Source organism: Budorcas taxicolor, chromosome X (genome assembly GCF_023091745.1).
Source record: "Budorcas taxicolor isolate Tak-1 chromosome X, Takin1.1, whole genome shotgun sequence".
Lineage (NCBI taxonomy): Eukaryota > Metazoa > Chordata > Mammalia > Artiodactyla > Bovidae > Budorcas > Budorcas taxicolor.
Window position 1 is genome coordinate 140301172 of NC_068935.1, and position 139239 is coordinate 140440410.

The 139239-nt window shown below is 52.2% G+C and overlaps 3 protein-coding genes across 4 annotated transcripts; all 3 read left to right on the forward strand.

Annotated features, from left to right (window-relative positions):
- The first annotated feature begins 40191 nt into the window (after positions 1-40191).
- Positions 40192-71390, forward strand: CD99 (CD99 molecule (Xg blood group)). The gene is made up of 10 exons (XM_052663500.1): positions 40192-40336; positions 52193-52222; positions 54816-54857; positions 56571-56618; positions 57472-57540; positions 59094-59141; positions 60109-60177; positions 65243-65356; positions 70572-70625; positions 70810-71390. Exons 1-10 carry the CDS (start codon positions 40270-40272, stop codon positions 70833-70835), a joined length of 567 nt encoding a protein of 188 aa, XP_052519460.1. The 5' UTR covers positions 40192-40269; the 3' UTR covers positions 70836-71390.
- Positions 71391-77852: 6462 nt separating this feature from the next.
- XG (Xg glycoprotein (Xg blood group)) lies at positions 77853-103495 on the forward strand. Of its 2 annotated transcripts, XM_052663241.1 has the most exons (12): positions 77853-78006; positions 84665-84709; positions 85155-85178; positions 86148-86210; positions 87114-87173; positions 88607-88663; positions 89017-89076; positions 90433-90474; positions 91762-91806; positions 94286-94321; positions 96877-96987; positions 98539-103495. In XM_052663241.1, exons 1-12 carry the CDS (start codon positions 77943-77945, stop codon positions 98553-98555), a joined length of 624 nt encoding a protein of 207 aa, XP_052519201.1. In that variant the 5' UTR covers positions 77853-77942; the 3' UTR covers positions 98556-103495. The 2 variants fall into 2 exon arrangements, with proteins under 2 accessions (XP_052519201.1, XP_052519203.1); XM_052663243.1 differs by lacking the exons at positions 91762-91806; positions 94286-94321.
- A 7393-nt stretch (positions 103496-110888) lies between these two features.
- Positions 110889-133187, forward strand: GYG2 (glycogenin 2). The gene is made up of 10 exons (XM_052663160.1): positions 110889-111001; positions 115222-115363; positions 116820-116994; positions 119293-119455; positions 119691-119817; positions 120881-121103; positions 123902-124072; positions 127913-128017; positions 129496-129603; positions 130696-133187. The coding sequence occupies exons 1-10, from the start codon at positions 110995-110997 to the stop codon at positions 130855-130857; spliced, it is 1383 nt and encodes a 460-aa protein (XP_052519120.1). The 5' UTR covers positions 110889-110994; the 3' UTR covers positions 130858-133187.
- Positions 133188-139239: the final 6052 nt, after the last annotated feature.

Consider the following 139239-nt stretch of genomic DNA (forward strand, 5'->3'; position numbering starts at 1 on the left):
GCTGGATGCTCACAGGGGGTCCCCCTCCACCCTGCACCCCCAACAGTGAGCTGGGATGGCATGCCGGTTTCGCAGAGGAGGGCCCATCGAGGGACCCTCAGGCACTGGATCTTGCTTCCAGCCACATCAGAGTCGCGGCCACGCCTGTGGTCCACGCCGGGAATGTGCTCACGGCATCTCGTCCTCTACTTGGAAGACGGGAGGAACGGAAGAGTCCAGGGCGACCAGCGTTGCTGCATCCCTTCGGAGGCCCTAAAGGGGTTGTGAAGAGAAAAGAAAGAAAAGAAAGTGAAGTCGCTCAGTCGTGTCCGACTCTTTGCGACCCCATGGATTGTAGCCCACCAGGCTTCTCCACCGTCCATGAGATTTTCCAGGCAAGGGTCCCCGAGTGGGTTGCCAGTTCCTTCTCCAGGGGATCTTCCCAACAAGCGTGAGGCAGGCCTTCCCTGGCGGCTCGGCGGTAAAGACACCACCTCCCGATGCACGAGGTGCGGGTCTGATCCTGGGGTGATCAAACCAACTAACATTTAACACAGCAGACACTTTTTCTTTTTGGTAATGATAAAAAGGAAGAAAGAAGACAGGAAGGTCAGCTTCTTACTGATGGTTAGACAGAGTTCTAAGTACATGTGCTTAAGTATGGAATTTCAAAATCTCACTGTAGTAAATTATGTATGTCTGGATATTACTTGTACACGTATGGATATTACATACATGATAGGTAGACATTCTAAGTGCAACTACAGAATTTTAAAATATAGCTTTAGTAAATTACATATCTGTGTACATTACATGGAAGGTACGTATATGCCCATAAAATTGTTACTTCATAAAGTCTATGTGTGTGTCTGACTCTGTGCGACCCTGCCGGGCTCCTCTGTCTGTGGGATTCTCCAGGCAAGAATACTGGAGTGGGTTGCCATGTCCTTCTCCAGCGGATCTTCCTGACCCAGGTATCGAACCCACACCTCCTCGGTCTCTTGCATGGGCAGGCGAGTTCTTTACCACCGTGCCACCCGGGAAACCCAAAGAATATAGATGCTTTCATAAATTTCTACAAATGTTGTGCATTAAAAAATAGAAACACATACCTCTATTACTATGTAAACTGACATGTTCATTTTTGTATACCTACACACACCTGCGTGTGTATATATATATATGTATATCTGTTGGAATGATACTATTTCAATATAGACATCAGGCCAAATACAGTATTTTAACTGACTTTATCATTACCATTTTAGTTTCTTTTTCCTGCGGCTACCAGACAAATGTTCCCCTTAGCACAGCAATGTTTCTCTTCCACATTTATTGATACAATTGGCACTAAGGACAGCGTAAGATGTGCACAATAAAGATCTGATTTACATACATCATGAAACAATGACCACACATTTAGTCAACATCCATCATCTTGTACAAATACAAAATTAAAGAAACAGATACAAACGTCTTTCCTGGGAAGAGAACTCTCAGGATTTCCTCGTAATGGCCTTCGTATTTGTCATATTATAATCTCTATCATGTTTGCATAAAATCCTCAGTACTTATTTAGTTTTCAACTTGTTTATTTTTCAAGGGGAAGTTTGTATCTTGCTGTCTGCCAGAAAATTGCAAATAACTTCGGTGGCTCGTATCTCTGTTTCCTTTGGACGGCCCTGTTCTAGATCCTGTAAGTATGGGGATTCCAGGGGGAGAAAATGCAGAAACAGGGGTGCCAGGCACCCCAGCAACTCTGTGAGTGTGTGCGTGTTTGTGTGTGCGTGTGTCTGCATGTGTGTGTGTGTGCCAGGCACCCCAGCAATTCTGTGTGTGTGCGTGTTTGTGTGTCTGTGTGTGTGTGCCTGTCCTCTCTCCCTAGCCATCTCCAGAGAACCCCTCTTTGTCCTTGAGTCCTCGCGCAAGGGTCCTCGAGAAGGCTTCCCAGCCCCACACAGCAGTTCTACTTATGTCTATGTGTCTGTGTGTCCATGTGTCCTTAGCACAGAGCGGGTGGAGCCTGTCCATCATGTGCTCCCTGGCTCCATGCCCAGACATCTCATACAGCACAGATCAGACTGTCTCTTCATCCGATCACCTTGCCATCTCCGCAGCCAAGGGTTTACACGCAGAGCCGGTACCAGCCACGGCTGGCAAAGACTGCAGCCCCCGGGGGTCGTGAGGGAGCTCCGGGAAGTTGTCTTTGCTGAGCACTATGGGTTGACCTGTCAGTTTGCACGCGAGCTTGGGCACGTCTGACACTTTGCGACCCTATGGACTGTAGCCTGCCAGGCTCCTGCATCCATGGGATTCTCCAGGCAAGAAGACTGGCGTGGGGTGCCATTTCTTTCTCCACAGGATCGTCCTGATCCAGGGATCAAACCTGAGTCTCCTGCATTGCAGGCGGATGCTTTACCATCTGCTTCCACCTGGAAAGCTTGGGCTGAACTAAGTCTTCCCCCAAATTCAGACATTGAAACCGTCACCCAAGGACCTCGGGATGGGGCTGTGTTTGGAGACGGTCCCTAAAGAGAGAATGAAGGTGAAATGAGGTCACTAGGCTAGGGCCTGATCCCATAGGACTGGGGTCCTCATGAGAGGAGGAGATTGGGACACACACACACACACAGGGAGGACCACGTGAGGACTCAGGGAGGAGACGGCTGTCCACACGCCTGGGAGAGAGGCCTCGGGAGGAAACGGCCCTGACCACGCCTGGGTCTCGGACACCAGCCTTCAGAATGTCATTGCTCACTCAGTCGTGTCCAACTCTTGGCGCCCCCATGGACTGCGGCACGCCAGGCCTCCCTGTCCACCACCATCTCGCAGAGCCTGCTCAAACTCATGCCCATCGAGTCGGTGATGCCATCCAGCCATCTCATCCTCTGTTGCCCCTGTCTCCTCCTGCCTTCAGTCTTTCCCAGCATCAGGGTCTTTTCCAATGAGTCAGCTCTTTGCATCGGGTGACCAAAGGATTGGAGTTTCAGCATCAGTCCTTCCAATGAACGTTCAGGACTGATCTCCTTTAGGATGGACTGGTTGGATCTCCTTGCAGTCCAAGGGTCGCTCAAGCATTGATGCTACAGGCCTGATGGAAGGGAGCAGGTGAAGTGAGAGAGACAGACAGACAGATGCAGACAGAAGAGGAGAGACGGAGAGAGAGAAACAGGAAGACAGAGACAGAGAGAAAGAGCCAGAGAGACAGGCAGACGGACAAGGAGAGACAGGGAGAGACAGACAGGGAGAGAGAGACAGAGACAAACAGACAGAGACGGACAGAGAGACAGACAGACAAGGAGAGACAGAGAGACAGACAGAGGGGAACAGAGAGAGAAACAAGGAGAGACGGGGAGAGAGACAGACAGGCAGGGAGAGAGAGACAGAGAGACAGACAGACAGGGAGAGAGAGACAGACAGAGACAAATAGACAAAGATGGACAGACAGGGAGCCGGACAGACAAGGAGAGACGGAGAGACAGACAGACACAGACAGACAGCGAGCGCGTCCCAGGGCCGGGTCGGGCGCCCGTCTCAGCTCCGCGGCCCGGTGGCGTCCGCCGCCGTCCAGCGCGAACACTAGCCTCGGGGAACCTGGAGGCTGCGGTCGGCCGGGTCCCGGCCCCACGCCGGGGTTGCGGGGGCGGGGGGGGGGGGGGGGGGGAGGTGTCAGGTCCCGACTCCTCGGCCGCTGCCCCGAGAAGGGACCCCTGAGACGGGAGGCAGTGAAGGGTCTGCAGCCCGGGAGACCACGCGGGGGCATCGGGTCGAGTCAGAGGCATCGCAAAACTCCTCCCACGAAGGAGTCGGGGCTGCAGGCCCAGCAGAGGCAGCGATGATGCCGCTAGGCACGCGAGGCTGGGGAGCCGAGTGGGCACCCGTCGAGCAGGCCGGGAAGGAGCCGTTATCAGCGCTCCCACCAGCGCCTTCACCTCACTGCCAGAAGACGCCTCGGGGGCGGCCAGCCTCCAGGACTGCAAGAGGGGATACATTTCTGAGGTTTTCGGCTCCCCCGCTGCCCCAGACACAGCACTGCTTAATTCAGCTTTTGCAAGGAGGCTCACCCATCAGTCCCAACCAGACCCTCCCCCATTCACAACCCTGTAAGGCCGGCTTCCCTGGGGGCTCTGACGGTAAAGAATCTGCCTGCAGGGCAAGAGACGTGGGTCGGATCCCTGGGTCGGGAAGATCCCCTGGAGGAGGGCATGGCAACCCACTGGAGTGTTCTTGCCTGGAGAATCCCTAGGACAGAGGAGCCTGGTGGGCTGCAGTCCATGGGGTCGCAAAGAGTCCGACACAACTGGGCAACTGAGTAAGCACCCACATTCACTGCAAGGACTGATGCTGAAGGTGAAACTCCAATCCTCTGGCCACCTGATGGAAACAGCTGACTCACTGGAAAAGACCCTGATGCTCAGAAAGATTGAGGGCAGGAGGAGAAGGGGACGACAGAGGATGAGACGGCTGGATGGCATCACCGACTCGATGGAGATGAGTTTGGGTGGACTCTGGGAGTTGGTGATGGACAGGGAGGCCTGGCGTGCTGCGGTCCATGGAGTCGCAGAGAGTCGGACACAACTGAGCGACTGAACCACAGCAATTCAGAAGCCATCATTCTGGGACTTTATGCTAGTGATGGAAGCTGACATCCTGGTTTCCAGGCCAACGCCGGGCCTCCTCTGGTTTCACCTCATTCTCTTACAGAGAGGAGGACGGCTGGGCACGCCAAGCAGGACGGGCAAATATAGGCCCTGAAACAGGTCACCCAGCTCTGGCAGAGAGTGGCCTCTCTTTATAGCTCAGCAGACTAAATAAAGCCCTGAGCACTGAAGAAGAGACAGAGGAGACGTTTTCATTCCAGGAGACGAATAATTATTTCCTAAATAGAATTCCTTTGGTTGTTTTTATTAAAAAAAGAAAGAAAGAAAGAAAAGAAACAGGTCTTCCCTGGTGACTCAGACAGTAAAGAATCTGCCTGCCAATGCAGGAGACCCAGGTTTGATCCCTGGATTGGGAAGATCCCCTGGACAAGGGAATTACAACCCACTCCAGTACTCTTGCCTGGAGAATCCCAGGGACAGAGGATGAGCCTAGTGGGCTGTGGTCCGTGGGGTTGCAAAGAGTTGGACAGGACTCAGAGACTTTCACTCTAGAAACATTTCAAGGAGAAAAAAAAGAAAAAAAGAAAAAGATGACCAAGAACAAAATGAAGTTCAGACAGAGTAAAAACTTTAGGATGTTTGTTCCTTTAAAAAAAAAAAAAAAAAACAGTGAAATTTTACTTTTCACGAGCAGACGGATTGCAGACTCTTTCCAACCTGCCTGAAGAAGTTGCAGGAAATTTCAAAGTAAGTCAATAAAGGGATTTCCCTGGTGGTGCAGGGGTTAAGACCTTGTCTTCCAATGCGCGGTATGTGGATGTGATCCCTGGTAGGGGAGAAACGATCCCAGGTGCCTTGCAATGTGGCCACAGTTTGTTTTTTAAAGTTAATAAAAAAAAAAAAAAGGAAGGCTTAAGGACAGTCGGTTCTTCAATGAGGCGATACACGTCTCTCAGAATCGAGGTGCTGGGCAAATCACAGTGCTGATAAAAATCAAAGGATTTCAGGGGATTGCGAGATGATCAAGTTACCTCAAGTGGTAACACTTCAGGGCTTTGTCACACACACATTAAAAAACAAGGATGACAAAAGAGAGAGAGAGAGAGAGAGGGAAGAATGGAATTCTCGCCGGGGATACCGCACGGACAGAGAGGCCCGGCGGGCTACAGTCCACAGGGTCGCAGAGAGTCGGACACGACTGCAGTGACTTAGCACGCACGCAGGTATTTATAACTGAATCATTCTGCCGTAATCCTGAAACTACGATAACGCTGTGAACAAACTACGTTTCAGTAAAAATTGTAGGAAAGCGTAAGGTGTGCCAGGGCCAGCTGGTCAGAGTGTTCTGAACGGGCAGAGTCAAGGGTGTGTTTGACCTTTTATAAATGTTTTCATCCCGTCCCGGCCATGGACAGCCCGGGCGACTGGTCAGCCTAGGTCTTCGTCCATCCTCACGTTCACGCCAACACCAGCACCTGTGGGCGTGCTCACGCGTCTACGGAGCCACAGGGAGGGGAATGGGGGCGGGACGGGCTTTCATCCGGTCCCAGGCAGACTGAGACCCAGATGACCCTTCCTCGGACACCGCTGACCCTGGCCGGCTGCCCTTTGGAGTCCCGCAGACCACGTACCTGGACTCTCGTTTTCACCACACGGAGGAAAACCCCACAGCACCTCCCAGGGATTTGCAAGGAGCACGTGAGCCAACCTTAAACTTACAGGAGATGCTTAATGAATTCTGGTCCCTGCTCTCAGCCCCTTAAAAGCCACCCGGTGGTGCAGAGGAACTTCCCAGGTAGTCTTAAGTGGTTAAGAATATGCGTGCAAATGCGGACGCCATGGGTTCGATCCCTGGTCCGGGCAGATTCCATATCAGTTCAGTATTCTCGCTCAGTCGTGTCCGGCTCTTTGCGACCCCGTGGACTGCAGCACGCCAGGCTTCCCTGTCAATCACCAACTCCGGGAGCTTGCTCACACTCACGTCCATCGAGTCGGTGATGCCGTCCAACCATGTCATCCTCTGTCGCCCCCAAGATCCCACAGGCCCCGGACCAACTAAGGCTGTCCTCCGCAACCGCTGGGCCTGCGTTCTGGACTCCGGGAGCCCCAGCCAGAGAAATTGCTGCAATGAAAAGTCCAAACATTCCAACTCAAGAGAGTAGCCCCCGACCGCCGTAATTAGACAAAGGGCGGGCTCAGCAACGAAGACCCCCAGCGCAGCCAGCAATAAGCAAATACATTAATTAAAAAGAAAAAAAAATTCTAACTGGGGAGGGGAGGTGTGAACGCAGCGTCGAGAACAACCAGCGTACCGGACGTCTCCACACACATATGTCGACCCCTCGCCCCACCAGCGGAGAAGGCTCCTGTCTGTTTTGCACTATTTCGGGCATCCTTATGGAATTGCCTCCGAGGGGCCCATCCAGCTGTCACCTTCTGCTCTCGCTATTTTGAGCTAAAAGCCGCATTTGCGAAATTGGCGTCCACAGTCATTTCCCCGGATTGGCTCCGGAAGAAAGCTGAGCTTTTCTCCAAAAGTCGCGATCGTGGGGGGAGTCGAGGGCAAGCTGGGCGTTGTTGGAAAGAACAGTGATGGGTCTACATCAGTCCCATCACAGTGGGGACATGGGTTTCGGGGAAAAGACACTCCTCCCAGTGAGAAACTGGGAAGGGTGTAGACCCCATGCGGCAGGAAGGTCAAGTTGGGGTGCACGGACTCAGCCTGTGTTGGCATTGGAGATGGGGGGGTGTGACTTATGGCAACACCGCCTTTTAGAGACAAATTGACTCCAAAGGCACAGAACGGGTCTAGAACATTCCATGCATGCTAAGTCGATTCCGTCGTATTTGACTCTTGTGTGACCCCGTGGACTGTAACCCTGCCAGGCTCCTCTGTCCATGGGATTCTCCAGGCAAGAATACTGGAGTGGGTCGCCATGCCTTCCTCCAGGGGATCTTCCCGACCCAGGGATCGAACCTGGGTCTCCCGCATTGCAGGTGGATTGTTTACCATCTGAGCTCCTAGGAGAGCCCCGGGACACTCCACCGGGTTGTTCACCTCTTCGAATGAACTGTCTTATCCTGGTGTACACAGCGCAGCATTTGAGCCTGGACTGTGGGCTTCAGACACTGACTCGGGGCCCCACCAGCCACACGGCCCCTGACGAGAACTCTCCCCTGCCCCTTCCAGGTTCGGATCCGTTTCACTCTGCAATCTCAAAGTAGCCTGACACGCAGAGAATACGGTGTCTTGAAACTTAGGTGAGAGGCTCGATCTTCGTCCAGTCGCTCAGTCGTGTCCGACTCTTTGCGACCCCATGGACTGCAGCACGCCAGGCCTCCCTGTCCATCACCAACTCCCGGAGTTTACTCAAACTTGCATCCACTGACTCAGTGATGCCATCCAACCAGCTCATCCTCTGTCATCCCCTTCTCTCACCCTCAATCTTTTCCAGCATCAGGGTCCTTTCCAGTGACTCAGTTCTTCGCATCAGCTGGGCAAAGTTATTGCAGCTTCAGCTTCAGCATGAATATTCCGGACTGACTTCCTTTAGGACTGAGTATCTTCATTACCTGCCGAATATTACATCTTCGTGCCCACGTCTTTTAGAAGCATCTGCACCTCAGACCGCTTTAAGGGTGAACATCTGTGAAGTGAAGCAAAAGTGGGAACCGCAGCTACGGTACGAGGCATCGTGATGTTTCGACAAACGTTCTCTCCTTTTTTTTTTTCTTTTCAAAGCTGAAAATAGCTTGAGGAGCAAGAATCAGATTCCGTACCCGATTCTTTCCTGCCCTGAAGTCACTTATCTGGAGTTGTGACGTGCTTACTTCTCCCACAGACTCTAGCTTTTCAGGGATACGGCATGGCGTGGGAGAGAGGCTGGTGTGTAGACCAGCTCATGGGGTATGAAACCCCTGGACCCAAATTTTTTCAGCTGAGACCACCCCCGCCCCCCCGCCCCCGTCAGCATCCTGGGTCACACATTCTGAGCAAAGATAACTGCCCAGGGGAAAAAAAAAAAACAACACTGAAAAAGTTGAGCACAGCTTAGCAACTGAACACCAACAATCAAACAAACACCTCTAACTACTTCTGGGCCTGTCTGCTCCTATGCTGCTTGAGTTTAAGTGTTAGGAAGCTCTTTCTTTTTCTTAAAGATAATTTATTTTTATAGGTGGCAGCGTGAGAGCCCTGTGGCATATGGGATCTTAGTTCCCTGACCAGACCCGGGATTGAACGTGTATCCCCTGCACTGGCAGGCTGATTCTTAACCTCTGGATCCCCAGGGAATTCCCAGGAATGTGTCAGTTGCTCAGTCGTGTCTGACCCTTTGCGACCCCCATGGACTGTAGCCCACCGGGCTGCTCTGTCCGTGGGTTTCTCCAGGCAAGAAGACCGGAGTGGGTTGCCATGCCCTCCTCCAGGGGATCTTCCCGACCCAGGGATCGAACCGTGGTCTGAGCCTGCAGGGAAGTCCCAGAAAGTTCTTTCTTCTCTGATTGACAAACACCCTCCTTATCCGTGTCATCGACGTGCCCTGCTTCTAGGCCCTGCAGGCTCTGTTCTCTGTTTTCCGTGACGCTTATCTGCAGACTCAAGGAGCTCGCTTCCATCAACTTAACTGATCTTTCAAAGAAGCTGAGATTTCTCTTTGCCTCTGTGGAGACTCTCCAGTTTGAGGAATGGGGCAGGGTGGGTGGGGGGGGGGGGGGCGGAGAAGCTGCAAGTGGGAAGTCTGGAGGTGTCTTTACACAATCTCTGGTGGATCAAAACCGTTAAGAATCTTGTCTGCAGTGCAGGAAAGCTGGGTTCAATCCCTGGAGGAGAAAATGGCAACCCACTCTGGCATTTCTGCCTGGAGAATCCCATGGACAGAGGAGCCTGGTGGGCTACAGTCCATGGGGTCACAATGAGTCAGACATGATTTCAGGGACCACACAACAGCACCTGGAAATATACACTAATAGTTAATTTGTAGTGTACCCGAAAAAGCCTTAATATGACCATATCATTCTTAAACCGTAAGGAATAGGTTAAGATAGAAACACAATTTAAAACTGTTTTGAATGGAAATGCAGCCAATGCCGGTTTTGGCTGTTTTTAAACAACAAAAACATTTGGTACTGGGGAACAGCTGATTAACAGTGCTGTGATGGTTTCTGGTGGACACTGAAGGGACTCAGTCAGACATGCACACGTAACCACTCTTCCCCAAACTCCCCTCCCACCCAGGCTGCCACACGACACTGAGCAGAGTTCCCTGCGCTGTCCAGCAGGTCCTCGCTGGTTCTCCATGTTAAATACAGCAGTGTGTTCATGTCCATCCCAAACTCCCTGACTATCGCTTCCCCCATTCTTCCCCCTGGTGACCATAAGGTTATTACAGAGGACTGAGCAGAGTTCCCTGCGCTGGACAGCAGGTCCTTGCTGGTTCTCCATGTTAAATGCAGCAGTGTGTCCATGTCCTTTCCAGACTCCCTGACTCTCCCTCCCATAAGTTCATCCTCTGAGTCTGTGAGTCTCTGTTTGGCAGTTAAGTTCATGTGCATCATTTCATTTTAGATTACGCATGTGAGGGATGTCACAGGATATTTCTCCGTCTCTGACTTCCTTCACTCAGGACCAACACAGCTTTTGTTTACAAACACAGGTGAGCATGCACGCAGGTCCGCGGGGACAAGAGCTTGGAGACTGTTGGCGACTGATCTTGTTTTCCTTGTGATCTTCGGAAAGTTACGTAACCATTTTCTTTTAAGCCTGTTTTTTTTTTTCCCCTTCTGTTCTGTATAATTGAGGTAATCATTGGACTCATGTTGCTTTCAGGAGCATAAAACGCGATGTAAACAATAATCCTCTTTCACTGTCTGGAACTTTGTAACACGCTCTCGGGGACTATTAGATGCAAGTGTTATTTATAGGAATCCACATTCTTTTTTCTTTTTTTTTTTCTTTTCTTTCTGGCAAGCACTCTGCATCCCTTGCCCACCCCGTAGAAAGTTCATAAGGGTACAGGGCACCTTGTCACTCTCTCTCCCCAGCCCTTGCAGACCAGGCACCTGGGTGGGCTTGCGATTCGTCTGTCTGGACCCCCGGAGAATGATCCTTGGCAGAGGCTGCGTTTTCACTAGACAGCTTACAGCCACAGGGTCCCCAGAGCTCCACCTCCAGGTCTCGGAGCTCCCGTGGAGAAGGGATGGAGGGGAGCCGTGGAGAAGGGATGGAGGGGTGGACAGATATGCTGATGGACGTAGCAGGGGACAGGCCTCCCGAGTGGACCCCATCTCCCGCCAGGGTGAGTCTGTCCTTCACCAGGGACTCGGAACTTCCTGGCCCTGTGACCTTGGGCAGCAAACCACCTTGCTTTCTGCACCTGAAATGGGGCTCCTGGCAGCGATCCCGAAGCCCATTTGGGAAGGTCTTCTGTAGATCACAGAGGCCACAGCGAACATGAGGGCCAAGGTTTCATTTTCTCTAAAGTGCTGTCTATTATTATTATTATTTTTAATTTGTAAGGTCAAGGTGTCTATATCCTGTGACAATTCCTATCTGACAGCAAGAGCATTTACTTGGGGGCGGCGTGGCTTTACCACACTGCGCTAGTTCCTGCTGCACCACACACAGAGCGAGCTCCGAGCCCCTGCATATGCCCCCTTCCTCCCTGAGCTCCCTCTCGCCCGCCAAGCCACCACGGGGCAGCCGCCTTTGTGCCCGCCAGCCCGTCTGCATCCTGGGTCCCTGCCCTGATTTTTGCCGTGCCCCACTCTGCAGACACGCGGGGACGGCAGTGCGGGAGACACGTCTCCCAGGTCTTGGAGGTGACATGCAGGTGGAGGGGAAGCCTTCTCTGGGAAACGGAAGGGACAGCCATCTGCTGGGACTGAAGTGGCCTGAGACGAAAAGAACCCACAGAGAGGGACAGTGTACCAACCAGAGGGGAACGGGGCCCCAGGGTTCTGGGGTGCGTGTGTGGCCGCAGGGACCGACCATCCACCAGCAGGAACCCCCCCCAGGATGGTCACGGTTACGTAATGTGGGCTCTTTTTCCCCATCGACTGTGTTTTTCTCCCAGAAAGGGGGGGGGGGGGTGCATCCCACGAGTGATGCCCCTCGATCCCAGCATCCTCATCTAAATCTTTTTTTTTTTTCCTTAGATTTCAATTTTAGAATTTAGGCATCTGGACGACGTTTACATGTTGGAGTGCCTCTGCTTGTCACCACTGTGACCTCCCGCAGAGCGTGTGTTTGTTATCGTGTGAGCCGCGTGCTGTGTGTGAGACTCAGCCCTGTGAAGTGCTTTCTCCGATGATGGGGAGGGGGCGGAATGGTTTTTCAAGGTATCCGGACACCTTTTCATCCTGCTTCTGCCCAGCTCATGTCACCTGATACCTAGAGCACTGGGGAGCTTCAGAAATTGACATGCTGCTTCAGAAACTGACATGCTGCTTCAGAAATACACAAGTATTAGCCTGGTCTGTTTATAGAGTCAGTCCTAAGCTTTGGTTCTTGAGCTGGGAAGGTGGTGGGGGGCGGGCAGGGGAAGGGGCTGGAGGTCTTGGGAAGCTGGGACAGGCCTTCTAAGGGTGTAAGAGATAAACAGTAACATCTTAGGAGACAGGTTCCCCCAGCCAGCTCCACGGAACGCCTTCAGGACTCTTTACAAGGGGTGTGTGTGTGTGTGTGTGTGTGTGTGTGTGTGTGTGTGTGTGTGTGTTTGGGGAGGGGAGGCTGGGTTTCCTGGGATCTTTCTTGATTCCTCCTCCCCGACCACCACCAAAACCAACAGTGTTTTTGTTAATTTAAAAGTGGGTCTCCCTTCCTCTCCCTCCTGGGGCCCAGACACTGGATCCTGGCAGATACACAGCGTGAAAAGCCGCAGAGCGCCAGTCGCTGGACTGGGGTGACACCAATTTCAACCCCAGGAGAAAACCCACAGGACCCAGGAGAGAACGCACAACACAAGGCTGATCGCCCCAAACCAGGCGCTCTGGCTTCCCTCGGGGGAGGGGGCTTGTCCAATCATTCTTGGGGAGCAGGAGACAGTTTCTGCCTTTTCCGTCTCCTTAACCCTCGGGAGAGGGGGGGGGGGGCTGGAAACGGCTGAGTGGGAGAGAAACACCCCGGAGCGCGAATCGCACAGAGCAGAGCCCGTTGAGGGTTGAGGCAGCGGGCACATGACCGCCAGGACCCCAAACGTCTCCCCCACCCCCGGCTCATCGCCCCGCCGCCGCCCGCATTCCTGCCCTGATTACCCCAGGAAGACGACCTAGCTATCTGCGGATGCATAAATTGGCAGTCTATTTCAGCTGGGTGTTTTTGCTCACACGTTCTTTTTGTAGAGGAACGCTCCGGAGGGATGCTATTTTTTTTTCCCCCCCCCTAATGTTCTTGCTAACAAGATCTTTATTTAAGTCAGAAACTTGGTCCCGGAGCCCTGCTGTGGGGCAAAGCTTTCTCTTCTCTCGGTCTCCTCTGGGGTTGGTGGGACGGCGGGGGGTGAACGCACTCCCCCTTGGGAGTGCCCGGGAACGCGAGGAGGGCGCACCGCGGGCTTTCGAGCGCTTTTCCCGCGAGCCACGGCCTGGGGTGGGGGGGGACCCTGGGCGTTCGGTCCCGCTCGGACCCGGGCCGCTGCGCAGGGGTGACCGACGGCGGGAGCGCCCAGCCTTTCAGAGGGACCCAAGGCGCCCCAGGCGGGCGCGGGCCCCCTAGCGCGTTCCCCCCCTGGCGCCTCCCGCTGGCCGGAGAGTCCCGGGGCGCAGCGCCCCAGCGGGGACGGTCCCGCGCCCGGCTCCCGCGCCCTGCGCGAAGTTGTGGCTCCTCTCCGTAACCCCCCCAACACCGCCGCCGCCACCCCCCCCTCCGCCCGCGGCTGGCCCCGCAGGGCGGCCGCCCGAGCGCGCTCACCCGCTCCGTCCGGTCCGTCGTGAAGGTCACGGGCGCGGGGCGCGGGCGGCGGGGCCCGGGGCCGGGCTGGGGGGGCGCGCCGGCCGGGCCCGCGGCCCCCGTGCCGGGCGGCGGGGCGCCCTTGAGCGCGGCGGGGCGCGGGGCCGGCGGCGCTCAGATGCCGTGGTCGCAGTCCACATCGCGGCAGATGTACCAGAGGATCACGTAGAGGATGAGCAGGATGGCGAAGATGAACAGCGCCACCAGGATGGCCTTGGTCACGGGCGAGAGGAACGACTGCATGGCCCCGGCGGGGCGCGCGGGCGGGGGGCGCGCGGGGCGCGGCGCTCACGACCCCCGAGCGCGCCCGGAGCCCCGCGCCGGCCCCGCGCCGCATCCGCAGTGCTCCGTGCCGGGGCTCCGGGCGCGGGGGGGCGGCCGGCGGCAGCGAGGCAGGGCCCCCGCCGCTCGGCCGCGGCTGCTCCCGGGGCGGCTGCGCGCGGGGAGACCCCCACCGCCGCAGCGCCCACCCCGGGCTCGGTCCTGCGCTCACCGCGCCCGGCGGCCACGGGGCTGGGCGGGCGGCGGGCGGGCGGGGGCCGCGGCCATGGGCGAGGACGCGGACGGCCGCGAGGAGGCGGCGCGCCCCGGCAAGTCCCCGCAAAGTTGGGCGGCGGCGGCGGCGGCGGCGGGCGCGCACTGACAGGTGGATGGAAGCCCGGCCCCTCGCGGGGCGCAGCGCGCGGCCGTGCGGGGCGCGCGGGGGCGCGCGCGCGCGGGGGGGGCTGCGCAGCGCAGGGGGGGTGGTCGCGGGGGGAGGTGGCCGGGGAGCGACGCCCGCCGCGTCCCTTGCCCCGCGCCCCCGCGCACGCGCGCCCCCGCGCGCCCCTGGCGCCTGTGCGCCCCGGTCACCTCGCGCTCGCGGTCTCAGCCTTGGCGACCTCCCGCTGCTGGCCTCTCCGCAGGGTGGGGTGACGTGGTGGGCGGGAGCGCCCGCCGCAGACCCGGAGATGGGGGGCCGCGTCCCCGTAGTCTCGCCCACCCCCGCGCACACGCGCCTCCGCGCGCCCCTTGCGCCTGTGCGCCCCGGTCTCCTCGCGCGCGGTCTCAGCCTTGGCGGTCTCCCCAGCTTGCGTCTCCGCGTGGCCTCCCCCCGCCCCCGTCTTTCTAGCTGTCTTTCCCGAGTCCACACCTCCCCGCGTGACCCCTCCCTCCTTAATTCCCTCCGTCCCAAACCCCTAACTCTCCACCGGGCCCCCGGCCCCATGCGACACTGGACAGCTGGTGCCCTGAGCGGCGATGACACAGGAATGCGGAATTCAGGGTTGCGGGCGAGGGGTCAGCTGATGGAGAAAGACAGCCCCTTCCTCCTCTTTTCCCGCCTGTGGTTGAACTGGGGTGCCGGGCTTTAGTTTCAGCCAGAGAGTCCTTACATAGAGCGGGGTGGGTGGGGAGCGCACCGCAGGGGCTGCAGCTCTTGGAATAGCCATGTGGCTTTTGCCCTGCGGGGCAGGAAACCTCCCTCCATAGACGTGTGTCTCCCAGCCTCCTGGACTCGCCGTGTGGGTGAGGAACCGGATACCGTCCACAAACACACACACACCCCTTTCTTTAGGCCACAAGGGGCAGGCCCAGGGAAAGGAGAAGAAATTGGCTAAAGCAGGAGGAAAAAGGGGCGACAGAGGATGAGATGGCTGGATGGCATCACCGACTCGATGGACGGGCGTTTGAGTAAACTCCGGGGGTTGCTGATGGACAGGGAGGCCTGGCGTGCGGCGGTCCATGGGGTCGCAGGGTCACACCCGACTGAAGCGACAAGCCAGTCGTGGTGGGCAGGACGCAGGACCTGGCCTCTCCGGAGCAGCGTCTCCTATGATGAGAGCTGAGTGGGGATGCAGGCAGGACGCCTGGGGTGACTGCAGGGCCAGGCTCTGGTCTGGTGTGAACCCAGGGCAGGAAAGACTCAGCTGTGGATTGCAGAGAGACCCTGGACCCCTTGCTGAAGCCCCGCCTCTGCCACTGCGGTCTCCCCATCAGGACGGTATAAGGTGGGGCAGAGGGTGCCCGCTGGACCCAAAGACGGATGCCTCGATGACGGCTCCGGGCGGCCAGGATGGGTGTGCGGTCTGCGCAGGAAGTAGGGGATGGACGCACCTGGACAGGCGGGATTTGCAAGTAGGGGGACGTCTCAAGCTCACCTGGAAGGACGAGTACTAAGTATCTGTACACACAGTCGCCCCCAGGAAGGATCTGCTGAGCAGGAATTTGTTGTTATCCAGTCGATCAGTCGTGTCCAACTCTGCGACCCCGTGGACCGCAGCACACCAGGCCTCCCTGTCCATCACCAGCTCCCGGAGCCTGCTCAGACTCACGTCCATCGAGTCGGGGATGCCATCCGACCATCTCCACCTGTGTACGTTTGCCTAACACCTTTTCTTGCCCCCCCCCCCCCCCGCCCCGAGTGTAAAAACCAATCTGGAAATCCTGGCCAGAGCCTCCCTGGAGGGAAACTTGAAGTTTAGAAGGAAATCGTGGGTGGACGGACCTGCCCTCCTCCTGGCTCTGCTGCGATGTTTTTCAAACTGCAGGTCGCCACCGCTGACACGGTCCTGGGTTCGACTGGGTGTATGCGATGGGCATCTCTAAGAAATCCGGTAGGTTATATACAATACGGAAGAAGGTGCCGCCTGCAGTGAGCAGCAACCTTGTGAGGAAACTCTGGTGTGTGTGTGTGTGTGTGTGTGTGTGTGTGTGTGTGTGTGTGTGTGTGCGCGCGCGCGCGCGCGCACACGCACGTGCTGGCTGGTGAAGCAGATTATATGTCAAAGGGGCTAGAGGCTCACATGGTAAAGAATCCGCCTTCCAATGCAAGAGACCAGGGTTCGATCCCTGGGTCAGGAAGATCCCCTGGAGGAGGGCATGGCAACCCACCCCAGTATTCTTGCCTGGAGAATCCCAAGGACAGAGGAGGCTGGCAGGCTACAGTCCCTGGGGTCACAAAGAGTCAGACATGACTGAAGTGACTTAGCACGTGTGCCTGCATGTACGAACCCCAGATCCCCACTACATCCCTCCAAAGGTTCTTGACAAGCAAAGTGATGAGTGGACATCCTCAAAGTGACAGGCGTGTCCCCTGGGTGGGTCCTCACTGGAGCTGGAGGTAACATTTGGGAACTCAGGGGCGAGGACACCCCCAGGGGCTTGGAGCAGGCGGCCGAGACCAGGAAGGGTCCCCCCCACCCCGTGATCCAGCGCTCCCAGGTGACTAGCAGAATCAAGCATCCAAGTCTCTCCTTCCTGGTCATCCGGCTTCACGTGTCTGAGCAAAGCATTTGGCTGTGGTCCTACCAGAGTTGCTGTGGATGCCCTGGCAAGCCGCTCTGTGTCTACGTGGGCTTGGGGAACAGGTGTGTGTGTGCATGCCTTTCTAAACGGGCTGCAGATCTTCGGGGGGGTGTGTGGGAGGCGGTAATCCTAGAACAAGCTGGAAGCCGGCCAGCGTTTCATAATACAAGACAGAGCATCCTTCTTGGGAGTTTTTGGACGCTGTCTTTCTCTGGCTTGACTCAGTTGCCTGAATGACTTCAACACTCACTGCCCCCACCCCCTGTCATCCCTTTGAACCCCCGAACATGCATTTTTATCATAGGGAGCCCCCTCTCCGAACGCACCCCCTCTCCCCCCCGACCACGTCTATCTACTGTGGACGATGATGGATCCGGGGGCCCTGTCTCCCGGAGTTACATGTGAAATCACCAGTGTTCAGCAGCCTTGAAGCTTGGTCAGGGGTCCCGTTCCTGGATCCCAGAATTCTTGCTCAGAAAAGCAGATCTGGAAACCGTCCGTTGGCTGTCTGGGTCTGCGGCTGCTGGTTGAGTGTGTTTTTCAGTGTGTTTGTGTCTTTGGGTGATGTTGAAGTTCGTGTCAGTATCCTCCTTGACAGGTTCCTCTGATTATAGGTTGAGCCTACATGTTGGTCTATGCGCAAACAGAATTGCGCATATCGGGGGCAAAAAAAAAAAAAAGATAAAGCAAATGATAAAAACTAAGAAGAGCCAGTGAACTAAAACGGGGAGTTTCCAGAGTAGCGAAGTGTCACCTTAGGACCGCACTGGCATTTCGTCTTTTCAGTGCGTGGTTTCTTGCTTTGCTCTCTCAGCTTTCCTATCGTTGTGGCTGACGTGGACGCTGTACTCTGACTGAGAGTGATCAGACACGCTCAGTCGCGTCTGACCCTTGGCAGCCCCGTGGACGGCAGCACGCCAGGCTCCTCTGTCCTTCACTATCTCCCGGAGTTTGCTCAGATTCATGTCCATCGAGTCGGTGGCGCTATCCAACCATCTCATCCTCTGTCGTCCCCTTCTCCTCCCGCCTTCAATCTTTCCCAGCATCAGGGTCTTTTCCAACGAGTCAGTCCTTCGCATCAGGTGGCCCAAGCTTTGGAGCTTCAGCTTCACTTCCTCCGATGAAAATTCAGGGTTGATTTCCTGTAGGACTGCCTGGTTCCTATCTTTAGGGTGTGCCTTTTTCTAATTTATCCAGAGCCTTTCAAAGCTTCCTATGGGTAACCTCAGTGGGAAATAGGGAAGGTTTCCCTGTGGATGATCCTAATAAATTGAAACTAATATTTTAGATGTACTGAATTTCTGGGCTGGCCTGCTGGCTCAGACGGGCGGGTATCCGCCTGCAATGCAGGAGACCTGGGGCTAGAAGATGCCCTGGAGGAGGGCATGGCAACCCACTGCAGTCCCCTTGCCTGGAGAATCCGCATGGACAGAGGAGCCTGGAGGGCTACAGTCGCTGGGGTCACAGAGTCAGACACGCCTGAGCAGCTCAGCACACAGCCTACTGCATTTGTGTCTGAACAGGAGCCCTGAGACTCAAAGACTCGCGTGGAAAGGTCAGAAGCTGTGCTCTGCCCGCCTTGTCGAAGGGGGTCGCTTTACAAGGAAGCGTTGCTGACATTCCTGGCATAACTTCTGGGTTCCAAAAGACAGCCGCGTTCACCTCAGCGCTTTGGAAACATGGTCATCACGCAATAAAGTAATAAAGTAACAAACACGGCTCTCAGGAGGAGTTGAGACTTTTGCACTTTTAAAAACCCTTTGTTGCAGCAACTGTCCGCGGATGACAAGACCACAGGAACCGCAGGGAAAGGAACATTGTATTTTTGAATGGTTGGGTTTATAAGTCTTTATTTTTTTAAAAAAGGTGTTGATCAGATTGACTTTCACCTAATTCCTGCATCAGGGAACTGTTAATGAAATATGGACTCTGATAAGTGGCTTGCAGACCTGAGGCTTCCAATTAACGTTTGAAACCCTCCTCAGCTAGGAGATGCTGAGAACCGAGTTCAATCTGTATTTATGCCCTTTGTGTAGAGGCGGAAGTCCTTGCTCCCTGCCCGGTGGGGCTTGATAAAAATTGATGGTCTTGGTACTTCCCTGCTCCTCCAGTGGTTAAGACTTCATCTTCCGATGCACAGCTTGTGGGTTCAACCTTGGTCTGGGAGGTAAGATCCTATGTGCTTTGCAGTCCAAGAAATGAAAACGTAGAACAGAAGCGATATAGTAGCAAATTCCATAAAGACTTTAAAAATGATCCACATCAAAAGAAAAAAAAACACCTTAAAAAATACATGAGGGTCTGTTTATCAGTTGGCGGAGGAAGTGACGAAATCTGTGTGTCTTGGCAGGACCTGGGGGGTTCACGGGTCCCAGGTGTTTAGCTCAGTTCAGTTCAGTCGCTCAGTTGTATCCGACTCTGCGACCCCATGGACTGCAGCACGCCAGGCCTCCCTGTCCATCACCAGCTCGGTCCATCGAGTCTGTGATGCCATCCAGCCATACCCTCTGTCGCCCCCTTCTCCTCCCGTCCCAGGTGTGTGTGCGGGAGTGGAATCCATTAATTTCTACAATAGATACTTGGAGTAGTTCTCCAGCAGTCTGAAAACTGGGGGGAAGTCCAGTGGCAAAGAGAAGTCCAGAAGCAAAGTAGATGGCTTGTAAGAAAAGGCTCACGTTTGAGACCAGCTCACCACCATCACCTCCATCGTTCCAAAGAGACGGAGGCAGCCTAGGAGCACAGGAAACAGATGGGACCCTGTACTCCCATCCCAGGATAAAACAATTGGGGACTCACTCCCTGTAGATACAGACTCCAAGGTGAGACCAGCCGAACAATTAAGGCAGGAGGCTGGGGCCAGGCCAGGTCACTGATTCCTCCTTCTCTTAAGTCAGGAGAACCCCCTCTGACCACATGTGCACAGAAGAGGCTTCTTGGAGGTCAACAGGGAGTGATGCAAAATTCATGCCAGGCTACCCACAGGCCTGTTTGGTAAAATCAGCTTGGCTAAGAGATGGTCTGAGCGCACACACGGTGGGGGGTGGGGGGATCCTGGTGGTGGTGGTTTAGTCGCTCAGTCGTGTCCAACTCTCTGCGACCCCGTGGACTGTAGCCCCACCAGGCCCCTCTGTCCGTGGGATTCTCCAGGCAAGAATACTGGAGTGGGTTGCCATGCCCTCCTCCAGGGGATCTTCCCAAGCCAGGGATCAAACCTGCATCTCCTGCAGCTCTTGCGTTGCAGACGCATTCTTTACCACCGAGATACCAGTAGTTGTATACATGTTAATCCCTAACTCTTAACGGATATCTCCTGCATTTTGCCGGTTGCCATGTCTGGGAGTCTAGCTCAGATATTTTATTGTTTATTCCCCCTCTGACCTTGTGGGACACCCGCCTCCCAGGTTTGGGCTCAGGCTGGCTTTTGACAGCCTGGCTAGATTTCCTCTGGGGACAGCAATGGTCCTGGGAGGATGGCTGTGTCAGGTTATGACTCAGGAAATCAGTCCTGAATATTCATTGGAGGGACCGGAACTGAAGCTGAAACTCCAATATTTCGGCCACCTGATGGGAAGAACCGACTCACTGGAAAAGACCCCGATGCTGGGAAAGATTGAGGGCAGGAGGAGAAGGGGACGACAGAGGATGAGATGGCTGGATGGCATCACCGACTCGATGGACACGGGTCTGAGTAAACTCCAGGAGTTGGCGATGGACAGGGAGGCCTGGCGGGCTGCAGTCCGCGGGGTCGCAGAGTCCGACACAACCCAGGACTGAACGGCAACAATCACAGAGTCTCATGGCGCCCCCTAGTGGTCACATGGGGGCACTGCACCGGCCTTCTGGTCGGTTTCTACCCAGTCGCCCAAAGCCTGGTCCAGCCCTGGGTCCACAGGACGACCTGCACCTGGGATGCTGGGCGCCTGTCACCTACCGTCCTGGGAACCCTGGGAGACTGCAGCGCAGGACGTGCCTGTTCTGTTGGGGTTTTCGAGATTGCTCATCTCATTTTGCTATTGTTTAGCTAGCTGCTCAGTCGTGTCTACGCTTTGCGGCCCCGCCTGGCTCCTCTGTGCATGGAGATTCTCCAGGCAAGAATACTGGAGTGGGTGGCCATTCCCTTCTCCAGGGGATCTTCCCCACCCAGGGATTGAACCCAGGTCTCCTGCAGACTCTTTACCACTGAAGCACTCTTAATTTATCTCTCCTTCATTTTCCTCTTTTCCATGTCTGTGAGTCTATGTTAGATTTTGTTTATTCTTGAAATGCGCTATGACCTTGTGGGACGCCTGCCTCCCCGGGTTTCACTGGGGCTTGCTTGTGACAACCCTGCTGGGTTGCCTCTGGGGACAGCAGGTGGTCCTGGTTGGGGAGAAGACTCTTGAGAGTCCCTTGGACGGCAGGGAGATCCAACCAGTCCATCCTAAAGGAGATCAGGCCTGAAGATTCAGTTGAAGGACTGATGCTGAAGTTCCAACAGTTTGACCACTTGATGCAAACAAATTGACTACATTGGGAAAGACGTTGATGCTGGGAAAGATTGAAGGCAGGAGGAGAAGGGGACGACAGAGGATGAGCTGGTTGGATGGCATCACAGACTCGATGGACATGAGTCTGAGCAAGCTCTGGGAGTTAGTGATGGACAGGGAGGCCTGGCGTGCTGCGGTCCAGGAGGTCGCAGAGGTCGGACACGACCTAGGGCTGAACCCCAACAGTGACACAGGGTTATGGCACCACCTAGTGGTCAGATGCGGCGTTGCACTGCCCTCCTGGTCAATTTCCACCCAGTTTCCCAAAGCCTGGTCCAGCCCTGGGTCCACAGGAACGCCTGGCCCTGGGATGCTGGGCACCTGCTTTCTTGAGAGCCCTGGGAACCTGAAGTACAGGTTGTGCCCATTCTGTTGGGGGTTTTGAGACTGCTCATCTCATTTGGCTGTTGTTTAGTTGCTCAGCTGTGTCCGACTCTTTGCAACCTCATGGACTGGAGCCCTCCAGGCTCCTCTCTCCATGGGGATTCTCCAGGCCAGGATACTGGAGTGGGTAGCCGTTCCCTTCTCCAGGGGATCTTCCCGACCCAGGGATCGAACCTGCGTCGCTGATGTCTCCTGCACTGGGAAACGTGTTCTTCACCGATAGCAACACCTGGGAAGATCCCTAGTACCCACGTCCCAGCATGGCTTCTGGGTTTCCCTGGTTCCCGGTCTTGGCACATATTCCCAGCATCCCACACTCGTCACCAGGGATGCTGGCGGCATGTGGAGCATCTAGCGTGCGTTTTCCAGAGTAAGCTCCCCCACCCTAAATGGAGGCTTCCCTGGTGGCTCAGTGGCAACAAATCCCCCTGCAATGCAGGAGGCCCGGGTTTGATCCCTGGGTCCGGAAGATCCCCTGGAGAAGAAAACAGCAACCCACTCCGGTATTCTTGCCTGGAGAATCCCATAGACAGAGGAGCCTGGTGGGCTACAGTCCCTGGGGTCGCAAAGAGTCAGACACGACTGAGCGACTAACCCTTTCACTTTTCACCCCCAACCGCAGCGTCGTCCAAGTTGTGTGTGCCCATCAACTAGGAAAATCGGGCTCGCTGTCAATCACAGCAAAATGGTAGAAAGTCATCAAAACGGCCTCCCACACGTCCAAACTGGCTCTAGCCCAGCCTGGGTGAGGGGGGCGGGGAGCAGGAGGGGGCGAAAAAGGACATTCGATTTGAAGGGTGGCTGCTCTCTTGATGAGTTTCAAAGAACCGCTCACTCGTTTATTTTTCAAGAAGCGTTTTCACGGGAGAGAACAGACACAGTAAGTGGTGATGTTGCAAAGATCATGATTGTGGGTGAGACTTGGCAATCAGGAATGAAAAGTGGCATTTAGTGTGTGGTCGTGGTAGATGAGATTAATTAATTGATACCAAAAGTTATGACTGTGGAGGCGGTGACTTTATGGGCATTAGGGGCTAAAGTGGTAAAGAATCTGCCTGCAGTGCGGGAGACCCGGGTTCGATCCCTGGGTCCAGAAGATCCCCTGGAGGAGGAAATGGCACCCCACTGCAGTATTCCTGCCTGGAGAATCCCATGGACAGAGGAGCCTGGCGAGCTACATACAGTTCACGGGGTTGCAGACAGTTGGACAGGACCGAGCGACTTAACTTTTCTCTAAGATGCTTTGAAGAGGTGGGCTTCGGAGAGCCACGTAAATCAGCGACTTGGCCCCGGGAAGAGGTTGGCAGACTCTCAAAACGTTTATGTTCGTGTGCTTTTAAATATGTACCTGTTCATTTCGCTGCACCACGTGTGAGTTGCGGCCCATGCGAACGGGTTCCCTGACCGGAGACGGAACCCAGGCATTTGGAGCTCAGAGTCTTAGCCCCTGGACCACCAGGAAAGTCCTTATTGTCTGAATACGTGCCCAGGAGCAGCCTTCCTCCTCCATTTATCCTTTAGCTTTTTCACATTTTTTTTTTCCAGGAAGGTGAATCTCTGCATGACCAAGGCTTTAAATATTTTGATCAGTCAGTGCTGCACACAAACCAAATCCCAAGGAAAATGGAAAGGAAACGTGAGTCTTTAATTTGCCCAGGTTCCTGCTAATTACATTCCCAGGGGAGGCAGACAAAGCTCTCTTTTACATTAAATGTATAAAGAACCTCTTGACTTCTCATTCAGTTCAGTTCAGTTCAGTCGCTCAGTCGTGTCCAACTCTTTGCGACCCCGTGAATTGCAGCACGCCAGGCCTCCCTGTCCGTCACCAACTCCCGGAATTCACTCAAACTCACGTCCATCAAGTAGGTGATGCCATCCAACCATCTCATCTTCTGTCGTCCCCTTCTCCTCCTGCCCCCAATCCCTCCCAGCATCGGGCTCTTTTCCGATGAGTCAACTCTTCGCATGAGGTGGCCAAAGTATTGGAGTTTCAGCCTCAGCATCAGTCCTTCCAATGAACACCCAGGACTGGTCTCCTTCAGAATGGACTGGTTGGATCCCCTTGCAGTCCCAGGGACTCTCAAGAGTCTTCTCCAACACCACAGTTCAAAAGCATCAATTCTTCGGCGCTCAGCTTACTTCACAGGCCAACTCTCACATCCATACATAATGTCATACATACATAAAGTCATACATAAGGACTTCTCATTAGCCCCTTGAAAATATCGCAGTGATTTCTGTGATATTAAAACTGCAAGCTTGGAAGACACACTGATTGTCGGGGAGCAGAGAGAGACGGAGAAGAAGGCTTAGCTTACCTGCAGTCAGGATGGCTGGCTATTGATCTCATGGTATTAATTCTCCACATCATACTTTTAACTAAGTGCTAAGGCTCAGATTCAGACGTGGCTTCAGGGGCTTGAAGTGTTTCAGAAAAGTTTTCTCTTATCAGTGAAATATGTGATTGAAACAGGACACGCCTCTACCAAGGGGTAGCTGAAAATCCAGAGAGACTTCAGAGAGCTTCCTTGTGCCCTTATAGAATTACATTTTGACCTGGACGCTTCAATGCTCTGTAATAACCTTATGGTCACCAGGGGGAAGGATGGGGGAAGGGATAGTTAGGAAGTTTTGGGAGGGACATGGACACACTGCTGTATGTAACATGGAGAACCAGCAAGGACCTGCTGCCCAGCACAGGAAACTCTGCTCAATCCTCTGTAATAACCTTATGGGGGAAGGATGGGGGGAGGGAGAGTCAGGGAGTTTGGGATGGACATGGACACACAGTCTGCAGTGATTGAATTGTCAGGGAGTTCCCACCGAAACTGGAAGGCCCTGAGTGGGACACCTGGGGAGTCTTCTGCTTTTGTAAAGGTCAAACAACACACGGGCACTTCTGGGAAGGGGCGGGGCGTGTTCAGAAGGCACAGCTGAGCACTGTGCCCCCTTCCATTCATCTTGCAAATCTGAGAGTGATTTTTGAGGACTCACCCTGGCCGTGGTGGCTCCCAGCCCTGCCTGCGTGATCCGGGGATCTGAAAAAAAGAAAACACACAAACAAACCAAAAACCCCACCGAAGTCAGAGGTCTCCTCCTGCCCTGAAATTCTGATGTATCAGGAGGTCTTGGACAAGCCTCACTGCTGGTCAGAATCTTCACTTTCTCTGCCCACTGAAGCCGAATGAAAAATACGGAGACAGAGGTTGCAGGAAATGGAAAGGGGCTTTTATTCTCAGCTGGTGGAGAGGGGAAGCCAGTAAACTCATGCCTCAAGGACTGTTCCCCGCCCCCTGATGGGGAGTCTCCTTCAGTCCCTGTCCTGGTCCAGCTCTCTGCGACCCCAAGGCCTGCAGCACACCAGGCCTCCCTGTCCTTCACCAACTCGCGGAGTTTACTCAGACTCGTGTCCATCGAGTCAGTGATGCCATCCAGCCATCTCACCCTCTGTCGTCCCCTTCTCCTCCTGCCCTCAGTCTTTCCCAGCATCAGGGTCTTTGCCAGTGAGACAGTTCTTCCCATCAGGTGGCCAAAGCATTGCAGTTTCAGCTTCGGCATCAGTGCTTCCAGTGTATATTCAGATGAGGTGTCTGAATATTAGCACAGATGAGGTGTCTAGGGGCTTATACAAGATGAGGGCGTGCAGTCAGAAGTCCGTGATGAGGAACAAAGGTGATACGGTCTTCATTTCTTCCTCTTGCATTCTTGCCAAGACAGTCATAAACTGGCGTCAGTCACCCGCTAATTGACTCTGGCAGTCCGCTGACGCCGCCACCTCTTTTGTGATGTGTTAACTACAAGGGGAAGGGTGTTTTAAGGGTAAACACCAGATGCAGGAAGTATTTACCGCAGAGTGGAAGGAAAACTACACGTGAGGTGTAGCTGCTGCAGGCTCAGAGGGCATAAAAGGCAACTTAGTTTCAGATGTGCAGACTTAGGAGCAGCTAAGTAACAACAACGACAAAAAAAACCCCAAAAAACTCAAAATACTAAAAATGTCTAGGCCTGCTCACTATTTTAACTTCTTTGTTCTTAGGAAAGGGAAAGAAAAAAAAAAAACCAACTCATTCTTTTTTTTTTTTTTCTCCTTTTCACTGCAAACAGCCTCTCCATCGCAAGCTCAGGGCTGGGATGTGTGAAACTTGGAGATGAAACTCTTGGCTATACTCAGCGCCCTAAGCTGACTGGCCTCACAGAACCGCCTGCGTGCACAGTCATGTCCGACTCTTTGTGACCCCACGGACTGTAGCCCACCAGGCTCCTCTGGGCATGGGATTCTGCAGGCAAGAATACTGGAGTGGGTTGCCTTTCGCTTCTCCTGGGGATCTTCCCGACCCAGGGATCAAACCCAGGTCTTCTGCATTTGCAGGCAGATTCTTTAGCATCTGAGCCGCCAGGGACACCCAAGGAAGGAGAAACGATTCAGCAAGTACACTCCAGCCAAGACATTCCACGCAAATCTCTTGATGACAACAGGGTCTTATCTAAGCAGTCTGCGTGTGTGCAGAAGCTTAGGCTCAAGAAGATGACTGCGACAAACACCTCTGGTTCCCTTCAAGGCCAACTGTCTCTTTTTTTCCTTTCACTGTATTCTTTTACTTTTTCTGGTTATAATGTGCAGACTGCTTTTAAGATGGAGAAAAGACCTTTAGACTTCGATGCCTGCAGAAGGCTGTTAGTAAGGTGACCCCAGTAGAAGCAGCTTAAGAGCAAAGCCTGGGACTTCCCGTGTGGTCCAGTGGAGAAGAAACCGCCTGCCACAGCCTGGCGGGGCTTCCCTCGTGGCTCAGGCGGAAAAGAACCTGCCCGCAGTGCGGGAGACCTGGGTTCGATCCCTGCATAGGGAAGATCCCCTGGAGAAGCAAATGGCAACCCACTCCAGTATTCTTGCCTGGAGAATCTCATGCACAGAGGAGTCTGGCGGGCCACACAGTGGGGTTGCAAAGAGTCGGACAGGACTGAGCAAGTGATTGCATTGCATTGCCACAGACTAGAGGGGTGCGATCGGATCGGAGGTGGGAGCAAAGTTCAAGAGGGAGGGGACAGGTGCATACTTGTGGCCAATTCATGTGGAGGTATGGTGGGAACCAGCACAGTATTGTAAAGGAGTTTTCCTCTCATTAAAAATAAACACATTTATTTAAAAAAAAACACCAATATTGTTAAGGAACTATCTTCTGATTAAAAATAAACAGATTTATAAAAACAAAGATTATAAAGGACCTGTCCTCTGATTACAAATAAACAGATTTATAACAAACAATATTGTAAGGAAACTATCCTCTGAATAAAAATAAACAATGTTATTTTTTTTTAATTGCAAAGGAACTATCCTCTGGTTAAAAATAAACAAATTTATTACACAAAGCAACAACCTGCCTGCCAGTGCAGGGGACCCGAGTTCGATCCCTGGTCCCGGGAGATCCCACTTGCGTGGAGTCAGTAAGCATGAGCGTCATGACTAAGCTCCCGAGCCTCGCCTCCAGAGCCCACGTCCCTGGGGGTCTGTGCTCTGCTAGAGAAGCCCCCGCAAGGAGCATCTGCAGATCACGGCTGCAGAGCGGCCCCCGCCCGCCACACCGCGACGCCGCCTGCTTGCAGCAGCCAAGACCCTGTCCAGCTGAAAATAACCTTTTTATAAAAGAGTGCACGCCCAGGGCGGTGACAGGCCCGGGGCAAGGAGGGGGATGCCTCGGGGAGCAGGCATCTGAAAGGGTTGCCAGGAGACGAGAACGGGAGCGTGTCGCCTGGGAACACTCCAGGGCTGTGTTTCGGACCGGAACCGCCCATGAGCTCATTCTGCTCGCCGGGCCCCACCCAAGACCTCACTTCCTCTTTTTCGGCCCCCTGAGCTGGTCACAACATGCAGCATCGCCCAGAGCATGCTCTTGAGGGCTTCCTTAGCAGCTCAGCTGGTAAAGAATCCGCGTGCGACGCGGGAGACCTGGCTTCTATCTCTGGGTCAGGTAGACCCCCTGGAGGAGGGCATGGCAACCCACTCCAGTATCCTGGCCTGGAGAATCTCATTAACAGAGGAGCCTGGCGGGCTACAGTCCATGGGGTCACATAGAGCCGGACATGACCGATCGACTAACACACGCGCATCCTGTTTGAGCTGTGAATCCTGCTTCCTCTTCAATGGTCCATGCAAACCCTCACTTCCCCTCTGGGGAACGGCCCAGATCACCACCTGGGCCTCTGCTGGAGACCCCAGGAAGCATACAAACCCCCCCACAGCTCAACAAGTGTTCATCACATCAGTTCAGTTCAGCCGCTCAGTCGTGTCCGACTCTTTGCGATCCCGTGGACGGCAGCACACCAGGCCTCCCTGTCCATCACCAGCTCCTTGGAAGAATCGGAGGTGTAACTGTTAGCCACTCAGTCATCTGTGACCCTCTGCGACCCTGTGGACTGCAGCCCGCTAGGCTCCTCTGTCCATGGGATTCTCCAGACAAGAATACAGGACTGGGTTGCCATTTCCTCCTCCAGGGGATCTTCCCAACCCAGGGATCGAACCCAGGTCTCCCACACTGCAAGCAGATTCTTTAGCAGCTGAGCCACCAGGGAAGCCCGAGAATACTGGAATGGGTAACCTTTCCCTTCTCCACCAGATCTTCCCGACCCAGGAATGGAACCCAGGTCTCCCGCATTGCAGACAGATTCTTAACCAGCTGAGCCACACCAAGGAAGCCGAACCACCACGCAAATGCCTCCCGGGTCATCGCCCATTGCATTCTCTTCTTCCTGCCAGTGAGTCACCCCTGCCGGCTGCAGCCACCTCCTGAGACAGGGATCCTCGTCTTGCTGACGAGGCGCTGTCTCCTGCGTGGGGATTCCCCGCCCCGCCCCGTGCCAGGCTTAGCCCACGGCATGACATTTTTGCACGAGTCACTCAAATTCCTGAGCTTTTACACTCCTGTGTGCAAACACACACTTGTATGTTCGCTTCCCCACCCCAACCCAGCCACGGGGCACAGGACTTCTCACCCTTTGATTGCCAAACTGGGGTGACTGTTGGGGGGGGAGCTGGTTGTCTATGCCGCCCACAGGGTGCTCACAGACATGCCCTGACTGTCCCTGAAAGAGGGGTCACACAGTCTGGTGTCTCCGAGAAGCCGGGCATTCAGAGCTATGTCCGGTGAGTTTGCCTGCTGGCTGGCAGGGCAGCTGAACGGGACACTGATGCCAGGAGGCTCTGGGAGAGTTGGAAAGGGGAGGGGCTGGGATGGCATTGCCCCTGCCCCGGGAAACTGCATTTTCATGCCCTAGTCCTGCAGCATCTCAGCTCTTTTTCTCCATCATCCAGAGGACACAGGGGTGTGTTGGCCTCTAGTCGGTTCTCAGGGTATCACCCCACCAAGAACTAAGAGAGACAGTCCACAGGCCAGGGGACCCACTTTTTCAGACAAGCATGTGTATGCTTTTTTTCCCCATGGTGCCCATTAACTTAGAGACCCAAGCCACAGAACAGAGCTTGTAGACGGGTCAGCAGTTATCATCGCTGATTGTTCGCTCCTTGGAAAGAAAGCTATGACTGAGCTAGACAGCGGATTCCAAAGCAGAGACATCACTTTGCCGACCAAGGTCTGTAGACTCAAAGATACCGTTTTTCCAGCGCTCACGTATGGGTGTGAGAGCTGGAACATAGAGAAAGCTGAGCGCCGAAGAAGTGATGCTTTTGGTGTTGGAGAAGACTCTTGAGAGCCCCTTGGACTGCAAGGAGATCCAACCAGTCCATCCTAAAGGAAATCAGTCCTGAATATTCATTGGGAGGACTGATGCTGAAGCTGAAACTCCAATCCTTTGGCCACCTGATGAGAAGAGCCGACTCATTGGAAAAGCCCCTGATGCTGGGAAAGATGGAAGGCAGGAGGAGAAGGGGACAACAGAGGATGAGATGGTTCGATGGCGTCACTGACTTGATGGACATGAGTTTGAGTAAACTCCGGGAGTTGGTGATGGACAGGAGGGCCCTGCGTGCTGCAGTCCATGGGGTCGCAAAGAGTCAGACACGACTGAGCTAGGGAACAACAACACCTCATCTGTTCGGGAAACCGGTAGCTACAGATACGTGTCTCTGCGGTGGGCAGAGGGATGGTGGAGAGAGACAGAGCTGCCACCCCGGGCAGAACACACACATTATTTTTCATCTCCGGGGTGTGTCTTGTGTTTATTCAAAATATCCATGGCAATGACAGGTAGCTTTTGCAACATGAATCTGCTACGCCATCTAAGCTGTTTGAGTGCCATCCCCTCACTTACAAAGCTTGCCACAGTGCAAGAAATCTTAGCTGATCTCCAAGACTTTGTTCTTTGCGGTTACAGAAAAGCCAGATTTCGGGCCGCAGGAAGTCTCCATGGAGAACGCGAAAACAAAACAACAGAAACCAGAGGAGTCAGCAGGCAGTCTCGCTGCTGAGCCACGCGGAGACGGGGTGTCCGCCAGGGTGGGGGCGGTGGGGAGGCCGCTGGGCGGGTTTTTTTTTTTTTTAATTTTTTGTTTGTTTGGTTTCTCTGCTGCTTTTGTAAAGCTGTTTTTCTTTCCACTTGGTTCTGAAGCAAACAAACAAAGCCCTGTACTATAACCTTCGTCTGTCCCGAACCTAAGAGAAGGGTGTTCCTCTTAGAGCAATAAATGTGTTATCTTCACGCCAGGATCGGAGGGACGAAACTAGCATTTTCCCCTGAGACGCGGTGACTTAATTTACAGTTTACAACCTCTCTTAAAAAAATATTTATGGTATACTGGAGTGTAGTTGATTGACAATGCTGGGTTAGTCTCGGCTGTACCCCAAAGTGACTCAGTTATACAAACACATGAATCTATCTTTTTTTTTAGATTCTTTTACCATGTAGCTTATTACAGATCATTCACTAGACGTGCCTAGGATATACAGTAGGTCCTTGCGTGCGTGCGGGATCAGTCGCTTCAGTTGCGTCTGACTCTCTGCGACCCCCTGGACTGTAACCGCCCAGGCTCCTCTATCCAGGGGATTCTCCAGGCAAGAATACTGGAGTCGGGTGCCATGCCCTTCTCCAGGGGATCTTCCCAACCCAGGGATCAAACCTGAAGTCTGTTACGTCTTCTCAATTGGCAGGCGGGTTCTTTATCGCTAGTACCCCCTGGAAAGCCCACAGTAGGTCCTTGTTGATTATTTTCTATATATAGTGAAGGGCGGGCTTCCCTGGTGGCTCAGCTGGCAAAGAATCCGCCTGCAATGCAGGAGACCTGGGTTCTATCCTTGGGTTGGGAAGCGAGGAAGACGGGGGGGTGTGGGGTCAGACACCCCCCAGAAGCAGTCTCCAGGGGGGATTCCCTGTGGGGTCAGGACCTGCCGGCGGGGACCTCTGGGCGATGAGTCACTCCTGGGGAGGTCACCAGACACGCCCACGGCCGCCAAGGTGACGGCAGGTCACAGGGCGGCCAGGCCCGTCCAGCTGACTGCCCAAAAGGACAGAGCATTCCCGCAACGCCAGCCTCTGGGAGCAGTCGCCAGGGTCTCCCAGGGGGCTCCCCGACACCGGGACGACGGAGCTGGAAAATGCAGAAGGGAGCCCAGGAGAGCGGCAGGAATCAAGCTGGTGGTCGGCCGGATCCTGGAAGACAGTCCCCCTCACTCCTGGTCTCAGTGCTAGCCCAGCGGACGCCGGAGCTTCCGACTGAGCAGCTGCCGCGTTCGAGGTTCCCAAGACCCTTCCTTGCTGTTCAGTTCAGTCACTCAGTCATGTCCGACTCTTTGTGACCCCGTGGGCTGTAGCCCTCTAGGCTCCTCTGTCCCGGGGATTCTCCAGGTGAGAACGCTGTTGCCACGTCCTTCTCCACCTCTGCCCTCACTGTGGATAAACTAAATCTCAAAGTCCCCCAGCCCCGTCCCCCCAAGTCCTTGACTTGGCCGGTTTTTTTTTCTTTTTTTTTTCTCCTCAGGGGGTGTCACGGCCCAGGGACGTCCTGATGTGAGCAGACAGATTAGCTCCAGAGTAAGAAGGACTCGTGATTTTGACGTGACTGGTGACTCCAAATGTCTTCCAGATGCTGAACGATCCATGTTTGTTGGTTGTTTTTTTTAAAAATCTAATCCATCCCTTGGAATATGAAAAAGTCTACGGCTGTCATTCTCCTTTCTGTGGGGTTTGCTTTCTTAAGTCATCAGCTGGTTGCAACTTGGGGACCCTTCCAAGATGTGTGGGAGCCTCCCGATGGTTCTCGGGCCCGGGGGTGTTGAGCTGGAAAAGGGAATTTCAGGACAAATAAGGAGAGAGATCTCCACGTGTGACTATTAAGGAACGCTTCCCAGCCAGCTGTCCGCTGCAAACATTGACAGATCAGGTTCTCTTTGTCCTGGGAAGTAAGGAACCTATTTTATACACTTTATTCTTCTAATTTTGAATGTTTCTCTTCTATTAATGCTGTGTTTTATTCTCTTTTATTTAATTCTCTTCTATTCTGTTGTTCTACTAATGCTGTAGTTTATTTCATTTTATTTAATTCTATTGGATTCTGCTGTTGTTTAGCCACTAAGTCGTGTCTGACTCTCTGGGACCCCATGGACTCCAGTCCACCAGGCTCCTCTATCCATGGGCTTCTCCAGGCGACAGTACTGGAGTGGGTTGCCATTTCCTCCTCCAGGGGATCTTCCCGACCTATGGATGGAACCCAGGTCTCCTGCGTTTGCAGGCAGATTCTTTGCCTACTGAGCTATGAGGGAACCCCATAATATGTTTACGTCCTGTTCAAAAATAATGCAGTGCAGAAACTTTAGCCAACAGATACCAAAACCTTCCTCAGCATATACGAACTAATCAAGGAAAGGTTTCGTGTGCCTTCTGCCATTGTCTCTCCATCCTTTCAGGAGAGTTTCTGTAGAATATGCATTGCTTAGGCTGTGCCTTTAGGATTTACGAGTATTTGCAAACCATTAAACGATCTTCGGAGAAGCTTTCAAACGGCTGCAGTTTCCAAGTATAGACTGATTTCCAGCAGTTCCACTAGCTGCTTTGTATATGTGTGCGTGTGCGTGTATCTTTTTACTATTCTGCTGTTGTGAAGAATATTCTTGATAGATAGAGGTTGTCATGGAGTGAATGAGTGTGTGTCTTTCCCAGAATTCACATATGAAACCCCGATTCCAAAGGTGATCGTATTAGGTGTGGTTAGATTAGGAGGCGGGGTTAGACGAGAAGGCGGGGTTAGATTAGGAGGCGGGGTTAGACAAGAAGGTGGGGTTAGATTAGGAGGCAGGGTTAGGGTTAGGGTTAGATTAGGAGGCGGGGTTAGACAAGGAGGCGGGGTTAGACGAGAATGTGGGGTTAGATTAGGAGGTGGGGTTAGACAAGGAGGTGGGGTTAGACGAGAAGGCGGGGTTAGATTAGGAGGCGGGGTTAGACTGGTAGGCGGGGTTAGATGAGAAGGCGGGGTTAGATTAGGAGGCGGGGTTAGACTGGTAGGCGGGGTTAGACGAGGAGGCAGGGTTTTAGGGCATTACAGACCAGTAGCGGGATAGGATTAATGTCTTTATAGGAGAAACAGTGGCCTTTGACTGTGTGGATCACAATAAACTGTGGAAAATTCTCAAAGAGATGGGAATACCAGACCACCTGACCTGCCTCTTGAGAAACCTGTATGCAGGTCAGGAAGCAACAGTTAGAACTGGACATGGAACAACAGACTGGTTCCAAATAGGAAAAGGAGTACGTCAGGGCTGTATATTGTCACCCTGTTTATTTAACTTATATGCAGATTACATCATGAGAAATGCTGGGCTGGAGGAAGCACAAGCTGGAATCAAGATTGCCAGGAGAAATATCAATAGCCTCAGATATGCAGATGACACCACCCTTACAGCAGAAAGTGAAGAAGAACTAAAGAGCCTCTGGATGAAAGTGAAAGAGGAGTGAAAAGGTTGGGTTAAAGCACAACATTCAGAAAACGAAGATCACGGCATCCCCATCACTTCATGGGAAATAGATGGGGAAACGGTGGAAACCGTGGCAAAGAGATGAAGAAACAGTGGCTGACTTCATTTTCTTGAGCTCCAAAATCACTGCAGATGGTGACTGCAGCCATGAAATTAAGAGACATTTACTCCTTGGGAGAGAAGTTATGACCAACCTAGACAGCATATTAAAAAGCAGAGATGTTAATTTGCCAACAAAGGTCTGCCTAGTCAAGGCTATGGTTTTTCCAGTAGCCATGTATGGATGTGAGAGTTGGAGTATAAAGAAAGCTGAGCGCCAAAGAATTGACGCTTTGGAACTGTGGTGTTGGAGAAGACTCTTGAGAGTCCCTTGGCCTGCAAGGAGATCCAAGCAGTCCATCCTAAAGGAGATCAGTCCTGGGTGTTCATTGGAAGAACTGATGTTGAAGCTGAAACTCCAGTACTTTGGCCACCTGATGTGAAGAGCTGACTCATTTGAAAAAGACCCTGATGCTGGGAAAGATTGAAGGTGGGAGGAGATGGGGTCGACAGAGGATGAGATGGCTGGATGGCATCGCCGACTCAATGGACATGAGTTTGAGTACACTCTGGGAGTTGGTGATGGGCAGGGAGGCCTGGTGTGCTGCAGTCCCTGGGGTCGCAGAGAGTCGGGCATGACTGAGTGACTGAACTGAAGAGGAAGAGGCACCAGAGCCGTCCCTCCAACAGGTGGGGACACAGAGGAAAGGTGGTCACCCGCCAGCCAGGAAGCTGGCCCCACCAGACACAGAACCCGCCTACTGCAGGATCTCAGACTTCCAGCCTCCAGGACTGTGGGAATAAGTATCTGTTGTTTAACCTGTGTGCACACGTCTGTTTTACAGTTTATATATATATATATATGAGCTTCCCAGGTGGCGCTAGTGGTAAAGAACCCGCCTGCCAAGGGACGAGACAAAAGAGACTCAGGTTTCATCCCTGGGTTGCAAAGATCCCGTGGAGGAGGGCATGGCAACCCACTCCAGTGCTCTTGCCTTGCCGGGGTCCAACCCCGGTGGATCCAGGGTAATTCGAAGGGGAGACAGAATCGGCGTCCTAGGAAAAAACTTATTTAATTACAGATATATAGAGAGACTGGAAACGGATAGTGTAGTAGGAAATATTAGTGGAGAAAAAGAGGCTGAATAACTTGGTTTACGTGGGATGCCAATAAAATTCCAAGACAAGGAATTTGCCCCATCTACGTTGGGCCACCGGCACCACTTGAATATCAGAAGGTGCCCCTCCTAGGGCTCCTTCTCACGTGGAACTTAAAAGCCGGGGCAAGGAAGTAGACGTGGCGGGCACCCATGCTCCAGATGAGAATTCAGCCAGAAAAACAGGGAGCAAGAAAGAAACGACACGGGGGAATCACTCTTTCCAGAAACTGATCCGATTTCTTTATTTTTTAGGTTTGCTTATATACCTTTTGTTACACATAGAGATAACTGGAAATTTTAAAGTCACGCGGGGGTCAGCAGTCCTGACCTTTATCAAAATCAGGTGCTTCACATAAAAGTATACATAAAGGTCTTAGGGGTTTTACATCATCTTCTGGCCATGAGGCCTGCTGACGTTTGACGACCCTTTCTTTCTGATAACCAAAAAACTTATTTTTTCCCAAGGGTGTTTTTTCTTAAACCAGGCACCACCCTCTGAAGGTGGCAGATAAAGTTGCATTCCTATAGGGTGAGGGTGTAGTGGCTTACAACTAAGAAAAGGATTTATTTAACCTAAGGTTAACATGATTAATCTTAAAGGTTAATACTTATTTCTCCTATATGCTAGTTATATTCATTATAAGGGCAGGGAATATGGAGATTTAGCAGCAAACATCAGCCCAACAAATGAAAATCCTTCACCAATGTTCCCCTTAAAATCCATTTAGTCTTAAGATAGTGATAAAGTTACATTTTTGCATAGCAAGTACACAGTGATTTATAACAAAGTACGCTGATCTATACCAGAAGAGAAAATTCATTAACTCAAAAAGTCTAGTATTACTAACATCAAAAACTATATTTCCTTTTCTATATTCCAAATACATTAATATATTCCCAGGTGCCTAAGGATATGTAGGCCTGGCGGCAATCACTGACTCAACAATGAGAAAAGCCCTATGCTAATTAACATTTTCAAAATACTCAAAACTCTCCGTGCTGTTTATGGTTGAGAGGTAGTAAATAATCATGTGCATAGTGGCGGGAGTGTGGATAATCCTGTCACACAAGCTAGTCTGCCTAGCCGGCAGAGAGGTTTGGCCTGAGACACCCTTGTTACACCCAGGGCAGGGAATTAGCAGCAATTATTGGCACAACAAATGAAAAACCCTTCACCAATATAATTCCTAACCAACCCACTATACCAATAATTTCTGACTTCCCAAAAGAATCTGCCTTTAGTAAGTCTAAAACATCTCGTGCCTCTCACGATTGGGAGGCTGTAAACAATCACATGTGGCTGGACGAACCTGTACACGCGGCTAGATAACCATCAGAGGAGTTCGTAAGTTGAAACACTCTTGTCACACCCAGGAATTTTTACTGACTTGGAGCTGTAAGCTAACTCCTTCTCCGAGAGAGGTAATGGGGGTCAGCCCCCTGTAAAGTCAGAGGTATAGATGAGAGCATGAAACAGTAAAGTAGGCACTCTGGTTTTGGGGGTAGATGCTCGGGAACAGGGGGTTTCCTGAGGCTCGATCCGCCTTTGCGTATGCCGGAGCCTCCTTCCTCATGACCTTTGCCATGGGCGGAGTTCCTCACACCCACGTGGACCCCGGAAAGTGGCGCCCAAACAGGAGCCACTTTATTCCCGGACTGTGGGAATAAGCGTCTGTTGTTTAACCTGTGTGCACACGTCTGTTTTACAGTTTATATATATATATGGGCTTCCCAGGTGGCGGTGGCGCTAGTGGTAAAGAACCTGCCTGCCAAGGGACGAGACAAAAGAGACTCAGGTTTCATCCCTGGGTTGCAAAGATCCCGTGGAGGAGGGCATGGCAACGCACTCCAGCGCTCTTGCCTGGAGAATCCCATGGACAGAGGAGCCTGGCGGGTTACAGTCCATGGGGTTGCAAAGAGTCGGACACGACTGAAGTCACTTAACACGCATACGTATACACAAAGGTCTGGCTGGGACGGCAGATTACAAACGGACCAGTCAGATGAACTAGCCGTTAAAAACTGAAGAAATAGATTAGGTCCCAGAATAAGACTGGGAGACACCGAGAGTAACAGTAACATGTAGCATTGCCTTTTGCATCCGTCAGAAATGGTCCAACCTTGGTCATGTCCTGTGGTTCAACTGGTATGTATGCATCGAAGCTGTTACTGGAGTAGCTTCATTTGCTTGACACCCAGCAAGCAGTCAATCCTAAAGGAAATCAACCCTGAATACTCACCGGAAGGACTGAAGCCGAAGGCCCAATACTTTGGGCACCTGATGCAAAGAGCTGACTCATTAGGGAAAAAAATAAAAAAAAAAACAACCCAGAGGCTGGGAAAGACTGAAGGCGGGAGAAGGGGATGACAGAGGATGAGATGGTTGGCTGGCATCACTGACTCAGTGGACAGGAATCGGAAGCAAACTCCGGGAGAAAGTGAAGGACAGACGACCCTCACAGGCTATAGTCCATGAGGTGGCTAAGAACTGAACACGACTTAGATCCTGAACACGATCAGCCAAAGCAAACTGCCGTGCTGAGATCTCCAGCAGACAAAGAGCTTATTCACAAGAGCTGGACGATAAAGACGGCCGAGCGCCCAAGAATGGATGCTTTTGAACTGTGGTGTTGGAGAAGCCTCTTGAGAGTCCCTTGGACTGCAAGGAGATCCAACCAGTCCATCCTAAAGGAGATCAGTCCTGAATATTCATTGGAAGGACTGTTGCTGAAGCTGAAGCTTCAAGCAATACACGTACAAAAACTCAGCAACTGAACAGCAACGTTAGTTGAATGCATTGACCTGATGAGCCCCGTTGCTTGCCTGTCCCCAAATGCGCTTGGTCCCACTCCTGGTCTGGCTAATGAACGTCACTCCAGTTCCGTGGTGTTTGGATACAAGGCAGGAAGGTTTTTCAACTAACTTAATTTCATTTTGGAAGTTAGAGCCTCTTGGAAGCCAAAGCGTCTGCATGATGTTATGGAAATTTTTTTTTGTTTGGAACTAAGGAAAGCAGCACTGAAAGGAAAAAAAAAAAAAAAAGCAAAGTCATCATAAGGAATCAGAGAAGTCTTCAAAATGCGTCTCTGGAGAGACATAAAGAAAAAAAACTCCAAGCCTGCCATTCAGAGCGCAGTGGTGCCAAAGATGACGGCTGATGGTGGGGACTCAAGTCTCTCACTGATCACTATGCCCAGCTTCCAGAAGCTTCTGAAAAGAGAAACGTGTCAGCCATGGTGCAGTGCAGCTGTCAGAGGTTGGAGATTTGCCAGGTAGGCTCTTTCTTTTGAAGGTACTTGGGATGAAGTGGAAAGCTCCCAGGGAAGGGTTTTTGGAATCTGCCAGGAAGCACATGGTTCCTTCACTGAGAGGCTGACTTACCTCAAGGTGGCAACATAGCTGCCGCAGCTCCAGAGTCCCTTTCCTCCCTAAGAAGGGTCCCAGAAGTCCTCTTGTTTACAACCGCCCACGGTCCACACCCTCTACTGGCCCCAAGACCTCGATAATTGGCAGAGTGAAAAGCCTGGAAAGTGAGACGCGGAAAAAGATGCAGAGAGAAGTTTGCAAGGAGGTGTGGGCCTCTCTGGGCTTCCCAGGTCGCTCAGTGGTAAAGAACTCGCCTGCCAACGCAGGAGCTTCGGGTTCAATCCCTGGGTCGGGAAGATGCCCTGGAGAAGGGCATGGCAACCCACTCCAGTATTCTTGCCTGGAGAATCCCATGGACAGAGAAGTCTGGCGGGCTACAGTCCCTGGGGTTGCAAAGAGTCAGACACGACTGAAGGGACTTAGCACGCACGCATTGCAGGGGAGGGGAGGCGGGGATGCGGGGGGCTCCCTGACTGAGCAGTCAATCCATGTTAACTATAAAAAAGTAACACCTCAACAGGCCGTTTTTCTGTTTTCCTGTCCCCTGCCCCGTCCCCTACATGATTACATTATGTAACTGCAATCTTGTGTGTGTTGGGGTTTCCATTGGCCAAGAAAAAAGAACCACCGTCCTCCGTGCCTCCAAAGTGTTTGTTCAGCTGTCAAGGAGTCCTGGGGTGTGTGTGGGTCATTGCATCTCTCGAGCCAGGTGTGTGTCCCACACAGGGGAACACGTGTCCGCTGTGTGTACCGGCAGAAGGTATCGGCAGGACAGCGGTGTGTGTGTGTGTGTGTGTGTGTGTGTGTGTGTGTGTGTGTGTGTGTGGAGGGGGTGGGGTGGAATGGGAGGAGGGTTCTGAGTCATCCTGAGTGGAAAGGCGTGTGATGGGGAGGGTCTGAGCCAGGGGGCAGGGTGGAATGACGAAACGGTGACTCAGGGCTATTCTAGGTCTAACCCGCTGTTCCAAGGCCCTGAAGGCAGGCAGAGAGCATTTTAAGAGCTTCACTTCCCCAGGTGGCGCCAGCGGTAAACAACCTGCCAATGCAGGAGACGTGGGTTCGATCCCTGGGTCGGGAAGATTCCCTTGGAGGAGGGCATGGCCACCCACTCCAGTATCCTTGCCAGGAGCATCCCATGGACAGGGGAGCCTGGTGGGCCACAGTCTATGGGGTGGCAGAGAGTCGGACACGACTGAAGCTTCTTAGCACCCACCTAAGCCTGGGACAGGGCCAAAGGGCCACGCTGCAGCTGTGGCTGGCGACTGGCCCCAGAAGGGTCGCTCCCCACCCCCAACTTGGGCGCCAGCTGCCTGGAATAGGTAAGAAGGCCCAGTGGCCTGCACCTCCCCATTCCTGCCTTCGGGGGGCAGACGCTTAGGGAGTGCAAGGAACCTGCAAAGGAGGTTCTTGGCCAGCCTGGGAAGTAAGGATCAAGTCGTGTCCGACTCTGTGTGACCCCATGGGCTGGAGCCCCACCAGGCTCCCCTGTCCATGGCATTCTCCAGGCGAAAACACTGGAGTGAGTTGCCATGCCCTCCTCCAGGGAATCTTCCCCACCCAGGGATCGAACCCACGTCTCCTGCAGAGGCAGGCAGGTTCTTTACCGCTAAGGCCACCTGGGAAGCCCCAGGGGCGTCCGCCCTGCGCCCTTAAAAGCCTCGCCCACGCTCTGCGGTGTGCTGGTCCAGGCTGGACTCGGGCCCGCGGGCTGCGGCGTGCAAGGCAGAGGGGGGCACACTTAACAGAGAAGGGGAGGGGAAGGGAGTCTGTCTAGGGGTTCCCAAGAAGACAGGAGAGGAAGCGGGGCGGAGAGACGCGGCCCGAGCCGGAGAGGGCTGGATTCCAGCCCGCGCGCCCCTCGCCGGCGGCTCGCTCCCCGGGGGCCCAGGGTTTGGGGCGGCGGCCGCGGGCGGGGCGAGTTCAGGCCGGGTTCCCGCCCCGGGTTCCGCCCGCCTGCCCGCCCCGCCCCGGGCGGGCTGGCTGGGGCTGTCCTGCCCGCCCACCGCAGCCCGTGCGGCAGCGCGCGCGCCACTCCCGGGACGCTCCCTGCGCGGCGAGGGGCGCACCATGGCGCGTCGGGCCGCCCTAACGCTGCTCCTGTTCGGCCTGCTCGGAAGCCTGGTGTCCACCCAGGGTGAGTGAGCGCCGGCCGGTGGGCACCCCCCCGCCCCCGCCCCCGACCACGGCCAGGGGCGCGCGGATCGGACTTGGCGACCCGCGTTGGGACCCCAGGAAAGGGGGGGCGGCGAGCCTTCAGAGGCGATCCGTGGCGGGTGCACACCGTTTGGCACGCAGTTTGGGGGGCGCACGTGGGGAGGGTTACCTGGGGGCGGACGGTGTCGGGGCTCACCTGCCTGGTGGGGGCGCGCGATGCCGGGACACGCGCCTCGGTGGGAGGCTTACTTTGTGTGGCTGGAGCCGGGGCGCGCGGGGCGGGTCGGCGCCGGGGACCCCTAGGACTCTCCTCCCCACGACAAGGATCCGCTATGCCAGCCGGTGGGCGACGCCGCAAGGAGGCGGGCCCCCTCTTTCCGCTCGCTTTCTCCCCGTGCGCCTTTGGAGGCGGTCCCTCTCAAAGTGTTTTTTTTTTTGTTTTTTGTTTTTTGCTGTAGTTTGTTTGCTTTCAAACCCACAAAGTCTTCAAGTTGGAGGCACCCAATGGGCATTGGCGGCGGCCTCAGACCGCCCCCCGCCCCGAGACCCCACCTCCCGCTGCGCCCGGGTTCCCGTTTCGTTGCGGGGCGCACCCGTGCGCCCCTGCAGGGGCCCCGGTCCCAGCTGCGCGCGGGCCGGGCCTGGTGACGCCTGCCTTCCCGGAGCCACGCCCTACGGCCCCGGCCTAAATTTGGACTCGGCCCGGGAGCCTGAAACCCGGGAGAGGGGGAGGGAGGCCCGAAAAACTCGGAGGCCTGGAGACCATCAAGCGGTGTGTGTGTGTGTGTGTGTGTGTGTGTGTGTGTGTGTGTGTGTGTGTGTGTGTGTGTGTGTGTGTGTGTGTGTGTGTGTGTGTGTGTGTGTGTGTGTGTGTGTGGCCATCAAGCGGGGTGTGTGTGTGTGTGTGTGTGTGTGTGTGTGTGTGTGGCCATCAAGCGGGGTGTGTGTGTGTGTGTGTGTGTGTGTGTGGCCATCAAGCGGGGTGTGTGTGTGTGTGTGTGTGTGTGTGGCCATCAAGCGGGGGGTGTGTGTGTGTGTGTGTGTGTGTGTGTGTGTGTGGCGATCAAGCGGGGTGTGTGTGTGTGTGTGTGTGTGTGTGGCCATCAAGCGGGGTGTGTGTGTGTGTGTGTGTGGCCATCAAGCGGGGTGTGTGTGTGTGTGTGTGTGTGTGTGTGTGTGTGTGTGTCTTAGGGCCGCGGGGACTTGATCAGCGCGCCGCTCGGGTGTAGGGCTCCGCGTCCAAGAGACGCGTAACGATCAGCTATGTGGCCCAGGAGATAACTGGGAAAAACCCTGGAAAAACATAAAGGACGCCCAGGCCGGACACCCTCCACACCCAGCGTGCCTGTCTGTTGGGGGCATTTTTCTTTCTCCTTTTAAAATGGAAGTTGAGATCCTGGTTTCCAGCCTTCTCTGTCCTTTCAAAAGGAAAGTTGCTGGGTGTGGCTTAAAAAAAAAAAAAACAAAAAAAAACCGGTTTCTCCAATTAACGGTTGCTTTCTCTCCTTTATATATGCTTATTTTTTAAGGAAACAGCAACAGGAAAGGTGTCCAGTCTTCAGGACTGGATAGATCAGTGGTAGGCATGATTTAGGAACCAGACTGCAGGACCCCAAAGACCTAAAAAAAATGTTGATCTGGAAATTTCCAGCTCAGCGCTATGAAGGTTGCATTTTTTATGCCCTGGCTCCCGCCTGCTGTTTGTCTTAGGGAGGGTTTGCTAATTAATGTGTGAACTTTTAAACTGTGCCCCTTCCCTGGTGGCTCAGCTGCTAAAGAATCCCCCTGCCGTGCAGGAGACCCCGTTTGGATCCCTGGGTCGGGAAGATTCCCCTGGAGGAGGGCATGGCAACCCACTCCGGTATTCTGGCCTGGAGAACCCCATGGACAGAGGAGCCTGGTGGGCTGCAGTCCGGGGTGGGGGGGCGGTCACAAAAGCGGCTTTCAGTTGAAAACACGTTCAAGAACTTGTGCGTTTTGGGGGAGGCTTTGAAAGACATTCAGCCTGATCCATGGGGACTTGGAATACTTTTATAGCTTGGTGGGGAGGGCCCGGATTGGGTTTCCTGTTTCTCTCTTTCCTGCCTTAAAAACTGCCCGGTTTGCTCCACCGTAAAGTTCTTCGTGAGAGCGCTTTGTTGTTTGTCTGTGTGTGAGTCACACCTGCTGGCGAGAGTTTTTCTAGCCCCCATGAGGCTGCACTGTTCGGCAGCTGCCCACCAGCTCGCTCGCCTGCGTGTGGTAGTATACGCAAGTCCGAGCTGCTCTGCTCGTTCATCCCGCCTTCTCCTTGCCCCGTTCTGTCCGCCCGATCTGTCCTCCACATCTGCCGCTCTCTTCCTGCCCTGCAGAGAGAGAGGTGCGTCTCTACCATTTTTTCCTCGATTCCGCATACACGGAAGCCTAGAGTCTTAACCCCCCGGATGGCCAGGCAAGTCTTTTCCTGCACCAGTTCTTAGGATGAATAAGGCATAGTGTGTTTATGGATCTCCAGAAGTCCTTTTGTGGGTATGTAACGGGCTTCCCTCAGAGAAGGCAATGGCACCCCACTCCAGGACTCTTGCCTGGAAAATCCCATGGGCGGAGGAGCCTGGTGGGCTGCTGTCTGTGGGGTCGCACAGAGTCTGACAGGACTGAGGTGACTTAGCAGTTAGCATGGGGGCTCAGATGGTAAAGAATCCATCCGCCTGCCAGTGCAGGAGACCTGGCTTCCATTCCTGGGCCAGATAGATCCCCTGGAGGAGGGCATGGCAACCCTCTCCACTGTTCTTGCCTGGAGAATCCCATGGACAGAGGAGCCTGGAGGGCCACAGTTTCTGGGGTCACAGAATAGTCAGACACAACTGAGCAACTAACCCTTCATGGACTTCCCTGGTGACCCAGTGGCTAAGACTTTGAGCTGCCAGTACAGTGGGCACGGTTTAGATTCCTAGTCGGGGAATTACTTCCACATGCTGCAAAGAAGACCCAGGAATCAAACCCCGGTCTCCTGAACTGCAGGCAAAGTCTCTACTGTCTGAGTCGCCGGGGGAGCCCCAGCTAGCACCTGGTGTTGTCAAAAAAAAAAAAAAATATATATATATATATATATAAGTAAAAGCAGCTAAGTAAATGTCAGCCCTTCAGTACAGGTTGTCAAAACAGGTTCCTTTAGCCATGCAAAATATTTACCCACCTTTGAAAAAGGGCAGAGAAAGGACTTTGGCCTTGACTAGACAGACCTGTGTTGGCAAAGTCATGTCTCTGCTTTTCAATACGCTGTCTAGGTTGGTCACAGCTTTTCTTCCAGGGAGCAAGTGTCTTTTAATTTCATGGCTGCAGTCACCGTCTGCCGTGATTTTGAAGCCGGAGAAAATGAAGTCTGTCACTGTTTCCATTTTTCCCCATCTCTTTGCTATGAAGGGTTGGGACCAGATGATGTGACTGTATGTATCATGAAACCAGTGAGGGAAGAGAAGTCTGTACCTGTTTCCAACAGAGCTTTTGTGGATTTTTTTTTTTTTTTTTTTGACTGCACTGGGGACTCAGATGATAAAGAATCCATCTGCCTACCAATGCAGGAGACCCAGGTTCTATTCCTGGGCACTGGGTCTTTGTTAGACTTCCCGGATGGCTCAGCGGTAAAGAATCCGCCTTCCAATCCAAGAGACCTGGGTTTGAACCCTGGGTCGGGAAGATCCCCTGGAGAAGGGAACGGCAACCCACTCCAGTCTTCTTGCCTGGAGAATCTCATGGACAGAGGAGCCTGGTGGGCTGCAGTCCACAGGGTCGCAAAAGAGTCAGACAGTTCTGAGCACACTCGCAAAGGGTCAGTCTCCTGTTGTGGCGAGTGTGGGTTACCGTCCAGTTGCAGAGCAGCGGGTCTGGGCATGGGGCATCACTCCCTGCGGCTCCCGGACTCGGGAGTCCAGGCTCGGTAGCTGCACTGCCTGGACTTGGTTGCTCTGATGCATTTGGGATCATCCCGGACCGGGGATCGAACCTCTGTTCTCCTGCATTGGTGGGTGGATTCTTAACCAATGGACCACCGAGGAAGGCCCAGTCCTAATTAATAATCACCCTTACAACCATATGGGAGAAGGACACACACACACACACACACACACACACTTCTACCACACTCAGCAGTTGTGAGTATTTTTTTATGCCCGTGTCCTCCTGGGAGAACGGCCTGGTTGTATGGGACACGCAAATGGTGTGTTGTGTTTGACTCTTTACGACCCCATGGACCGTGGCACCCCAGGCCTCCGTGTCCATCGCCAACTCCCGGAGCTTGCTCAAACTCATGTCCATGGAGTCAGTGATGCCATCCAACCATCTCATCCTCTGTCGACCCCTTCTCCTCCCGCCTTCAATCTTTCCCAACATCAGGGTCTTTTCCAATGAGTCAGGTCTTCCCATCAGGTGACCAAAGTATTGGAGTTTCAGCTTCAGCATCAGTCCTTTCAAGGAATATTCAGGACTGAGTTCCTTTAGGATGGACTGGTTGGATCTCCTTGCAGTCCTCGGGACTCTCAAGAGTCTTCTCCGACACCACAGCTCAAAAGCATCAGTTCTTTGGTGCTCAGCCTCCTTTACGGTCCAACTCTCCCATCCATACATGACCACTGGAAAAACCATAGCTTTGACTAGATGGACCTTTGTTGACAAAGTAGTGTCTCTGCTTTTTAATATGCTGTCTAGGTGGGTCATAGCTTTTCTTCCAATAAGCAAGCGTCTCAATTTCATGGCTGCAGTCACCATCTGCTGTGATTTTGAAGCCACCCCCCCCACCCCGAGATAAAGGCTCTCCGTCTTTCCATTGTTTCCCCATCTATTTTCTATGAAGGGTTGGACCAGGTGACATGACTGCATGTACGATCATAATGAAAAAGTTTGAAAGGTCACAGGAATCTCCAAAATATGACACACAGACAGGAAGTGAGCCCAAGTTACAGTGAAAATAGAGCCTGTAAATTTGGTGGCGTTGGAGCCGGATTGCCCCCAACCCTTGATTTGTTAAAATAAATAAATAGCTGTAAAGGAAAACACAATAAAACCAGGTCTGCCCGTGCCTGTCACAGCTGTAGCTGTATCTCTTCGTGTAGGGAAACAGAAGTCCCTTTTGGTTTTGTTTTTTAATTTCCTGTTCGTATTCTTTACCGAGTTCTTAGAGCAGTTTTGGGAGTTGGCGCATGGGTGTGTTACTTTCGGCTTTGTCTTAGAATGACTCGGTGCACCCACCGTTTGGCTAACTCAGATTATTTTTTTTTGAGTCCAGTAAACAGGAGACCAAAAAGTTCCTTTTTTTTTTTTTTTAATTTTAAATTCCCCAGTGTTTCTGCACGGGGTGGTGGGGTGGGGAGTTCGAGACCTCCGACGTGCCATGAGTTGAGTGCGTTCAAAGAAGAAGATCATCAAACAGGTGAGAGGAGCAAACACCAGCTTGCTTCTGCCCACACTTTGCTAAGGAACCCCTGGTATGGTTTCAGACCGGTTCCTGTCTCTGGGTGGACCTGGCTTCACAGTGAAACCTCTTTGTTCCTGAGGGTCACAGGCTGGGTGGGGACTTTGACATGCGTTTGCAAGTCTGAAACCTCTTTCTTTTTGCTCTGCGTTCTGCCCGTGAAAGTGTTTGATAGAATCTCTTTATTGTCCAGAAGAGCCAGTCAGGACATCAGCGACTTTTCAAAGAGCCGAGTAATGATTCCTTAGGGTGCTTTTGAGAGAGAGAGAGAAAAAAAAAAAGATTACTTAAAAAAAATATTTTTTTAATTGATTGATGATTGCTTTACAATATTGGCTTGATTTCTGTCATGCAGCAACATGAATTAACCATCACTTCAGTTCAGTCGCTCATGCGTGTCCAACTCTTTGCGACCCCATGGACTGCAGCACGCCAGGCCTCCCTGTCCATCACCAACTCCCGGAGTTCACCCAAACTTAGGTCCACTGAGTCAGTGATGCCATCCAACCATCTCATCCTCTGTCATCCCCATAAGCGTACATATGTCTGGGATTCCCCAGCTGATACTAGTGGTAAAAAAAAAAAACCCACCTGCCAAATGTTAGGAGACCTTGGTTCAGTACCTGGGTGGGGAAGATCCCCTGGAGGAGGGCATGGCAACCCACTCCAGTATCCTAGCCTGCAGAATCCCATGGACAGAGGAGCCCGGCAGGCTACATCCAGTGGGGTCGCAAAGAGTCGGACACGACTTAGCACGCACACACACACACATACATGTCCTCTGACTCTTGAATCCCACCTCCGAGTTTGCCTAACAGCTAATCTATCAGCAGAAACTCTACAGGCCAGAAGGGAATGGAAGGCTACCTTTAAAGTACTGAAAGAAAAAGAAAAAGTAATCTACAACCAAGATTACCTGCAAGGATCTCATTCAACATTGATAGGGAAATCAGAAGGTTTACAGATAAGCAGTCATTATAGAGAGTTTAACACCAGCAAACCAGCTTTCCAGCAAATACTAAAGGCACTTCCGTAGGGCAGTACCCACAGGAGGAAGGAAAGACCTACAAAAAGAAACCTGACCCAGAACGATGAAAAATCCACCAGGAGGAACATAGATATGTCAATCATTGATTTTCCAGTGTCTGCAGAGAGTTAGGGTGAATTCCCGCTTGTTCACCGCCCTTCCTTGAGCACGCGGCTAAAGTCAGAAGGGTTGCATTCCAGAGTTTGGAAGGGATTAGTCATCCCCAGACCGTGTAGCCAAAACATTGTGACCACTTCTTTTTCTCAGCGTCCCTCCCCTTCTCCCACCCCCCACCCCTACCCCCAGCCTTGTCTGATTGCACTCTGCCCCTTTGCAAACCGACCAGAAGCGTCGTGGTGGTGTGACCACAAGGGCGCGGTGGACCACATTAGGGGTAGACAGCAAGCAGATAGATGATGCTGCCTCTGGGGCGGGCGAGGAGGCGTGCAGATTTCTCTTTGCAGGGCGAGAATTCAAGTGTGGCCCATCACCATCTGCTCTGATCGGCTATCTGGTCTTAGAGGTCAGTGATCCATGGAGGATCAAGATACCGTCATCTTGGGCACAGAATGAAGCCTTGCTGGACGAAGGGAGCCAGGCAGGTGAATTCTTCAGTGCTTGAACAAGGGGTCACACGGTGTAGGATGAAGACAGAGGGCCTGGGTGGGTCTTAGAGCGGCTTGGCGGTGGTGGTGGGGGGGCGTCATGGGGGGTGAGGTCACGGGGATGGGGTGCTTGCCTGACCCATGAGGGCAGCCCCCACCCCCGCCACTGTGCTGAGGACTGAGTTAAGGACCACTGGCCTGATTGGGGCTTCCCTGGTGGCGCAGCTGGTAAAGAATCTGCCTGCAGTGTGGGAGACCCGGGTTCGATCCCTGGGTCAGGAAGATCCCCTGGAGGAGGGCATGGCAAACCACTCTTGCCTGGAGGATCCCTGTTGACAGAGGAGTCTGGCAGGCTACAGTCCACGGGGTCGCAAAAAGTCAGACCAGGACTAAAGCGACTTGGTACAGCAGGCAGGGCCTGGCTGGACTGAGGCAGCCCTTGGTAGATGGGATTGATGATCGATGGATGGATGACGGGTTATAGATTTATAGGTGACGGACAGGATGCATGCCTAGCTAGATAGATAAGGCCAATAGATGCAGTGATTGCACAGTTAGATGGATGCATGTAGTGATTGGACAGTTGGATGGATGGGTGAATATAGGCAGATAGATCTTGACGTTTTCCTGTGGTCCTGTATGGCTGTGAGTTGGACTGTGAAGGAGGCTGAGCACCGAAGAACTGATGCTTTTGAACTGTGGTGTTGGAGAAGACTCTTGAGAGTCCCGAGGACTGCAAGGAGATCCAACCAGTCCATCCTAAACGAAATCAGTCCTGAATATTCCTTGGAAAGACTGATGCTAAAGCTGAAACTCCAATACTTTGGCCACCTGATGCGAAGAGTTGACTCATTGGAAAAGAGTCTGATGCTGGGAGGGATTGGGGGCAGGAGGAGAAGGGGACGACTGAGGATGAGATGACTGGATGGCATCACCGACTCGATGGGCATGAGTTTGAGTGAACTCCAAGAGTTGGTGATGGACCAGGGAGGCCTGGCATGCTGCGATTCATGGGGTCACAAAGAGTCAGACACGACTGAGCGACTGAACTGAACTGAGATCTTGAAAGTGAAAGTCGCTCAGTCGTGTCCGCCTCTTTGCGACCCCCATGGACTGTACAGCCCAAGGAACTCTCCAGGCCAGAATCCTGGGAGTGGGTAGCCTTTCCCTTCTGCAGGGGATAGATCTTAGATGAATGATCACACATAAATGATACATAAATTGTAGATAAGGTGAATAGACCAGCTAGACTCCTTATAAGCTTCTCACCAGGCTGTGGCTTGTCCTTTCTGCATTCCGACAAGATAAGGGGACTCAGGGCTGGGGAAGAAGGTGAGTGTCGCCTGGGGTGTGGGCTACACAGTCTGGCTGCAGGAAGCAAGCTTCCCTGTCCACCTCTGCGAAGGCGGATGCTGGCTTCCCCCGAGATCCCACCTGCCCCCCCAAAACTTCTCTCCAGCTTACGCTTCACCTCTGTAACCGCTGATGGATCTAATCCATTGTAATCATGCCCGCGGCGTCTACACTGTGCGGGAAGAGGGCTGAGCGCCGGAGAAGGGCTGCTTGCCCCCTGTGGTGCTGCAGAAGGGCTCTCTGAGAGGGCTCCCTCAGACAGCCGGGAGATGCCGCCGTGGAGGTGGTTCGGTGTCCCGCGCCCACGGGGTGACTGATCTTTGCTGACTCGGTGTTCATGGTCTGCCCGTCCTCCCGTTGGAGTGTGCCCACGTGTCACCCTGGCGGGACTCCAGGGAAGATGGACCGTGGCCTCGAGCTCGGTGCTGGGCATCCGGAGGCTTGGTGGTCATTAGGGGCACAGACTCGTGGTTTCTGCAGCAGGTGAAGCCCCAGACGGTGCCCCCCACGAGGAGCCCAGTGCGCAGGCCTTGGGGACGCCCGGGGTCTCGAGAGGATGCGATGACGGAAGGAAGGAGACCAGCTGGCCGAGCGTGATGGGGAGAATGCTGGGTGATGATTCACGGCCTGGTGTCCTTTCTGGGGCCCGCCTCGCCCCATCTGAGTCACGGGGTGCCCCCCTCCCTGTCCCCTCCTCCAGCACATCTGGAGGCTTGAGGGGGAACTGCCTGCAAACCACAGACGCGCTGCAGGCTTCCGGCCCGCGGGCTGGGGTCCTGCCACGCTCTGCAGCGAGCGAACCGCCTTGAAAGTTTCTGCCTCTGAGGTCTGCACCAGGCACTCAGCCTCTGGCTGTGTGGACAGTCCACCCCGCCTCCATGATTGCTGGGGTGGGGCTTGGGTTGGGGGGGGGCTCTGTGTATGGGCCTCCCCGCCGAGGTGGGAGGCACTCAGGGGAGCCGTCAGCTTCTTGAAGTCGGGGTGGGGAGACAGGAGGCAGCCTCTGGGGAGAGCGGGGGCCTGGTCAATGTGGAGACGCCGCCCAGGTGACGGGTAGAGAACCATCCCGGCTGGGCGTCTACCAGAGTCTGCAGTGAGCGCCGCTGGGCAGGGAGGCAGTGTGTGCACACCCCCTCAGACAGAAGGCGCGTGCACTGGTTCAATACGTATTCACGCGCGCGCGCGCACACACACAGCACTTGTTCAATACGTATTCACGCGCACGCGCACACACACACGTATATGCACCCGTGAGCGCGTACCTGTGGCGCACACATACACACCAGGGTGAACGTCTTCGTCGCTCAGTCATGTCTGACTCTCTGCAACCCCATGGACGGAGGAGCCTGGCGGGCCGGCCATGGGATGCTCCAGGCAGGAACACTGGAGTGGGTCGCCATACCCTCCTCCAGGGGGTCTTCCCGACCCAGGGACCGAGCCTGCATCGCCTACTTTGGGAGGCGGGTGCCTTACCTTCCGAGCCGCCTGGGAAGCCCAGATGTAGGAGGGTGTGCGTCTGAGTCTTAAACCCCTTATTCATCGCCCCACCACCACTTCTGCCTTTTGGGAACCACAAGTTTGTCCTCTGTGTCTGTGAACCTGTTTTGGTTTTATAAATAGCTTCACTGGTCTAATGTTTTTTTTACATTGTACACGTCAGCGATACATGATATCTGGCTTTCTGTGTCTGACTGACTTCACTGAGTATAATCGTCTCCAGGTCCACCCATGTGGCCGCAAATGGCATGATTGCATTCTTTTTTTTAAAATAATACCTGTCTGCCTGTTCTTAATACACAGATGGGGGAAAAAATCACACACAGAGACACACTGCCCCGAACTCTACACACCCAAACTGCACACATCAGCATAGGAATCCCCGCCTGTACACACACCACAAATCCACACATCCACACTGCACAGACAAAGCAAGCACACGTACCTATACGGATACACGCATGCAAACACCCCATACCACACACCTACACACCAACCCCCGTGGGTCCCAAGTGAGTGAGAGTCGCTCAGTCGTGTCTGACACTTTGCGACCCCACAGACTGTAGCCCCGCCAGGCTCTTCTGTCCATGGGATTCTCCAGGCAAGAATACTGGAGAGGGTTGCCATGCCCTCCTCCAGGGGGTCTTCCCGACCCAGGGATCGAACCCGGGTCTCCCGCATTGCAGGCAGATTCTTTACCATCTGAGCCGCCAGGGAATCCCAAGCCACTCTGTAAATGGGCACAGATACACACACACACAGTCAGTCACTCAGCACACACAGCTGCCCGTCTGCCAGCATCCACACAAAAGAGGAAGGGAGAGGGAGGCGGTTCTAGTCTTCCTGTGTGACATTCTGCAGGACGGAACATGTGACCGTCTGGAGCTTCCCGGTGATGAAAGCGGCCTGTTAGATGCCCGGCACTTCCTGAGGTTGGGGGGAGGGGTGGTGCGTGTCATCTTTGATTTGTGCACATTTGCAAAGACCCTGATTCTGGGAAAGATTGAGGGCGGGAGGAGAAGGGGGCGACAGAGGATGAGATGGTTGGAAGGCATCCCCGACTCAATGGACATGAGTTTGGGTAAACTCCGGCAGGTGGTGATGGAGAGGGAGGCCTGGAGTGCTGCAGTCCATGGGGTCGCAGAGTCGGACACGATTGAGCGACTGGACTGAACAGAACAGTGATCCTTCAATCGGCCACCATTCTTCTTCCTGCTGACCGGACACTCAGCAGAATTACCTTGGCTTTTCTTCATTTCATCGTTAATTGGAAATAGAAATAGTGTTGACATCATTTCAATAAAGCAGTCAGCAACCGGATAGAACAGCAGCGGAATAAAGGCAGTTTCCCCTCTTCTCGGCAGCACTTAAGAAAGAAAAGGAAAAGTTACCCTTTTCCGGATCGTCTGGTGTTTCTACAGGAAGTGCGTTTGGGTTGTTTAGTTATAGACAGTTATGCCAAGGGTTTTCCTCTCCACGTCTTTCTCCGTCGTGTGTTGGAAATTGGGCTTTTCCGGTAACTCAGACGGTGAAGAATCCTGGCAGTGCAGGAGACGCGGGTTGGATCCCTGGGGCGTGAAGAACCCCCTGGAGAAGGGAATGGCTACCCACCCCCGTGCTGAAAGCTGTTCCTTGCCGATTTCGAAAGACCTGCTTTTTTTTTAGAATAACTCACGTGCAGAATTATCCTGGTTTCCCGCTAGTTTAATTGATGTTAAACCCGGAGATCGTCGACAGTCTAAAACATAAGCTGACATGTTCTTACGTTTAGGCTTCAGGGTGAATATTCCAAGAGAGAACTCAACACGTGATCCACCTCCCAAAACCACGCCCCCTTTTTATTGTTTCCTTGCCTTCCGAATTTAATTTTTCGTAACTAACTGGACTGTTTTTTTTTTTTTTTTCCAGATGATTTCGATTTATCGCTCGCCCTTGATGGTAAGTCAGATTGCAAGCATTTTATAGACTTGGAAAATATCCTATACATTCTATACTCCACTATATTCTATTCTATACCATATTACTATAGTAGATCTTTTTAAACACGTCTTAACGGCGATCACCAGACTCACATTTGTTGAGGAAAATCGAGATGCTCTCACCGGGATACGTTAATCCTTTTTTTTTGGATTGAATAACTTCCATACTCTGTGGCGGTCAGGAGGCCACACAGGATTGCCAGGCGCTTGGAGAAGTGGGCGGTCCCCCGTGGGCTGGTCCTCGGTGAGCTGATTTCCTGTGGACTGATCTCTCATGGGCTGATTCCCCGTGGACTGGTCTCCTGTGGGCTGGTCCCTTGTGGGCTGGTTTTCCATGGGCTGGTCCCCCGTGGGCTGGTCTCCTGTGGGCTGGTTTTCCATGGACTGGTCCCCTGTAAGCTGGTCTCCCATGGGCTGGTCTCCTGTGGACTGGTTTTCCGTGGACTGGTCCCCCGTGGGCTGATTTCCTGTGGGCTTGTCCCTTGTGGGCTGGTCTCCTGTGGGCTGGACTTTTGTGAGCTGGTTTCTTGTGGGCTGATTTCCTGTGGGCTTGTCCCTTGTGGACTGGTTATCTATGGACTGGTCTCCTGTGGGCTGGTCCCCCATGGGCTGGTTACTTGTGGGCTGATTTCCTGTGGGCTTGTCCCCCGTGGGCTGATTTCCTGTGGGCTTGTCCCTTGTGGGCTGGTCCCCTGTGGGCTGGTCTCCCGTGGGCGGGTCCCTCGTGGGCTGGTTTTCCATGGACTGGTCCCCTATGGGCTGGTCTCCCATGGGCTGGTTTCCTGGGGGCTGGTCCTCTGTGGGCTGATTTCCTGTGGGCTTGTCCCTCGTGGGCTGGTTTTCCATGGACTGGTCCCCCGTGGGCTGGACTTTTGTGAGCTGGTTTTTCGTGGGCTGATTTTCTGTGGGCTGGTCCCCCGTGGGCTGGACTTTTGTGAGCTGGTTTTTCGTGGGCTGGTTTTCCGTGGACTGGTCCCCCGTGGGCTGGACTTTTGTGAGCTGGTTTTTCGTGGGCTGATTTTCTGTGGGCTGGTCCCCCGTGGGCTGGACTTTTGTGAGCTGGTTTTTCGTGGGCTGATTTTCTGTGGGCTGGTCCCCCGTGGGCTGGCTTCTGTGGGCTGGTCCCCCGTGGGCTGGCTTCTGTGGGCTGGTCCTGCTGATTCCTGTGTGTTGGTCCCTCATGGGCTGGTCCCTCGTGGGCTGGTGTTCCATGGACTGGTCCATCTGTGGACTGGTCCGTCTGTGGGCTGGCTTCTGTGGGCTGGTCCCCCGTGGGCTGGTGTTCCGTGGGCTGGTCCCCCGTGGGCTGGTGCTCCGTGGACTGGTCACTCCGTGGGCTGGTCCGTCTGTGGGCTGGTCCCCCGTGGACTGGTCCCTCTGTGGGCTGGTCCCTCTGTGGGCCGGCCCCCCGTGGGCTGCTCCGCCGGGGTCACCCTGACTCCATCCCTCATCCTGTGGCTGCATCTCCCCAATCTCCGCATCTCCTTTCACGCGGCCACTTGGCGTCAGCGCCTCTCCATCTCCCAGTCTCCGTCTCGTAAGGGCCCTCGTCTGTAAGGGTCTGTGCTAATACACCATGAACCCCCACCTTCACCAACATAACTTGCAAAGACCCTCTTTGTAAAGAAGGTCGGATGCTGAGGCTCCCATGGAATCTGGGGGCCCAGGATCCATCCCAGGACATCTCTTTTTAACTCCTGGGGTCCGATGCGGAGGCGTCAGTGAAACCACAAGAGCAGCAGCGTTCCCAAAAGCCATCGGTTGGGAGTGTTGGGGAGGGGGATAGTCTTATCCTTGACGGTGGGAGCCTTCTTCTGCTTGGCTGCTGGGAAGAGGTGCCCTGGAGGTGTCGGTGATCTCAGCCCCACTCTGCCTTGCTGCCCAGAGGGTCAGCCTTGGTGGGAGTCCCAGGTGGCCCAAAGGGTGCTCCGCCAAAGAAACTGGAACAGCCTTTTAGTTTTAGCCAGGGGTCCGCCATCCCCCGGCTCCCCCAGCTCCTGCAAAGGCCCCGACCTCTGCCCCGTGTCCTGGTGCTAAACAGCTGTTCTCCGGGCTTCCTCTTCCGCTCCTTGACCGCTGGCTGAGCTGTCTGGAAAACATGATGCTTCAGACATTCTCTGACTCTTTTTTTTTTTTTCTTTCTTTCTCTGAAACGTATTTATTTGGCTCTGCTGGGCCTTTGTGGCAGACCGTGGACTTTCTCTAGTTTTGGCGAGCGGGGGTTACTCTCTAATTGGGGTACACGGGCTTCTCATTTTGGGGGCTCCGCTTGTTGCAGAGCAGGGGTCCTAGGCCACGCAGGATTCAAGAGTTGGACCTTGAAGTGATTCAAGAGTTGTGGGAGCGTGGGCTTACTTGCCTTGTGGGATCTTCCCAGATCAGGGCTTGAATCCCTGTCCCCTGCATTAGCAGGGGGATCCTTAACTCCTGGACCCACCCACGGAAGACCACCCCTCTCTGACTCTTTTTAAGGAAAACAGGAGAGCGTGGAGGGTTGACTGTGTTTCCCAGCCACCAGATTTCCTGGCTGAGATGCCTTTTCTCTTTCACAGATGACAAGAAACCCACTCCTCCTCCACAAAAACCAGCGCCCGGTAAGAAGCAGAGGTGCTCAGCGTCCAAAAACACAGCGCAGAAGCTGTCATGCACCCCACTTTCACCAGGAGCTGGGGGACATGCAGACGGCTAGATGCCCGCAATGGATACAGCCTGGTTCATATTTGAACGATGCTGTGATGTCTCACGTCCAGCAGTGGCCGTAAAAGAGCAGACGCTGACACTTTGGCGAGGTGCTCTGGGGGTCCCGTGGGAAGCGTCTCTTTATGCCGAGTATCTGTTACTGGATTTCAATACTCATCTCTCGGGAGGAGCAATTTTAGAAGCTGGGACCCTCTCATAACCCGTGAGCAGACTCAGATCTCGGTGTCCACGAGGACCATACCTGATGTCACTCACCCTTTCTGGAAAAATGTCAAGGTTCAGAAACCAGTGACAGAATTGCCTAAGGATCAGATTCACTGGGGTGTGGGGGCGGCTTCCCAGGTGGGGCTAGTGGGAAAGAACCCGCCTGCCAGTGCAGGAGAGGTAAGAGACGCAGGTTCGAGCCCTGGGTCGGGAAGATCCCCTGGTGGAGGGCATGGCAACCCACTCCAGTCCAGTATTCTTGCCTGGAGAATCCCACGGACAGAAGAGCTGGGTAGGGTACAGTCCATGGGGTTGCAGGGAGTTGGACACGACTGAAGTGACTTAGCTCACACACACACACGCACGCATGCACGCACGCACACACAGACTCACTGGGGGTTAGCCACCCAGCATTCAATCAACGCCCAAAGTTAACCGAGCTCTGATCACTTATTTATATATATATATGTATATATAACAGCTCCGTTTAATTACTGGATTTCTCATGTAAAAAGGGGAAAGTGTTAGTCAGTCATGTCTGACTCTCTGCAAGCCCGTGAACGGTGTAGCCTGCCAGGCTCCTCCGTCTGTGGGACTGTCCAGGCAAGAATGCTGGAGTGGGTTGCCATTGCCCTCTCCAGGGGATCTCCCTGACCCAGGGATCGAACCTGGGTCTTCTGCATTGCAGGCCATGTCTTTACTGTCTGAGCCACCAGGGAAGCGTCGTGAGTAAAGGATACCGTTGCTCATGTGACTCTGTGTTTGACCCACCCGCGCGTGCAGAACATGCTGGCTGAGTCACTGTTGAACAACGGAAATGTGTACCGTCACGAGCTCCCTGGAACGCTGATGGTGTTTCCTACGTATGACTCACGATGGCTCAGAACCTTGTGCTGGGTGGGCACAGAACCTCTCCTGGGTGTCTCCGGGACTTGAGTCCTTAAGACAAAGAAGGCCACCTCTAAAATCTCCAACCCTCTGAAACGTCACATCCGTTTATCGAGCACGCCTGGGTCAGCCGAATCACTTTTTCACGGGGTGTGAACCCGAATCAGGCCACGCGTTTCTGTTGTTGTATTATAACATCTACGTTGCCAAAGTCACGGGCAACTTGGGAGAGTTGGTTGCAGGGTGGACAGTCAACAGGGAAAGAATTGTCTGCAGACAGAAGTCGGAATTCCAGCTTGGTCCAGGGGGCCCATAACTGATCGATAGATACCTTTCAGGATTTTGATTTTGCCCTTTGGTTCTTCTCCTGAAAGAGAAGAAGGGTGTCAACGCGGTCGGGAGTTCCGTTTTGCGGTTGATACACACTGATACACCATACTGTCTGCGTCGAAAGCCATTTCTGCAGAACTTCAGTTCACGCAGAACTTCAGTGTTCACTGTTTTTTCTCCTTTAGGGAATGATGACTTCGATTTGACCGATGCCATTGGTGGTGGAGGAGACGGTAAGTAGTCTTGTCGGAAATCTCCTGTGGGTCTGACCTGGTTATTGGATCATTTCAAAGAGGCTCTTTTCTCTTTTAATTAAATCAAATGAGTTTGCCCCCCGGAAAAGCCTAAGGAACGGGTGTTATTGTTTGTTGGGTTTTGAGCTTTTGGCTTTTGTCTGTCTTCTTTGGATTTAGAACTTACGGTGTCTGCGGGGATGTGAGACAGAATGAAAACACCCTGGGCAGGGCTGGCCTCGTGGGGTCGTGGGGTCGCGCCCAGTAGGTCTTCCATCCTTGGTGGAACGAAGGCTGTGTGGCCGCTGTATTCAAAATGGTAGCACAGTTTGAGCAAGGGTATGCAAAATGAATTCTCAGTTTGCACTGGACCCCACAAATTCTGTGGCGGGCCCAGCCATCTGCTTTATTTGCTATTGGAAGTGAAGTGTTACAGCGGGATGCTGACGGACAGAAACCCGCAGGTGGCTGCGTGTACGTATCCCCACCGTGACAAGGTGTCCCCGGCCATGACGAAGGGCACACTTCCGTTTCCCACAGCCCGGTTAGCCAGCTGTATGCAAATGCTTCCCAGATGGCGCTTAGTGGTAGAGAACCCGCCTGACGATGCTGGAGACGGAAGAGACACGGATTCAATCCCTGGGTCGGGAAGATCCCCTGGAGGAGGGCACGGCACCACACTCCAGTATCCTTGCCTGGAGAATCCCATGGACAGAGGAGCCTGGCGGGCCACAGTCCGTGGGGTCGCAGAGAGTTGGACACGCCTGGAGCGACTTGGCACCCACACGTGCAAACGCATGTTCTGTGTTCTTGACCTCAGAGTGCTCCTAACTGCAACTGTCCTCTTTCACAGACGACCGAGTGTCACCCAAGCCGCCGAAGCCAAAACCTCAGCCAAACCCCAAGCAGCCTGGCACTTCTGGTGAGACCCTGGGGCTCCTAGGGCGTGTTTCAGAGTTCAGTGACCTCTATGTCAGCTGAAGGGAGGTCATTCCAGACTTGGTGTGATCCTACAGTGAATTATGGCAACCCACTCCAGTGTTCTTGCCTGGAGAATCCCAGGGACGGGGGAACCTGGTGGGCTGCTGGCTATGGGGTCGCACAGAGTCGGACACTACTGAAGCGACTTAGCAGCAGCAGCATTAGTGAATTGGAGAAGGAAATGGCAACCCACTCCGGTATTCTTGCCTGGAGAATCCCATGGACGGAGGAGCGTGGTGGACTGCTGTCCATGGGGTTGCACAGAGTCGGACACGGCTGAGCGACTTCACTTTCACTTTCCCTTACAGTGAATGCTCTGTACAAGGGAATTCCAATTTTCCAGTCTTGGAAAGCAGTATTCAGAAAGATTTCTTTTTTTTTTTTTGGATATGATGTTTAGTTTGCTGATTTTACTTCCAAGATTGCAATGGAAATTAAAAAAAAAAGAAAAACAGTATAAGATTTTAAATATAGAGAATCAACATGGGAAAGCATGGGCTTCCCTGGAAGCTCAGCTGGTAAAGAATCTGCCTGTAATGCGGCAGACCTGGGTCCCGTCCCGGGGTCGGGACGATCCCCTGGAGGAGGGCATGGCAGTCCACTCTAGTATTCTTGCGTGGAGAACCCCACGGACAGAGCAGCCACTCATCCATACACACACACACACACACACACACACGCACAAGCATGCACACAAATAGATGGAAAAACCTGCGTTTCATGATCGAGTCTGTTGCTGTTGGTGGCAGCATTCCAGAGAGCCTTCTCCACGAGTTCTTTCCCTATTCCCCGTTGCCCACCGAAACTCCGCATAGTCCGCTCCTGGAAACCACCCTCTGTTTCGGGCAGCTTGCCCAGAGGATGGTGGATAATTTTGAACAGTGGAATTTGTCTCATCACGGGCTCCCTGGGGCAGGAACACTTTCCCAGGAGCACCTCACGATAACTCGGTAAGTCCGCGTTGGGTGGATACATAAGCTCTCCCAGTTGTCTCTGGGACTCGAAAAAGAGTCTTTAAGAAGGCAGCATCTGAAACCATCAGGAGTCTTTCATTTTGTGGACAGAAAACATCCTTTTATGGAGCACAGCTGGGTCAGTTAAATCCCTCTTGCAGTGGGCACTAGCCTAGATTTGGCCACAGATATCCGTTCTTACATTGTAACATCTGTATTGCTAAAGTCATTGGCAACTTGGGAGGGCTGGTTATAGGGTGGACAGTCAATGGGAAAGAATTCTGTGCAGGCAGAATTTGGAATTCCCACTCGGCCCATGGGGCGTAATTGATTTATAAGTTGCTTTCATTATTTTGATTTCGTTTTTCCTTGTATTTTTCTTCTGGACCTTAACATTCTTCTAAGACTGTGAAAATGGTCAGAGTTTGGTTTTGCTGTTGAGTTTTTGGTCAGCCTGATAACTCGATACTGTCTGTATAGAAAGCCATTTCTGGTCTTCGTTTCACGCACAACTTCAGTCTTCACTATCTTTCTCCTTTAGGGAGTGATAACTGGGATTTAAACGATGCCCTTGATGGTGGAGGAAAGGGTAAGTAGGCTGTCTTAAATCTCCTACGTGTCTGAATTGATTATTTATCATTTCAAAGGAGTGTGTCTCTCTTAAAGATGTCAAATTCGTTTTCACCGGGAAACCCTGAGGAATAGGTGTATGGTTTCTGTGATTGAGTTTTGGGCTTTTTTCTGTACGCTGATAAGAAAGGTACATCACGAGCCCACGTGATGGGGGAGGATCAACCAGGCTGGGGAGGTACCTTATCTTTTGTTTTAGAACTCTTAGAGTCTTTGGGGTGTATAAGGCACTTTGAATACCATTGGTCGGGCTGAGCCTCACAGGCACGTGGGAACACGCAGGAACCCCACACTCACAAGGGGCTCCATTTTTGGTTGAGCAAACAGAGGCCACACTTTCATTGCTCACGGTTCAGTGTGGCCACCGTATTGAAATTCCTGGTACAGTTTGGAGCAAGGACATGCAAAATGCATTTTTCACTCTGCACTGGACCCCACACGTTCTGCAGCTGGCCCAGCCATCTGCTTTATTTTCTGTGGGAGAGACAGGAAGTGAAGGATTATAGTTGGATGCCGACAGACACAAATGCGCAGGTGGCTGTGTGTACGTTCATCCCCAGCACGACAAGGTGTCCCCGGCTGTGACAAAGGGCACACTTCCATTTCCCACTTAACTGTCTGTACGTAAGCGCTTCCCAGGTGGTACCAGTGATTTAAAAAAAAAAAAACTGCCTGCCCAAGGCAGCAGACATAAGAGATATGGGTTTGATCTCTGGGTCTGGAAGACCCCCTGGAGGAGGGCATGGCAACCCACTCCAGTCTTCTTGCCTGGAGAATCCCTTGGACAGACTGTATCCCGCGGGCTACAGTCCACGGGGCCGCAGAAGAGTCAGACACGACTGAGCGACTTACACACACTCGTCCAAACGCATGTCTTGCTTTCTTGACCTCAGAGTGCTTACAAGTGCAACTGTCCTCTTTCACAGGTGGCGGAGCGTCACCCGACTCACCGAACTCAAAACCTCAGCCAGACCCCAAGCAGCCTGACTCTAACGGTGAGACCCTGGGCCTCCTGGGGTTCCTTGTGTGCCTTTCAGGCTTCCGTGATCCCTGTGTCAGCTGAAAGGCGGTCATTCCAGGGTTAGCGTGATCGTACAGTGAACGCTCTGTGCAAGGGAATGCCGATTTTCCAGTCCTGGAAAGCAGTATTCAAAAAGATATTTTTTTCTTGTTTTGGATTCGATGTTTAGTTTGCTGACTTTACTTACCAGATTTTAATGAAAGCTCAGAAGTATTCAATGTGATTTTTAATATAGAGAATCATTCTGGAGAAACATATGAGCTTGAGCAAAAGCTCTTTGTTTTTCCTTGATGCTTTCTGCTTTTTCTCACCCATCTTCGCGTTCTCAGAGACATTTGACTGCCATCAGTTTTCTGAGTGGAAGAGCTGTCGAAACTTCCCATTTTGAGTGGACTTTTTTTGTTCATTGAAATGCATTATTTGTTTGTATATTTTGCACATTTTTGTATTTGTTTGATGGCATCACCAACTCAATGGACGTTGAGTTGGAGCAAACCGTGGGAGATGGTGATGGACGGGGAGGCCTGGCGTGCTGCAGTCCGTGGGGTGGCAGAGTCGGTCAAGACTGAGTGACTGGCTGAACTGATTTATTTGTTTAATTTTTAACCTGGAAAAATAAGAATAATGTCCATCTTCTAACACAGTGAAGGGGATTATTCTCTCTAGTATTTTATATCCGTTTAAATGCAAGCAATGTTAAGTGAAACTGTCAGCCTTTAACTCATACTGTGTTATAACGTTGTTGTTCACTTGCCAAGTTACGTCCGACTCTCCACGACCCCATGGACTGCAGCAGGCCAGGCCTCCCTGTCCATCACCAACTCCCGGAGCTCGCTCAGACTCATGTCCATCCAGTCGGTGGTGCCATCCACCGACCTCATCCTCTGTCGTCCCCTTCTCCTCCTGCTTTCAGTCTTTCCCAGCATCAGGGTCTTTTCCAGTGAGTCGGGTTTTCTCATCAGGGGGCCAGAGTATTGGAGCTTCAGCTTCAGCATCAGCCCTTCCACTGAAGATTCAGGCCCGATTTCCTTCAGAATGTACTGGTTGGATCTCCTTGCAGTCCAAGGGACTCCCAGGAGTCTTCTCCAGCACCGCAGTTACAAAGCATCAGCGGCGCTCAGCGTTCTCCATGGTCTGACTCTCACATCCGTACACGACCCCTGGGATAACCATGGCTTTCAATGTACAGACCTTGGTCGGCAATGATCTGTATCTGTGTTTGCTTTTTAATATGCTGTTTAGGTTTCTCACCGCCTTCCATGCGTAATGTCAAACTTTTCACTAACCAGTATTCCAGAAGCATTTTCTGAAGTTATTTGCAAGTTTTAATTGTATGAGTTTTCTTGGCAGTTAGATGTGATCACACCTGATGGCTAATTCTGAAGATGGTGTGTGTCTTCTGATCGTTCAGAATGACGGGTCTTAGTTTATCATAGTTTAGAACGTGGATGTCCCAGGGGGTCAGCATGGGCGTAGGAGGCGGCCTCTTAGGAGGGTGGGGGGTGGTGGAGGGAGGTCAGCACTGCCGAAGAGCCCGCGTGATGGGGGAGAATCAACCAGGCTGGGGAGGTACCTGGACACAGAGCTGCAAAGCAGACAGACAGTGCGCGCACACACTCAGGCTCAGATACAAGGCACACGCGCCCACGTACATGCGCAGCGCTTGTTCAGTACATGCTCATGCACGCAGACACACGCATGTGCACTCACGTCCCTCTGGGCACTGGTGCAGTGGGCCCCTATGCAGTGTGCATGCTCTGGGAAGCACACGCACGCATACAGGCACACGAACACACACACAAACATGAGAGGCATACCCGTACACACACATGAGCGTGCGCACGCCTGTTAGTTGGAAAAACCTGCACGTGATGACCAAGTGTGTTGCTGTCGGTGGGAGCCTTCCAGAGAGCCTTCTCCACGTGTTCTTTCCGTATTCCCCGCTTTCCCACCCAAACTGGCCGTCTCCCAGTCCTGGAATCCCTCTGCTTTGGGCAGCTTGCCCAGAGGACGTGCTGGATAAATCGAGCTGTGGAATTTGTACCATCACGGGATCCCTGGGGGCGGCAACAATGTTTCTGACTAGGGACTCCTGCGATCCCTGTTGGGTGGATACATTGCAAGCTTCGCTGGCACTTGAGAAAGCGTCCTTAAAACGAAGAAGGCAGCCTCTGAAACCGTCAGCGGTGGTCACATCATTTCTGTCCAGCACAACGGTGTTTGGAACATCCACATCGCGGAAGCTGTCTGCAGCTTGGTAGAGGATGGTGGTTATACGTTGGACGGTCAGAGGCAGAGAATGCCCCATAGGCCGAAGCTGACGCTGTGGCTCAGTTCTCGAGGCCTAATTGATTTATAAATTACCGTCATTAGTTTGGTTTGGCTTTATTCTTCTCCTTGAGGAGGAGAGTGAGATGAAAGCAGTCGGGAATTTGGTATTTCTCTGGAGTCTTTGGGCTTCCCTGGTGGCTCAGCTGCTAAAGAATCCGCCTGCAATGCAGGAGATCTGGGTTCCATCCCTGGGTCGGGAAGATCCCCTGGAGAAGGGAACAGCTACCCACTTCAGTTCTCCGGCTTGGAGAATTCCTCGGACTGTATAGCCCATGGGGTCGCCAAGACTCGGACACGACTGAGCGACTTTGACTTTCTTCACTCTTTGCTCAGTCTGATATTCTGTAGCATCCATGCCGAAAGCCATTTCTGCCATTCATTTCAGCTAGAATTTCAGTGTTCTCCTTTAGGGAATGACGAGTCCGCTTTAAAAGATGCTGTTGGTGATGGAGGCAACAGTAATTAGCCTTAAGTCTCCCATGTGTCTGACTTGCTTATTTATCATTTCAGAGGCTTGTCTCTTTGAAGGAAGTCGATTGAGGTTTCACTCAGAAAGCCTAAGGAGCAGGTGTATTGCTTGTCGTTGTTGAGGTTTTGTCTTTTATCCCTATGCTTAATTTCATTCTGGGCTTTCTGGGTGGCTGCTGCTGCTGCTGCTGCTAAGGCGCTTCAGTCGTGTCCGACTCTGTGCGACCCATAGACGGCAGCCCACCAGGCTCCCCCATCCCTGGGATTCTCCAGGCAAGAACGCTGGAGTGGGTTGCCTCTAGTGGTATAAAGAAGTGACCTGCCAGTGCAGGAGACTAAGAGACGCGTATCTGATGCCTGGGTTGGGAATATCCCCTGGAGGAGGGCGTGGCAACCCACTCCAGTGTTCTTGCCTGGAGAATCCCACAGACAGAGGAGCCTGGGGGCTACAGTCCACGGGATCTCAAAAAGTTGGACACGACTGAGGTGACTTAGCACACATTGAGTCTGCGGTAGCATTTAGGTCTGTAAAAACCACATTCGGACCTGAATTTATAAAATTTGTGTTGCTAAAAAATGCTCACCATTATGTGAGCCTTCAACAAATAACTTGAAAGATCAGAAAAAAAAAAAAAGAAAGAGAGATCGGGGTCAGGCTTGTTGTTGACTAGCTCAGTCATGTCCGACTCTCTGCGACTCCATGAATCGCAGCACCCCAGGCCTCCCTGTCCATCACCAACTCCCAGAGCTCGCTCAAACTCATGTCCATCGAGTCGGTGATGCCATCCAACCATCTCATCCTCTGTCGCCCCCTTCTCCTCCTGCCTTCAATCATTCCCACCATCAGGGTCTTTTCTAAGGAGTCAGCTCTTTGCATCAGGTGGCCAAAGGATTGGAGCTTCAGCTTCAGCATCAGTCCTTCCAGTGAATATTCAGGACTCGTTTTCCTTTAGGATGGACTGGTTTAATTTCCTTGCAGTTCAAACACCGACACAGTCCAACAAATAAGAGGTCGGTGGCTTTGGATTTTTCTTAGACAGGAGATGAAGATCAGGGCTTAAAGCTCAACATTCAGAAAACTAAGATCATGGCATCCAGTCCCGTCACTTCATGGCAAATAGATGGGGAAACAGTGGAAACAGTGTCAGACTTTATTTTGGATGGACAGGGAGGCCTGGCATGCTGCGATTCATGGGGTCGCAAAGAGTCGGACACGACTGAGCGACTGAACTGAACTGAACTGAAAATCACTGCAGATGGTGACTGCAACCATGAAATTAAAAGACGCGTACTCCTTGGAAGGAAAGTTATGACCAACCTAGATAACATATTGAAAAGCAGAGACATTACTGTGTCAACAAAGGTCTGTCCAGTCAAAGCTATGGTTTTTCCAGTGGTCATGTATGGATGTGAGAGCTGGACCATAAAGAAAGCTGAGTGCTGAAGAATTGATGCTTTTGAACTGTGGTGTCGGGGAAGACTCTTGAGAGTCCCTTGGACTGCAAGGAGATCCAGCCGTTCCATCCTAAAGGGGATCAGTCCTGGATGTTCATTGGAAGGACTGATGTTGAAGCTGAAACTCCAATCGTTTGGCCACCTGATGTGAAGAGCTGACTCATTTGAAAAGACCCTGATGCTGGGAAAGATTGAGGGCAGGAAGAGAGGGGGACGACAGAGGATGAGATGGCTGGATGGTATCATCGACTCAGTGGACATGAGTTTGAGTAAACTCTGGGAGTTGGTGATGGACAGGGAGGCCTGGCGTGCTGCAGTCCATGGGGTTGCAAAGAGTCGGACACGACTGAGCGGCGGAACTGAACTGAAGACCCGGGAGTTGGGTTGGGTGAGGTCGCACAGCCTCTGAGTGGTCCCTGCCGGGTCCCCTCTGCTGTGTATCTATCTCCTCACCCAGGAGCCTCCTCACTAAGCTGGGAGGTCCCCTGCGCTGGTCCTGGGGACGGGACGAGGTGGCGTTTGGCATCCCTCTGGGGAGCCACTTGACCGGATTGGCAGTGGTGTGCATGGCAAGGTGAATTCCGGTTCCAGGGGTGAATTCCAGGCAGAGGCTCTGGGGTGGGGGTTCCATCTGTGGCTCCCCTGTGGTCCCCGCATCTCAGGCCTCAGCCCTGCTATCTTCCTCCGGGCGGGGCCACCAGCCCGCCCCCGTACCCCCGACTCCGTGGTCTCCCCCGTGAGCGTTCCCTCCTGCCCATCACGGCGCTCTGTGCTTCTCCCCGCAGAGGAATCTCCAGGCGTGATCCCGGGGATCGTGGGTGCCGTCGTGGTGGCCTTGGGAGGAGCCATCTCCAGCTTCATCGCCTACCAGAAGAAGAAGCTGTGCTTCAAAGAGAATGGTGAGGCCGCTCACCGCCACCTCCTTTCCGGGGGGTCTGGGTACCGTGTATTAAAAAAAGCTAAAACAGAAGCAGAGCTCTGGTTGGCACAAACCGCCGGGACGGTGGCCGAGGGTCTCTAACACGGCTAGAAAACCGGGATCTGACTTTGCCGCTTCGATTTGGGCGCTTCCTGCTTCTATCCGTGTGAGCTTGTGCAAGTTACTAACCATGCCACTTTGGAAGGTTTTTATGTAACGAGGACAGGAGAAGTGATGCTCCGTGCTTTAGACTTCTGGTGATGCTCAGTGAGGTTGTGTGTGACAGTCTGGATGGGTTGCCTGGCAGAGAGTGCGGAAGGAACGTTATCTCTTGTGATGCGTTCATTGTTACTGACACTTGGAGCCACTCTCATCCACTTGCTAGCCCCCACCTGGTGGCTCAGCTGGTAAAGAATCCCCCTGCAACAATGCTGGAGACCTGGGTTCGATCCCTGGGTGGGGACGATCCCCGGGAGAAGGGAATGGCAACGCACTCCAGTATTCTTGCCTGGAGAATCCCCATGGACAGAGGAGCCTGGCAGGCTCCAGTCCACGGGGTCACAGAGAATCAGACACCACCAAGCGATTCACACACCTCGTCGTCTTTAGGATAAGAGCCATAGCCGTGGGGCTGCCATATTCTTGTCTCAACCCACGGGAATTACAGCGGAAACACCAGGCAAGTGGTTCCCTTTTTGCTGGAACCTGGGACCAGGGGATACTCAAAATAGTTGGACGGCCCAGACAGTTTGTCGGGGGAATGTGGAGAATGCCGCAGTCAGCAATGTGGTGATGGGACCTCCATCAATGGGCATTTGGGCCCTTGTCCTCAAGTCCTGTTAACTTGGGATTTGTGTTGACGTCAGCAAACTCTATACTACTTTGAACACAACTGACCTTTGTGCGTCTCTGGAAGGCTGTTGTCTAGGTCTTGCTTTCAGAACCACTAGAGGATCGGGTTGTGATATGGTTTGTGGGAGGCCGCGTGGGCCCTCTTCCTGGGAGGAGACTAGAGGTATTTGAGCGTCTCATCCTATGTAAGATCCTGAGTCCTTACTGGGCGGTCTGCCAGCTGATATTGTCTGCCTAAGGGCCTGCTTCCTGAGGGATCTTGGGAAATTCCCAAGGAGACTTGAGTTGATGCTGATGGACTGGGAAAGTCAGCCCCGAGGGTTGGAGTCTGACCCTCCATCTTCCAGCATTTCAGGCCCACAGACACGGTTTGCAGCCCGAAATTGACAGTCCGACGCGGGCGTTTGGATGCGGAAATCTAAACTAAGCGGCTCTTTTTATAGCCCTCTGTTCGCCAGAGGAGGGTAAGGGTTGCCTGATGGCATCTTATTTCCCATGTGGGTGTGGGTGCCTTCCATCTGGCCGCTCTCAGGAAGGTGTGCTAGACTGGCAGAAGGGTGGGCATCCAGCAATGACCAAATGGACAGATGACCGAATTCCAGGAGATACTCGTAAAACATCTGCAATTAGAATCTAGGCGAGGCTAGAGGGAACACAAGCCAAATATATAGATATATATTTTTTTCTTTTGTTTATCCTAGAACAAGCAAAAAGAGCTTCAAAGAGGAAGCCTTCGATGGAAGGAAATCAGTGTTTCCTTTTCCTTTTTTATTTTATTTGGCTGTTCGAGGTCTTAGTTTGGCACGTGGGATCTAATTCCCTGGTCAGGGATTGAACCCAGGCGCCCTGCATGGGGAGGGCAGGGTCTTGGCCACAGGACCACCAGGAAAATCCCAGTGTCTCTCTTTCAAGTACGTTTTCCCCTTGTCTGAAAGATGCTTAAACTCAGAGCTTCGCACTCAAGCCCGGAGACGAGGAAGGCGCTCGACAGGGAAAGTGAGCGCCGGGGTAGCAGCCCCAGGATTTTCTGAGAAAGCCGGAATGTGTGTGGGCGATCGGCACACACACGTTCTCATGTGAACAGCAGAATCAGATGCAGAGCGGTGAGGAGTCTTTCTGGCTCGGTGGGTAAGACACTCGGCGTGGAACACAGGCGTTCCAAAACGAGTTTAGTGCCTGTCGTCAAGTTATGTGTTTTGATGAACCGAGATGGTACAGAAACGTCGAAACCTGGTCCATCAGACGCGGGAAGACCCCAGGGGACCCTTTTTCGGCGTGCTCTGCACACAGGGCCATTCTGTGAGAGTTGTCTTTTCTGGGCTGTTTCTTGTGAGACGTGCGGAACCCACGTGGAGCTGTGAGTGTGTGGAGTTTCCGTTTCGGAAGGACGTGGCTACCACGGCGGGCCCCGGCGTGTGGCTGTGTTGTCGCTGGACGTGGTGGGTGGCTGACGGCTCGTTTGCTCACGGTGCATCTCCTGGCTGCTCCCTTAGTGCCCCTGGGGGCAGGGGATTCTGGAGGCTTGGGTGACAGTGAGCCATGAGCACGCGCCCTCCCATTCTCCCCTCTTGTCCTGGCCTCCTCCTTCCAGCCTTCCTCTGTCTGCCTCCCCATCCGTCCTGTCTTCTTTCTCTTCCTTGCTTCCTTTCTGTCTCTCCGTTTCTCCCTTCCTCTTGGTCTTTCTTCCTTTTTCTTTCTTTCTTTTCCTGGCCCCCCCCACCGTCCCCCTCCCCCTTAACCCCAGCATCCACTCCAGTGATGCTCTTGCCGTATCAGCCCGTCCCCTTAACTTCTGAGCCCAGCAGACGGACGTATCTCTTTAACAGCTTGCTGCTGCCTGCACCCGTGGGCTCTTGCACCCGAAGCCAGGCTCTCAGATATTTATTTCTGATTGATTTTGGTTTTCTTTTTATTTATTTTTTCATTGTCCTTTTTTGCAGACGAGTCGAAAATCTAGGGGACGCGTGGAGAACCCCGGGCAGGGGCGTGGAGATGATCCTTTGTGATCCGCATCTGTCTTGAAAAGCAAACCTTGTCTGCCCCCCCTTTTTTTCCCCTCCTTGCTACTAAGACGTTTCCCCAGGGACGTTTCTCCGTGACCCCTCAGGCCGTACTGTGACGTCTCTATGTTTTCTGCCTTGTCGAAGCACAGAAGCTTGGGATGCTGTATTCGAAGGCGCACTTTGCCTTCAGAGAAGTGAAAACAAATGGAGACGTGGTCCCTTTTAAAGTGGGAACCGACACACACAAACGGGGCTGGGGGGCTTCCGGGAACAAAAACAGCTTTGCCAGTCACCTTCCATCCTTGCCCGTTGGGTGGACCATCCTGTCTGCAGAGACCCCCCCCCCCTCCCCGGGGCAAAGCCAGCCCTAAGCCAAAGGATATGGCCTTTCACACTAATGATGGAATTTGTAACTTTCTGACTCCATAGCACCTGGGTTTTTACAGCCCATTACCATGAAGTGTTTTTTTTTCCTAACTCTTTCTCTAATTGGTTTTTGCCAATTACGTGAATTTCGCAGTTCTCAGCGAAAAAAGGAGAACCCACATGCTTACGAACAACCTGAAAATCTCACCATCTTCAATTGCTTTTTTGTTTTAATTCTTTTTAATTGGAAGATAATCGATTTACACGGTGATGTTGGTGTCTGCTGTACAGCAGCGTGACTCAGCCCTATGTATACTTATATTGCCTCCCTCTTGAGCCTCCGTCACACCCTCCCCTTAACCTCCTTCCCAACCCCGACTTAAAATTTCTGAGAATGTCACTGCAGAAGTCAACGATGGACAGGGTCTATGACTGCCTAGAATTTGTGCATGCTTGCACCCCTCCATAAACACGGAAGTCAACACCGGATCTTTCTTTCCCTTTTTCGCATCAGACCATCTCCTTCTTGCGTGTAAATACGAGTTTTCTTTTTCCAGCCTCGTGCTGAGGGTCAGGGTCGTGTCCCTTCCCAGGTGGTACAGCAGGTACTGGTCTGGAAGCTGAGTTGCACGATTTGGGATTAGGAACGGGAGGTGGCTTGAGAACCCCGCAACGGGGTGTCTCTCAGCACTCTTCTCGTAGGCCCATCACCCTCCACCAGTCACCGTGATGGCCTTGACCCTGGTCACTTCCGCGGCCGTCTGTGTCTTTGAAGGGAGTATTATCGGTTTTGAGGAAATGAAGCCTGCGTCTTGGTTAGCGTGCATGCATGCTCAGTTATGTCCAGCTCTTTGTGACCTCAGCAACTGTAACCCGCCAGGCTCCTCTGTCCATGGGATTCTCCAGGCGGAAATACTGGAGTGGGTTGCCTTTAAAATAGTTTATTTTTAGTTGGAGGATAATTGCCTTACAATACTGTGTTGCTCTCTGCCGTACATCAACAAGGGGTTCCCTGGGGGCTCCGAGGTTAAAGCGTCTGCCTCTAATGTGGGAGACCTGGGTTCGATCCCTGGGTGGGGAAGATCCCCCTGGAGGAGGGAAATGGCAACCCACTCCAGTATTCTGGCCTGGAGAATCCCATGGACGGAGGAGCCTGGTGGGCCGTCCATGGGGTCGCAGTGAGTCGGCCTCGACTGAGCGACTAACACTATACGCGTTAAAATACGAGAGTTACCTTTCTCTTTCTGACTTAGTTCACTCTGTATAGCAGAGCTCATCCGCCTCGTTTGAACCGACTCCGATGCAAATAAATGCGTTTTGACTGGGAACATCGTGTGGATTTTTTTTTGGTTCGCTTTGCATTTTATCGAAGCGTTGTTGATTTGACAGCGTGATATTGGTTTCTGCTGTCCAGCAAAGTGAGTCAGTCGTCTGTGCGTTCCTCTGTGATATTTTATTTTTCGGTGCCGCTTTATCCCACGATATTCAATAGACGCTCCCTGGGCTCCGTAGTAAGACCTTGCTCTTCATTCATGCTGTATAGAAGAGTTGGCATCGGCTGATGCCTCAGACTCCCAGGCTGTCTGTCCCTTCTCCATCCGCTCTCCCTCCTGTATTTTGAATTCTGTCTCCTCACACTTGAATTCTGAGCAAAGGATCCTATGCTCACAGATCCTTTCTGGGGACGGTTGGGGGACCGGCGGGAGGTGTGTTGATCCTCTTGGCGTCGATGTGTGTTTGAGAAATCGAGGAATGGAAATTTGGAAATAAAAAGAGCAAAGAGGCAGGAACCCCAACGAGGGGGCCCTTCACACCCTGATGACCGGGGCGGTTCCTCTGCTTTCCGGGAGGGGCTGGGTAGGCAGCTGAGTGGGTCGATGCCGATTCAGCCTGGGGATGATGACGGGGTGCGTTGTCTCTGTGTTCACTGCCGCCCCCTGCCCCCACTTGGGCGCGTTTTCTTCTTGCTTTCAGCCGAAGAAGGCGAGGTGAATATGGAGAACCATCGCACCAAGGCTGAGCCAGCAGGTGAGACAGGGTGGGAGCGTTATCCCTCATCGTCACCGACTGTCATCCCCACCTGCATCCCCACCGTGGCTATCTCACCTCTTCCAACCGCTGCCCTGCCCGCCCACTCAGAGGGGGTTGGGAGTGGAGAGGCCTTGAAAAGAAAAAAAAAAATCACATGTTCTTGTGTCTTTGTCCTCTGCAGTTCAACAGACTCTTCTGGAGAAATAAAGACGTTTGGCAGCCGAGCAACCGCAGCGGATCGCGAGCTTGCCTGCCGAGCCGCTCCAGAGATGGGCCGGAGGAGCAGAGATGGCCCCCTGGGACCTCGCCCCGGCTTGTCCGTGCCTTCTCAAGCTGGATTCCTCGTTTCACCGCTCGGATGCTTTATCCCCCGCTCCCCTCTCCACCACGTCCCCCTCCGCCGGGCTGGGCGGGTGAAACTTGACTTGTGGTGAGTTTTCCATCCACCAGGGGGGAAAATCACATGCGCCTTCTCCACGACCCCGAGGGGGCTTTCCCGTGAGTGCAGGGAACGTCCGACCGACTGATCGCCAAGGCCCATCCAAGTTGCCAAGTTCCCAACCATCATCGTGCAAACGCCACCGAAGTTCCCCGAGCGGAAACTCTGGACCGTTTACAAACTGCCTGTAAATGGAATGCTTCTGAAACCATTAACGAAGTGGGCGTTAAGCCTCAAGCAAATTTCCTCAAAAGTTCTTTCATTTCTCGTGAAATTTTTTTTTTTTCCCACACCAGACTAATAAAAAGAAATTTAGAAATCAAGTCCTATTTACCTAAATGTCTTGCCGGGAGGTGCCTTTTAAAGAAGGCTGTTGGAAATTTAGTGAAACTAGTGATGCGGCTTCCCAATTCCCTTTTCTGTAAGACAGACATCACCCTAAGCACTAGCTCGTATTTCTGGCATTTGCTTTTGTCTGTTCCTTCCCTTCTTTGCTCACATTGGTGGTGGCGCTTTTCTTGCTAAGTCTTGTCTGACTCTTTGCGGCCCCGTGGACTGTAGCCCGCCAGGCTCCTCTGTCCATGGGATTTCGCAGGGAAGAGTACCGGAGTGGGTTGCCATTTCCTCCTCCAGTTGATGACGTTGTGGGGAAAATATTTGTTAGCAGCCCTTCTGCCCTGCATCAGATTCTTCCCTGTATCTTCCTTGGAGGTAAATGCCAGGAATTTGTTTTTTATGATCTTTATAACACATTTATCAGCCTCCACGGGAGAGCTTGGTTTAACTGCGGGGCGGGGGGGGGCACACTGTTTTGTGAGAGACAGTCGCCTGTATTTTCTAACATCTTAGAGTGTGGGCTGAGTGCTTGCTCTTCTCTTGGCTATTAGCAATGACTTCTCCGCCTTTGAAAGCAGTTCCTCCACTCACAGCAACACACACGCCACACGGCTTCCAAAATGCAGGCTTTCCTGTGTTGAGCTGGCCAAAACGTTCGTTTCGCTTTAAGTAAAAATAAAAGACATGTTGTTCGTTTTCGTCCACAGCTCTAGCGAGCAGCGTGTTCGTTGAACGAACCTTTTGGCCAACCCCATACAAGGGCTTCGCTTGGGGTTTTGTGTTTATCTCGGAAAGCGTGCAAGCCTTGATGTTGCAGACGGGCTGGACCCCACCCATAGACTTCCCTCTCCAGAAATAGGAGGTTGTTTCCCTGATTTTCTCGAAGTGCAGACCTGCTTGCGTAAAGCGCTTAGGGTAGTTATCCAGGGTAGCAGCATTTACCTGAGTGAAGACGTAATCTCATTACTGATGATGGTGTGAAGAACCGTTGAGTGCCTCACGTCAGTCACCGTGGATTCAAAGGTATAATGTCAGCACCCCTGTGTGGGTGGCCCTCACAAACCACCCGACCTGGGGAGCGGCTGCCGTCAAGGTATGGCCTGGTCACTCTGTCGCGTCCGACTCTCTGCCACCCCACGGACTGCAGCCCCACCAGGCTCCTCAGTCCATGGGATTCTCCAGGCAAGAATCCTGGAGTGGGTTTTGCCATTTCCTTCTACGTCCAAAAGTTCCTTTGGGTTTTTCTGAAACATCTCACGAAAAGCTCAGAATTGACTTTTTGGCCAACCCCATCTCGGTCATGAATTCTGGGTCTTTCCTGCTTGGAAGCTCAGAGACACTTTTATCAGTTGTTTTGTGGGGTGGTTTGCAACTGAGCCATCTCCTTATTGAAGGCTCAACACCACTCTCTCCACGAGCCCTCCTCCCGTCGTTGAAAAGCATTGGGAGTTTCCTTCTCAAGGTATTACCGGAGACCGCCACCTGTCTATTGAACTTGCTCTGTCTTGGACGCTATGATAATTTTTGCATATATGAAAAGATTTTTTAAAATGAAGATTTGAGTATTTCTCATATCCATTCATCGCTTCATACGACAAATACCTGTGGCCTCGGGTGTGTACAGGGGTGGACGTGACATCTGGGTTCTACAGGACAGAACAGAAATAAATGTCTTCACTCGATGGAAGGGGTCGACCAGTTGTCAAGAGCTGAGGGCTGGCTGAGTCAGTGTGCTCAGGTCCTCTTGCTAATGCGTTCAGGTCACCCGGTTAACAGAGGGAGCAGAGAGTGCCCACATTCACCCTCAATGAATCATCAGAGCCCGAGCTCTGACTTGCTTTATAAAAAGAAAAAATGTGCAAAGTCTCTTTGTAATTCTGTGAATAATGTCGACATTTTTATAAGCATCGCAATCATAGTATAAGCATAAACGTCTCATTAAACAACAGACTAGTGAAGGGGTTAAGTATACCAAATTGTGACTCATTCCTGAATCTATACACGTAAGAAAGAAGTCAACTAGGCTTTTACTATGGACAAGGTGTGTGTACATGGTTGTAAACTCAGCTCAATTTCTTGTTGACATTAAAATAAATAGGACTTTAGCAAAGGTGGGGCCTTTGGAAAAATTGAGTTTAAATTGGGTGGTTTGATGATTTAAATGCTTGGCATAATGATTGCTTTTAAGAATCATTTTGGAACTCCTGTATAAAGAAATCACAGTCCAACAAGTTTTGAAATCAATATCAACATTTTTATTTAAGTGAGAACGCACCAGCAAAGGATTTGTTACAAGTCTTGGTCATAATGGATTTGATCAACCCATGTAAACTGTGGTCAATTTTCTGCTGTGAGATACTGTAGTGAATAGCTTTGAAAGCACAGGTTTGTGGCTCTGTGGAAGTACAGTGTATGTGTTGCGTTAATGCCTGAAGTTGGCTTTGTGAGGGGAAAAAAAAAAAAAAAAGCATGTGTATATTTAATTTTTATGGACATTGCCCAAACACCCGCTCTAGAGGTTCTGCAAATTCACGATACACCCCAGCGAGGTCAGATTTGTTTCCTCACTGCCGAGCAAGCTCTCCAATGGGTGCCAGTCTCTGAGCTGAAGAATGATATCCCATCAACTGTGTTTCTGTTCCATTTGTCTTAACACAAGTGAGATTGAGAATCTGTGTGTGGGAGACCCACTGAGAGTCTATTTTTGAAGGAAATGAATATGCTGTTTGCCTGTGTGTGTTATTGGTCCTTTTATTATTGATTTGTAGGAACTCTTCACATATTAAAGATATGAGTTGACATAAGTAGCAAATGTGGTTTTCCGCTTTATGCTTTACCTTTGAACTCTGAAGTGATATTTTTCCCCACTCACATTTATTATTTTTGTGTAGTGACCTTAGTTAAAGTTTCTGGGCTTGTCATACCTAGAAAAAGCATCAACCATTCTGATGTTAGGGCTTCCCAGGTGACGCTAGCGGTAAAGAACCCACTTCCCAATGCAGGAGACATAACAGACCCGGGTTTGATCCCTGGGTCAGGAAGATCCCTTGGAGGAGCAGATGGCCGCCCACCCCAGTATTCTTGCCTGGAGACTCCCATGGACAGAGGAGCCTGGTGGGCTACGGTCCACGGGGTCACAAAAAGTTGGACATGAGTGGAGTGGCTTAGCATGCACGCATACTGATATTATTTACAAAACAAAACAAAAAATCCCCTTGTGTTGTCTTCTAAAAGTTTTCACAGGTTTTTAATTAAAATATGCTTTGAGTAGAATATTTTATCCCCTAGGAATGCATTTTTATCAAGGTGATGAGGAAGAGATTCCTTGATATGTAGTTGTTTGTTTTTTTTTTTTTTAACCATCTTGGGATAATCCCACTATTCCCAAACCATTTATTGAATAATCCATGTTTTCCCCCACGGATTTGAAATGCAGTTTACATCATCCAATAAATTCCTGGACATTGCAGAGGACGAATGATTTTTTTGTTTGTTTGTGTCTCTCCTCTTGGATCCTTTCCAGAAAAGGTTGGTAACACCCACTTGAAGACATAAAATAGCTCTAACTGCGCCTTGCAGGGAGTCAGGCATGGTGACACCTGTGTCAGCTATTTTTGCACCAGTTTTCCATCCAGGAAAGCCACCAGCTTAGATGCTAAAAAGCCACCTGCAGTGCAGAAGACCTGGGTTCAATCCCTGGGTCAGGAAGATCCCCTGGAGGAGGGCATGGCAGCCCACGCCAGTGTCCTTGCCTGGAGCATCCCATGGACGGAGGAGCCTGGCGGGCTGCAGTCCATGGGGGTCACACAGAGCAACTCACATTTCCATCCGCGAGGATTTCCGAGTCCTGTCTCAGCTCCACGCTTTCCTCTCCTGCCACCCGTACCTGAGAACCAGTCCCTGCATCCGTCATTCTCTTGCTTGCGAGATTCCCCAGGAACGGCCGGATGCACGGTTGTGCACTCATGGGCCGGCTCAGCCCTGGGCTTAGGCAGGTCCTCCCAGGGGCCAAGGGCCACCTGCCGCTGAATCTCCTGCTCTAATCAAACGTCACCCTAGGCCCCTGTCCCTCTTTACGACCCACCTTCTCCCGGGCACACCCTGAGCTCTAGTTGCAGCAAGTTAATCTGGGGATGTCCCCCCTGCCCACGTCACACCCTGGCGGCTCCTGGGAGCTCCCTAACGTACCCCGTCTACGTCAGCGGGCTTCCGAGTACTGGGCTCGGGGATGCTAGCACGTGAGGAAGTCCCGGAACCTCCTGGCATACACAGCACCTTCCCCCTTAACCCAGCATATCTTTCCCATCTGAGACCCTGTGCTTCCTCCGGGCCAGCCTGGAGGGAGCTCGCAGCAGATGCATTTGGTTTTTTTTTTTGTTTGTTTTAAATTCCACCTGCTGTCTCTCCTCCCAGCCCACTTCATGGGGCCCGGCGCTGCTCTGCGCACCCCTCGGTGAATGTGGGTCTTCCCCAGACATCCTCGGGGTGGGACGGTGGTGGGTGGGAGCATGGAGGGGGGGGTCCTCCCTGCCACGTGGTGCCAGGCCCAACCTCCAAGGCAGAGAGGGCTTGTCGGTCTCCCGTCTGATGGCTTTCGCAGTGTCGTCCAAGTAGGGCCTCTGTCTGGTTCGAAGCAATTTCTTCTGAAGCCCAGAGGATGCTCCAGGCAAGACTACTGAAGCCCAGAGGATGCTCCAGGCAATACTGGAGTGGGTTGCCATGGCCTCCTCCAGGGGAATCTTCCCCACCCAGGGATCGAACCCAGGTCTCTTGTATATGTTTCCTGCATTGCCAGGCGGGTGGCTCAGACGGTAAAGCGTCTGCCCACAATGTGGGAAACCTGGGTTCGATCCCTGGGTGTCGGGAAGATCCCCTGGAGGAGGCAATGGCAACCCGCTCCAGTAGGCTTGCCTAGAAAATCCCATGGACGGAGGAACCTGGCGGGCTACAGTCCACAGGGTCACAAAGAGTCGGACACGACTGAACGACTTCACTTCACTTCCAGCAGGGAAGCCGGGCGGGGCACAGCAGTTAATTCTTTCCCAAATCACTGGTCCGGGACCCATTGAGTCACTCTTCCGAGGTAACGAAACACAGTGAAAGCCGTGTTCATCTCATCTGATGCCCGCACTTTGACTTGAAAATCCTCAAAATTGTCTGCCTCTCTGTGACCGCTAGACTACCTCGCTTAGAGTTCCCAGAGTCCCTCTCAAAGAGAGCGAATTTTTTTTTTTTTCCCCTTGCAGGTCAGCGACAAGGTCCTAATGTAGAGACCACAGGGAACTACATTCAGTAAAATCATGTAGGGTGGGAAGGAATCTGGTAAAGAATATAAATACACGTGCATAACTGAATCACTTTGCTGCGTGCCTGAAATTAAAACCACATTGTCAACCAACTCTATACTTCAACTGAAAAAAAAAAAAAGAAGGAATTTGCCCCCGTCTATAACCACCTCCAAGGTCCACAGTGGGTTTTGCTGTCGTGTCCGACTCTCTGCGACCTCATGAACTGCAGCCCACCAGGCTCCTCTGTCCATGAGATTCTCCAGGCAAGAAAACTGGAGTGGCTTGCTATGTCCTTCTCCAGGGGATCTTCCCGACCCAGGGATCGAACCCACGTCTCCCACACTGGCAGGTGCATTCTTTACCACTAATCCGGTGAGAGAGAGCAGGAGGACCAAGTGAAATCAGGTTGTCTGGCCCCCCACCATCCCCGCCGCTGACCCTCACTGCCCCGCCACCTGCAACAATAACAGATTCAGGGGCTCAGTGTGACTCTTTAAAGACCCAGGGTCTGCAAGTTGCAAAAAAGAAAAAGCAGAGATTAAACGGGGGCTTCCCTGGCTCAGACGGTAAAGAATCCACTTGCAGTGTGGGTGACCTGGGTTCGATTCCTAGATTGGGAAGATCCCCTGCAGGAGGGCATGGCGACCCACCCCTGTATTCTTGCCTGGAGAATCCCCACGGACAGAGGAGCCTGGTGGGCTACCGTCTGACACAGCTGAGTGCCTAACCCTGAGACACACATCTCAGTCTCTGCGCTGCTCTGGGATCTGGGTTGGGCGTCTCCCTGCAGGAGGGTCTTGGGAATGCCCCCCCCCCCCCGCCCCCGGGGCGAGGCAGCTCTTGCTTACACCCGAGCTTGGCACCTTTGATCCTGAGGCTCTTCCCACGCGTGCAGGGCGCAGAGCTGCCAAGCGGGTGTGCCAGCTTCCCTACAACCCAAGACGCCCAGTGGCACCGGGCGGTCGCCTGTTTCCCCACCTTCCTGGGGGTGGTTGGACGGCAGAGCTGAGGGAGGTGCCTTCCCTGCAGCAGGCGTGTAGGAGCTGGTCTGCACGGGCGGGCTCCCGGCTGGGGAGCTCAGCACCGCCCTGCTCATCACTCACCAGCAGAGAGGCTGTAGACTGCTTCATCCTTTTCTTTCTTTCCTGTTTCCCTCTCAAAGCGGGACGACAGAACTCAGCACGGCAGCCCCCAGCGAGGGTGGGGTGGCCAGATTGCCCAGCCCACCCGCTCGCCCGCCGGAGACCAAGGATGGAGGCATGGCGGGATCTCCTCTTCTGCCTCACGCTCCTGTGTGTCCTGCTGCATGTCCGAGGTAAGGGAGGGCTGGCTCCCAGAGAGAGACGTGCTGGGGTGCGCATTTCTATCTGCTTGCTGAAAAAAATAAACACTCCGTCCCCAACCACTTCCTCTCAGGAAACAGCTGTAAATGGCCAGAGTGTAGAAAAGAAAGACAGAGTCCGGTCTGATGGCGGTCGGTGAACAGCAAACAAGGGGACCGGGTACCACGTTTGGGGGTCTGAGGGAATGGACCCAGATCTGTGACCCACTTAGAAGCCAGTTGTGGTGGTGGGGTTTTTTTTTTTTTTTCGGTTCTCGGGTTTTGATCTCTGGGTGTGGCACGCATGGAAAAAGTGATCCATGTCCCTGGGGCGTGTTGAGATTGTTTTTCCTTCCGTGCTTTCTATCCACAGTCTGAGTGGCTTGTGTAGGGCAACCACGGAGCTGAGATGCGGCTGGGTTCTGTGGGACGAGTCACTGTCGCCAGAGACGGGGTTTTGCAAGAAGGACAGCCTCGGTTCACGTTTTCTTAGATATTTTTTCCCTCAATGTCAGCCCTCCGGTTGGCAAATTAAAAGCATGTGAGTTGTTTACGCTCGAAACTCCAGTACAGGCTCTTCCCCATCTTGGCGTGCTGGGGAACAGAGGCAGGGAGGGGCCTCACTCAGGAAACTATAATTAACCCATGAAGGGCAGGATTTAATAGCAACTGGAGACGCATATTTTGTCCTTTGGATATTCAAATTCTAAGGCATTGAGGATTGGGAGGGGCTTAACACTGAGCAGAGTTTAGGAATTAAAAGATTTTCTTTCAATGTCTCTCGTTGCTGTTCGGTTGCTCAGTGTGTCTGAGATTTTTTTCACCCCGTGGACTGCAGCACACCAGGCCTCCCTGTCCATCACCATCTCCCAGAGTTTGCTCAAACTCATGTCTATCGAGTCAGTGATGCCATCCAACCATCTCATCCTCTGTCGTCCCCTTCTCCCCCCGCGTTCAATCTTTCCCAGCATCAGGGTCTTTTCCAATAAGTCAGCTTTTCCCATCAGGTGGCCAAAGGATTGGAGCTTCAGCTTCAACATCACTCCTTCCAATGAACACCCAGGACTGATCTCCTTTAGGATGGACTGGTTGGATCTCCTTGCAGTTCAAGGGACTCTCGAGAGTCTTCTCCAAAGCCACTGTTCAAAAGCATCAATTCTTCGGCGCTCGGCCTTCTTTACCGTCCGAGTCTCCCATGCATACATGACTAGGTTAGGAGTGCAAAGGTTTTGTTTGGATGCCACTCTTCTGACACATCCTGTTTGACCTGTTTGAGGACGGGTATTTAGGAACAGGTGTGGTTTTGTGAGCCATCCTGGCACCCAGAGCCCAGGGTCTTCCTGGAGACCCTTCCACGCATCCACACGGTCTGAGCATCTTCCCGCACGTGGGACACGCAGAAACGGGGTCAGGAGCTTCTGTTTGTGGGGAGATGTGGGTTCTCTGTGAAGCTACACCCGGGCTAAAGGAAGCCCATTGAGGCCAAGCTCTCTCTCTATGCAGCCCCGCCCAGCAGCGGAGCCAGCGAAACCTGTCTGAGCCTTTATTCCCTCGGCAGTGACACAGAACTCTGGGCTCACCTGCAGCTGCAGGCGACTCAGCCTCCTCCCAGGCCCAGTCTGTCTGATCCGTCAGGAGCCACTGGATGGCGGATGCCTTCAGCTCGTGGCTCAGGGGTCAGCATTCCAGGCTTTCACGGCCGTGGCCCAGGGTTCAATCTCTGGTCAGGGCACTGAGATCTTGAAGCTCTTCAGAGTCGCCAAAGACAAGTAAACAAAGGCGCCAGCCCAGTTGCGGCTGTTCGAGAGCTTCATTAGGTAGGTGGATGGGGCGCTGGAGTGACTGTGGTGCTTGGTGTTGTTCAGTCGTGTCCGACTGTTGGACAGTCTGTGGACGGCAGCACGCCAGGCCTCCCTGTCCATCACCAGCTCTCAGAGTTCACCCAAACCCATGTCCATCGAATCGGTGATGTCATCCAACCACCTCCTCCTCTGCCATCCCCTTCTCCTCCTGCCCTCAATCCCTCCCAGCATCAGGGTCTTTTCCAACGAGTCAGCTCTTTGCATCAGGTGGCCAAAGTATTGGAGCTTCAGCTTCAGCATCAGTCCTTCTCATGAATATTCAGGACTGATTTCCTTTAGGATGGACTGGTTGGATCTCCTTGCAGTCCAAGGGACTCTCAAGAGTCTTCTCCAGCACCACAGTTCTCAAGTATCCATTCATCGGCGCTCAGCTTTCTTTATAGTCCAACTCTCACGTCCATACATGACTACTGGACAAACCACGACAAGGCAGCTGCATTTTGGGAAATATCCTGGCCATGCTCATGGAGTCAGGATTCCCTTTGAGAGGTGATGTCTGAGCCCCCCGGCCATCTGATTACCTGTCAGGTTGAGCCTCCAGGATCTCTGCCACAGGGGGAATGTCTGTTCTGTGGTTCCCTTAGTACTGACGTGTCTCTCACCCAGGAGATGCAGAATTCACACCTCCAGGTGCAGCCAGCCATGCTCAGCCACGGGTGACCTTACCCCCTGGGGGACACTTGGCACTGTCTGGAGTCATTTTTGGTTGTCACCACTGGCGCCCTGGGCTTCCAGGCTGGGGCCTGGGGCTTCCCCCATAGCTCAGTTGGTAAAGAATCTACCTGCAATGCGGGAGACCTGGGTTCGATTCCTGGGTTGCAAAGATCCACTGGAGAAGGGATAGGCTACCCACTCCAGTACTCTTGGGCTTCCCTGGTTGCTCAGACGGTAAAGAATCTGCCTGCGATGCGGAGAGACCTGGGTTCAATCCCTGGGTGGGGAAGATCCCCTGGAGAAGGGAAAGGCTACCCACTCCAGTATTCTGGCCTGGAGAACTCGATGGACTGTTAAAGTCCACGGGGTCGCAAAGAGTCGGACACAACTGAGCGAATTTCACTTTTTCAGGGATGCAGCTCAATGTTTTCTAAGGCACAGGACGCCCCACAGAGCAGGCTGTCTGTCATCCAGGTTCAAATGTCAACACTGCTGAGGCTGAGAAATCCTGCCTGAGCACTGCTGCTGCTGCTGCTGCCAAGTCACCCCAGTCGTGTCCGACTCTGTGCGACCCCATAGACGGCGGCCCACCAGGCTCCCCCGTCCCTGGGACTCTCCAGGCAAGAACACTGGAGCGGGTTGCCATTTCCCTCTCCAATGCATGAAAGGGAAAAGGGAAAGGGAAGTCGGTCAGTCGTGTCCGACTCTTAGCGACCCCATGGACTGCAGCCTTCCAGGCTCCTCCGTCCATGGGATTAGAGTCGCCATTTAAGTGTGTACCTGTCGTATCTATCCGTGTGTCTGTTAATCCATCTGTGAGTGTATCAGCGTATCTATTGCTGTATCCATCATCTATTTTTACACATCCTATCTGCTATTTCTCTATATAATTATTATCAGTCCTATACCTATTTTTCTAACATCTAACTATATCTCTCATCCGTCTCTCTAATTATCGTCTATTCCTTGTGATCCGTATATCTAATTATCATTGATTATCCATCTAATCTAACCATCATCTAAGTTTATATATCCTATGTTCTGTTTTTCTATATAATTATTATCAGCCCTATGCCTATTTTCCTGACATCTAACTATATCTCTCATCCGTCTCTCTAATTACCATCTATTCCCTGTGATCTGTGCATCTAATTATCATTGATTATCTATCCATCTCTTGCATGCTAAATCTCTCAGTTGTGCCTCACTCTTGGAGACTTTTTGAGACTCTTTGCGAGTTCGGGCTATGGACCGTAGCCCGCCAGACTCCTCTGTGAGTGTGATTCTCCAGGCAGAAATACTGAAGTGGGCAGCCACCCCCTTTTCCCAGGGGATTTTTCCCAACCCAGGCTCGTTTTATCTTGAAAATCCCTCTGGGACGTCCCTGGCAGTCCAGTGGCTAAGACTCTAAGCTCCCAATGCAAGGGGCCCCAGTCCCATCCCTGGTCAGAGAATCAGATCCCATGTGCCAACTATTTGGCACAGCCATAAATAAAAATATATACATATATATTTTAAAAATCCATCCTAAATAGATCTTTTCGGAAGGTAAGGGGGTGTGGGGTTTGACACTAAGACCTCCCACCCACCAGCCCGAGTCCTTTTAAACCCAGGTTCCCAGGAAGTCAGCCATGGGGACCCGCGTGGTGAGCCCAGAGCACATGTGGGGTTGATTAGAAACTGCCGGGCCTGCTAAAGAAAGCAGATGGGAAACAGATCTTGTGTTCCAAGCCCCGTCCTTAGGCTCTGAGGGGAAAAACAAAGCTGGTGGAAAAAACTGCTCCGGGAGAGCTGCGTCTCCCACACCCCATCCCCCCCTGACATCGAGCCCCTGGAATCAGCATCTTCGGAGAGATGCGAACCTCGGGGGGCGGGGCTATACAGTGATGGGGCGGGGCTATAGAGTGGTGGGGCGGGGCTACACAGTGGCGGGGGCGGGGCTAGACCGTGATGGGGCGGGGCTAGACCGTGACAGGACGGCGGGGGCTAGACCGCGATGCACTCCGCAGCGCAGCGGCCGGGGGAGGTAGGTTGTTAGCTGCAGCCCTTCCGGAGACCAGAGGGAGCCTGGTAGACTCCAGCCAGGCCTGCAGGACACGACCGGCTCCACGCCAAGGGGGGCGGGGGGCCCCTGGGTGGAATCCGCCTGGGCTGTGAGTCACGCTCAGGGCTCTGCAAAGAGCGCCACACCCATGACAACCAGGGGCCGCTTCCCCCGTGACCTCGAGTCATCGCAGATGTTGTTATTCATTTGCTCAGTCGTGTCCGACTCTCTGCCACCCCATGGACTGCAGCACGCCAGGCCTCCCTGTCCATACCAGCTCCCAGAGTTTACTAAAACTCCTGTCTATTGAGTCGGTGATGCCATCCAGCCATCTCATCCTCTCCTCCTGCCTTCAATCTTTCCCAGCATCAGGGTCTTTTCCAATGAGTCAGTTCTTCGCCTCAAGTGGCCAAAATATTGGAGTTTCAGCTTCAACATCAGTCCTTCCAATGAACACCCAGGACTGATCTCCCTTAGGATGGACTGGTTGGATCTCCTTGCAGTCCAAGGGACTCTCAGGAGTCTTCTCCAACACCACAGTTCAGAAGCATCTGTTCTTTGGCGCTTAGCATTGTTTATCATGAGAAGCATCAGCAAACCGAAGGAGGCTGCTGGAATGAGAAGTGGACATGGAGTGGGGTGGGGTGGGGGCGGTTGGTTTGTCTCCAGAGCCAGTGGGAGAGGGGCGCACCCTGGCTTCCTACTGCCAGCAGCCTGGCTCTGGAGGCTTCTAGTTCCCAGAGGCAGCCAGATGCCCTTTTCGGAAAACACCCAGGTGCTGCCCAGGCTGTTGTGCAATGGATTAGGGAGAGACCTGGACAAGATAAGTAGCAGAGGCTCAGAACCGGGAGTGGCTGGACACTCCGGTTTGAGAAGATTGTTGAGGAGTTTGCCTGGGGCTCCAGGGACGAGCCTGGTGCGAGAGGCTTGTAAGTTGTCAGGAGCTGACTGCATGAGCTTCCCTGGTGGCTCAGATGGTAAAGAGTCAGCCTGCGAGGCAGGAGACCTGGGTTTGATCCCAGGGTCTGGTAGATCCCCTGGGGAAAGGCATGACCACCCGCTCCAGTATTCTTGCCTGGAGAATCCCCATGGACAGAGGAACCTGCTGGGCTATAGTCCATGGGGTCATAAAGAGTGAGACACAGCTGAGGGACAAACACTTTCACTTCGATGACCTACAATCGAACAGTGTGTGAGAAAAGAATAGGTACATGAGTATGTGTAGGAAAATAATTTTTGTATACGTGCGAGAAGGAAATGGCACCCCACTCCGGTGTCCTTGCCTGGAGAATCCCAGGGTCGGGGGAGCCTGGTGGGCTGCCGTCTATGCGGTCGCACAGAGTCGGACACGACTGAAGCGCCTTAGCAGCATAACTGAATCAGTTTTCTGTACATCTGATACTGACACGACAGCGTAAATCCACTGTGAAAGTACTCGTCACCCAGTTCAGTTCAGTTCAGTTCAGTCACTCAGTTGGGTCCAAATCTTTGCAACCCCATGGACTGCAGCACGGCAGGCCTCCCTGTCCATGACCAACTCCCAGAGCCTACTCAAACTCATGTCCATCAAGTCGCTGACGCCATCCAACCATCTCACCCTCTGTCGCCCCCTTCTCCTCAGTCGTGTCCGACTCTTTGCGACCCCGTGGACTGTAGCCCACCAGGCTCCTCTGTCCATGGGGTTCTCCAGGCTAGAATACTGGAGTGGGTTGCTGATTCCTTCTCTGGGGGAATCTTCCAGACCCAGGGATCAACCCGGGGTCTCCTTCATCTCAGGCAGATTCTTTACCAGCTGAGCTACCAGGGAAGTCTAGAAATCAACTATAGTTTGATTTTAAAAAGGATGAGGGTGCAGTTATCTTCCTTCACGGATCTCTTTTGCTGTGGGCAGAGCCTGCTGGGGAAGCTAGGAATAAGAGGTTGTTTGGAGAGACACACTGCTGGGGAGCTGGAGAGAGGGGTGGAACTCTTCTCCTTTGCTGAGCTCGGGGTGGTGGGAGTGAGGTTGGCTGGGGAAGATATCTGGGCAGCTGGGGAAAGCCGGGTGGCCGGCTGCATCCCGCTGTGACTGACGCCCTGTGTGTTCTCCCAGGTGAGAATGGGGACTTTGATTTGGCTGATGCGCTCGATGACCCCGGTAAGTGCATCTGGCAGCCCGCCTCAGCTCCTCCACGCTCCGGGTTGGGTGGGGCCGGGATTCCTTCCTAAGGACAACTTCCTAACGAAAAAACAGGAAGGTTTACTCCACCCCTCAAACCTCCGCACAGCTCCAGGGAACCCTGAGGGGCTTGCATTGGCTCCAGGGGCCACTGGTGGGCTTGCATGTGAAGGGCCCTTTCGTCCTTTGAGTCTCCCGCCCCCTCGAACTCGAACTCGGAATGGAATTTGTGTTGGTACCTGGCTCGCTGAAGTCCACGGGGTCCCAAAGAGTCAGACACGACTGAGCAACTGAACTGAACTGATCGTATCTTTGTTAGTGCCTTGAGATTTTTATTTTTTTTAAAAAAATTAGGACTTTAATGGTGGTTTATTTGAGCCGCACAAAACCCCTGGTTTATTGCACGTATGTTCTCTGTCCACAGAGCCGACCAAGAAGCCAAGCTCAGGTGAGTGGCTACCTGACCCAGGAGAGTGGACAGACACCAGGCTGCCCCACCGCAAGCTGATGTTTTGGAAGGAGTTTATCGCGTCTTCCCAGGATGCTCCGTGGTGAAGAATCCGCCTGCCAGTGCAGGAGACGAGAGTTCCACCCCCGGGGTCGGGAAGACGCCCTGGATGAGGAAATGGCAACCCACTCCAGTGTTCTGGCCTGCAGAATCCCATGGACGGAGAAGCCTGGTGGGCTACAGTCCATACTGTTGCAAAGAGTCGGACTGAGCTCCTAAACCACAGCAACGATAGGGTTGTGGAGGGTGTGACTGATGGACAGATGTTTCAAGCAAGCCCAAGTCCTTCACGAAATGGATCGCAAAATCACAGTGCTGCTGCTGCTGCTGCTAAGTCCCTTCAGTCGTGTCCGACTCTGTGCGACCCCATAGACGGCAGCCCACCAGGCTCCCCCATCCCTGGGATTCTCCAGGCAAGAACACTGGAGTGGGTTGCCACTTCCTTCTCCAATGCATGAAAGTGGAAAGTCAAAGTGAAGTCGCTCAGTCGTGTCCGACTCTGTGCAACCCCATGGACTGTAGCCCACCAGGCTCCTCTGTCCCTGGGAGTCTCCAGGCAAGAGTACTGGAGTGGGCTGCCATTTCCTCCTCTAGGGGACCTTCCCAACTCAGGGATCAAAGCCAAGCCTTCAAGGAATAAACAGTTTTTCTTTGCTTCTTACATACCTTATAAATGCTAAACAGTTTGGTAAGTGTGTGTATGTAGTTTTTCTCAAGTTCTAAATTTTCAGGTTCTGCTTCTAGTGTCTAAGTAGTTTTAAGCTGATCAATGATGATCTATATTTCATGAGCACCAACTGTGAATAAAAAATAAAATCTGTTGTCAAGCTTATATTCTTGTTTTATAAGCTGCTTCTGACGGAAGGACATTTTTCTCTTCTTAACATGCAATGGTGCTTTTCCCCACAGGTATCTACCCCAACCCGAGGCCCCCCTACCACCCGCAGCCTGGAAATCCCGACAACAGTGGAAGTGAGTATGTTTATTCATTTCGAAACAGCTTTGAACCTGCCCACTGGAACTCAGTCACAGGGGCTGAAAGAAGCCTTTGTTGTTGTTTAGGCCCTCAGTCGTGTCTGAGTCTTTGGGACCCCATGGACTGCAGCACGCCAGTCTTCCCTGCCTTCATTATCTCCCAAAGTTTGCTCATATTCATGTCCATTGAGTCGCTGATGCCATCCAACCATCTCATCCTCTGTCGTCCCCTTCTCCTCCCACCCTCAGTCTTTCCCAGCATCAGGGTCTTTTCCAGTGAGTCAGCTCTTCCCATCAGGTGGCCAAAGGATTGGAGCTTCAGCTTCAGCATCAGTCCTTCCACTGAGCACCCAGGACTAATCTCCTTTAGGATGGACTGGTTGGATCTCCTTGCAGTCCAAGGGACTCTCAAGCGTCTTCTCCAACACCGCAGTTCAAAAGCATCGATTCTTTGGCGCTCAGCTTTCTTCACAGTCCAACTCTCACATCCATACATGACTACTGGAAAAATCATAGCTTTGACTAGACGGACCTTTGTCAGCAAAGTAATGTCTCTGCTTTTTAACACACCATCTAGGTTTGTCACAACTTTTCTTCCAAGGAGCAAGCATCTTAATTTCATGGCTGCAGTCACCATCTGCAGTGATTTGGGGGCCCAAGAAAATACATACAATACAAACCCTAAACAGTTAGTTTTGTGAGTGTGTGTATATAGTTTTTTGAGGTTCTACTTCTAGTGACTAAGTAATTTTTACCCTATTGATGGTGACCTATTCTTTATGAGCACCAACTGTAAATAAAACATAAAATGTACAGTCACGCATATATTCTTGTTTTATAAGCTGCTTCTGACCGAAGGACATTTTTCTCTTCTAATCATGCAATGTCGTTTTCCTACAGATATCTACCCCAAGCCGAGGCCCCCGTACCACCCACAGCCTGGAAATCCCGACGGTGGAAGTAAGAATGTTCATTCATTTCAAAACAGCTTTGAACCTGCCCACTGGAACTCAGGGAAGGTCATGGAGGCTGAATGAAGCCTTTGTGGTTGTCATTGTTGCTCAGTCGTGTCCGACTCTTTGCAACCCCATGTACTGCAGCTCACCAGGCCTCCCTGTCCATCACCATCTCCCGGAGTTTGCCTAAACTCATGTCCATCGGGTCAGTGATGCCATCCAACCATCGCATCCTCTGTCGTCCTCTTGCCCTCAATCTTTCCCAGCATCAGGGTCTTTTCCAATGAGTCAGCTCTTTGCATCAGGGGGCCAAAGGATTGGAGCTTCAGCTTCAGCATCCGTCTTTCCAATGACTATTCAGGACTGATCTCCTTTAGGATGGACTGGTTGGATCTCCTTGCAGTCCAAGAGACTCTCAAGAGTCTTCTCCAACACCACAGTTCAAAAGCATCAATTCTTTGATGCTCAGCCTTCTTTATGGTCCAACTCTCACACCCTTACATGACCATTAGAAGAACCAGAGCTTTGAGTATACAGACCTTTGTCGGTAAAGTGACGTCTCTGCTTGTCTAATGGGGGGTATTTCTTGCTACAGTGTTTTGGGGAAACGTGAGTTGAACATATGGTCATGGGCTTCCTTCCTGTGGGCCCCAGAGAATCATAGATGCTGGCCGTCCTGTAAGATGAGTCACTACTCGGGTCCTGGGAGACTCACTCACCCGGCAGCCTGCGGGGCCAGCCTCAGGCTTGGGAGGGGACCGTGTGTGACTCAGAGCTCCAGAGGCTGACACATTTCAGAACAGAGGAAGGTTGCTTTCTGGCTTTTGTTTTTAAAGCCTGATAGAATCTAGTGCCTTTAAAATGGTGGTGGTGGCCCTCAGGAATGAATTTATTTCCTGTGAGTTACGTGGGCTTCCCAGGCGGGTAAAGAACCGGCCTGCCAACACAGGAGACTTAAGAGATGAGGGTTCGATCCCTGGGTCCGGAACAATCCCCCAGAGGAAGGCATGGCAACCCACTCTAGTGTTGCTGCCTGGAGAATCCCATGGACAGAGGAGCCTGGCGGGGTCGCCCGTGGAGTGTAGCCCGCCAGGCTCCTCTGTCCATGGGGATTCTCCAGGCAAGAATACTGGAGTGGTTGCCATGCCTTCCTCCAGGGGATCTTCCCCGCCCAGGGATCAAACCTGGATCTCCTGCATTTCCGGCATATGCTTTACCGTCTGAGCCACTAGAGACGCAACTATACTCCATTAAAAACTAATGCTTAAAACGAGCCTTATGCTTGGGGATTCTGAGCACCAGAGAATCCGTGGAAGTGATGAACAGCAAAGATAAATTAGCCAGAACGTCATCTTGTATGCCGGCCTTTTGTATTGTGCAAATGGTTCGTCGCGGGAAGCTGTCCCTCTTTTCCTGAAATCACGTGTTTCCCGACAGATATCTACCCAAGGCCGAAGCCGCCGCCTCCTCGCCCGCAGCCTGGTAACAGTGGAGGTGAGTCCTCAGGACTAAGACGACCTCCAGAAGCGTCTTCAGAAGGACTAAGACGCTGTCCGGAACATGTTTTGGAGAATTTGGTCCTCGATGGTGAAAGACGCGTTGCATTTGAAATATGCAGAAGCTCTCTCTCTTTTTTTTTTAAAGCAATTCTTTTTAAAGCGTCCTCTATTTATATTTATGGTGGCTGTATCGGGTCTTGGTTTCGACCTGTGGATCTTTTGGCACTGGTTCTCCCATTGTGGAACCCCTCTCTCCATAAGCTGTCCGTGCGCCCCTGATGCGTGGGCTTGGGTGTGCAGGGGGCTCCCGGGAACGCGGGCTCTGACTGCCCTCTGCTCTGTCCACAGGCTTCCTGAGCGACTCGGACCTCATCGACGGCGGCCGCTACCCACCCAGGCCGCCCGCAGGTACGTGCGGGCTTCTGTGAGCCCACCCCAGCCCCCGCGAGGAAGGTGGTGGGCTGTGGACTCTCCCCTCCAACCTCTCGGGGGCGGGCGGGAGGCGCGTCCCTGAAGCTGTCCACTCGTGCGGTCTGCAAGGTGGACGGAACCGGCCATAGGGCCGATGCTGCTTAGAAGTGGGGGCTGTCTCCACGTAAATATGTGTCTGCACATGTGTGTGTACACATATACATACCTCCACTGACACGCATACTTATATACATGTCCGTGTACATGTGTCTATCTATAGACACATATCTTTATCTGTAGCTATATTTCCACCTATATGCATATCTATCTATATCTGAAGCTATAACTTTATCCGTATCTGTGTATATGTATCTATAGCTATGTTTATCTATATGATATGTATATCTATATAAATATATTTATCTATATGTATATCTGAACATATATTTATATATATATGGTTATCTATTGGGCTTCCCTGGTGGCTCAGAGGTTAAAGTGTCTGCCTGGAATGCGGGAGATGTGGGTTCAATCCCTGGGTCGGGAAGATCCCCTGGAGGTGGGCATGACAACCCACTCCAGTCTCCTTGCCTGGAGAATCCCACGGACAGAGGAACCTGGCGGGCTGTAGTCCACGGGGTCACGGAGAGTCGGACACGAATGAGTGACTAAGGAGACACACACATCTCTCTTTACACAGATGTTGTGTCTACACAAACCTTTGCAGATGTGTCTCTGTGTATCTCCCCCCCCCCCAAAAAAATGTATATTTAATGTGATGCAGTTGACATATAGCATGATAGAGCTGGGTCCCTGGAGGTGGGGGGTAAGCCTGTCTTACTTTGAAGCCCTAGATCGGCACTGGGCGGGGCGGGGGGGGGGGGGTATGCGTAATCTCTGAAAACACACAGCTTTCTGAAGGGCTGTCTGTGGCATGAGCTTTTCCATCCAGAAGCCAGGACTCTGCGGGAGGGACTCCCTAGAGCATTTTCTGGAAGGTCTTGAGCTTTTCTACCACAGAGCTCCAGAAGACTCGGTGGACAAGACCCTGATGCTGGGAAAGACTGAGGGCAGGAGGAGAAGGGGGCGACAGGGGGTGAGATGGTTGGATGGCATCACGGACTTGATGGACATGAGTTTGAGCACGCTCCGGGAGTTGGTGACAGACAGGGAGGCCTGGCGTGCTGCGGTCCATGGGGTCACAAACACTCGGACACGACTGAGCCACTGGACAACAAGCACGCTTTTTGGGGGTGACTGTTGTGTCCGGCTTTGGTGCCAGCCGGGCAGATGCCTGCTGGACCCCAAGGTGCACGCTCCGAGTTGCCATCACATTCCTCTTCTCTCCTGCAGGAGGCGGCGGAGGCGGGTACCAGCCGGGGCAGGACAGCTACGGTAACACGCCCACTACATGCAGCGCTGGGGCCCGTGGGGGTGGCGGGCCTGGGTGGGCTTTTCTGGGGCTCCCATTAGAGCTTCCTCCTGGGTCTCGGGTGTCGGCCGCTTCACTGCTGACCCTCAGCTTGGCTTCGTCCAGGTGTCCAGGGGCTGACCCCACACCCCGCTGTCCAGGTAACAAGACACAGAACCCCCAGCTGCAAGCCTCATTAGGCAGAGAACAGCCCAGGAATTATGGATTCTTTATGTAAATAATGCATTATGCCAAGAGCGAAAGGAATTTACCCCGGTAGTAATAAACTCCATTCTTGTCAATACTGAGCTTTTTTTCAGAGCGAGGGGTGGATCTTGAAATCTCCACAGGGTCTCTGGTGCTGTAAAGTGAACTTGGGAGCAAGTTGAGCCAGAAAAGCAAAATGCATTGGATTCCTGTTCCTAAACTGAGATAGAATCCACGTGAAACTTTGTACAAAGTAGTCATGTGAGACTTTGTAAAGATAGTTGTTGGTGGCTAGTCGTCTCTGCCTCTTTGCGACCCCGTGGACTGTAGCCCACCAGGCTCCTCTGTCCGTGGGATTCTCCAGGCAAGAATACTGCAGTCGGTTGCCATGGCCTCCTCCAGGGGAATCTTTCTGACCCAGGGATCGAACCCGGGTCTCCTGCATTGCAGGCGGATTCTTTACCATCTTGAGCCCCCAGGGAATCGCTTTTAAAAAATTACTCCCTGGGGACTTCCCCACTGATCCAGGCAGTAGGACTGTGGGCTTTCACTGGCAGGATCTGAGGTCGGTGCCTGGTCAGAGAATTAAAATCCTGCATATCCTTCTTGCAGCCAAAAACAGGAGAAAAAAAAAAAAATTGCCCTCTGGACATAAGAAGGTGTGGAGAAAGGTCCTATATTTCTCAGTCACTGAGATGACTGTTTGCTGCCTGTGTGGGGCATGCTTCCTGGCCTTGGGGACTGGACTTTTCCCTGGACACACTGAGAAGTGGGGTTTTGAGCTCAGGCAGGCCCCCTCTGTCTGCAGCTGGGGGTCAGTGTGCCCCTGGCATTAGCAGAGCTGCTGAGCTTGCGAGGTGAGCTCAGCCCCACTCGGTGTGGCCAGGGAATGTCCCGGGGTACGCTTGTCTCTTCCTCTGGCTCGGGGAGAATCAGGGTGGGGCTTTTGCCCGGGTGTCACAGCCTCTGCTTCGGGGTCCTGTCTTTCTCGAAGCTTCCTTTGGGGATGTCTGCGGCATTTCCGCGCCTTACCTTCCTCTTCACGTGGCCTTTCTGTCCTGCAGGACGAGGAGGGCGCTACAGACCCGGCTCCCCTGGCATTAATTATGGTAAAGGAGGTCTTTCGTAAAAGCCAAACCAGGAGAAGTTCTCCTGCTGAGGAGCTAACCCCCGCGCGGGCGCTGCCTGACCGCCTGGGTCTCTGATCGGTGTCCTCACTGCTCACCGAAGCTGGGGAGGGGTTTGCCTAGGACGCGGGTTGCAATCCTTCCAAGAAGTGCAGGCTTGCTCATGCGTGTTACTGCCTGTGCACACGCGTGTGGGCATGTGTGTGTCCCTGCACGTGCATGTGTGCGCTTGTGGCTGGGAGGGCGCCTGCGTTTATACATGTGGACCTGTGTCCACATGCGCCTACACGCCGTGTGTCTGTGCATGCGTGCGTGTGAATCTGAAACACACGTGCCCGTGCGTGTGCGCTGTGGGTGTGCGGGTCAGGGCGGATGTGTGCATGGGGATGTATGTGCAGCTCTTGTGTATTCATGTGTACATGTGCAGGCGTGTACTGTGCACATGCATGTGGAGATACACACGTGTGTGTCCACCCTCATCCCCACACAGGCACAGTGCCTGTGATGCTTGTGTGCTCGCCTGCTTGTGTGCGCACATGGCTGTGCCGATGTGTGTGTGTGGGCGTGTGCTTGTGTTGTACATGCGTGCATATGTGTATACACGGGTGTGCATGTATGCATATGGGTGTGTCAGTGTATTGTGTGTGCATGTCTGTATGTATGTGGGGTGTTGCATGTGTGTGGGGGTGTTATGTTTGTGTGCATGTATGTGTTGGGGTTTGCATGTATGTTCATGTGGGGGGCTGTGTGTGTACATGTATGCATGTGGATGTGTGTTGTGGGGGTGTTGTGTGTTGCATGTATGTACATGTGTGTATGTGGGGGTGTGTGTTGTGGGTGTGTGGTGTTGTGTGTGCAGACATGTGTTGCATGTGCGTATGGGTGTGGTGTGCGGGATATGTGTGCATGTGTGGTGTGTTGCATGTATGTACATGCATGTATATGGCTGTGTGTCGTGGGGAGGATGCTGTGTGTGCACGCATGTGGTCTGTGTTGCCTGTGTGTACATGTGTGTATATGGGGGTGTGGGTGTGTTGTGTGTGTATGTGTATGGGATGTATGTGTGGTATGTTGCATGTATGTATGTGCATGTATATGGGTGTGTGTTGTGCGTGTGTATATAGTGTGTGTGTGGTGTGTGTGTACATGTGTGTATATGGGTGTATGTGTGCTGTGTGTGTGCATATGTGTATATGGGTGTGTATGTGGGATGTTGTGTGTGTGCGCATGTGTGTATATGGGTGTGTGTGTGCATGTGTGTATATGGGTGTGTGTGTATGTGGGATGTGTGTGTGCCTGTGTGTATATGGGGGTGTGTGTGTATGTGGGATGTGTGTGTGCATATGTGTGTATATGGGATGTGTGTGTGTATGTGGGATGTGTGTGTGCATATGTGTATATGGGTGTGTGTGTGTATGTGGGATGTGTGTGCCTGTGTGTATATGGGTGTGTGTGGGGGATGTGTGTGTGTGCATATGTGTATATGGGTGTGTATGTGGGATGTGTGTGTGCGCATGTGTGTATATGTCTGTGTGTGTATGTGGGATGTGTGTGTGCATATGTGAATATGGGTGTGTGTGTGTGGGATGTGTGTGTGCACATGTGTATATGGGGGTGTGTGTGTATGTGGGATGTGTGTGCACATGTGTGTATATGGGTGTGTGTGTATGTGGGATGTGTGTGCCTGTGTGTATATGGGGGGGTGTGTATGTGGGATGTGTGTGTGCCTGTGTGCATATGGGTGTGTATGTGGGATGTTGTGTGTGTGCGCATGTGTATATGGGGGTGTGTGTGTATGTGTATATGGGGGTGTGTGTGTATGTGGGATGTGTGTGCACATGTGTGTATATGGGTGTGTGTGTATGTGGGATGTGTGTGTGCATATGTGTATATGGGTGTGTGTATGTGGGATGTGTGTGTGCCTGTGTGTATATGGGTGTGTGTATGTGGGATGTGTGTGTGCGCATGTGTGTGTATGTGTGTGTGTGTGTGTATGTGGGATGTGTGTGCCTGTGTGTATATGGGTGTGTGTGTGTATGTGGGATGTGTGTGTGCCTGTGTGTATATGGGTGTGTGTGTGTATGTGGGATGTGTGTGTGCCTGTGTGTATATGGGGGGGTGTGTGTATGTGGGATGTGTGTGTGCCTGTGTGTATATGGGTGTGTGTGTATGTGGGATGTGTGTGTGCCTGTGTGTATATGGGGGTGTGTGTGTATGTGGGATGTGTGTGCCTGTGTGTATATGTCTGTGTGTGTATGTGGGGTGTGCGTGTGCATATGTGTATATGGCTGTGTGCGTGTGCTTCTTGTGCACCCCTTTGTGTGTATCCCTACGCCCTGAGGTGACAGCCTCAGCCCCATCCCCTCCCCGGCTTGGAGGTGTAATGCCCACCTCCCAGCAGCAGGCAGCCCATGACCAGCTCTTCTGAATACCATGTGACCGTGTGCTTGTCCCCTTCCAGGCGGAGACGGCTACTCCACGCAGGGCAACCTGCCAGGTATGGCCCAGGTGCGGGGATTCTGGCCTTCCGAGGGCCAGGCTCCCTACGTGGCTGCAGACGGGCTGGGGCAGGCGTAGTATTGTTTCTACGGAGGGCGTTCAGGGACCACCTTCTCTTTGTGTGGGTGTTCAGAAGCTCCTTCCGGTCGGGGTCTGTCCCACGGGGGTCAGAGAAGGAGATCTGGGGACCGACTCGGAGCTGCAAAATGCCTGATGCTCTGGGGACTGACTCCGAGCTGCAAGATGTCTGGGGCTCTGGGGACCGACTCGGAGCTGCAAGATGCCTGATGGTCTGGGGACCGACTTGGAGCTGAAAGATGTCTGGGGCTCTGGGGACCGACTCGGAGCCGCAAGATGCCTGATGCTTTGGGGACCGACTCGGAGCTGCAAGGTGCCTGATGCTCTGGGGACCGACTCCGAGCTGCAAGATGTCTGGGGCTCTGGGGACCAACTCGGAGCTGCAAGATGCCTGATGGTCTGGGGACCGACTTGGAGCTGAAAGATGTCTGGGGCTCTGGGGACCGACTCAGAGCTGCAAGATGCCTGATGGTCTGGGGACCATCTCGGAGCCACAAGATGCCTGATGCTTTGGGGACCGACTCGGAGCTGCAAGGTGCCTGATGCTCTGGGGACCGACTTGGAGCTGAAAGATGTCTGGGGCTCTGGGGACCGACTCAGAGCTGCAAGATGCCTGATGGTCTGGGGACCATCTCGGAGCCACAAGATGCCTGATGCTCTGGGGACCGACTCGGAGTTGAAAGACACCTGAGGCTCTGCGAGCGCGGCTATGGTGCTTGGAGCTCCTGCTGGCCACCGCCGGCACCCGTTTCGTTGACCACAGCTGACCTCAAGCCTCGAAGGAGAGCAGCAGAGAAGCCACAGCCTTCACCCCTGGAGAAGGCCCCAGCAGGGCCCCGCCCGCTCCGTCACGGGTGCGCAGGGGAGGCCTGGGGTCCGGCCAGTGGGCGTCGGCTGTGTGTCGCTGGGATGGCAGAGGCCAGCCTCTCAGGGATCTGGAGGCTGACACCAGTGCAGGGTGATGGTGGACCTGCCCAGCTGACCCCAAGGCTTTGAGGGAGAAGAAAGGGACAGAGCTGTCTTTCTAACCCGTCAGGCCCAGCACCAGGGCGGGGCCTCAGTATTGCCGTTTGCAGGATGTATTGCCATTTCAGGAACGCATGGGTGTTTGCAGGACGTTTGTGAAGGCCACAGGTGCTTTCCTTCTCGTGGACTGGAGGTAGGGGAGGGGAGGTGCTCCCCAGACAAGAATCAGGTCTGACACACAGATTCATGGAGTCCGTGGCAAGACAGGGGCTTCCCTGATCGCTCAGTTGGTAAAGAATCCGCCTGCAATACAGGAGACCCCAGTTCGATTCCTGAGTTGGGAAGATCCCCTGGAGAAGGGATGGGCTACCCACTCCAGTGTTCTTGGCCTTCCACGGTGGCTTAGCTGGTAAAGAATCCGCCTGCAGTGCAAGAGCCCCTGATTCGATTCCTTTGTTGGGAAGATCCCTTGGAGAAGGGAATGGCTGCCCACTCCAGTATTCTGGCCTGGAGATTCCCATGGACAGAGGAAGCCTGGTGCAGCTACAGTCCATGGGGTCACAAAGAGTTGGACACGAATGAAGCAGCTAAGACTTTTTCACTTTTGCCAGGACAGAGGACTCACCCAGGACTGGGGTGGGCTGGAAGACAGATTGACTGCTCCTGGATGGGACATCTCCAAGGCACGGTCTACAGATGTGTGGGCGTCGGGCAGGACAGGAGACAGAGGTGCTGTGCTAGTTTTGACTGAATGGACCCCCAGGAACTGTACTATCTGTGGGGCCAGAGTATGCAATGTGATGGATGTGGGGGCTTCAGGGGTAACTGGCCGGGTGACCCCTGGGCTGCTCTGCACTTTATACACGCATTCCCTTGGACGGCAAGGAGACCCAGCCAGTCCATCCTAAAGGAAATCAGTCCTGAATATTCACTGGAAGGACTGATGCTGAAGCTGAAGCTCCAATCCTTTGGCCACTTGATGCGAAGAGCTGACTCATTGGAAAAGACCCTGATGCTCAGAAAGATGGCAGGCGGGAGGAGAAGGGGACGACCGAGGATGAGATGGTTGGATGGCATCACCGACTCAATGGACATGAGTTTGAGCAAGCTCCGGAAGATGGTGAAGGACAGGGAGGCCTGGCCTGCTGCAGTCCATGGGGTCGCACAGAGTCAGATACGACTGAGCGACTGAAGAACATGAGTCAACATTTTCTGTCCCCAAAGATACAAATTCATCCAAACACACCCATTAAATTAAATATATATATATCTATATATTCTGTACAAAACCGTTGGATGCCCCAGACCGACCAGACGTGGTTAGTGAGCACCCTTTACATAAAGCAGGATGCATCCTTTGAGCTCCTTCGATGAATTCCATCCTTTTCCCATGAAGAGGAGGGCAGGGAGGGCCGGAGCCGGGGGTGAGTGGGGAGTCTCTGGCAATACACGCTGTCCCCACTGGCGCTGTTTTTCCTGAGACCGTCTTGTTCCCCTGGATTCCCGCAGGCGACACAATAGCGAAAATTGCATCTCCCATCGTCTCCGTGGTGGTGGTGACGCTGATCGGGGCGGCGGTCAGCTACTATAACCGGAGGAGAAACTGTCTCAGGACAAACGGCAAGTCTTCCCCCCTCCCCCACTTGTGTCTGCCTTAGCTGGTAAAGCCCGATTTTAAAAATGCATACAGATACATGAGTGAATGAAGAGGCAGGCCCACAGATACAGACCACAAGCCGGTGGTTCCCAGTGGGGAGATGATAGAGGGCAGCGGTTAGATGGAGGGGAGGAGATGAAAAAGAACCAGCTAGACGGCAACCCACTCCAGTATTCTTGCCTGGAGAATCCCATGGAGAGAGGAGCCCGGTAGGCTGCAGTCCACGGGGTCGCAAAGAATTAGACACGGCTCAGCGACTAACACTTACTTACTTACCATGTACAAAGTAAATAACCTACAAGGATACATTGTTTGGAACATCCCCAGCTACAATAGAGCCAATATTTCATAATGATTTTAAACGGGTGCTAAGTCACTTGCGTCGTCTGACTCTTTGTGACCCCGTGGACTGTGGCCGGCCAGGCTCCTCTGTCCATCGGATTCTCCAGGCAAGAAGACTGGAGTGGGTTGCGGTTTCCTCCTCCAAACTTTAAGTACAATCTGTAAAACTATGGGATCACTCTGCTGCCCATGAGACTTCCCGGGTGGGCTCAGTCTTAAAGAGGCCGCCTGCCAATGCAGGAGACACAGATTCGATCTGTGGGTCGGGAAGACCCCGTGGAGAAGGAAATGGCAGCCCACTCCAGTATTCTTGCCTGGAGAATCCCATGGACAGAGGAGCCTGGCGGGCTACAGTCCACGGGGTCGCAAAGAGTCAAGACATGACTGAACACGACCTCCAGGGAAATGAGTTTGTGCAGAGGGCAGTGGGGGCGGGGAGGGTAGGGCTTCTGTTTCAACTTTGGGTCTAAGCTCCTGGGCTTGCAGAATTACAAGCGCCGAGAGCTACCCTGGGGAGCAGAGATCCTGGCTGCTGATCCAGGAAATTCCTAGAGCCGTAGCTAAAGAGGTGGTCGGGGAGAGATGCTTCCCTGCGGAAGAAGCAACAGCTCAGAGGTTAATCTGGATTCTCTCAAGCTTTGGTCCTGAGACCACTCATGTCGGCATCTATCTGCGTGTTGCCAGAGTGAGGTTTCCACCGCCCGTAAAGGAAGCTACGAAATAGCTTCAGAATCTCAATAGCTGCCCTCTGCCTCCCTCTGCTGGTGGTTGGGTGGTATTGACTTACACCCTAGCCAGGAAGCGCCTTGGTCTATACAACACCCCAGCCTGAATGAAAGTTTGCCGGGGGTGAAGCAGAGTTTCTGAAAAAAATAAACCCACTTACATTCTGGACCACATACCTCATCACAGATGCTGTGGTTGAGTCGCTCAGTCGTGTCCGACTCTTTGCAACCCCATGAATCGCAGCACGCCAGGCGTCCCTGTCCATCACCAACTCCTGGAGTTTACTCAGACTCATGTCCATCGAGTCAGTGATGCCATCCAGCCATCTCATCCTCTGCCGCGTCTGCCATGAAAAAAATTAACAGTGCTTTAAGATCAATCCACTGAAGTTTTGGCTTTTTATTCCCCCCTAACTATGTTGTCTTGCTTTCCATGTTTCCTTGCAGAACCACGGACTATCTGAAGTCTTCAAAATCCACCCACCGCTCTGAGAAAGCCTCCGTTCAGATGACAACCCTGTCGATCCTGTGGAACGTCCCTTTCATTCTTGGCTTCACCCGCTGCCCTGGAGGGTCTTCCCTTCTGTTTGCAATAGACGCGCTGCCCCACAAAGAAGGGGGTTCCCAATTCCTCAGATACACCGATGGGAACGAGGTGGACAGCTGGATCGTGGATTGTAAAGAGATTGCTTGATCTGTGGGTTCCATCGGCCACGCGGGCTGAGAGGTTCCGACTCTGGTCTGAGCTCTGGAGTGTGTCCTGCTGGGACCACGGGCCACCGATGTGGTCAGAGAACAGAGGAGCCAGGAGACTAGCTGGGGGTCTCGGGCGGGGCTGCCGTGGAGGACTTCCGAAGGATGGAAGCTGCTGCTTGGGTTTCTAGCAAGCTGGGGAGACACGCTTTGCTGATGCTACAGGTTCCTTGAAAAACCGAAAGTGTTAGTTGCTCAGTGGCAACCGACTCTTTGCGACCGCCTGGACTGTAGCCCACCAGGCTCCTCTGTCCATGGGGATTCTCCGGGCAAGAATCCTGGAGCGGGTTGCCATGCCCTCCTCCAGGGGCTCTTTCCTGACCCAGGGATCCAATCTGGGTCTCCTGCATTGCAGGCAGATTGCTTTACCATTTGAGCCACCAGGGAAACTAAACCACCTTTAGCTAACATCAGGAATCCGGACCCGTTCACCACCGCCAGTGAATCAGGAATGAATGTGTTTCTACCCTAAAGGGCAGCATTTGAACTATGTCTCAGCTCACAAAAGTATTATCACCTGCAGAGGATGAGGCTGGATTTCTGGAAATTTAAATGCAAGGACCATCATGCGGAAACCTGCTTGGGGAAGCGATCTTGGGGTGTTTTTTTTTTTTTTTTTTGCCATGAAATTGTATGGTTTCTACTTCCTCTTTTTTTTTTTTTTTTTTCAGAACGTGGGATAGACATTTTGAGATGTCCAGACTTTTTTTGGTATTATTTTTGGTCTTGGATCCTCTGTGGGTACCAGTTCTTAACGCAACGTCAGCGCTTTCCTTAGTGTGTACTTTTCTTTTTCCTGGGCTAACTGTCTACCCTCAGCGTCTAAAAAGTAGACCAGCTGTTTGCTGGGGTTTTAATCGTTCTTTAGGGGAGAGGAGAGAGTGGGTGGTCTGGGCAGGTTAGTGTAGTCTGATGGACTGAGATGGATGCTGATGGAACGTTTAGGGTTTGAGCATAGGAACCAAAGAGGAAGACGGTCATTAGAGTCTGGAACGCAGAAAGATGATGCACGGAAATCCTAGATATTCACGCGTGGGCGCTCCCCCTTAGGTACCTGCACCCCAAAGTTCACTGCACCACTGTCCACGGTAGCCAAGATGTGGAACGCCTGAGAGTCCATCGACAGGGGAATGGCTCGAGGCCATCGACGGGGGAATGGCTCAAGAAGATGTGGTCCATGGAAACAAATGGAATATTACTTGGCCGTGAAAAAGAACGAAACCGTGCCACTTGCAGCCACGTGGAGGGACCTGGAGAGTGTTACAGTGAGTGAAGTAAGTGCGGAACAGAAATGCCATATGATATCACTTACGTGCGGAATCTAAGACAGGGGGTACAAATGAGCTTGTTTACAAAACAGAGACTCATAGACATACAAAACGAGCTTCTAGTCACCAAAGGGGAAAGCCTGGAGGCACACATGAGGAGTTTGGGATGAAGAGACACACACCATATGTCAAATCGATAAAGCAGCAAGGTCTTCCTGTACAGCGCAGGGAACTCTACGCAAAATGTGGTGATGAAATGATACTGGAAAAGAACCTGGAGAAGCATAGATGTGTGTCTCCATGAATAACTGAAATTGCCTTATGTGTTAGTTGCTCAGTCATAGCGGACTCGTCGTGACCCTGTGGACTGCAGCCCGCCAGGCTCCTCTGTCCATGGGATTCCCCAGGCAAGAGTACTGGAGTGGGTTGCCATGCCCTCCTCCAGGGGATCTTCCTGATCAGTGATGGAACCTGGGTCAGTTGCATTGGCATTTGATCGTGTACCAACTGAGCCACCAGGAAGACTATGCCTGAAAGTAACCCAACATTGTAAAGTGCCTACACTCAAACAGAAATGAACCGAGAACACCCTCTGCAAGTATAAACCACTGTATGCGACGGTGCTGACCCACCTCCAACTCTTAATGTAGGGAAAGCAAATCTCTCTCTCTCTCTCTCTCTCTCTCTCTGTCACACACACACACACAGGTCTCAAAATTCATGCACTGGTGTCTTGACCCTTGGGATCGCAGAGTGAAACCTTATGTGTCAAAAGATCGGGGACAGTTGTGATCAGTTAAGACGATGAGTTAGAACAGGAGGATGGCTTCTAAAGCAATATGAGCTGTGTCTTTGTAAGAGGGGAAATTTGGAGACACACAGAGAGACACCAGGAGAAGAACCTGAGTGGCTTGGAGCGGGCCAGCCACAAAGCAAAGAGCTATCGCAAGCCAGGACAGAGCCCTGTGTAACCTTCAGAGGGTGTTCCTGCCTGCCCACCCCTCGGTCTTGGACTTCCAGACTCTGAAACGAGGAGAAGATGCATATTTGTTGTGTCATCTGCCCAGTTTGTGGGATTCTGTTAAAGACATCCTTAAAAAGTCATACGGAGATGAATATATTTGGGGTACATAGTTGTGAGGTTTTTTTTTTTTCCTAATTTAAACGCGAGAATGAGGAATGCATCTCGCTTGTCTGTACAGGTTGTACAGGAAGCCAGGCATGATTAAACTCTGGACTCAGGCCCAGAGCGTGAGATCACAGTCTGGCTTCTGCAAGTCGAGCTGTGTGACCCTAGGCAAGTTGTGTAACCTCTCTGGGCTTCAGTCACCTCATCTGGAAAACGAGTGTTACTGGACCTGTCTTCCAAAACGGTGGTGAGGCTGTGGTGGTTCAGCCGCTAAGTCATGTGCAGCTCTTTGCAGCCCCATGGGCTGTAGCCCTCCAGGCGCCCCAGTCCATGGAAATTTCCAGGCAAGAACACTGGAGTGGGCTGCCATCTCCTTCTCCAGGGGATCTTCCCAACCCAGGGATTGAACTGCAGTCTCCTGCATGGGCAGGCGGATTCTTTATCCCTGGAGCCCCCAAGGAACTGTATCCTATATTTTGAAAGATTTTAAATAGTCTCACCTCAGAAAGAAAGAATGATGTCACAGGGTGGAGACGTCAGACAAGGCTACGGTGATCACCCCACTGAAAAGTAGCTGCCACGGTCATCCCACTGAAATGCATCTGCGATGGTCATCCCACTGAAATGTATCCTCATCCCACTGAAATGTATCATCATCCCAATATACACCTTAACCTTCTACCGTGTTACGTGTTGATTATCTCTCAGTAAAGCTGGGGGGAAAGAGTTCTTTCTGCATTTTTTCTGCGAGTATTTCTGCTTGGATTCTGTAGGCGTGTGGCATGCCACGAGCACAGTTGATCTTTATCGTGGCTCTGGCTAGACTTTCCTCTTTCTTTCCACGGAAAATTCACTAGACATTCAATATTCTGCGACAGCGCATTGTATACACACATATATATCTGGGACAAGGCAGCTCTCTTAGTGACCATATGTTTCTGCTGACGTGATACAATCTGACTTCCAAATTGTGCCTTCTTCTGACTGCCGCGAGTCTTGTTCATTTTGAGGACTGTTTCAGAGGATCTGTTCTTTTATCTTCCTTCGGGTGCTTTAGTGTGGATTTGGTGGCTGTTTCTTGCGTAGGTTTGGAGGACCCCTTTATCTGTGCCCAGAAATCAGTTTCCTTGAAACTTCTTGTGATCCACATTCAAGATTTGCAGCATCTCCGGTACTTCACATCAAAGGAGCCACCGTGTGTAGCAGAATCATCTTTACTTTCAGCAAATGTTTCCTAACATTTTGTTGTTCAATTCTCTCTTTCTTTGTACCCTCTAGCTTCTTTTATCGCCCCCCCCAAAACATTAGCTTCATTATTTTTTAAAAAAAACTTCTGTATTAGAGTATAGCCAATTAACAAACAATGTTGTGATAGTTTCAGGTGGACAGCCAAGAGACACAACCATATATATACATGTATCCATTCTCCCCCAAACTCCCCTCCCATCCAGGCTGCCACACAAAATTGAGCAGAGTGCCCTGTGCTGTCCAGCAGGTCCTTGCTGGTTCTCCGTGTTAAATACAGCAGTGTGTCCATGTCCATCCCAGACTCCCTGACTATCCCTTCCCCCATCCTTCCCCCTGGTGACCATCAGGTTATTACAGAGCATTGAGCAGAGTTCCCTGTGCTGTCCAGCAGGTCCTTGCTGGTTCTGCATGTTAAATACAGCAGTGTGTCCATGTCCATCCCAGACTCCCTGACTATCCCTCCCCCATCCTTCCCACCCCTCAACCATAAGCTCATTCTCTAAGTCTGTGAGTCTGCTTCCATTTTCTAAGTAAGTTCATTTGTACCCTATCTTTTCAGATTCCGCGTGTAACGGATGTCATATGATATTTCTCCTTCCATGTCTGACTCACGTCACTCAGCATGACACTCTGTAGGCCCATCCATTTCACTGCAAACAGCATTAACCGTCTGGCTTCTTATAAAATCTCCTTTGAAAGTGAAAGTATTAGCCACTCATCGTGTTCGACTCTTTGAGACCCCATGGACTGTAGCCCGCCAGCCTCCTCTGTCCATGAGATTCTCCAGGCAAGAATACTGGAGTGGGTTGCCGTTTTCCTCCTCCAGGGGATCACCCCGACCCAGGGATCGAACCTGTGTCTCCTGAGTCTCCTACATTGCAGGCATATTCTTTACCGCTGTGCCAGCTGGGAAGCCCACACATCTGGAAACAGTCACCACCTGCCCTGTGGTTTTAGAATAAGCATTAGTCTTGGTGGGGTAATTCAGTACCTTTTCTGCTTTCTTTCTTTGACATTAAAAAATATGTATTTTTTCAACTTTTGGCTGCTGTGAGTCTTTGTTGCTGTGCTCAGCCTTTCTTGTTCCACAGCATGCAGCATCTTAGTTCCCTGACCAGGGATCGAACCTGCGTCCTCTCCACTAGAGGCCCCTAACCACTGGGCTACCCTTTTGCTTTCCTTGGAGTCACATTGTGCTCAAGCGCAAGTTCTGTCTGAGCCACAAGAAGCCCACTCTCACTGGTGAAAAGTCTCCTGAGATTTCCCAGCAAACAGAATACGCAGGGAAAAGTGAAAACAGGATCAAGGTGTCCAAGAGCCAGTCCCACCCCGTGAGCGCTTATTTGCAGGTCAGACTCCAGAGGGAATCATAGAATCAGCTTGTCCGATTTCACATCGCGTACTATTCTGGGCCTGGGTGTTGACAGGCTTCAGTGGGTGTGGGTTGGCGTCCGCCCAAGCCCCATCTTCCTAACGGAGGCTTGTCCCCCGGAGTTCCAAATATAAACGCAGCGTGTTCCCCGGAATCCAGCAGAGCTATGAGCGCATCTGAGCTTTGCAGCCGTCTCTCCTTTATCCTGGCCACCTCCCTCCCCACCCTTCTAGAACAGGTGTGCGGCAAAGATAGCTGCCTGTCCACAAATAGCTGGGGCTCCAGAAATGGTCCACGGTTGGACAGATGCCCCAAACTCCCCTCAACTGAAAATCAAAGCAGTGTTTTGATGTGATGCTTTTGAACTGTGGTGTTGGAGAAGACTCTCGAGAGTCCCTTGGAGTGCAAGGAGATCCAACCAGTCCATTCTGAAGGAGATCAGTCCTGGCTGTTCACTGGAAGGAATGATGCTGAAGCTGAAGTTCCAGTCCTTTGGCCACCTGATGGGAAGAGCTGACTCATTTGAAAAGACCCTGGTGCTGGGAAATATTGAAGGCGGGAGGAGAAGGGGATGACAGAGGATGAGATGGCTGGATGGCATCACTGACTCGATGGACATGAGTTTGAGCAAGCTCCGGGAGTTGGTGATGGACAGGGAGGCCTGGCGGGCTGCAGTCTGTGGGGTCTCAAAGAGTCGGACACGACTGAGCAACTGAACAACAATGATTTGGACTGACAAACAGAGAACATTTTGCCGCTGGGGTGGAGGGTTGGGGGCACCACCCGGCTCTCTCACCTTTGGCTGTAAACCAGAGGGGCATTAATTAGAGAGACGAGACCAGTGTAATCGTAGCCAAGGGCACTTTCTCGCCTGCCACCTCTGCTCAGACGTCTGTTCTCTCTGTCTCCCACATCCACTTCCAACACCTGATAAAGTATGACTTCCAATTGTTTATTGCCTGGCTTCTCCCCACCTCCCCGACTAGAATATACATGCGGAAAAACATGGATGTGTGTGTAACTCCTAGAACCGTGAGTGGCAAACAGCAGTGAAGTGAAAGTCGCTCAGTCGTGTTTGAATCTCTGTGACCCCACGGACTATAGCGCTGCCAGGCTCCTCTGTCCATGGGATTCTCCAGGCAAGAACACTGGAGTGGGTTGCCATGCCCTCCTCCAGGGGATCTTCCTGACCCAGAGATCGAACCCGCATCTCCTGAGTCTGCATTGCGGGTGGATTCTTTATTACTGACTCACCGGGGAAGCCCTAAAATATGGATATATAATTGTAATCGTGGTGCACACACAGACGGAATATATATATATATATATAAATGCTTCCTTCTGTTTCTGCACCACGATTACAATTATATATCCATATTTTATGGCAACCCACTCCAGTACTCTTGCCTGGAGAATCCCATGGAAGGAGGAGCCTGGTGGGCTACAGTCCATGGGGTCGCAAAGAGTCGGACACGACTGAGCGACTTCACTCACTCACTCATATATATATATACGTATATATATGTACGTGTATATATATATATACGTATATATATGGTGCTGAATTTGTTCTCATTGTCTTGCTTGCCTTTCAAGGTTACTCACAAGGCTTTCCTCACAAAAATGCGGCAAGCCATCCAGCCAGTTGGCATACTTTTCTAGCCTGTGGGCTTGAACTATGTCTCGCAAGGGGCCCTGTAACTTGCCAAGAACATCACATCTGATGTAGCAACCAAAGGCTCATATTCTCCACACAGCGTCTTGGGAGAACGCAGGCTCAGTTTTGCAATAGACCAACATCCTTTGTGAGGCGCCTGAGAGCAGAGACCGCCTTGGGCTCACGGCGCCCACAGGTCACCTGGCTCCCTGGATAGCACCCCCCACCCCCAAAGGAACCCAGCTGCGCCCACGGCAGGATGTCTGCTCTGGGTTTAAAAATGGACCTAGCCTTTGCCCGGAGATCCGGGAGGATTGCCTGTGGCTGACTGCCTTCGGCTCTGTTGGCTGTTGTTGTCCAGGCGCTCAGTCGTGTCCAGCTCTCTGCAACCCCACGGACTGCAGCACGTCAGGCCTCCCTGTCCATCAGCAATTCCCAGAGTTTACCCAAACTCACGTCCATCAAGTCGGTGATGCCATCCAACCATCTCATCCTCTGTCATCCCCTTCTCCTCCCGCCTTCAATCTTTCCCAGCATCAGGGTCTTTTCCAATGAGTCAGTTCTTCCCATCAGGTGGCCAAAGGATTGGAGCTTCAGCTTCAGCATCAGTCCTTCCAGTGAATATTCAGGGTTAATTTCCTTTAGGATGGACTAAATACCTCTGCCATCATAAGGAATGAAACTGTGCCATCTGCAGAGATGGGGGTGCACCCAGAGACTGTCTATAGAAAGTGAAGTCAGAAACACAAACATCATATATTAATATGTATATGTGGAATCCAGAAAAATGGCATAGATGAACGCATTTGCAAAGCAGAAATCGAGAGTGGGATAAAATGTGAAATTGAGATTGGGCTTCCCTGGTGGCTTAGACGGTAAACAATCTGCCTGCAATGTGGGAGACCTGGGTTCCATCCCTGGGTCGGGAAGATCCCCTGGAGGAGGAAATGACAACCCACTCCAGTATTCTCGCCTGGAGAATCCCATGGACAGAGGAGCCTGGCGGGCTACAGTCCATGGGGTCACAGCCGGACACAACTGAGCGACTTTGACTTCACCTCACATATATACTATTACGCTATGTATAAAATAGCTAACTAATGAGAACCCATGAACAAAATAGATACGTGTGTCTGTATGACCGAATCACTTTGCCGTACACCTGAAACAACATGTTGTTGCTGTTGTTTATATGCTAAGCCATTTCCCCCTCTTCTGTGAGCCCACGTACTGCAGCCCTCCAGGCTCCTCTGCCCATGGGATTCTCCAGGCAGGAATACTGGAGTGGGTTGCCATGCCCTCCTCCAGGGGATGTTCCCGACCCAGGGATCGAACCTGCGTCGTTTCTTGCGTTGGCAGGCAGATTCTTCATCAGTGAGCCAGCAGGAAAGCACTTCATCTGTTATACTCTAACGGAGACTTAATTTTTTTTTTTGAAGTTACGAAATAAGGCCTTCCCACATGGTGCTCGTGGTAAAGAACCCGCCTGCCAGTGTGGGAGATTGGGGTTCCATCCCTGGGTCGGGAAGATGCCCTGGAGGAGGGCATGGCAACCCACTCCAGTACTCTTGCCTGGAGAATCTCATGGACAGAGGAGCCTGGTGGGCTACAGTCCACGGGGTTGCAGAGAGTCAGACATGACTGAAGCCACTCAGTACACTCGCAGGCAGTATGAAATAAACATGAGAACTGGAAAAAAAGAACAGACGCAAACCTCTCTCCAGTTCCCCTCACTTGCCGCCTCTGGCTTCCACCTACTTCCCCCACTCTCTAGCCACAGGGTGCTCCAGCCATCCCAAGCCCACAAGTCAGCAATCAGAACCCACCAGGGGGAGGGAAGCTTGGTAACAGAGGGTACGACCCCAACTCGCAGTTTCCTGAGGCTAGGGGTGTAACGAGACCTGGGACTGTTTGTCAGAATGTCCCAGAAGATGCTGTGACCCGTGGAAGCAAAAGCCGGGGTAGCAAGACTCGGAATGAAGCACAGGTTAGGGTGTCCGGCTCCCCCCGTGGGTGGGAGGGGGTGATATCTACTTCCTCCAAACCTGTCAACCCGCCTTGTGGTGTTTCCTGGACTTCCCGAGGGTTGGGTAGAGCGTGGAATGCCTAGGATGCTTTATGAGCGGTAATGAAAGGGTGGGTTCAGGGATGAGGCGGGAAGGAATCTGCCTTCTCTAGGACTGCGTCTGCACTTGGCCTGGAAGGGTCTCATTTTCTCCCCCAAGGCAGGAGAAAGTGCCAGGAACCATCCCCCAACCCCTTCCCCAGCCTGGAATGTGGCTTCTTTAACCCTCTCTTTCCCTCTGCAAAGCAATCTGCTTCCTCCCTCCCGTGTGTGCTTAGTAAATGCGTGCACTCAGGCATCCGTGAATTATTAATTCACTCATTCACCCACTCCAGCAGATGAGCGCTCATTCAGGAATTCATGCACTCACCCCTTCTTGCAAGCACTCATTCATCCACTCAGGCAGGCATGCACACAGGAACTCACTCATTCATTCACTCAGGCACGCACACGGGGACTCATTCATTCATTCACTCAGGCACGCACGGGGAGCTCGTCCATTCATTCACTGAGGCAGGCACACAGGAACGCATTCATTCATTCACTCAGGCATACATGCAGGAACTCACTCATTCATTCACTCAGGCACGCACACGGGGACTCATTCATTCATTCACTCAGGCACGCACGGGGAGCTCGTCCATTCATTCACTGAGGCAGGCACACAGGAACTCATTCATTCATTCACTCAGGCATACATGCAGGAACTCACTCATTCATTCACTCAGGCATGCACACGGGAGCTCATTCATTCATTCACTCAGGCATGTACAGGAGACTCATTCATCCACTCAGGCAGGCACGCACACGGGGACTCACTCATTCATTCACTCAGGCACGCACACGGGGACTCATTCATTCATTCACTCAGGCACACACTTGGGAAGTCATTCGTTCATTCACTCAGGCACGCACAGGGAGCTCATCCATTCATTCACTGAGGCAGGCACACAGGAACTCATTTATTCATTCACTCAGGCAGGCACACGGGAGCTCATCCATTCATACACTCGGGCCTGCACACGGGAGCTCATTCATTCATTCACTCAGGCACACACTCGGGAGGTCATTCATTCATTCACTCAGGCATGCACACGGGAACTCATTCATTCATTCACTCAGGCATGCACACGGGAGCTCATTCATTCATTCACTCAGGCACGCACACGGGGACTCATTCATTCATTCACTCAGGCACACACTCGGGAGTCATTCATTCATTCACTCAGGCATGCACACGGGAGCTCATCCATTCATTCACTGAGGCAGGCACTCAGGAACTCATTCATTCATTCACTCAGACGTGTACAGGGGACTCATTCATCCACTCAGGCATGCACACGGGAACTCATTCATTCATTCACTCAGGCATACATGCAGGAACTCATTCATTCATTCACTCAGGCATACACATGGGAACTCATTCATTCGTACACTCGGGCCCGCACATGGCAACTCATTCATTTATTCACTCAGACATGCACACGGGAGCTCTCATCCATTCATTCACTAAGGCAGGCACTCAGGAACTCATTCATTCATTCACTCAGACATGTACAGACGACTCATTCATCCACTCAGGCATACATGCAGGAGCTCATTCATTCATTCACTCAGGCATACATGCAGGAACTCATTCATTCATACACTCAGGCACGCACATGGGAGCTCATCCATTCATACACTCAGGCCTGCACATGGGAACTCATTCATTCATTCACTCAGACGTGTACAGGGGACTCATTCATTCACTCAGATCTGCACACGGGAGCTCATCCATTCATACACTCGGGCCTGCACACGGGAACTCATTCATTCATTCACTCAGGCACGCACACGGGAACTCATTCATTCATTCACTCAGGCACGCACACGGAAACTCATTCATTCGTTCACTCAAACATGTACAGGGGACTCATTCATCCACTCAGGCATGTACATGGGAACTCATTCATTCATTCAATCAGGCAGGCACATGGGAGTTCATCCATTCATTCACTGAGGCAGGCACGCAGGAACTCATTCATTGATTCACTCAGGCACGCACACGGGAGCTCATTCATTCATTCACTCAGGCATGCATTCACTCATAACTGTGTTCTCTCCTTCGTCTACTCAGGTTCATCCGCCCACGTTACGCTTCTCTCCATCACTGAGTCTGATCAGTCCCTCTCTCCTGCGCCCAAGCACCGTTCACCCTTCACCAACGCACTGTTCACGGCCCCCGCGCGCGCCTCCTCCGCTCACCGCACGTTCCCTCCATAAGATCACGTTTCCAGAGTGGCCTCTGCCCCGGGCCGCGCTGGCCTGGGGCCCGGCCCGTGAGGCCAGTGCAAACATTGACTTTGGGGGCGGCGTGTTAAAGGTTAGAAGTTTTAGAGCCAGGACGCCCCAGACGCCTGGATTCCGCGGAGAGGCGGCCGAGGGAGCGGGGCGCGGAGTCCGAAGTGCCCGCCTCCGGGCTCTCACTTCCCGGGGGCCTCAGCTGGGGCACCAGGCGGGGCGCGCGGCTGGGGCGGGCCGTGCGGGAGACCCCCGCCCGCGGGCGGAGCTGAGCTCCCGGAGAGCCGCCCGCCTCTGGGCCGCGCCCCGCCCCGCCCACCCCGGGCCAGCAACCGCAGGAGCGCGGAGGTGAGGGGCACGCCGGCGATCCGGGGCCGGGGAGGGGAACGCAGGCCTGGCCCGGGGCTGCCCCAGCGCATCACGTGGGAGCGGCCTGGGCGCGGAGGAGACCCGAAACGCCCGGAGCTCGGGGCAAGAGCGGGCCGCGGGGGTGTGGAAGGCTGGCGGGTGGGAGGCGGAGGAAGCTTCCGGAGGCGTGGTGGCAGCCTGGGCGCTCGAGGGGAGGGGGGACCCGGGAGCGGATTCGGGGCGCACTAGCGGACCCGGGAGCGGATTCGGGGCGCACTAGCGGACCCGGGAGCGGATTCGGGGCGCACTAGCGGACCCGGGAGCGGATTCGGGGCGCACTAGGGCTGCGGGAGCGCAGAGACTCAGAGAGGGCCGGGGCGCACGGCTGGACACGCGGTGAAAGGGGATCAGGGTGGGGCGCGCAGCGAGGCCGCTGAAGTCTCGGCCGTGGATGGGTGTGTGTGTGGGGGGGCGCCTGGAGCCTGTGCCGGGCGCGGCCGGGGGGCCCTGAGCACACCCAGGGGCGCCCCGGCGGCGGGAGGGCCCGCGGCTGCCCCTGCGCGCGGCGGAGACGTGGGCTGACTCGGGAGGGGCCGGGGCGTGGGGCGGTGCGGGCATCCGGAACGCCCAGCTGTCTCCGCAGGCCTCGAACTCGGAGCGGGTGGGGCCCCTGGAGACGCAGACGACGCCTCCGCTTGGCTCGGCGGCTGGAGCCCGGGAGACAGGCCGCGCCCGGGCGCCCTCGGCCGCGTGGTGCCCACCGCGCGCTGCGCCCACACCATGCCGGGTAAGCCGAGAGCCCTCCTGGCCGCCAGCCTCCGCGGTCTCCTAGGCCGGGTGAGATGGACTGTCCTGGGGGGCGGGAACCCCCACCCCCCGCTGTGCCCGCACAGGGGGTCCCCAAACTCTTCAGCGCCCACCGTGCTGTATCCGCCCAGCCCCTCGCTCACCCCCGGGGGCTGGAGAGCTTGCTGCCCTTTGGTGCGACTGGCGAGACAGTGGGTCTCAGCGGCTGGGAAGGGCTGAGGTTTAGGGACATTTGCGGCTGTTGTTCAGTGACTCCGTCGTGTCTGACTCTTGGCGACTCCACGGACTTCAGCGCGCCAGGCCTCCCTGTCCATCACCATCTCCCCGAGTTTGCTCAAATTTACGTCCATTGAGTCGGTGCTGCCATCCAAGGGGCTCGTCCTGGGTTGCCCACTTCTCCTCCTGCCCTCAAAAAAGATGGTCAAGGGCCACTGAGATTTGGTAATTTTCCTTCTGTGAAAGCGTAGCCCTTGGAGGTTGGGTGGACTATTTTCTTGGCAGGCAAGCAACTGTGTGAGAGACTTACCGACTTGCAAAACCATGGGAAGTTCGCGGTCATAAAACTCTGGGAAGACAGAGTGTCTTTGGTCCTCAGCAAGATCAGACCGGAGGCAGAGTTGCTTATTCCTGTATAAAGATCCAGGGTTAATCCCCGCTGCAGGGCAGCAGGCTGACTTTGGTGGGATGGCTGGGACTGTGGCAAGCCCTGACTCCCAAGGGCTTCAATTGCGTCCTTTCTGCCTGCCCTCGGGTTTGGTGTGGACATCCAATTGGAACAGTGGACCTCAGAGGCTTAGAAATGGGATGATAAAATGTAACTTTCACCCATGGGAAAGATGTCTGTCCTGTGCCGTTTTGTGTGTGGGGGGGGGGGGGGGGGGGCGGGGGGGGGGTGGTGGTGCGGGGAAGAGGGCTGGTTTGGCCACCTCACCCAGCATGTGGGATTTTGCCTTGCTGACCACGGGCGGAATCTGGGCCCCCAGCAGGGAGAGCTTGAGATCCTAACCGCTTCCCTGGGTACATGCCAAGTGTCTCAGTCGTGTCCGACTCTTTGCCCCCAAGGACCGTAGCCCCGCCAGGCTCCTCTGTCCATGGGGATTCTGCAGGCAAGAATACCAGAGTGGGTTGTCATTCCCTTCTCCAGGGGATCTTCCCGGACCAGAGATTGAACCCCCGTCTCCTCCATTGGCAGGCGAATTCCTTACCACTGAGCCACCTGGGAAGCCACACGTAACCACTTGCCTGCTGGGGAATTCCCGCCCATTCCTGTTTTTTTTTTTTTCTTTTTATCATGAAGACAATCTCTACTTGCACCAAGTCAGGCCCGATCATTCATGAGAGCATTAAAAAAAAAAATTTTTTTTCAGGTTGCTTTTTATTCAGAGGAGCGATTTGGTAATAAGTCACCAGGCGGCTTCCCAGCTGTTTTCCACCTTTGTGCCTTAGAGAGGCAAAGTTGTTTGGGCCGATTTCCTGCTGTAGGCTACAAGGTTCTGTTGATGTGTGTTCCAGGGAGCGGCTTGGAGCTCTCCAAAAAAAAAAAAAAACAAAACGCATTTTCTGGAAACTGGCGAGGGTCTGTATAAATGGTAGCATTCAGGAGGGACGTTTGTACACATGGCTGTCAGGCCGGGGAGCGTGCTGGAGAGACCCCACTGGGGATTCAGCGCTCTTGGCCGGGAACAAAACGCGCCTTTGAGTGAAAGCGGAGGGCCCCCCTGCACCCACCACCCGAGGAAGCCGGGGGTTATTTTGGGGGAGTGGTTGTTAGGTGGGTGGAAGGGGAAGGAGGCGAGGAATCGGAGTAAACATTGCTTCCCGACCCCTCATAAAACTGACAGCTCCCGCTGTCTGCAGGGTGAAGTAGACTTTGGGAGATGTATTATTTTTTTTCTTTTTCAACCTGGGCTTGGAGGACAGCCACCAGTCCGGTTTGTGTTCCATGCCAGACGTCCCCACCGTCACACCCCGTCGAGTGGAAACTGGGCCTTACAGCGTGGGTGCATGGGTGCGTACGTGCTCAGCGGCTCAGTCGTGTCCGACTCTTTGCCACCCTATGGACTGTAGCCCACCAGGCTCCTCCGTCCATGGGATTTTTCCAGGCAAGAGTACTGGAGTGGGTTGCCATTTCCTAGATGGATGTTATTAATGTTAATAGATGATGATAGCTAGGTAGATGAATAGATAGACAGCCATCTTTGGGGCTGCAGACTTGAGTTCTGAGTTTTCCTTGTTGGTAATAACTCATGGGTGAGATGCCAGGAATCCTCATCTTCTCCTTAATCCAAGAAGAACCCCAGCCAGGGGCAGACAGGAGGCCCTTGGGCAGGTGGGCACTCACCCCAGCAGAATGTCAAGGTTAAAACAGGAAAACGGGCCCGGGAACATTGGATCCTGCTCTTCTTTCCGGGGTGACTTTGTCTTTGGAGGCGGGGAGGCCGCGGGGGCCACAGGGGAGCGCCATCTGGCCTTTGAGAAGTGAGCTGTGTGTGTTCCAGCCCCAGACCAAACGCTGCGCATGTTAATTTCTGTCGCCAGCTCGGGAGCCAAGGCCGGGATCTCCTGATCCCCTTGGTTTTGTCCTGGCGGCCAGGGGACCTCAGAATCTAGCGGTTTAAAATTCCCCATGAACGTCCGCATCACGCGTTCTTCGCACTTGGAACTGCCGTCAATCTCATCAGCTGTTGGAGTTTCTTTCCCTGCTGCGGAGACCCTGGGGAAACAGGGCATTTTTGGTGAATGAAACGGTCTTCTTTTCCCTTCTGAAGCCCGTCTCCTTGGCTTCATACACCCTTGAGTTGAAGCCTTGCCAAAGACTGGGGCGTGTGCGATTTAATTAGTGGGTCTGGCGGTTCCCTTTTGAGAGCCCGGTTCTTTTGGCAAGGTGGACGGGAATCCTCGTGGTAACTCGGATCAATCCGAGTGTTGTTTCTACCTTTGGCTTTGAGACCTGAAAGTCTTGGGTGAGTTTTTGAGACTTGAATGGAGAATCAAACAAGCTAAGCACTTGTGTCATGCTGGAGCAAAAGGAAATTTTATTTTTTCAACTGAAGGATGGTTGATTTACAATATCGTGTTGTTTTCAGCAAAGTGATTCAGTTATAAATATGCACAAAGATTGAAAATTCTTGTTGGGCTTTCCAGGTGGTGCTAGTGGTAAAGAATCTGCCTGTCAGTGCAGGAGACCTGGGTTCGATTCCTGAGTCAGGAAGTTCCCCTGGAGAAGGAAATGGCAACGCACTCCAGTACTCTTGCCTCGAGAATCCCAGGGACGGAGGAGCCTGGTGGGCTACAGTCCATGGGGTCGCAAGAATCAGACACGGCTGAGCATATATTCGTGTATATATCTATATCTAGATATACTTGGTTATATATGTCTTTATACATATATTTTAATTTATATATATGTGGTTTTTTTTTTTTTTTTTTGGAGATAGGGGCATGGCATGTGAGATCTTAGATCCCAGACCAGGGATTGAACCCACGTCCCCTGCAAAGTGAAGAACATAGTCTTAACTGCTGGACCACTAGGGAAGTCCCTCTGTATTCTTTTTTTTTTTTTTAATTCTTTTCCATTATAGGTTATTAGAAGATAGAGAGTTCCCTGTGCTATAGAGTAGGTCCTTGTTGTGCATTTATTTTATATGCAGTGTCTGTTTGTATATGAGCAGAGCATATGATTAAAACTTCCTGGTGTATGTACAGTTACTGTGTATGAACTTAGGTCTGTTCATCAGCACCAGGAAAGTTTAATCACACTCTGCTTGACTTTGTATCATATTTCGTGTTTCTTGCGTGCATGCGGGGGGGTTTTTTGGAAGAATTTTCTTTTTCAATTTTTCAATGAAAGAATGAAGGTGAGATGTCCCTGAAGCGTGCTAAGTCAGCTCACTCGTGTCTGACTCTTCACGACCCCATGGACTGTAGCCCGCCAGGCCCCTCCGTCCGTGGGGATTGTCCAGGCAAGGACACAGGAGTGGGTGGCCACGCCCTCCTCCGGGGGACCTTCCCCACCCAGGGATCGAACCCGCGTCTCTCGCGTCTCCTGAATGGGCAGGCGGGCTCTTCACCACGGGCGCCGCCTGGGAAACTCTCGTTCAGTCCCGGTCGTGAAGCTGGAGAGAGCCCGAGGTGCCGCGCAGCCCGGCCGCTGACCCCTGAGACCAGGCGGGAACGTAACCCGGCTGTCCCCGTCCACAGTGTCCGACCAGGCGTTCGTCACGCTGGCCACCAACGACGTCTACTGCCAGGGGGCCTTGGTGCTGGGGCAGTCACTCCGGGAGCACAGGGCCACCAGGAGGCTGGTGGTGCTGGTCACGCCTCAGGTGTCCACCCCGCTCAGGTAAGACTCGCACACACACCCGGTTCTCCTGACCGTGCAAGCTTCTAGACCGTGGTCCGTGAGCTCGGACCGGCGCACACGTGGGGGGCCCGGACACGTGCAGAGGGGCTTGCGGTTGTTATTAGAGGAAGGGGCTCTGCCTTCCGAATCCTGACACGCCACGCCCCGTGTGTGCAGAGTAGTTCCTCGCCTCAAATATGGACATCGGTGTCATGGATTCGGGGGTGGGGGGCGTGGGGGACCTGGAGGAGCAGCCGTGCCACTGGTGCGCGTGCACGCACACTCCCCAAGTTGTCTTAGAATCTCCGCGACCCCCCGGACTGCAGCCCACCAGGCTGCCCTGTCCGTGGGATTCTCCAGGCAAGAATCCTGCCGTGGGTAGCCATTTCCTCCTCCAGGGCGTCCTCCCAACCTCGGGATGGAACCGGTGTCTTCTGCGTAAGCAGGTGGGTTCTTTATCACTGAGACAACCCGGGAAGCCCACATCGTGAGCTAAGTTAAAGCATTTTTATTTTTCTTACATTTTAATTGAAATATAGCTGATAGACTGAGGCAAAATCTGACCGACTGGGGCGGGTGGGGGCGTGGGACGCGTTCCTGAGGTAGTATGTGACAGAAAGAGGAACACTGGAAGGTAAAATCTGAGAGAAACTAGGGGGTTCTGAGGCAAATTCTGACAGACACTCAGGGGTTCTGACATAAAATCTGACAGAAATTAGGGGGTTCTGAGGTAAAATCTGACACACGAGGTTCTGAGGTAAAATCTGACTCGACATAGGGAGTTCAGGGGTAAAATCTGACAGAAAGATGAACCTTCTGGGGTGAGATCTGACAGAAAGATGAACATTGCAAGGTAAAATCTGACAGAAGCTAGAGGTCTCTGTGGTAAAATCTGACATAAAGTAAGGGGGTTCTGAGGCAAAAATCTGACAGCCAATAGGAGGATCTGAGATAAAATCTGACAGGAGTTTCTGAGATAAAAATCTGGCAGGAAGAAGGACCTTCTGAGGTAAAATTTGACAGAAAGACAGTCTTTCTGAGGTAAAATGCTTGCAGAAAAAATATGAGAAAAAAATTCTTATTTTTTTTCCCTCAACTTCGGGGTTGGCATTAGTTGGAAAGAACCTGCCTGCCATTGGAGGAAACATAAGCGATGCAGGTTCAATCCCTGGGTTTGGAAGATCCCCTAGAGGAGAAAATGGCCACCCACTCCAGTATCCTTGCCTGGAGAATCCCATGGACAGAAGAGCCTGGTGGGCTGCAGTCCACGGGGTCGCAAACAGATGGACACGACTGAGCACATTTACCTGTACAAAGATTTTTATCCCTCCAGAACCTTTCAGAGAAAAACACTTCAGCATATACTGCAACAAAATGAAGTGTGAGCAACAAGGGACAGAATCTCCTGTGCTGAACGGTTTCCTGGTCTCCTAGAATTCGGCCTATCTTCTTCCAGGGTTATCCTCTCAAGGGTGTTCGATGAGGTCATCGAAGTGAACCTCATAGACAGTGCGGACTACGTCCACCTGGCCTTTCTGAAGAGACCTGACCTCGGAATCACCCTCACCAAGCTTCACTGCTGGACGCTCACCCATTACAGCAAATGCGTCTTCCTGGATGCAGACACATTGGTGAGTACGAAGGAGGGGCTGGTCCAGGCCTTCTGCTTGATGAGGAGCCGCCCACTCAAAGATCATGCCCCTCTCTCCATGAGCAGGCTGCTAGCCCGTGCTGGTGGATCCCCACCAGCTAATGTCCATCTCTGCCACCAACATCATTTAGCCAGCCAACATCCGGTAGAAGACACCCAGTACTGTTGCTGAGAACACTGGGTTACTTGAAGGCCTGTTCCTTCCCTAGGATGAGTTATTTCATTATGTCATCTACACAAAATGAAATAGTGGAAAAATACACTTCATTCGTGTCCAGCTCTGTGTGATCATATAGACGGCAGCCCACCAGGCTCCCCCGTCCCTGGGATTCTCCAGGCAAGGACACTGGAGTGGGTTGCCATTTCCTTCTCCAGTGCATGAAAGTGAACAGTGAAAGTGAAGTCGCTCAGTCATGTTCCTTCCCTAGGATGAGTTACTTCATTATGTCATCTACACAAAATGAAATATTGGAAAAATACTCTTCTCTGATTGTACCGTGAATTACACAGTCCTGGTGAGACTGGAAACCTGGCTTCGTAAGCTGTAGCATCTCCACTGCAGTCATTTGGGGTAGTGACCCTCGGTGTAGGAGCCCAGGTCAGGTACTTTCAGAAACAGCCATTGGAACGTTGAAATGTGAGATGAGGTTGGAGTGTTGGAGATCCGTTCTGGGTTGTCTTGGTTGTGCAAAGGTGGTGTAGGAAGGTGGAGGGGTGGAGAGGAAAATCAGAACAGAGGAACGATGAGAGTAATGTCTTTTTCCCAAACAGAGCGCAATTTATAAAGCCAATACGTGTGTTGGAGAGGAGTACTGTTAGTGGTCAAGCTGTTGGAGGCAGTGGATGATATCATATCGACTTGCAAACCTCCATGTGTGTGGATTTCCAGTCTTGTAGGTCACGTTTGCTGGAGAGAAGAGAAGACATACAATTAACAGCAATACAGATAAAAGCATATCATCAATATATGGGGGCTTCCCTGGAGACTCAGACGGTCAGGAATATTCCTGCAGTGCAGGAGACCCAGGTTCGATCCCTGGATTGGGAAGATCCTCTGGAGAAGGGAAGTGACAACCCACTCCAGTGTTCTTGCCTGAAGAATCCTATGGACAGAGGAGCCTGGCGGGCTACACAGTCCTTGGGGTTGCAAAGAGTCTGGCATGACTAAGCGACTAACACATCAATATGCTGATTTGCAAACCACTCTGTTCATGGATTTCCAGGCTTACTCGTTACATTTGCTAGATGAAAGAGAATAAATACAATTAATTAAATGTTTAAGTGTTCCACAGAGGATCTTAAGAACCTGCAGATGATAATTTTGTTTCATAGATGGTGTTGCTTCAATGGTGTCCCTTGAAATGAAACCAGGGAGCAATCTTATACACACATTCTTCTCTTTGGAATATAAGCCCCAAAAAAGAGGTCACTCAAAAAATTCGGTATAACTGTCCCATTACGGAGCACTGTCTCGTTCATCATACAGTTCCTGTTGCATTTCTCACTTGTGCGTTAACACACTACTGACCGGGGAATTTTTGCAGAAAGTAATGCCTGCAGATGGTGGTTTGTTAAGTAAGTGAATAGCGAAACACTTCCATCAGGAATGTTCGGGGTAAGAGAAGACATGGTTCGATCTCTGGCTAGGGAAGACCCCCTGGAGAAGGGCATAGCAGCCCACTCCAGTATTCTTGCCTGGAGAATCCCATGGACAGAGGAGCCTGGCGGGCTACAGTCCGTGGGAGCCCAAGAGAGTCGGACACAACTTAATGACTGAGTAACCACAAGCTAGCAGGCAAATTCCCTTTTGTGATGAGCTTGTCCTGGTCAGGAGGTTTCCTGGCAGCTGAACAAAGGAATTTTAGCTTAAGGCTCATTCCATTGGAGGCAGGCAATTCCTGGAGACAAGAGATGGGCCATTGTGTATCAGTTACGCTCAAGAGTGACATCCCTTTAGTGTGGTCAGTCGTGTCTGACTCTTTGTGACCCCATGGACTGCAGCCCCCCAGGCTCCTCTGTCCATGGGATTCTCCAGGCAAGAATAGCGGAGTGGGTCGCCATTGCCCTTCTCCAGGGGATCGAACCCACGTCTCTTGCGTCTCCTGTATTGGCAGGTCATTTATTTACCCCCGAGCCACCTGGGAAGCCATCTGCTTCATCCTTTTAGTGATGAACTTGAAGCAGAAGCAGTTGAGCATAGAAGTTCAAGTCACAGACACAGATTCACTATGGAGTCAGACTTACGTCGTATGGGGGCCCCCACGCTCTCTCTCCCCAGGTGCTGTCCAACATCGATGAGCTCTTCGACAGGAGGGAGTTTTCTGCGGCCCCGGATCCCGGGTGGCCGGATTGCTTCAATAGCGGGGTGTTTGTCTTCCAACCCTCGCTGGAGACGCACAGCCTCTTGCTACAGCACGCCGTTGAGCACGGCAGCTTTGACGGTACATTGAGGGGCAGCTGGACGTTTTGTTTGTGGACCAGAGTGGGGCTGTGGCCATCCCTTTGACCCACTGGCACTTCCTCCTCGCCACCTCGAATCTGTGAATAGCAAGTTAAAGGAGGGGATTGAGGGACTTCCCTGGTGGTCCGGTGGCTCAGACGCCAAGCTCCCAATGTGGGGGGGCGAAAACTACACCATTCGTTATTAACTTCTTTGGCTGTGCTGTAACTCTCTAGGGGCAGACCAAGGCTTGCTGAACAGTTTCTTCAGTAACTGGTCCACCGCCGACATCCGGAAACACTTGCCCTTCATCTATAACTTGAGCAGCAACACCACGTACACCTACAGCCCTGCTTTCAAACAGTGAGTTTTATAAATAGTTACAGTTTATAAAAAAACGTCAAAGATGTGTCCCTTTTTACACATTTTAAAAGTAATAGGGTTTTATGTATAGTTTCAGTTAGAATTTCTGAGAAAACATGAAAGGTGTAGATAGAACTACAGATTTTTTGAAAATGTAGTTATATAGAGTATATATATTTTTTATTAATTAATTTTTTTATAGAAGGATAACTGCTTTCAGATGTTTTCCGTCAAACCTCAACATGAATTATGAGGATGAGGCCTTCCCTGGTGACTTACACGGTAAAGCGTCTGCCTGCCAATGCAAGAGGTGCACGTTTGACCCCTGGGTCGGGAAGATCCCCTGGAGAAGGGAACGGCCACCCACTCCAGTCTCCTTGCCTGGAGAATCCCATGGACAGAGGAACCCGGCGGGCTACAGTCCATGGGGTCGCAGAGAGTCGGACACTAAATAACCAGAGATGGAACCCACACTTCCTGCCTTAGTAGCCAAAATACTAACTCCTGGCCCATCAGGAAAGTCCCAGAGTGGGCACAGTGGGTCATACAGAACACAGATCTCTGGAGAGAATATGATATCAAAATTTCATAAGAAAGCAATGAATTTAAAAAAAAAAACAAAAACGTTTTCAAAGCTGTGAGGTTGGTGCGAGTGCTGATAACGATAAAAAGACAAGAATGAAGAGGGGACCATTTCCGTCTTGCCCAAGAAGTCAGCTTTCTGCTCTGTGGCTTTCATTCTCTGCTATAAAATCTATTTTTTTTTTAAAAATCTGTCACCGTTTTCAGGGTGAGATGATTTGGACTACGAAACCACCCGCCTTTCTAAGAGTCCTGATTTATCCTTTCTGTTGTGGGGAGCATCCCAGTGGGTTCTGATCATGTTTCTCGGTCTACAGAAATATGGAAGACTGCCAGCACGGACTGACTATAAACAGTCTTTTCTTTTTTTCAATGCACGTCTTAAGTGGCTGCCACGAGCGGATCAGCCCTGAGCCGTCGAGGTGCATCTCGCTGTCTGTGACGAGTCCTGTGTTGGTTTTTGTCTGTGTCTTCTCCTCAGATTCGGCTCCAGTGCGAAGGTGGTCCACTTTCTGGGGTCCTTGAAGCCTTGGAACTACAAGTACAATCCCCAGACGGGCTCCGTTTTGGAGGAGGGCTCCGGGCGGGCCGACCAGCATCAGACGTCCTTCCTTAACCAGTGGTGGGGAATTTACCACCGTAGCATCTTGCCCCTTTGTGAAAATATCCGGAACAAGGACCACCAGGCGCCCCCAGGTCACACGGTAAGGTCCTGAAACCCCAGAGTTGAAACCGGGGATTAAAAACAGAAACCGGGGGATCCGTTCTCTATGATCTACACTTGGGCATTTTCTTCAAAGGGAGACTCCCCCACATTCTTGTGTTGAATCTCTTCTCATTTTTAATTTTTTTTTTTTTTAAAAGACAGATACAGGATGTATGTCAGTTGCTCAGTCGTGTCCGACTCTTTGTGACCCCATAGACTGTAGCCTGGCAGGCTCCTCCGTCCGTGGGATTTTCCAGGCAAGGATACTGGAGTGGGTTGCTATTTCCTTCTCCAAGATATAGGATATAATAAGCAATTACAAGTTACATTAAAAAAAAAAATCTGTCAGTGTTTCAGAGGCAGATAGGCAGATTTTTAATGTAAATTTTTGTTTTTTATAATATATTACATTTTTATTTCCAAGAAAGGCACTTTCAAAGTGGTGCTTGAAGGATGTTGTCTCTTTAACCTATTGGCCACTTTTGTGCTGATCCAGTCCATTAAAAATTTGACAACTGAAAATGCGTTCTTGTTTCTAATATACAAATACTTATTTTCTTAACTATGATCCTCTTTCTGAGAAGAAGTTGGACTTCAGATTGTAACATAGTTCTACGACCTCACAAATAGTTTTCAGTTAAATTAGGGTGTTGGCTCTTTGACAGTTCTCCATTCCAATAAAGTAAATTACATCCCCCCCCCCAAAATTCAAGTGGTAACCAATTTGCATAATATAATTGTATCAAATCAACATGTTATATACCTAAAACTTACACAATATTATATGTTAATTATATCTCAAGACAGTTTGGGGAAAAAAAAAAGAAGAAGAAAAATGTAAAAACCTTTCCCTTTAGAAGAGAACAAAAAAATCTGTCAAGGACTACAGTAATGAAAGAAATAAGATTTTTTAAAGTTCAGTTTTTAAACATATTTATTTATTTGGTTGCACCAGGTCTTTGTTGGGGCATGTGGTATCTAGTTCTCTGCCCAGGGATCGAACCTGAGTCCCCACTCACGGGAAGCCCAGAGTCTTAGCCACTGCACCCCCAGGGAAGTTCAGGAATAGTTCACCGTTTATAGACATGTTTATTTAAAAATGAGGGAATTAGAAGATATTGAATAATGCTGACACACACCAGAAAGGAATCAGATGAGGAAAGATGCGTTATTTCACAGCAAGAGATAACCACCATAGCTGGAGGGTAAGGACCCGCCAAAGCTTTAGATTTGTGCCGGTTTCATCTGTATGCATGTCCTGTATTTCACGGAAGATGCTGAAAGAGGCAGGAACTTTTTTTTTTTTTTTTTGGTGCAAAATCGTGAATGTTTCATGAGCAGAACTGCGGCTGTGGTTTACCGAACCAACGCAGAAATAATCATTTAAATTAGCCGGTTTCATCAGGGAAAGAGCCACTCACTGATTAAGTGGCTGGAAATGACTGATTATAGATGTCATTGGAGCGGGCATTTTCTACTTTCTATCCTTGATTGAAGAGGCTGTTGAAGGTGGTGTCTGAAGAGGGCTTTGCAAGTTCTCGATGGGTACCCATTTGATTTTTTTAAAAACTATAACGCTGAACGCTCTCCGTACTGGAGTTTCTGCAGTGAATTTCAACAGGCAAGCAAAAGAACTTTTAAGGTAAGGTCCCAGGAAATTTTATTTCTCGGTTTGTTTTTAACGGGCACGTTGAAGCAGTGGAGTCCAGTGTCTGCAAATACATGCATTGGGACCTTGAAAAGAATTCACTTTTTAGTGTTTTTACTGCAGTTTTTGTTTGGTGGAGCTGGGTGCTACTTTGCAATCAGAACCACATTTTTCTTGCAACATTTCTGGTGGTCCAGTAGTTAAGAAGGTCCATTCAGCTTCCAATGCAGAGGGCAAGGGTTCAATCCCTGGTCGGGGAACTAACACTCCCCATGTTGTACACTGTGGCTGAAAGATTTAGGAGAAGAGAGAGAGAAAAAAAAAATACTTTTTCTGACCATTGGACACAATCAAATAGGAGTTTTTTCAGATTCTTGTCACTGACAGCAAATTGCTGTTCCTTTCTGCCAAGCAGTCCGCTTAGTCTGTCTTTTTTTTTGATGGAGTCACTCAGTCGTGTCCGACTCTTTGCGACCCCATGGACTATAGCCCACCAGGCTCCTCTGTCCGTGGGATTCTCCAGGCAAGAGTACTGGAGTGGGTTGCTATTCTCTTCTCCAAGGGATCTTCCCAACCCAGGGATGGAACCCACGTCTCCTGCATTGCAGGCGACTTCTTTACTGCTGGGTACTGGGTTGTATATGAAGAAAGATAAAGCAGATTCAGGCGGTTCTAACAAATGAAACGTTGAGGGCCGTGTAGGGAGCCTGTGCCATGGGGTCCTTCTTACCTGGAGCAATAATATGAACGTGGATATTAGTAAGATTTGCAGGAGGTCAGGAGTCCCTTGGACTGCAAGGAGATCCAACCGGTCCATCCTAAAGGAGCTCAGTCCTGAATATTCATTGGAAGGACTGATGCTGAAGCTGAAGCTGTAATACTTTGGCTACCTGATACCAAGAGTTGACTCACTGGAGAAGACCCTGATGCTGGGAAGGATTGAAGGCGGGAGGAGACGGGGACAACAGAGGGTGAGATGGTTGGATGGCATCACCGACCCAATGCACATGAGTTTGAGCAAGCTCCGGGAGATGGTGAAGGACAGGGAGGCCTGGCGTGCTGTGGTCCGTGGGGTCGCAGAGAGTGGGACACGACTGAGCCACTGAACAACATGGGAAACTTTGCTGAGTGTGAACTTTTTTACACAGGCTCGCCTTGGAGGCATTGGGGTGCCGCGTTCCAGTGCAGCGGCCACAGCAGAGGGGTCGTGTGCGAAGCCAGCAGAGGGGCCCAGGCAGGCTAGCTCTGCTGACAGCTCGGAGAGGACCGTGGGGGTGGAGGGAGACATCCCAACTCTGGCAGCGTGCCCTTCCGAAGAGGTCAGTACGTTTGTTTGCTCTGCACAAGGGGGATGGAGGCGCAGTCTCACTGGTTCATGGAAACGGAGGATGCTCCCTGGACCCCCAGGGACGGGGGGGGGGGGCGGCATGGGGAGGAGGAGGGGAGGAACCCGCCTTCAGGTTGCTCCGGCATCAGTTTGAAAGTGTCAGTTACCCAGTCACGTCCGAGGAGTGTATGTAGCTTATCTATGCAGGTGGTACTGGAAGCCAGTCCTGATTAATCGCTGGCCTCAAGGCCCAAAGCATGAGATCACAGTCTGGCTCCTCCAGCCCGGGCTGGGTGAGCTCACACAACTTGTGCCAACCTCTCTGGGCGCCTGTCAGCTCATCTGAGAAACGAGTGATAATAATAATGACCGCTGTCTCACAGAAGGGTGGTGAGGCTGTTGTTGTCCAGCCACTCCGTCGTGTCTGACTCTGCGACCCCCATGGACTGTAGCCCACCAGGCTCCTCTGTCCATGGGATTCTCCAGGCAAGAAGACTGGAGTGGGTTGCCATGCCCTCCTCCAGGGGATCTTCCCGAGCCAGGGGTCGAACCCGCCTCTCTTAACCCTCCTGCACTGGCAGGCGGGTTCTTTGCCACGACAGCCACCTGGGAAGGCCTGTAACAATGCTGTCATAGTTTCAGGTACAGAGCTAGGGACACAGGCATTCATGCATCCATTCCCCCCGCAAACTTCCCTCCCATCCAGGCTGCCATATAAAGGGCATTTCCAAGCCCCTTTGTCTCGCGAGACTTGGCATGACTTCACTGATGGGGGTGGGATTTCGGGGCCCCATGGAAGGGACATTGTCCTTTCCCGTATCTCGCGAATAGCTGTCCAGGGGCTGTTTCTTGATTATGGACATTTCGATTTTAGCTGACATTTCTATGGAACGTTTCTCTCCTACACTTTAATATGGGATCAGTGATGTGCAGGCAACTTCCATGCATTAGCAATTTTTGAGTTGTGAATTCAGAGCCACTCAAACAAATTGAAAAAAAGAAAAAAACGACACTGGTTTGGACCAAGGAGGTGGCTGGGAACTGAGCTTAGTCCTATTTTTTTTTTTCATTTCTTCCGCTGTACCCTGAGGTTTCCCCAGCACCTGCCTCTGGCCTTAGGAAATGCCTCATGTGGGTTAAGCAGAAGGCGTCCGCCTTGCAGGAATGTGAACACTCTGTGGATTAAGCTCTTACGTTCCTGTAGAACCGCCTCCCTGCTCTGGCAGCAGGAGCCACACCCGCAATGGGAATTAAAAAGAAAAAGTGAAGTATACTCGATTTACCAGACCGTGTTAAGTCTCACGTGTCCAGCAGAGTGCTTCAGTTATTATTATTTTTTCAGACTGCTTCCCTTGACAGGTTATATTACAACATACTGAATATAATGCCCTCTGCCATGCCGTAGGTCCTTTTGCCCCGATTTGTGAGAAGAGTCGGCGTTCGCGTTAAATGTTTGACAGTCAGACTCTGTGGGGGATCTCTCAGAAATAAATAAATAAATAAATAAAAGGAAATAATGATATAAATGATTACATAATTGAAATAATAAATATGTGTATTAATATACCTGTATTATATTAATATAAATCTTTATATTAATATAAATGCATTATATTAACATACATAAATAAAATATAATTTTATATTTAGAAATTAAAACAAAATACAAATTAATGTAAATATAGATAAATATGAATAAGTATATTTATATTATAATTTAACATAATTGTATTAATCAATATAGTAATATGATCAATAAATTAATCTATACAATTATATACATAGTATAGTTAATGTAATTAAACAATTAATATATTAATTATAAAGCATTAATATAGTCATATTGTATCAATATATTATAAATAGATGTAAATCATCTTATTAAAATAAATCATAAAAATTAATATGAATATGTGTTGTATTAATATACTGATGTAACTAGATAAAATTAATAAACTAATAAAACCCTTTCCAACTGCAGTGGTTAGATTTATGAGCCAAGTTGAGCAGAGTAATGGGTGCACGGGTAGCTGGGGAAACGTTACTTGGGGGTGTGTTTCTGGACGAGATTAGCGTTTAGGGAAGTGTCTGTCAGCACTTCCCTGACGGTCTAGTGGTTAGGGCTGCCTTCTTTCAGCACAGGGGGCCCTGGGTTCAGTCCCTGGTTGGGGAGATCCCGCATGTTGTGAGGCGTGGCCGAAAAACACACACACACACACACACACACACACACACACACAAGAAAGAAAGTCTGTATTGACTGTGTGTAGCCGTTCCCTTCTCCAGCAGATCTTCCCAACCCAGGGATTGCACCCGGGTCTCCTGCATTGCAGGCGGATTCTTTACCAGCTGAGGTATAAGGAAGGGGCCCTTTTTACAGTGTCTGTGCCTATATTTCATTATTTTACCCTCCAAGGTCATCTTTCTAGAGAAGGCAATAGCAACCCACTCCGGTAGTCTTGCCTGGAGAATCCCATGGATAGAGGAGCCTGGCGGGCCGCAGTCCATGGGGATCACAAAGAGTCCGGCACAAATTTAGGGACCCAACAACACCACAGCAGACGTCTTTGCAATTAATTATTCTGTGTTGCTGCCACCTACTGACCATCTAGTGAATGACCCACGCTGGGTTCTTTCTTTGGGGAATTTGGAACCCAGTCCCTCCCAACCCCTCACTGCTCCCCGCAAAAAAAAAGAGAGAGAGAGAGATTATTTTCAGAAGTCCTGTAAATGTGCAAGAGACAAGTCTGGAATGCTTATTTCAAACAGCAGCCTTGGTACGTCTGACTCTCTGCGACCCCGTGGACTGTAGCCCGCCAGGCTCCTCTGTCCATGGGATTCTGCAGGCAAGAATACTGGCGTGGGTCGCCATGCCCTCCTCCAGGGGATCTTCCCCACCCAGGGATCGAAGCCACGTGGCCTGCATTGCAGGGGGATTCTTTACAGGCTGAGCCACCAGGGAAGCCCAAGAATCCTGGAGTGGGTGGCCGTGTCCTCCTCCAGGAGACCTTCCTCACCCAGGGATGGAAATCGGGTCTCCTGACGCTGCTGCATTCCTGGCAGATTCTTTACTGTTGAACCCCCATGAAAGTCCCAGCCCCAGGATATGCAGGTCAGCTTCTGGTCTGCGTCACGCCCAGCCGAGGGGGGAGAGAGGCGTGCTCTGCCCTTCGCAGTCATCTAGTGACCCAGCATTCCTGCCATTCCTCTGCGCCATGCCCTTCCAAGGTGGCTCCTTGAGAAACAGTTTTGGCTTCCACGCTGAAGCCACCCGATGACGCCCGTGACATGTTAAGTTGTCTCCTGCACGCTGGGATGTCTTCGCCATGTGACATCCCGGGTAGAGTCGAGAAGAGCCGCTTGCATTGTTTTCTGTGGGGTTTTGTCTGTGGGGTTTTGTGGCATTCCAGCTGAAATCAGAAGCGGTCCTCACGGAACGGGACCTTCACCCGACCTGCGGGGACCCAGGAGAGAAAAACTGTCTGCCACCTGACCACCCCGTCCGAGTCGGTGATGCCATCCAGCCATCTCATCCTCTGGCGTCCCCTTCTCCTCCCGCCTTCAATCTTTCCCACCATCAGGGCCTTTTCCACTGAGGTGGCTCTTCACATCAGGTGGCCAGAGGATTGGAGTTTCAGCTTCAGCATCAGTCCTTCCAATGAATATTCAGGACTGATTTCCTTTAGGATGGACCGGTTTGAACCTCCCTGACCTGCTTCTAGTCCAGCTGTGTTTGCACCCGTGGAAGCAGACGAACGCAGATGAGGCATTTTTAGTTATCTGCATGAAGTATTGTCCTAACTTTTCTTTCACTTGTTTTTTCTTTTTTTAGACGGTAGGTTGGCGGGAAATAGAGACTCGAGGTGAAGTGCGACGTGACCTGTTCTCAACACCCTCCCCCCAGTTTGCAGACCTCACAGAGATCCAAAGCTCTTCGGTATAACTCACTGCTACTTCGTTTTTTGTTTTTTTTTTAAAATGGCTGCACCATGCAACACGGGGTCTGAGTTCCCTCAGCAGGGATCGAACCCACAGCGCCTGCAACGGCAGACTTCTTAAACGGCGCCTGTTTCTCTGCGTGCCTGAGTCGGTCGGCCACCAAAGGAGACGCCTCATGTGCTTCTCCTCTATCCCGTGACATTTCTGAATGGTTTCCCCCCTGGTGTTGTTCATGAATCGCTTTACTTTCCAGGTGGATAAGACACCTGGGTTTTTGCCCGCCTAAATCCCTGAGGTTCTCTTCTATCTTGCTTTAGGAAGAAATAGAAAAGCGTTAGACGTTCAGTCGTGCCCCCGACTCTTTGCAACCCCTTGGACTGTAGCCCGCCAGGCTCCTCTGTCCATGGGGTTCTCCAGGCAAGAACACTGGAGTGGGCTGCCATGCCCTCCTCCAGGGGATCTTCCCGACCCAGGGATGGAACCCGAGTCTTTTGTGTCTCCTGCGTTGGCAGACAGATTCTTTACCACTGAGCCGCCAGGGAAGCCCGTACATATTCATGGACCTACTCTTTTTCAAATTCTTTGGCCAGGCAGGTCGTTACAGAGGATTGAGCAGAGAGCTCCCTGTGCTGAACAGCAGGTCCTTGCTGGTTCTCCATGTTAAACACAGCAGTGTGTCCATGTCCATCCCGGACTCCCTGACTATCCCTTCCCCATCCTTCCCCCTGGTGACCATAAGGTTATTACAGAGGACTGAGCAGAGTTCCCTGTGCTGGGTGGCAGGCCTTGTCAGTTATCTATTTTCTCCATAGCATCAATAGTGTATATATGTCAATCCCAATCTGCTCATTTGAAAAATTACCCCTTACATCCCATAACAAATGTCAGCCTCTCATCTTGTGCAAAAAGTAACAGGCGTCGGGTGCGGGGTGGGGGGCGAGTTCAGAGTAAATCACACCAAATGACTTAAAAAAAAATTTTTGTTTGTTTGTTTATTCTTTTGACTGTGCTGTGCAGCTTGCGAGATTTGAGTTTCCCCATCAGAAATTGAGCCAGGGCCCCTGGCAGTGAAACTGAGGAGTTCCAACCGGTGAACCGGGGCTCAGTGGGTAAAGAATCTGCCCGCAGTGCAGGCACCTGGGTTCGATCCCTGGGTTGGGAAGATCCCCTGGAGAAAGGCACGGCAACCCACTCCAGTATTCTCACCTGGAGAATTCCATGGGCAGAGCAGCCTGGCAGGCTACAGTCCACGGGGTCGCAAAGGGTCAGACACGACTGAGTGACTAACCCACTGCTATAGCATACCACCCACTGGACCACTGGGCCGGGGTGGTTGCCCTACATTGCTTCCTTTTTTCTATTTTTGCACAAACCATTTGTTTGATCCTAAGGAGAAAGAGTTCTCTGTCGTTCTGGTTCAGGCTGTGGTTCTGGGAAGCCCCCTGCCGACTAACAATGCCACGATTCTGTTTCCAGTGGCGGGCGGAGAACGACGGAGGTGCCCCAGCCGAGGACGCCTTGGAACCGAGCCTGGAGCCCCCTGCGGATGTCAGCAGGGGCTCCAGTCCCCAGGACGCTCTGGAGGTGGTGTCCCCTGTCCCAACCGTTCACCCCGTGCAGCTCCCGTGACGGGCGCTGTGGGCTCTCGCAGCGGCCAGCTGTGTACACGCACGGGCCTTACCGCGGTTGCAGCCTTGCTTGTTGAGAGGAGAACCTTCATTCTCCCGCTGCCTCGGATTCACCTGGCTTCTCTCTGGCCTTTGCCCTTGGCAGGCGGTTCACCCGCTTTCCTGTCCTCAGCTGTGATCATCAAGCTTGTTTTCTCACGCAACGCTGTTCTGCAGAGTTTAATTGACCTGAAGGGGCTGGGCTGTGTTTTCTGCACCCTGAGCTTGGGAGGTGATGCACAGATGTAAAACCTGGGAAATCTGAGGGGTGGGGCGGGGGATGTTTTGATCCTGACCGAGCATGCATTGATTTCTTCTTGCAGAAAGACATGAGAGATGCTTCCTAAGTCTTCCTCTCCCAGATGCTGTGGTCTTACACTGCAGTCTCTCTGTTGATGCATTTAAGGACGCTGAGGGCTCATGTTTCCAACTATGATGTTGTTGTTGTTCACTTGCCAAGTCATGTCCACGGACTGTAGCACGCCAGGGGTTTCCTTGGAGTGACAATAGTGAAGAACAGGGGTGTCCTTCACCATCTCCCAGAGCTTGCTCAAACTCATCTCCCTCGAGTCAGTGATGCCATCCAACCATCTCGTCCTCTGTTGCCCCCTTCTCCTCCTGCCCTCAATCTTTCCCGCAATCAGGGTGTTTTCTAATGAGTCGGCTCTTCGCATCCGGTAGCCAAAGTATTGGAGCGTCAGCTTCAGCATCTGTCGTTCCAGTGAATATTCAGGGTTGATAATAGGCGGAGGCAATCTAGCTCAAGAGCTGACTGCTGGGCGGAGGATAAAATTGGTTTCGATGTTTTTTATTGTGCCTTTGTCTGTGGAGGCCGCTGTAACAAAAAAAAAGACCACAGTCTGGGTGGCTTCCGAATAACACGAAATGTTATTTCTAGCAGCCCTGGAGGTTGGGTGTCCCAAGTTTCAGGCACCAGCAGGTCTGGGGTCTGGTGAGAACCTGTCTTCCTGGCTCACAAGCATCTCCCTGTGGGCTTGTCTTTCCCCAGGTGGACCTGACCATTTCCGTCTCCCAGATCTCCATCGAAGAGAAGCTCAAGGTCCTGAGTCCCGAGGAGGAGCGGAGGAAGTGGGAGGAGGGACGGATGGATTACCTGGGGAAGGACGCCTTCGCCCGCATTCAGGAAAAGCTGGACCGCTTCCTGCAGTGACCACGCTGTCCTGTTCCATCAACGTCCCAAAGCCCTTTCCAAGGAGCTCTTCACCCACGTGCCTCTGTTTATGGTCGGCCCACCTGAGTGCCTTCTGCCCACCCTGTTGTCCATCCAAAACCCAGCTCGAAGCCCCGTGTGACCCCAGCTCCCCATGTCTCTCAGGCTTCCCCGGGGACGTCCTGTCTCCTTTATGTCTTGTTAGCAAATCACTGAGGATGGTGACTGCAGCCATGAAATTAAAAAACACTTGCTCCTTGGAAGAACAGCTATGACCCACCTAGACAGCATATTAAAAAGCAGAGACATCACTTTGCCCACAAAGGTCCGTCTAAGTCATAGCTATGGTTTTTCCAGCGGTCATGTATGGATGTGAGAGTTGGACCATAAACAAAGCTGAGCACCAAGTTGATGCTTTTGAACCGTGGTGTTGGAGAAGACTCTTGAGAGTCCCTTGGACTGCAAGGAGATCCAACCAGTCCATTCTGAAGGAAATCAGTCCTGAATATTCATTGGAAGGACTGATGTTGAAGCTGAAACTCGAATACTTTGGCCACCTGATGCGAAGAACTGACTCATTTGAAAAGACTCTGATGCTGGGAAAGATTGAGGGCAGGAGGAGAAGGGGACGACAGAGGATGAGATGGTTGGATGGCATCACCAATTCAATGGACATGGGTTTGGGTAAACTCCGGGAGTTGGTGACGGACAGGGAGGCCTGGCGTGTTGCAATCCATGGGGTGGCAAAAAGTCAGACACGACTCAACAGCTGAACAGCAGCAAAAGAGAACATGAGTATAGCCTTCTGGTCAACCCTGGGTCTCTGGACTTGCTTGAAGGAGCTCAGGATTTTCTCCTGGACTGATGAAACCACGTCCATCCTATGTAGGATTAGCTTGAAGCACTGCCGAGCTTCAAACACGTAGCACTCAGAAAGGTATTGAGCTCCCTGAGAACCTTCAGAATGATTAAGTCCTTTTCTTGAAGACGGGGTCAATGTCTGGATGTCTTGAGTGTGACTGTGGTGTGAATTTTGCCAAGACTGGCTGGCAGACACCACGGCTGTGCTTTCTCTTCTGCAGAAATACCCAGGGGGACTTCAAAGTCTCTTGACATAGTCCCCAAGGGGACACATCAGAACTATTTGGAAGGAGATTCTAGCTGGCTGGGGAGAGGTGACCTCTTCCAAACTGGTTTAACCCCTGCTGTAGAAGACGTCCCAGGTGGCGCTAGTGGTAAAGAACCCGCCTGCTAACACAGGAGATATGGGTTCGATCCCTGGGTCGGGAAGATCCCCTGGAGAAGGAAATGGCAACCCACTCCAGTTTTGTTTTGTTTTGTTTTTTTCATTTTGCCCTTTTTATTTTGTATTGGGATGTAGCCGATCAACAATGTTATGATGGTTTCAGGTGGACGGCAAAGGGACTCAGCCAGACACATACGTGTGTCCATTCTCCCCCAGACTCCCCTCCCATCCAGGCTGCCAGGTGACAGAGTACGCAGGAATAAGCACCCAGGGTTTACGCCAAGGGTCACGTGCTCATGGTGACTGGATCTGGGGAGGCTGTTTCTCTGGAGGCGAATCCGTGCGGGGTTGAGGACACGGGACTGCCCTTGGCTGGGTCTCACTACCTCACCTCACAGCTGCACTCGTGGTCCTCAGTCAGCCAATGCAACTCAGCTACGTGGGGACGATGCTCCATTCTATGACAGTGGATGCGGTAATTCCACGGGAGAGCCTTACTTCAGAAGCACCCTCATTTGGAATGAATGCAGTGTGTCAGACCCTCTCATGGGGTCAGCGTTTGTGGCCACCGCAAGGACAGTTAAAGCCAGGTGTCAGCTGCTGTCATAACGAGGAGGAGATGCTGGCCACCACCAAGATAATTAAAGCCAGACATGGGTCGCTGTACTAAAGACAAGATGCGGGTTTTAAATGTTTGAGTGGTTCATTTATCGCCTCCCCAGGTGGCTGAGTGGTAAAGAGTCTGCAGGAGGTGTCAGGTTTGATCCCTGGCTTGGGAAGATCCCTGGGAGGAGGAAGTGGCAGCCCGCTCCAGCGTGCTTACCTGGAGAATCCCGTGGACAGAGGAGCCTGGGGGCCTACAGTCCATGAGGTCGCAGAGAGTCAGACACGACTGCGTGGCTGAGCACGTACTATTGAAAATCGTGACGTGGGCTTGGAAGAAGGTTGAGGTGGATTTGTTCAAATCCACGCGGGATCTGAGTGGACTTCTGGGGTTTGTAGTAGCGTTTGCTGTGAGAGGTGCCCTCTCTGGAGGAGTTTTTATTTCTTATCTGTGGCTGAATGATCTGGCTTCTTGGTTGGCTTCCTACATATGATGCTTCAGGGGCTACTAGGAAAGAGCCGTGGGGACGAACTCCTTGGGTGGGTTGGGTGGGGGGGGGGTGGTGGTGGTGGTTGCCAACCATCAGAGTAACCCCTTAGGCTTGTTTTGGGGAAACATGATGTTGGACTGTAAGATACAAAAGGCGGATTCTATGTCCATGAGAGGAGAACTCCGGCTGGTGAACGTTGGACTCCAGCTTCTCCGAAGAAGACCCTCCGTGCGAATAGTCCGACGGCTCACTGGCTTCAAGTCTAGACTCAATTCAGATCTCTCTCCTGCATTATGAAGTCTGTCCATCTGGATGAAGGCTAGCGCGGTGCAATTAAAATCTTAGGACGGCAATGCGGTCTCCTTCTTGGGTGTTGGATGTGTTCTGAGTCTTCAGAACGCCATTTATAGGAATGTGACTGCCTTCGTTTGTCTTACTATGAATTAAAATAACCAAATGGGTTTTTCAGAATTGATAGTAACCTAAATGGGAAGGAAATCCAAAAAAACAGGGGATACATGTATCTGTTGCTCAGTCACGAAGTCGTGTCTGAGTCTCTGTGACCCCGTGGACTGCAGCACGCCAGGCCTCCCTGTCCTTCACCATCTCCCAGAGTTTGCTTCAACTCATGTCCGTTGAGTCGGTGATGCCACCCAACCATCTCATCCTCTGCTGTCCCCTGCTCCTCCTGCCCTCAATCTTTCCCAGCATCAGGGTCTTTTCCAATGAGTCAGCTCTTCCCATCAGGTGCCCAAAGTATTAGAGCTTCAGCTTCAGCCTCAGTCCTTCCAATGAATATTCAGAGTTGATTTCCTTTAGGATGGACTGGATGGATCTCCCTGCAACCCAAGGGGACTCGTGCAGCTGATTCACTTTGCTGTAGGTAGAAATTAACAGAACATTGTAGAGCAACTGAACACCAAAAATAAAAATTTTTAAACTTAGAAAACCTAGCAGTGGGGTGACCCAAAAATACATTGCTAATCATAGACAAAGGTGGGGCTTGGTGTCTTGTAGACACAGCCTGTGCGTGAGAACGGACATTCAGAACATAGAACAAGGTGAATTAATGTACGTTAATTAGCACGGTGATCAAAGCTAATGAGACAGTATTACATACTGAGGCGTTGCTGAGAGAATAGATTTAAAATTTTCTCATCACCGAAACGAAAGGGTGGCTGATACGATGGGGGTGTCAGCTAACGTTTGGTGGTAACCTTTTGGTGACATGCCAGCCAGGGGATTCTCCAGGCAAGAATACTGGAGTGGGTTGCCATGCCCTCCTCCAGGGGAATCTTTCTGACCTAGGGACCGAACCCACGTCTCCTGAATTGGCAGGCGGATTCCTTACCAGGAGCGCCACCCATTTATACATATTTGAGATCTTTGCGTTGCAACCATAAGTTTACACCGTGGAGTATGTCAGTGACACTTCTATGAATCTGGGGAAAGCAACGTCCCTGGTGGTCCACTGGTTAAGACTCCTCTCGTCCACTGCAGGGGGGGCGTGGATTTGATCCCTCAGTGGGGCGCTAAGGTCCCCCATGTTGCAGGGCACAGCCGAAAAAAAAAAAAAAAAGCTAAGAAAGGAAAAAAAAGGTCACCCATCTATCTTCTTCTCCGGTGGGCCTCCCACCACGGTTGAACTTGAACTCCAGTCTGCCACATACACCCACAGACTTCCAGGTGGGGCTAGTCAATAACTCTGACAACAACTCTGGTATGCTGCTTGTCATACCAGATAGCATTTCTGGAAGGCCACTCCTTGGTATCAACAAAGGCTCACAAATATTTCTCTGGCTGAGTAGTTTGTAGCAAATGTTGAAAGACGGGCCCTTTTAGAACAAGTTCTCAAAGACGTTTTTACCCTCCCCCATGGCATTTCCTTTTTAGTTCTTGGAATGAGTCATGGAGTCATGTACCAATTCATCCAAGAACTATTTTTTGATTATTTACTGTTTCAAGGAACCAGGAGGCTCTGCAAGACGTTTGTAAAAATATTAAGCATGGCAGCTTGAGAAAAGAAAATGGTAGGAAAACAAGTTTTGAAGAAACCCTGGTAGTGGTTTGGTTTCAAAGCCTCGTATAAGGTGTGCTTAGGTAAGACAGAAGAGGGGAGACAAGGACGCAGAGGAGAAGCCACGTGGAGACGGAGGCAGAGACCGGACGGAGGTGGCCACCAGCCCAGGGACGGACGCCTGGAGCCCACGGAAGCTGGAAGAGGCGGGAAGGACCCTCCCCTGGAGCCTCTGCAGGGAGCCCAGCCCTGGGACCCTTGACCTCAGACATCTAGTCTCCAGGGCTGGGGGAGGATGGATGTCATTTAAGTCCCCTGGTTTGTGGTCATTTGTTGTAATCAGTCCAGGAAACTAATACACTCTCTGTAAGCTGGTGTAGAGCTCAGCTCTTCATCGAGACCATGTCCTCCTGCAGGAGACCTCTTATAGACTTTCCAGGCTTCAGTAGTGGTCAAAGAGCAGTATAGAAAACTCCCAGTATTGCACACCAAGTGCCTGATGTCCCGATCATTTAATCTGTCAGTTCCCTGAGCGTGGGCATCTATTATTGATCTCATCAAGGCAGCAGTGGGCTTCCCCAGGGGGCCAGCGGTAAGAAATCTGCCTTCAACGCAGGAGACATGGGTTCGATCCCCGGGTTAGGAAGATCCCTTACAGGAGGGCACGGCAACCCACTCCAGTACTCTTGCCTGAAGAATCCCCATTGGACAGAGGAGCCTGGAGAGTCCGTGAGGTCACACAGAGTCAGACACGACTGAAGTGACTGAGCACGCACCCAAGGCAAGCGAGATCTTCATTCCCTGCCCAGGGATGGGCATCCTGGATGAGAACCAGGGATCCTAGCCAACACACCCACAAGGGCTAGGAGGCTAGAAGCTGTTTCTCCCTGGAACGTTGCCCCCAGTGAAAAATGCATTTATCTCAGAGGCAGACACTGTAAATGCGGGTATAAAAATTTTTTTTATTAGAAATACAGCATCGCAAGGGACAGAGCTTATAGGGAAATGATCCGTTCAGTTACGACAGAAGCAAGACAGAGACGCTTAAGGCGAGACAGAGGGTGTGGGCCCCCCCCCCCCCCCCCCCCCCCCGCTCCCAGAGAGGAGGAGCCCAGTACAGAGTTAAGATATCTTTATAAGGCAGTTCCGGATCTTTGTCTTCCTTCAGGCCGAGTATCTGGTTTCTTTTCCCACACCTGACCTACCCCAGGACCCTCTCCTGCGGTGTGCACACGCACCCCTCAGGCAAGATGGATCACGAAGTGAAGGCTTCTGGGAGAAGCAAGACTCATCATGGTCTGGCCCCATAGCCTGACTTTGGACCCTCCCCCACAAGGAGATTTCCTGAGCACGTGGAGTGTTTCGCTTGTCCCCAAAGAGGGGCGGACACACATCCCTTAACCCTATAGTCACATGGGGTTTCGTCCCTCTGTGGCCTTGCCGTGACTCTTCCCTTGAGATGTTTACTAGGGACAAACACTTAGCGAGTTGCCCAGTTTCTGAGGCCGACTGTACATCCCTCCACTGGAGCCCGGCCTAATCTCCTTACCTCAGGAAATGCACACAGGACGCTGATTTTAAGTTTCCAGCCCGAAGCCCACGTCTTCAGGCCCCACGAAATGCAAACAGGAGGCTAGTCGTAAACCTCTAACTGGGAGACCATCCACCTCCGACCTCACTGTTCCCCATACATGAAGGTAAGGGTTCGCCCAAGTGCAGAGGCAAGGCCGCAGAGAAAGGGTGGTCTTTTCCACAAACAGTGCTGAGACCAGTGGACATCCACAGGCAGAAAGATACATGTTGATAGAGACCTCTCGGAACGCTTCTGCTGCGTGTTGATGCGAGGAACTGACTCATTGGAAAAGACCCTGATGCTCGGAAAGATTGAAGGCAGGAGAACGGGGCGAGAGAGGATGAGATGGTTGGATGGCATCACCTACTCGATGGACGTGAGTTTGAGTGAACTCCGGGAGTGGGTGATGGACAGGGAGGCCTGGCGTGCTGCAGTCCATGGGGTCGCAAAGAGTCAGACACGACTGAGCGACTGAACTGAACTGAATACATATCCCGCTGGAGATACAAACACACACGCAGACACTGGAGGGGAGGGGCCAGCCAAGCGTCTGCAATCACTTGTTTGTGACAGCCTGCTTAACCGGTTGGGCCAGTTGTTACCATGGAAACTCTTAAGAAGTAGACTCTAGGGTCCTCAGGGACACTCGTGAACTTTGACCGGATCATAGTAAATCGCCTTGTCCAGAGTTAAAGACCAGACTTACAGGCGCCTGGGAGACAAAGACGGAGTTTGTTCAATTCAGCCATGCATCAGCTCCGGGCCCCAAGTCCCGGCTGACCCGTCCCAGCTTTCCACACTCCTGGGCCAAGTCCCGGCTGACCCGTCCCAGCTTTCCACACTCCTGGGCCTCAAGGCTGTTTCTTTGCACTGGGGGTCTGCAGGGGAAGCCCCCTTCTTCTGGGGGGTCTTTCCCCACTTTCCCGCCAGGCACCCACCTGCCGGGAAAACGCTTGTTTATTCTCAGAACCACTTTTACAACAGATTACCACAGATTACCACGGAAATGTGTAACATTTTAAAGCTGCAGGAGTTAGACTGTTTTCCAGCAAAGGTGGTGGGCGGGAAGGTCCGACTCAAAATGAATGTAATTCACGAGGAGTACGTCAGAAAGTTGTAACAGAGGAAAAGAAGAAAAAGACCCAAAGAAGATGAAAATGCATAAACTTAAAAAAAAAGTTTTGTTTTGTTTTTGAAGAAATACAAGGACTTCCTGGTGGTTCAGTGGTTAAGATCGCTGGTTGGGGAGCTAAGATTCTCACATGCCTCAGGGCCCAAAGAACCAAAACAGAAAACAAGCAGTACTGGAACAAATTCAATAAAGACCTTAAAAAAAAAATGGTCCACGTTAAAAAAAAAATCTTAAAAAAAAATACAATGTTCAACGAAGCCAGGTGGGACCTCTAAATTAGGAGCATTTCCGTTTGAATCATTGGTGGCATGACAGTTCGGAGGTTTTCAACAAGGAAGCATGTGTCCATCTTACAGCTGGAAGGGTCTCCCCATCACCAGTCCCTCCACAGTTTGTGACACTCAGCACTCCGCTCACTGCAGCTATAACTTTATTGTTTTTGCTTCCACACAGATGTGAGATCGTAAGATAGCTGTCTTTCTCTGCCTGACTTATCCCACTTAGCATAATGCCCTCAAGGGTCACCTGTTGTCTGCTCAGCCGCTCAGTTGTGTCCGACTCTTTGCGACCCCGTGGACTAAAGCCTAGCAGACCCCTCCATCCATGGGATTCTCCAGGTAAGAACTCAGCTCTCCACCATTGCAGGCAGAGCCACCAGGGCAGCTCATTGCTGCAAGTGACAAGATTTCGTTTTTATGGCCAAAATTTCGTGTGTGTGTGTGTGTGTGTGTGTGTAGGCTTCACAAGTGGCTCAGTGCTAAAGAACCTGCCTGCCAGTGTGTGTGTGTGGGGGGGGGGGGGCTTCACAAGTGGCTCAGTGCTAAAGAACCTGCCTGCCAGTGTGTGTGTGCGGGCTTCACAAATGGCTCAGTGCTAAAGAACCTGCCTGCCTCTGTGTGTGTGTGTGTGTGTGTGTGTGTGTGTGTGTGTGTGTGTGTGTAGGCTTCACAAGTGGCTCAGTGCTATCAACCTGCCTGCCAATGCAGGAGACCCGGTTTTGATCCCTGGGTGGGGAAGATCCCCTGGAGGAGGGCATGGCAAGCCACTCCAGTATTCTTGCCTGGAGAATCCCATGGACAGAGGAGCCTGGCAGGGCTACAGTCCATGGGGTCACAAAGAGTATGAGCATGTGTGTGTATAGATATTTTCTGTATTCATTCGTCCATTGATAACACACTTGGGTTATTTCCACGTCTTGGCTATTGTGAATACCACTGAAGTAAACCGGTGCAAATAAGTCTCCAATACCCTGATTTCATCTCCTGCAGACAAATACCCAGGGCTTCCCTGGGGGCTCAGGTTAAGAACCTGCCTGCAATG

Excerpts from the sequence above, each read along its gene's own strand:
- CD99 (XM_052663500.1), top strand. The coding sequence starts at position 40,270 with ATGGCGCGTCGGGCCGCCCTAACGCTGCTCCTGTTCGGCCTGCTCGGA. Across the intron at positions 40,337-52,192 it reads AAGCCTGGTGTCCACCCAGG|ATGATTTCGATTTATCGCTC; the intron begins GTGAGTGAGCGC and ends TTTTTTTTCCAG. Across the intron at positions 54,858-56,570 it reads TCCACAAAAACCAGCGCCCG|GGAATGATGACTTCGATTTG; the intron begins GTAAGAAGCAGA and ends TTTCTCCTTTAG.
- XG (XM_052663241.1), top strand. The coding sequence starts at position 77,943 with ATGGAGGCATGGCGGGATCTCCTCTTCTGCCTCACGCTCCTGTGTGTC. Across the intron at positions 85,179-86,147 it reads GACCAAGAAGCCAAGCTCAG|GTATCTACCCCAACCCGAGG; the intron begins GTGAGTGGCTAC and ends TTTTCCCCACAG. Across the intron at positions 91,807-94,285 it reads CTCCCCTGGCATTAATTATG|GCGGAGACGGCTACTCCACG; the intron begins GTAAAGGAGGTC and ends GTCCCCTTCCAG.
- GYG2 (XM_052663160.1), top strand. Across the intron at positions 115,364-116,819 it reads CAGGTGTCCACCCCGCTCAG|GGTTATCCTCTCAAGGGTGT; the intron begins GTAAGACTCGCA and ends ATCTTCTTCCAG. Across the intron at positions 119,818-120,880 it reads TACAGCCCTGCTTTCAAACA|ATTCGGCTCCAGTGCGAAGG; the intron begins GTGAGTTTTATA and ends TCTTCTCCTCAG.